The 141,251-nt window shown below is 40.2% G+C and overlaps 2 protein-coding genes across 4 annotated transcripts; both read left to right on the top strand.

Moving 5' to 3' along the window:
• The first annotated feature begins 3,134 nt into the window (after positions 1–3,134).
• On the top strand, positions 3,135–11,159 carry LOC127623563 (C-type mannose receptor 2-like). The gene is made up of 5 exons (XM_052097955.1): positions 3,135–3,234; positions 6,639–6,677; positions 6,767–7,147; positions 8,008–8,378; positions 10,935–11,159. The coding sequence occupies exons 1-5, from the start codon at positions 3,135–3,137 to the stop codon at positions 11,157–11,159; spliced, it is 1,116 nt and encodes a 371-aa protein (XP_051953915.1).
• A 29,958-nt stretch (positions 11,160–41,117) lies between these two features.
• Positions 41,118–102,473, top strand: LOC127624112 (TGF-beta-activated kinase 1 and MAP3K7-binding protein 2-like). 3 transcript variants are annotated; one of them, XM_052098780.1, is made up of 9 exons: positions 41,118–41,339; positions 72,391–72,548; positions 77,063–78,304; positions 79,160–79,493; positions 83,958–84,118; positions 84,791–84,884; positions 85,495–85,593; positions 85,859–85,972; positions 98,462–102,473. In XM_052098780.1, the coding sequence occupies exons 2-9, from the start codon at positions 72,447–72,449 to the stop codon at positions 98,596–98,598; spliced, it is 2,283 nt and encodes a 760-aa protein (XP_051954740.1). In that variant the 5' UTR covers positions 41,118–41,339; positions 72,391–72,446; the 3' UTR covers positions 98,599–102,473. The 3 variants fall into 3 exon arrangements, with proteins under 3 accessions (XP_051954740.1, XP_051954739.1, XP_051954741.1); XM_052098779.1 differs by having other exon boundaries at positions 72,388–72,548; XM_052098781.1 differs by lacking the exon at positions 85,859–85,972 and having other exon boundaries at positions 72,388–72,548.
• The last annotated feature ends 38,778 nt before the right edge of the window (positions 102,474–141,251 follow it).

Genomic DNA, 141,251 nt, shown 5'->3' with positions numbered 1-141,251 from the left:
GCCCACAGCTCTACAGATGTCTGCTAGAGGCGGCGCAGGAAAATGCCCAAGAAGCCGCAACACCCCTGGTAGAGTGGGCTCACAGGCCAGCAGGGAGCAGCACATACTGGGCATGGTATGCCATGGAGATGGCATCTATCACCCAGTGAGCGATCCTCTGCTTGGAGACAGTGGTTCCTTTCATCTGTCCACCGAAGCAGACAAAGAGCTGCTCAGAGCTTCTAAAGCTCTGCGTGCGATCCAAGTAGAGGTGAAGAGCATGCACCGGACACAGCAACACGAAGGCTGGGTCTGCCTCCTCCAGGGGCAGCACTTGCAGGTTCACCACCTGATCCCTGAAAGGGGTCATGGGAACCTTGGGCACATAGCCCGGTCGGGGTCTCAGGATAACGTGAGAGTAGTCCAGACTGAACTCTAGGCACGGTTCGCTGACAGAGAATGCCTGCAGGTACCCTACCCTCTTGATGGAGGTGAGCGCCATCAGGAGGGCAGATTTCAAAGAGAGTGCCTTTAGCTCTGCTGACCCAAGGGGCTCGAAGGGAGCTCCCCAAAGGACCACAGAGAGATCCCATGAGGGAATGAGGTGTGGACTGGGGGGGTTAACCTCCTCTCACCTCTAAGGAACCTGATGATCAAATTGTGCTTCCCCAAATACTTACCATCTACTGCGTTGTGATGCGCTGATACACTGTAGCAGCCACAGTCACCTTCAAGGTGGACGGGGACAGCCGTCCCTCCAACTTGACTTGCAGGAAGGAGAGCACTGATCCACTGCGCATCTCTGGGGGTCTTCTCCTCAGGAATTACACCACTTAGTGAACATACGCCACTTCAGGTCATAGAGACTCCTCGTCAAGGGGGCTCTGGCCTGAGTGATTGTGGAGATGGAGGGGGCACCATCTGGCACCCGTGGTCTGATCGCAGGTGCCAGATGGTGCCCCGTCCCTGAGAAAGAAGGTCCTTCCTCAGAGGAATTTGCCGGGGGGGGCTATGGCGAGGAGCATGAGGTCTGAAAACCAAGTCTGGGAGGGCCAGTAAGGGGCCACTAAGAGGATATGCTCCTCATCCTCCCTGACCTTGCACAATGTCTGTGCAAGTAGGCTCACTGAAGGGAACGCATATTTCCAACACATGTTTGACCTGGATCAATGGCAATAGCAACTCGAGGCAGTTGATGTTCCAAGACAGTCGTGGGCCAGTCCAATGGCCACCGACTGAGTGCCCTTTACACACGGCACCCCAGCCATAGTGGGAGGCATCTGTCGCAACCACGACATGCCTGGAGACCTCGCCTAGGGGTACACCTGCCCATAGGAACGCTAGGTCTGACCAGGGGTTGAATAGCCTGCGTGACGAGAATGCGGTATGTGCCGTGGCGTCATTCTCGTCTCGGGTCTGTAGCCAGTGCTGAAGTGGTCTCATATGCATCAACCCAAGCGGCGTGACCGGCATTGAGGATGCCATATACCCCAGGAGCCTCTGAAAGGATTTCAGTGGGACCAGTGTTTTCTGTCTGAATGCATGCAGACAGTGCAGCACCGGCTGTGTGCACTTGTTGGTGAGGCGTGCTGTCATCGAGACCGAGTCTAACCGAGAAAAGAGATGCTCTGAACCAGGGTGAGCTTGCTCTTTTCCCAGTTAACCCGAAGCCCCAAACGGCTGAGGGGCCTAAGCACCAGGGAGTCTGTGCAAGGCCCGGTTCAGAACTCGCAGGTCCAAGATTGGCTGCAACCTGTCGCCTTTTTTGGGTACAATGAAGTAGGGGCTGTAAAAGGGGCTATTGCATCCTTCCGTAGAAGGGTGGCGATCTCCGCACGCAAGGTAGCGGCACTCTTGGCTCTCACTGCAGTGAAGCAGATGCCGTTGAACCTGGGCGGGCACTTGGTGAATTGAATCGCATAGCAGAGTCGGACAGTCCTGATCAACAGGATACGACAGGTTGGTGAGTACGAGCTTAGCCCCAAACCTCCGTGCGAGAGGGACCAAAGGGACTACCGCGTCGGACGTACCAGTGGACGGGGCCTCGCGCTGGGGAAAAGCCTGAGGTGCTGAGTCTAGAGACATCAAAGTACTTACCTGGCTCCTTGTGACCGCTCCTAGAACAGCCTGGGATGAGGAGGAAGATCTTCGTCCTCAATTCCCGTGGAGACCATCACATCGGGGGTGGGTTTGTGCCACGGCTTGGCACATGGAAGCGGGGGTTAAAAAATCAAAGAGAGACGGTGGCCGGTGGTCATGATAACGACGGCCGGGGAGACCGGAAATAGAGCCCAGGGAATGAGGAAACTGCCCTTTTATGAAAATGTGGGTACTGCAGCCCGTCAAAACAAAAGACGAATGAAAATAAGGATTCTCCACCCGACCCTCCGGTGGGGGAAGGAGTGGTCTGCTTACCAGCTCCCGTAGTGCAGAGGGTGGGAGTCCAGCCGAGTCCTCAGTGTCAGACATGATGAGCCTGCTCTCCAATGCCGCGATCGATAACACATATTTGTCACAAGCCCCGAACGAGAAAGCGGGTCCGGCATAAGACGTACCAGCAACCTCGCTCCAGAGCTCAGTCAGATCATATGAGCGTGACGGGGAATGGGAGGTCCGAGGGAGAATACCTGGCAGAGAGGGTCCCATTGAAGTCCCTATGTCGCCCCCAGTGCTAACCGACCCCACTTCCTTCCTGTAGGAAGAAGGACAGAGTCGGGGAGCCGCTGGGGTGTCTAGCCCTCTTACGAAGGCGAGCCGTGACCGCAGCGTAGCCATGGTCATGTCCTCGCAAGGAGGGCATTAATTATCCACGAATGCTGACTCCGCGTGTGTAGCACCCAAGCATGTAAGGCAGCGATCGTGGCAATCAGAAGCAGAGAGAAATCGACCGCAACCAGGAATTACACATAAAGGAAAGGGCATCTTGAAAAAGATGCTTTCGTTTGTGCCACTCTTTTAGAGAAATATAAACTCTTTTATTGATATATATATATATATATATATATATATATATATATATATATATATATGAATATAAGGAAGGGCTCTGCTGCACTGCTGAAGCGCCCAGGGATGTTGCTCGACACAACCGTAGTGTGTGAGTGGGAGAACCACTGTACTGCGCCGTAGAACCAGCAGCTTTCGGCAGAGGAGAGATGAATGGAACGGCAGGAAGAATTCAGCTCAATGAATGTGTCTGCTCTGCTCAGAAGAAGAAATCTGAATGTGGTTTGCTGCGTCACTCCTTTTATACACGTATGTCCGGGGGAGTGGCATGCAAATCCCACACGCCAATTCCCACTGGCCTTTTCTCAAAAGATCAGAGATGTCTGGGCTCCCAAGGGTGACCCCTAGTGTGAACTCATCGACACAATGTTGAGTGAGTGACAGATAGGGAACCTGTAGCATTTACTGCATAAACATTTTCCCAGAATTCATAGGAAAATGCAATAACAGTAGTGTTACATCCCTATTGTTCTGTGTTCTCTTCTCTGTTTCCCTCTGTTTTTACACACATGATTAGGTTGCTGTTATTTGTTATCTGGGCTGCCAATCTTAATTACCCTGATGACATCATCTCCACTCTCCACCAATGGATGGCCCTTCCTTCCCTTTAAAAGCTGTTTGAATCCATGTGTTTGGAGCCTTTTTTCGTTTGATGACAGCTTTGCTTGTTAGCTTCTGATTTTGTGTATTGTCCCTGGTTCTCTGTGACCTTGTACATTCTTTTTGTATACTGACAAAGTCACTCGTTACCCATTCGTGGTTATGTGACTTTTCATCAGTATTATTTATATAACTCGCTGCTCATCAAACCAGAGTGGAAAAGTGGACAGGTAAGACGTCACGTGACATACATCTTGCACCACGTAGACTGTTATTTGTATTAGACACCTTAGGTTAGGAGTGAGTGCCAACCCCTGTACGTTTGTTGTTTTTTTTTTGAGAGCAGGCAGAATAGTTTAGACACTGGCGTTTCCAACGTCGAAGACCCGGTTTATTTTCTTGTGTTTTGTTGGAACTAAAAATTTTGTGAGTTTAGAGGGCTATAAAAATAAGTTAGAATTGTTTTGATTCTTTCTTTTCTTTGGCTCCATTCATGTCCTTTTTCCCTCTCGATTCATTATTAGTATGTTCTTTGCATAACATTTAAACACCCTATTCAGTTATCATTGACTTTTCGTTACGGTGATACAACTCAGAATAAATTACCTTTTTTATACCGTTTACTTGCCTGGTTGCTTTTTGTCATTTGCCAACCAAACATACACCTTAAATCCATTTACAATTAAAATGTTACCCCTAGGTGTCGTAACATTTACCATCTACCTTAAAAAACACAGTATCTTATTGTAGATATTACTGTAAAATTTACAAAAATTATTTAGCATGTTCCCACAATTCATAGCAAAATACAGTAGTCTATTGTAAAAAAAAATAAAAAATTACAGCAATTGTTTACGGTGTAGATATCAAACTTGACCAAAAAAACTAATTTGGTGAGCTATATTGTTATTCATTGTGGTTATTTTCCTAAGTCAACGTTAGCTATATAGCTAATATTCATAAGAAAATATTCAAGAAAATAACCACAATAAGTGTTCAATGTAAACAAAAGTTACAAAGCATAATTATGTATTCAGAATAAAGACTTTAAAGCCTGCAAAACATAAACTCAGCAAAGAAACGTCCCTTTTTCAGGACACTGTATTTTAAAGATAATTTTGTAAAAACCCAAATAACTTTACAGATCTTTATAGTAAAGTGTTTAAACAATGTTTTCCATGCTTGTTTAATGAACCATAAGCAATAAATGAACATGCACCTGTGGAACGGTCGTTAAGACACTAACAGCTTACAGTCGGTAGGCAATTAAGATCACAGTTATAAAAACGTAGGACATTAAAGCGACCTTTCTACTGACTGGTCCCTGCTCATCTGCGTGAACGTGCATTCAATGCAGAGATGCAAGACAAATGCATATAATTTCTAATGTCATCTCTAGTTCTTTATTGTGTGGTGGTTACTTGCTGAAACCACCTAAAAAAATGACCTTTGACCCAAAAGTAATATATATCTGATCCCACATTGTTGATGGTTTGTAACATGTTCATGATAAAAAAAAAAATAATAATTTCAGTGTCTGAACCTTAAAGGGTTAAATTAAATGAACAAATGTATTTTAGGAATTACAAAGCTTGTCTTACTGTATTCAAATTAATATTAATTGTGAGAACAAATGTAATTAAGGTTCATAATTTTGTTGCAGTTCTGTGGCCAGAAGTTCTTCATTTCTTTTTGCGTTGTTAATCTTTTGTTCTCTGTCAAAATAAATGTTTTAGTACAATCATTTTTAGTCAAGCTTTCACATACACAACTGTTTAAATTGCCTTTAAAATAGTGCTAGGCAAATGAGGACATAAATTAAGTTAATCTACTGCATTTAAAAGCAAAAATTACCAACTGGTTACAAACACCAACTATTGATCCACAACGTTGCCACAATGTTACAATGACATACTGACACTCTCACAGTGTTACACTGTGGTGACGAATTTAGGAATGTCACAACGTGACCATTTCCAAGACGGAAGTTTGTTCATCACATTACATTATAGTTAAGTCACAGTCACATAGTTTGGCTTGCTGGGTAGTCACCAAAAAGGTTTTTAAGTATTTATTGGAAGGCTAAATGCTAAACAAATACATGATGGAGGGGTTTGTTTCAGAATCAAAGCAAACAATTATGTTCAACTTTTATTTTAGCTTGGATTGAAAATAATGCAGAATCGTATAAATGCAGAATAATGCAATATCTTTACAAAAACACATGGGTATCCATTGTATACTTTGAGAAAATTCCTACTTAATTTTTCAAATATAAATGTCACATCATTCTTAGGGAATCACCTCAGTAGTTTGAAAAGTGCTGGTTCAAGATCCACTTTGTAACATTTTCTTGCTTATTTTTAGGTTTGCATATGAAATATTTCTTTACAAAAATACATGTGATCTGTTGTATGCATGTGAGGCCTAACTCACACAAACACAAATGCACTTTACATTTTCATGAAGACATAATTTTATACATTTGTTAAGTCATTTTCCCCATGAGGACTTTCCACACAAACTGTAGGTGATGTTGGAAAATTTTAGGAGGAAATGCACAAATCAGGGAGTTTTTATTATTATATCTTTGCTTGATCCCATGGTTACCTGATGAATATCTGTAGATGTTTTGAATTTTGTTGCCAGTAAATACGCAACACACACATTCACACTATTTATCTTTCATATTCAAATCAAGCAAAATTAGATTCAAACTTTAACATGATAAAACACACATGCACATGCCTACAGGTCATCATCAGAAGAAAGGGTAATTTGTTTAGAGAAGGAAGTACTCAGAGGAAGAAACACAATAAAGTCACACGCACACTTGATTGAAGAACAGATCCAGAATCTCAAGAAAGAGACACAACTAGAGTAAGAGAAACTCTCATGATCTTTACTAATGCACACCTGTTCTTTACTCGCACTACTTTATTCATGATTTTTTTATGATTATAGTATCATATGATTGTTAATGTGCTTCATATATCTTGAACAAATCCCTGAACTTTTTCATATCTGGAATGTTATCGTCTGTCTCTCCTCAGAAATGGAGCGATATACTTTTATCACTCTTTTTCTCTCAGGTGAGTGTGTCTGTCACTTTTCTTTCATATTGGAATCCGTATCATCCTGTGAATTGTGTGAGCTTGTCCTGATATTTTTCTCTTCTCAGCTGTTTTCAGTTTATCTGCATGTGTTCCATGGCAGTATCACTTTGTGAATCAGAATTTGAGCTGGACTGAATCTCAGAGATACTGCAGAGAGAATTACACAGATCTGGTCACCATCAACAACAAGAACGACATTGAAGAGCTGCTGAAGAGTGTGAATGATGATCAAGTTCAGTTTGTCTGGATCGGACTGCACAAGACAAACAATAAGACATTGAAGTGGTCTCTGGGTGACCCTGCATTCTACACAGGAAATGATTTACAGTATCGTAACTGGACAAAGGGACAACCAAATGATAATGAAGACTGTAGCAAAATGAATACTGGAGGATGGTTTGATTCTAATCACAGCACACAACACTTGCAGTTCATATGTTACAATGGTGAGTGCAGCATCTGCAGAGTGAATTATGTGCTGAACACAATCTGTTAATCTCTTAAAACAGTAAACATTGTTATCATTTAATGAGTGTAAATGTTGTTTTGATCAAACATACAGTAAGTGCTTTATTTGCTTTTAGTTCCCCGTCTGTCGCTCACTTCGACATTGTGCACAAATTTAAAGTTTAGAGATGCGTAAGGCTATCAAGGGAGACTCCTAGTGTTGCTTCTTTGACACATCGTCTTGTTCGACTTTTTGGAAAAGTGTTGTAGTGAGAAATACTACAATTAAAATTGTACTCTATTATTTAATTTGTCTATTAATCATTGTAAATCAAAAGTAGTGAGAGCTGTTTATTTTCTTAAAAAGACAGCAGTAAAGGATACATCCCTGTTCATCTGTCAATGATTTGGAGAGAAGCTCAGAGATTCTGTAGAGATCATCACACAGATCTGGTCAGTGTGAGGAACCAGACTGAGAATACATAGATTGAGAAGATCAGGAATGATACATTCGGTTCAAATGGAGGGACGTCTGCAGTCTGGATCGGTCTGTTCAGAGACTCATGGGAGTGGTCCGATCAGAATGAATCCTCATTCAGAAACTGGAGAACAAGTGTTCCTGATAATTCTGGGGGGAATGAAAACTGTACAGTGCTTTGGGTCAAGACAGAATACGGACGATGGGATGACTGGAACTGTGATGCAAAAACTCAGTTTGTTTGTCATGAAGGTTTGTAGATCCACTCGCATTCAGAGAATGAAATTAACTGCAATAGCTTTAAACACCTGCAAGTATAATATATTTTCATCATGGTTTTAAACCATCTCACCTCTAGATTGTGGTCTGTTTTGTGTTCAGATGAACTGGTTTTGATTAGATTGAATGTGAGTTGGAATGAAGCTTTGAGATACTGCAGAGAGAATCATGTGGATTTGGTGTCAGTTCACTCAGAGCAGATTCAGTGTCGGATTATGAATGTGGTTAAAGACGCCTTGACTGCAGCGGTGTGGATGGGTCTCCATCACTCCTGCACTCTGGGCCTGTGGTTCTGGGTGAATGGACAGATCTTGTGTTATCAGAACTGGGCTGCAGGTCACGGGACAGGACAGGAAGATTGCAGCGATGGAACGAGAGTTGGAGCAGTTCAGTCTGAAGGAGATCAGCAATGGATCAGCCTTCCTCAAACTCATAAACTCAACTTTATCTGCACCAACAGAGAGAGAGAGAGAGTGTGTGTGTGTGTGTGTGTGTGTGTGTGTGTGTGTGTGTGTGTGTGTGTGTGTGTGTGTGTGTGTGTGTGTGTGTGTGTGTGTGTGTGTGTGTGTGTGTGTGTGTGTGTGTGTGTGTGTGTGTGGTTTTTTTCTATATCTTAATGTTTCTTTACTTTTTTAAACCTGTTTTTTCTTTCTCTTTATGTTCTGAATGAAGACTGAATCATGGTCATCATCTCACTTGTCGTCTGTGGAGCCACAAAATTTCACCATGTTTTAGAACTTTTTCATGAAAATCTTTATGAAAAATTATTTTCACTTTATATTTTATTGTATGTATACTGTATGTATTGTAACATGTCAATAAGTGCTCACAATTGCTGAAAAGGCAATACTATTCACAACACCAAACAGCATTTTATAATGTGTGGGATCCCTCTGAAATAATGTAAATACAAAAGCTTTAACTTGTAAGCCATCAACATCAAATAGCTGTTACTAATGTAGTGGTGAAAGGGGCACTATAAACTCTATGGGAAATGGAGGTGCCCAATCCAACATAGCCTGACTACGCCACCCTGAATCCCTCTCAGGGAGAGTTAAGTTAAATTATAGACACAGATTCCTTGTGTACCTTATCAACAGAAGGAACAGAGACGTGTTTCTCAAATAACTAAATTCACAATTTATTAACAGGCATGATACAAAAAAATGACACACCCAATTATGGGCCTTAATTCTGCATCTGGGTATTCACACATGGAGAGGTAATCTTAAAATAGAGAAACCAACTACAAGAAACAAAAACAAACCCAAAGAAAACTAGCGGACACTCGAGGAGGACTGACCGGCCACTGGCGTGAGCCCACACTATTACCTGTGACATTCACCAGTACAGGTACCTAAAAAAAGAAAATACACACACCACCCTCACACACACACACACACACACACCCAAAAGAAACAATGTGCACCACACAGTGAACATGCAGCACCCTCGGAGAATATCCACCAAAAGAGACCACACCCGCGTTCCAACCAGCACCCCTCAGTGATCCGCTAAAACGATAAAAAAAACAATAAAACAAATTAGTTGGTTCTCAGAGCAAAAATGATGCTCAGAAAACTGACCATTATAGTTTAAACAGCCCCAATACGGACTAATAACAGCAGCAATACCCAGCCGTACTAGACGGGTCACAATATTAAATATAAAATTAATAAACCGACGTTAACTGGGAAAAACAAAAAAACAAAACAAAAAAAGAGAAGGGTTACATATCCCAAAAAGGAAAAAAACAAGGGGGAGGAAAGACAGCAGTGCCAAAGAAACTGGAAATCCTAATGAAAACAAAATAAACAAGTATTACATTAATAAATATAAAATCAAATAATCATCGACTACACAAATAAATATTGCCACTCCCCCAGCTAAATCACTCCAAAAACACATAAAACCCCTACCAATGCTCTAATGGGTTGAACAGCACCACTTTCAATGGTCACTAACATACATCCACCAGCCCCACGATCATCAGGGAGATCTAATCAGCCTAAAATAAATCCATAAACATGGTTAAGAACAAGTCACAACCTTCAAACGATGTAATTCATACTGACCTACCTCTCACTCAATATACAGCACCCATACACGAGCATAGGGGAAACAGCCTACAAACAAGGCAAACAAGAATCTCTTACCGGATGATACTAGGTGCACTTCACTTTATGGGCAACACATACAGAATGAGGGAAAGTAGCAACAATGATTACCTTCTTTGAAGTCTCGACCGGCGAACAAAGCCCGTAGCCCATGCAAACAACTGCTCTTCCGGTCTTATAAAGCAAACGGAAATCTAATCGCGTGCACAACTCCGCCCATGAAGAAACCCTCCGAAAGGAGCCATGCGCCTTTTACCTTGCTACAACCCACCCCCCACTCTGTATCGGCGCCCCAACGATAACAAGAAAGATCAAGGGACTATGGAAGTGAGATGAATAAAATACCATTAGGCATGTAGCGAACATCTAAATCCAGGGTCTAAAGATGGCCAGCATCATATTACTAGACCCAGGGACTGGAGAGACTGCAGCCCCATGTGCCCTAGTCCTTGTTCCCACTGGCAAATGGTAGACGTTAGAATGCTTTCCAGCTGTCTCCCGGACGCTCCGTCTAGGTTGGAACCCACTAGCACTAGGGGCCTCACAGACCTCCACCGAATCACTTCCCAGGTCCTCAACCATCTGCGGCTCTGTAGGAGGATTTAAAGAAAAGCTATCAGTGGTGCCCAACCTATTGGCCTCCGCTTGAGGAACGATCCACCACTCTCGCTCCGACTCTTCATCACTCATTAGAGGACTCGGTTCAACCAACGGGCCCTATGAGGCAGGGGGCAAATCTACCGGGGCAGATCGCAGATGACAGTAGTGCACATGTTTTACGGCACCAGGGCCATGAAGGGGTGCAATCGAATACACTGATCCATTATCCCTGGGAGCTTTAATCACTTTATAGATGGTAGCCCCCCAAACATCTCGAATTTTTGCTCTTCCACGAATGTTGTAATCTCGCAGGTAAACCAAATCCCCCTCTCTAAAACTTCCAAGAGTCACCTGTCGATCATGACGCTCTTTTTGGAGGAGTGCTGCAGCCTTCAGCCGTTCCTTGGCTGTATCGAATGCTACTTGCAGACGCTGCTGATGCTCCTGCACCCAATCATTTATCGACCCCACTGGTGTTTCCTTAACTCGACCAAGGAGAAAATCAACAGGAAAATGGGGCTCTTGGCCGAACATTAAAAAATGAGGATACTCACCCGTGGACTGATGAATAGTAGTGTTATATGAGAAAATAATCTGGGGTAGATAGAGAGGCCAATCACATTTCTGGTCTGGCTGGAGGGTTCGCAAAAGTCCATTCCCTTGCGGATGGTAAGGGGTAGTGTGGGTCTTCTGAACCCCATAAAGTTCACACAGCTGTCGGATCAAGGCACTTTCAAAATTCCGACCTTGGTCAGAGTGGATGCGGGCCGGCACACCAAACTTATAAAACCATTCACGAACTAGTATCCCGGCCACTGTATGGGCCCGTTGGTCTCAAGTAGAAACCGCCTGTGTAAACTTAGAAAAAACATCAGTCATAATCAAGACATGCTCCCTTCCATCCCTAGAACGATCAAGGAGTGTAAAGTCTATGGCCAAAATATGATTTGGTTTAGAAGCCAGAAGATGCCCCATTGGTGCATGGGCCGCTGACTGCATGGGTTTTGCCATTGTACATCGCTGGCAGCGATAGCACCACTGTCTTACATGTTCATACATCCCGGGCCAGTAGCACTTCTGTCGCACCAACTCGGTTGTCCTCTCAATACCCTGGTGCCCATGGCCCTGATGCAACTGCTGTAACACTTCCCTCAGAGCTTCGGGCAAAACTAACTGATATTGTTGTTCACCTCCATCAGACCGGAGAACTCTACGATATAGGAGCCCTTCCAAGTCAATCAAACAATCCCATTGTTGCAGCAATTCTTGCACAGGCTTGGGGAGCCCCCTCCATTCAAGTCTGTCAGGGACCCTCTTCCGATGCCAAAAGTGCAGAAATACGCCGATAACCGGATCTTGTTGTTGGAGAGTGGCCAGATGATCAGTAGAATTTGTCGGCAATACATAAATGGCCATTTGCATTACCTCCGTAGACCTTAAGTCAGAATGGACTTGCAAACTTTCTGGAAGGGGGGTCCCAAGGAGGAGGGATTGTAGCCTGGAACACTCATCAGCAGAATGCACCTGTATAGAGAGGGAGTCAGCATTAACATTTGTTCGGCCAGGCCGGTAACGGATAGTAAAATCAAAGGCAGCCAATTGAGCCACCCATCTCTGCTCCGTGGCCCCCAACTTAGCTGTATTCAAATAGCTGAGAGGGTTATTGTCAGTCCACACGACACACTTATGCCCCAACAGATATTCCCTGAACTTCTCAGTCATGGCCCATTTTAAGGCCAAGAACTCCAGCTTCATAGAACTATAGTTGGTCATATTTCGTTCGGAAGGAGAGAGAGCTCTACTAGCATAAGCAACAGGTCTTGTTCTTCCCCCTTGGTCTTGGGACAGTACAGCTCCGAGGCCCCTATGACTAGCATCGATCTCTAAAATAAAAGGCAGAGAGAAGTTGGTATATGCCAACACTGGTGCTGTAGTCAGGGAGGCTTTCAAGTGCACAAAACTTTCCTCACATTCTTCGGTCCATGCTGCTCCTATCAACGGTCCTTTCCCCTTCTTGTGTTTTCCACCAAGAGCGGCAACGAAGCGATGCAAGGGAGCAGACAATCTGGCGAACCCCTGAACAAAGTGACGATAATAGCTAGCAAACCCTAGGAAGGATCTCAACTCAGACACTGTGGCAGGATGGCCCCAAGTGGACACAGCAGCCACCTTCTCAGGATCTGTAGAAACACCATCTTCGGAGATGACATGACCGAGGTATTTTACTGCAGTCCGGAAGAAGCAGCACTTTTCCAGCTTTACTTTAAGCCCCTCCCTTTGTAAATACGACAACACCGATTCCAAACAGCCAAGGTGTTGATCTACAGTAGAGGAAAACACAATAACATCATCAAGATATAACAGTAAAGACTGGAAATGTTGTGCTCCAAAAAGATGTTCCATTAGCCTCTGAAATGTGCTCGGCGCATTACACAATCCAAACGGCATGCGATTAAATTCAAACAGGCCAAAGGGGGTGCAAAATGCAGTCTTACTCTTATCCTTTTCAGCCATTGGCACCTGATTATATCCACTTGCCAAATCCAGAGTAGAGAACCACTTGGCTCCAGACAAAGCATCTAAGGATTCTTCAATACGGGGTAAAGGAAAAGCATCCCGCCGAGTCTTGCTGTTCAACTGCCGGTAGTCTACACACATCCGTAGGCTACCATCTTTTTTCTTCACAAGAACTATGGGAGAGGCATAGGGAATGCAGCTCTCACGAATCACCCGAGCCTCTAAAAGTTGGTTAATATGGGCTTTAACAGAATCATAATCTGATGGAGGGATATGCCTGTATCTTTGTCGAATAGGCACATCATCGACTACAGGGATTTCATGAGCTATGAGATCAGTACACCCCAAATCTCCCTCGTGCGCCGAAAATACGGAAGAATATTTATACAGTAAATCCCTCACTTCGACAAGACCTGCAAATCTACAGCCTGAATAAACTCACACACTGGGTCAATTTGTCCTGCCTGGGAATTCACTGTAGCCACCCTCAAACCACATGGTGCTACAGGTATTTCTGAAATGCCTGAAGGTAGACTGACAATTTGTGCCAGGTGTAAAATACCTAATGAACATCTGGGTTGAAGCTTAGTGACAGATCTATTAACATTCACAATAGGAACGTAGGCAGTACCCCTAATAACCTTAACCACAGCTGGGTAAAGTAACACACCTGAAGGCAGGGGATTACATCCAATAGAGGGTTCAAACAAAGCTGTGTTGCATGAAGAAAATACCTGCTGAGCACAGGTAACTGCGATAAACTTCACTGACTTAGCTGGGATAGAAGCGCCACGTCTGCCCCTAGCTCTTGCCAAACATCCTGTACGCGCAACAGACTGAATTTGATGACACCACTGCAGGGCTTGCTGTAAGACATTAGGAGCTTGGGTAACTTTGGGGAAGATCAAAGAGATCAGAGCCATATTGACCAAACAACTCAGAATAACATTCTCTTATGATGTTCATACCCAAAACCCCAGGCACATTAATAGGCGAGGGAGTTTGGGGGCTCTGCACCACCAAAATCCCCCGCTTGGGAATAACCTTACCCAATACCTGAACACCAAGCTCTACATATCCAACGTAAGGGATGTCTAGGCCATTAGCAGCCTTCAGCTGTAACCATTGGCATGCATGTGGATTTTCCGCAAAGTTTTGAAAAAAAAAACATATCGTATATAGTAGAGACCATAGACCCAGTATTTAAAAGGCAATTTACCTGCACCCCTCCCATAGATACAGTGATCGATGGGCATACACCCACTAGGTGTGAGACGATTTCTTTACTTACAGGCCCTCGGACACTTGAGCCAGTAATATCCCCTCCTGCTCTGTGACTCTGCAAAACAGAAGGTGCTAGTTTCCCGTCGGCTGATTGGAAGGGGATAAGGTCCGTGGGGGACGAGGCTGATGACGGGGCTGGTGGTGCTGAACCTGAGAAATAACACGTTCATTATCACAGCTACTGGCATAATGGCCTGGTTGTTGGCATCGCCTACACACTACTGGGCCATCACGGGAAGAAGAGTTACGCCTAAAAGGCTGTTGAAAAGACAGAAAACGTTCAGAAAGTTCATTAAGCTGTCGCTGTTGTTTAACCATCATCTCTTTTAACTCCGCAATCTCGGTCATTTGAGGGGAAGAAAGCACTTGTGTATCAGGGACCCTAGAGGTCTGCAAAGCACAAATAGATGGCACTGAATAACTCCTAGTTCTATCAGTTACTGGCCTACCTTCCTGTTCCCAACGGATGGCTTCAGCTCTTACATCAAGCAAGGTGCAACCTGGTTTATCCCGAACCACCTGCTTTAAGGTCCTACGAAGATTGGGATCATTAACATGTTCAACAAATTGATCCCTAAGTAGAACAGCAGAATTGGGTAATCCATTGGGAGCACACTTAACCACCTGTTCCATTAAACTGAACAGGACATGTGAATATTCCTTAAGGGATTCCCCCTCTAACTGCTTCCTGCAAGGCAACATAAGATTAAGAACAACCATACAATTCTTGTAGAATGGACAAAATCTTTTCTGGATCTTCCCTTTCCCCTCTAGATCTATACCGTATCTCTTTCTTAGCTTCTCCCTCCAAGTGATCATAAATAAAATATGCTTGATCTACTGGGGCTAGATGCCTAGCCTGCATACTTGCACGTACCTCCTCAATCCACTCAACAACATCGATCTACAGGCTCCCACGAAATAATGGACATTTTCATTCTCTTGGCACATACAACATACGCTCAGGAACTGTGGGAGTAACAGGTCTATCAGATAAAACAGAATTAAACATAGAGGCCCCCACTGGAGGTACCACTGCCTCAGTCCGTTCCTGTATTAGTCTCTCATTGTCCGCCCTCAGTTGTATCACCATATCTCGCAATCCCTGTAATTCATCATCCATCTTGGTGGGTCTCTTTCCCAATGACCACTGGTGGAAGAATTAATGTGTATTGTCCAACGGGGCCCTGTCCAGGGACTAGCTGGCCAACTGCTGTCTTTCACTCCCCTACAGAAAAAAAAATCAACCAAAAACACACAAAAAAAATACCCTTCTACAAACCAAGAGAAAGACGTCTCTGTATCACACAAATCCTGCCGTCTACGCCAAATGTAGTGGTGGAAGGGGCACTATAAACTCTAGAGTTGGAGGTGCCCAGTCCAACATAGCCTGACTATGCCACCCTGAATCCCTCTCAGGGAGAGTTAAGTTAAATTATAGACACAGATTCCTTGTGTACCTTATCAACAGAAGGAACAGAGATGTGTTTCTCAAATAACTAAATTCACAATTTGTTAACAGGCATGATACAAAAAAATGACACACACAATTATGGGCCTTAATTCTGCATCTGGGTATTAACACATGGAGAGGTAATCTTAAAATATAGAAACCAACTACAAGAAACAAAAACAAACCCAAAGAAAACTAGCGGACACTCGAGGAGGACTGACCGGCCACTGGCGTGAGCCCACACTATTACCTGTGACATTCACCAGTACAGGTACCTAAAAAAAGAAAATACACACACCACCCTCACACACACACACACACACACACCCAAAAGAAACAATGTGCACCACACAGTGAACATGCAGCACCCTTGGAGAATATCCACCAAAAGAGACCACACCCACGTTCCAACCAGCACCCCTCAGTGATCCGCTAAAACGATAAAAAAAACAATAAAACAAATTAGTTGGTTCTCAGAGTAAAAATGATGCTCAGAAAACTGACCATTATAGTTTAAACGGCCTCAATGTGAACTAATAACAGCAGCAATACCCAGCTGTACTAGACGGGTCACAATATTAATTATAAAATTAATAAACTGACGTTAACCGGGAAAAACAAAAAAACAAAACAAAAAAAGAGAAGGGTTACATATCCCAAAAAGGAAAAAAACAAGGGGGAGGAAAGACAGCAGTGCCAAAGAAACTGGAAATCCTAAAGAAAACAAAATAAACAAGTATTACATTAATAAATTTAAAATCAAATAATCATCGACTACACAAATAAATATTGCCACTCCCCCAGCTAAATCACTCCAAAAACACATAAAACCCCTACCAATGCTCTAATGGGTTGAACAGCACCAATTTCAATGGTCACTAACATACATCCACCAGCCCCACGATCATCAGGGAGATCTAATCAGCCTAAAATAAATCCATAAACATGGTTAAGAACACGTCACAACCTTCAAACCAAGTAATTCACTTTGACCTACCTCTCACTCAATATACAGCGCCCATACACGAGCATAGGGGAAACAGCCTACAAACAAGGCAAACAAGAATCTCTTACCGGATGATACTAGGTGCACTTCACTTTATGGGCAACACATACAGAATGAGGGAAAGTAGCAACAACGATTACCTTCTTTGAAGTCTCGACCGGCGAACAAAGCCCGTAGCCCATGCAAACAACTGCTCTTCCGGTCTTATAAAGCAAACGGAAATCTAATCGCGTGCACAACTCCGCCCATGAAGAAATGCTCTTAAAGGGGCCATGCGCCTTTTACCTTGCTACACTAACATATGTAGAAAAGTCTGCAACTTTCCTTGAATAGTGGAATCTTTCCTTTCCATACTGAAGTGATTCCAATAGTATCTATTTGAAGCGCCTATGCCTTTTATGTCACATTGTGTCGAAGCTCCAGCATGGCGAAGTAGGCATTTATGACCTAGTAAAATTGTCTTTCAATTGTATACACGGTTTAAAATGAACAGTTAACAGTTGTTTTATTCAAACAAAAACCACCTGTAAATTAGTAGTAATAGTAATTACTTTTCCAACGTAATTTGGTAATTCTATTTCACCAAAGAAATTAATTTATACATTTTGCCTCGCTCTCAAGCTCCATTCCAGGCCCTGATCGGCAATTTTTGAACGCAGGACATTGGCCTTTAGACCGTCCCAAGCATCTTTCACATCTAAATAAAATAAGCACAAAGTGCAGGGATACAACATAAAAACCTGATACATTAGGGACTGCATTCTTTTATTTTATCCCCTTTTCTCCCAATTTGGAATGCCCAGTTCCCACTACTACTTAGTAGGTCCTCGTGGTGGCGTGATTACTCACCTCAATCCGGGTGGCGGAGGACAAGTCTCAGTTGCCTCTGCTTCTGAGACCATCGATCCGTGCATCTTATCAAGTGGCTTGTTGTGCATGACACCATGGAGACTCACTGCATGTGGAGACTCATACTACTCTCCACGATCCACACACAACTTACCACACACCCCGTTGAGAGCGAGAATCACTAATCACAACCACGAGGAGGTTACCCCATGTGACTCTACCCTCCCTAGTAACAGGGTACTGAGCATGCCCTGGATTCGAACTAGCGACTCCAGGGGTTGTAGTCAGCGTCAATACTCGCTAAGCTACCCAGGCCCCTAGGAACAGAATTCTTTATATTAAAAGATAAGTAAATATTTAGAAACATACATTTTTCAATATTTCCTGAGGCTGAAGCTGTGGCTGCAGCAGAGCCTGATGCTGGAGCTGCTGCTTGGCCTGTTGGTGGTGCTGTTAGTGGTGCTGGGGCTGTTGCTGGTGCTAGGACTGGTGGTGGTGCCGGAGCTGTTGCTGGGGCTAGGGCCTTTGGTGGTGCCTGGGCTGTTAGTTGTGCTGGGATTGCTGCTGTTGGTGGTGCTGGTGCTGCTAGTGGTGCTGAGGCTGTTGGTGGTGCCTGGGCTGTTAGTGGTGCTGTGGCTGGCACTGTTGGTGGTGCTGGTGATGTTAGTGATGCTGTGGTTTCTGCTGTTGGTGGTGCTGTCAGTGGTGTTGGGGGTAGGGCCTTTGGTGTTGCCTGGGCTGTTAGTCGTGCTTGGGTTGCTGCTGTTGGTGGTGCTGGTGCTGCTAGTGGTGCTGGGACTGTTGGTGGTGCTGTGGCTGCCGCTGTTGGTGGTGCCGGGGCTGGGGCTGTTGGTGCTAACAGGGCTGTTGGGGTAACTGTTAATTGTCCTTTTTAGGATTTAATTCTATGGGGTATTTCAGGCTGTTGCTCTTTGAAAATCTGAAGGTGATCAAAATTCACTTTAGGTATAAATTGCGTGTCAGACTGTAGGTTTGCGTTCTCCTTATCTATAGCAACTTTTGTAAAGGGACCAGTCCAGTTTCCCCTCTAGCTTCCCACCCTTTATTTGTTGGTTTCTAATATTTTTCCTGAGCACCTGGTCTCCTACATGAAAGCATGCTTGTTTCGCAGATTTGGGCATCTTGTATTTGCTTTGAGCCACAGTTAAATTTCACGCATAAGAGTGAAAATGGAGTCCTGCCTTTTCATGGCCTCCCACACCACCTCCTGGTCAAGAGCATTGAGATGCATTGAGGTATAAACAGAGATCGGATCCAGCTCCAAATGGGAGGGTCAGCTCCAAATGGATGGGACTTTAGCTCCAAGTTGGCTGTACAAACCTCCAGAGGACTTTGATTGGTTACTGTAGTGTCAAGTTAGATCCGCAGTGTTTTTTTTCCAGAGGCTATATGGCGGCTTGATGGAGTTAAACAGGTAAACGTGTTATACAGTTTTACAATTTGTGCTCTAAAAAGACAAGTTGTGAAAAAGTAGATATTCATAGCCAATGTTTTTAGTCTTAATTAGGTTATGTAGTTTAAAAATAAATTAATTTAGAAGGTTATAGTGTGATCTCAGCAGCACATACAAATTACAATCTGAAATGTATCTTACAAGATATTTTTTGCAAAATGTTTCTGTATTCAGTTTCTACAATCTCTCCAGGCTTTCCAGGTTATGGACACTGCAGACCATAAGCAGGTTATGTCTTGTGGCAATGTAATTTTCGCACATTTTAGGACTACACTTAATTTAAATGCAGGTCAATTTTCAAAAATTTTAGTACAAAACATCTAGGTTACGGATGTAACCTCCGTTCCCTGATGGAGGGAACAAGACATTATGTCGTAGAAGCGACACTAGGGGTCTCTCTTGAGTGCCGACTATGCCTCTGATCTATGAAAAAAGGCCAATGAGAAGTTGGCAGACAGTATTTGCATACCCCGCCCCCGGACATACGGGTATAAAGGCGAGGAAATACGTCGAGTTCATTCAGGATTTTTCTGAGGAGCCGGAAATGGTCCGGCCACTACAGTGGCTCGGCTCAGCTACGTGGCCGGGAGGACACAACGTGTCGTTCCCTCCAACAGGGAACGGAGGTTACATCCGTAACCTAGACGTTTCCCGTCTGTCGCTCTCACGATGTTGTGTCAGAGAAGCGACACTAGGGGTCCAATTTAAATCACGCCATGCGCTGAGCCATGTACGTGTTCTGCTGACACAGGAGCAGGCAGGTATTTTACATGCAAAGGCGACCAGCTGTGTCAGACTGCACGTACCCTTCCCCAATGCCCCATAAAAGTCGTCAGAATCCTTCTGGATACCCTAGATAGGGGAAGCCTGGCTGGGTCTCTTTTCTCTCTATGTTTCTCTGCATAGAGCAAGAAACGGCCGGGGCCCTTACATGCATCGAGGGAAGGGGGTCTTACCCAGTTTCCTATTCTTTCAGGGGGAAAAGACCCTGCAGAGACCACACCTGCCCGGCAGGGGAGGTAAGAGTGGTGAATACATCACATGGGTTTTTAGGCAACATGTAGAAAGTGGCACAGTGGTAGATCCAGCCTCAAGGAGTGGGGAGTTGCTACAAAACGGCGACCGGAGGGCAGCTGGGACTGCCTAAGGGAGACGTGGTCCACTTCTGTAAGGGGACTGTACCGCAGATAATACACACAGGGGGAGTCCACATAGGAGTCCTGCCCTGTGGAGCGCCTAAGTACAGGGTAGATTAAGTAGCCACAGTGGATTGGGTCGGCGAGTTCCTCCGCTGAACTGCTGACCCACAAGGGCTAGGGAGGAATCATCCAGGGATCCGAATATGCGGAATCTCCTGGGGCAGAAAGCGCACAGTTTTACCTCGGCTGAGGGAAAGGGCGCTAGGTGCAAGCAATCCACCTGGCCAGTACGTCAGCGTGTTACCGAGTTCTACTGGCTTGGACCTGAGAAAACACGGGATGATACTGACTCAACCCTGAGACTGTAAAATCTTGCAACGGTATTGGGTGTTGCCCAACCCGCTGCTCTATATATGTCTGCCAGGAAGTCTCCCTGGCCAGTGCCCAGAGGACACAACAGTCCTTGTTTAGTGTGCTCGGACCCACAAGGTTGGGGGGGTACGGCCTGGGTGTGATAGGCCAATGAAATGGCTTTCACTACCCAGTGGGAAAGCCTCTGTTTGGAGACACCGTTCCCTTTCTGCTGTCCACCAAAGCAGACAAAGAGCTGCTCAGAACATCTAAAGCATGCACGCAAAGCACGTAACGGACACAGCAACAAAGGGGCTGGGTCTGCCTCCTCCCGGGGCAGCGCTTGCAGGTTCACTACCTGGTCTCTGAAGGGCGTGGTAGGAACCTTGGGCACGTAGCTTGGTCGCGGTCTTAGGATCACATGCGTGTCTGCCGGACCGAACTCCAGGCAAGTGTCGCTAACAGAGAACGCTTGCAGGTCCCCAACCCTCTTGATGGAGGCGAGCACGATCAGCATAGCAGTCTTTAGAGAGAGGGCCCTGAGTCCAACTGATTCTAGCGGCTCGAAGGGGGGTCTCTGAAGGCCTGTAAGGACCACCAAGAGATCCCAGGAGGGAAACGGGCTTGGCTCGGAAGGATTTAACCTCCGGGCCCCTCTTAGGAACCTGATGATTAAGTCGTGCTTACCCAAAGACTTGCCGTCAACTGCGTCGTGGTGGGCCGCGATAGCAGCAACATACACCTTCAAGGTGGAAGGGGACAGCCTCCCCTCCAACCTCTCCTGCAGGAATAGGAGCACTGACCTAACTGTGCACCTCTGTGGGTCTTCAGCCCGGGAAGAACACCAATTTGTGAACAAGCGCCACTTCAGGGCATAAAGTTGCCTGGTAGAGGGGTCTCTGGCTTGGGTGATTGTGTCTATGATGGCAGGTGGTAGACCAACTAGATCTTCCGCATCCCATCCAGGGGCCAGACGTGGAGGTTCCAGAGGTCTGGGTACGGATGCCAGAGTGTGCCCTGTCCTTGAGAAAGAAGGTCTTCCTCAGGGGAATTTGCCAGGGAGGGGCTGTCGCGAGGAGTGAGAGGTCCAAGAACCAGGCCCGGGTGGGCCAGTAAGGAGCCACTAGGGTGACTTGTTCCTCGTCCTCCCTGACCTTGCACAGCATCTGTGCAAGAAGGCTCACTGGGGGAAATGCGTACTTGCGCAGCCCCGAGGGCAAGCTGTGTGCCAGCGCTTCTGCCCGAGGGGAGCCTCTGTTCGGGCATACCAGTCTACCTGGGCCTTGCTGAATTGTTCCCAAATCAGCTGGACCATCTGGGGGTGAAACCTCCACTCTCCACCAGGCCAGCATTGTCGAACTAATGGGAGAAACTTCCGCAGGGCAAGGAAAACAGTCAACAACTCTAGGCAATTGATGTGCCAGCGCAGCGGGGCCAGTGCTGAAGCGGTCTCATATGCAACAACCCCAGTGGCGTAACCGCCGCGGAGGATGCCATATGCCCCAGGAGCCTCTGGAAAAGTTTTAAAGGGACCGTTGTGCCTAGCCTGAAGGTGGCGAGGCAGTCCAGCACTGACTGCGCACGCTCGTTGGAGAGACGTGCTATCATTGATACTGAGTCTAACTCCATGCCGATAAAAGAGATACTCTGAACCGGGGTGAGTTTGCTCTTTATTCGGCTGACCTGAAGCCCCAAACGGATGAGGTGCCTGAGCACCTGGTCTCTGTGAGTGCATAGTAACTCTCGGGAGTGGGACAGTATGAGCCAGTCGTCGAGGTAATTGAGTATGCAGATGCCGGCTTCATCTGTGAGAGCTGCCTCTGCGACTTTCGTGAAGACGCGAGGGGACAGAGACATGCCGAAGGGGAGGACTTTGTACTGATACACCTGGCCGTCGAACGCAAACCGCAGGAAGGGTCAGTGTTGAGGCAGAATTGAGATGTGAACGGTCTACCGTTGTGAACCAATCTAGATGCCGGACACAAATTAGAATGTGTTATTGCGTGAGCATTTTGATCGGGAGTTTGTGCAAAGCCCAGTTGAAAACTCTCAAGTCCAAGATCGTCCGCCTTTCTTGGGTACGATGAAGTAAGGCTGTAGAAACCCTTCAGGCTTTATCGCATCTTTGAGTAAAAGAGTAGCGATTTCCACGCGCAGGGATTTGGCATGTTCGCCATGTACTGCGGAGAAGCGGACGCCCGTGAAAGGGGGCGGGGGCCTGGCAAAATCAATTGCGTAACCGAGTCGGATGGTCCGGACCAGCCAGCGTGACGGGTTGGGAAGTGAAAGCCACGCATCCAAGCTCCGTGCTAGGGGCACCAAGGGGAAAATTTTTTATGACGTACCCGGCAGGGCTTCGCAGTGTGGCGGAGCAGGTAGTACGGTGTCTGGAGGTGCATAGATTAAGTTTCCGGACCACAAGGGTCGCCAATGACCTTCGTGGCCCGAGGGGCGCAATCGGTCATTCAGCGGAGTTCCTGCAGCACATCAAGAACAGGACTACCCAAGTGCAAGTTTTGAAGTGCCTTGGCCTGGTGTTGGTTGCAGGAGGGGCCATGGCATGCAGGGCGGAAGCGTTCTGGGAACGCTCCACCGCGAGGGTAGTGAGAGCGGAGGAGCGAGGAAGCCGGCGGCTTACTCAACTTGTCTTGCACGTCCGGGAAGAAAGGAACCGGGGGGAGGGGGGTGCGGCTGTGAGCGGCACACATGACCGCGGAACCAATCAACCTGGGAAAGCATAGCGGATCTCTGTGCGTCAGGCTCAGACTGGGCAAGCAGACCCGAAGCTGGTGGCCCAGACGAGTCATCAGCATCAGACGCTGCGGCAATGTCGTCATCCAATTCCGGGAGCTCAAGGGACCAGCCGGCTGGCCGTGAAGCGGGCCACACTCATCCCGAGCTCGGACGGAAACAAGCAAGCGTGCCGGGGAGGCGGGTGGTTAGAGTGGAGCCCGTCATTATCCCCAAATCACCTACATCACCCGCGGCGCCTGCCTCAATCCTGTAGGAAGGAGGCGAGGTGCGGGGGGCGGCTGAAGTGGCTTTCTCTCATGACAAAAGAAAGCAGCGACCGCAATTTTGCCACAGTTATGTTCTCGCACTGAGAATATAGACCATTCATAAAACACTGCCTGCGTGTAATCGCAGCCCAGGTATGCAAGACAGCTTTCAACCGCATCCAGAAACTACACAGAGGTGGAAATACATCTTTAAAAAGAGGCGTCCTGAAAAGTACGTTCAACGCCAGCTGTGTATTTGCTCTTTTAGAGAAAATAACTCTTTTAACTGCGCTGTCGAAGCGCCCAGGGACAAACTGCACTGCCGCGCAGAGAAGGAGAAAGGCAGCGTCAGAGGAACAGGAAAGGGTGTGTAACATGCAGCTGACTGCATACACGACCATCGGCTCCAAAGAAAATTTCTGAATGAACTCGATGCTTTTATGCCCGTATGTCCGGGGGTGGTGTATGCAAATACTGCCTGCCTAATTCCCATTGGCCTTTTTTCATAGATCAGAAGCATATTCGGCGCTCAAGAGAGACCCCTAGTGTCGCTTCTCCGACACAATGTCGAGAGAGCGACAGACGGGGAACCATGGTAATTCCATGCCAGAGGTCTCTTTAACATTCAACTGTGTGCATGAAAACTTCTCACACTTCTCACACTGAACCTGCATGAGGGTGAAAGAGGGTGAAAATATGCTAGATTATTCATGAACATAATTAATAGCAGTCCTGACTTTGTGCAATTTGCCATTTCAGCATAATGCCAGTTGCAGTGTTGGCTCAATGTCATGTGTAAACAAAATTGTGATGTAACACATAGCCAATGGTAATTAATTACAAAGCATATATTTAACTTGTTTTGTTATACAATGTGTGATAGCATTTAAAAAGGATATTTCCCCCAAAACAGAAAATGTGCCATAATTTATTCACCTTATTATTGTAAAACTGAATTACTTTATTCCATGGAGCACAAAAAGGTGATTTTAGGCAGAAGGTTGACAGTCAGTGGTGACTGGGACTGTCATTCTGCTAAACAACTCCTATTGTTCCCATCAAGACAAACAATGCAGCCAGGGGATTACTTTTATTTACTTTTTATTTGTACTTTTTGGCACCCATTCATTTGCATTGTAAGGACCTACAGAGCTGAAATATTCTTCTAAAAATCTGTGATTATGTTCTGTAGAAGAGAGAAAGTAATACACATCTGGAATGATGTGAGTGTGAGTAAATAAGAGAATTTTCATTTTTGGGTGACCTATTAATTTAACTGTATTAAGTTAAAGTAATACAGTTAAAGGGAGGTCTCTCAAAGCAAGTAGAGCAGTAGTCTTCTTTTGATTCTAAAATGGACATGTTTATGCAATAATTAACACAATTGTTTAACTTATATTAACCTATTTTAAATGCCATGACATAAAAAATTTTTATTGAGTTTTTGCAATTAACCTGATGCAAGGAATATTTCCTCTGCCATCTTCCTTCTCTGTTCTTTGATATGCTCTTTAGATGGATTGATAATGAATGTACATGGAATTTCAGGAAACTGTTCCACAGTTTCTTTTGCCATCTTAGAAAAACATGAACAGTGTTTGTTATAGCAATACAGCTTATAAAAGAGACATATGGTTAATTAATATCAATTAGAAAACTTTATGTCTGTGAGATCAATGTATAAAGTGGCCCACTTTGTTGGATTTCATCACAGTTTTGAAAGCTTACTCTTTTAATTAAAAGGTTACCTGTAAGACAAACACCCCACACATCACTGCATCTTCTTGGACTGTGTACAAAATGTGACAAGGCTAAATCTTCCAGGACTACAGGTCTCTTAAAAATAACCACATTCTTGTCACTCGTGTCTTGTAGGAATTTCATGACATCTGTTTATTTTGGTCAAAGTCTGACTGAATTTTCTCCAACCCTGGCTCATTTCATATGGACAGCCACAATTTATGTATGTTCTGTACATACTGATATTAAAGTGTTATAATGTTATTAAACACCTAACATTTAAGACAATTCCTTCCGCCAAGACAGTCGCTCCATAGTAAAAATAAATATAAAATAAAGTCTCTGCAGTTAAAGATTGCAAAATGCTGCAAACGCTCGACTCAGGACCGTGGACAGCAACCGAGCACAATGATTTAGTCATTCATTGGTGGCGTTGCACCAGGTGCACCTTAATCCAGCCTTGGGGTGTCATTAGGTCAAAACCAAATTTGGTCCAGCCCGAATGTTTTTAATCAGAATTTAATGTGTTTAAGTGGAACGGGATTTAAAAGTATAGCGACCGGTGTCACAGAACGAGAATGGTCACTAAAATATTTATATTCTCAGGTAGGGCCTATATGCATAGATAAGAACATGAAGAAAAGTGATTGTTTCTTATATTAATAAGATCTAAAAAATCCATCTGGCCCAGGAGCTTTGTCTGTAGGCAAGGCCCTAATTACCTTGCCAAGCTCCTCCAAGTTTATCTCAGAATCAAGAGAATTCTTTTGCTCAGTCATCAGTTTAGGGATTTCTAATGGTTCCACAAAATGTATAATATCTTCATTAGTAGATGATGACGTGGAACTATAGAGATCAAGATAGAATTCTTTAAAAGCATTATTAATATCAATGACCGAGGTAAAATAATCCACCACCAGCAGATTTCACTGAGGGAATGGTAGAAAAAGGCTCTCTCTGCTTTATATATCTAGCAAAAAGCTTCCTTGCTTTGTCCCCTGATATATGACTGTCTTGCCTTGAATAATCAAAACTCCACTTTCCATGACAAAATAGTATTATATCTTTATTTCAATTGGGTCAATTCTCTGAGGCATCAGACGACATTCGGCACTTCAGCTCTGCCTCTGCCCTTTTAATATTCCCTTCCAACTCCACAAGTTCTCATGCTTTGGATTTTTTGATGAGTGAGGCATACTGTATGATCCAGCCCCTAAGAACCACCTTAAGTGCCTCCTAAGCCACACCCACAAAGGATACTGAAGACCAGTTGGTCTCCATATAAACATTTATTTCAGTCTTTAACATTTGTTGGAAACCAAGACTTTGCTAAAAGGATACATTAAAGCACCAACTATATGATTTATTTTTCTCTGTATGTGGCAACACCTCTAAACTCATCAGGGTGTGATCTGAAACAAAGATGTTTCCAATTGACCAATCCACAACAGATGAAATGAGGGACTTAGATATATAAAAAAATCTATTCTAGAATAAATCTTATGGACTTATCAAAAAAATGTTTAGTCCCTACAAAAAGTCTCCAAATATCTGTAAAGACCAAGATTTTTACACATCCTGTGTAGTGTCACTGTTGCTCTAAATCAACTTTTGCCCCTGGATTTCTGATAAAACATAATGACTCTTCCTAATTTATCTTTAATCTGAACGAGACATTTGAATTGTAGATGTTTACATATCAATGTAACGACTCCCCTGCTCTTATTTGAGCTAGCACTAAAGAAAGCATGTCCACCCCATATCTTTACAATTTTTTCAGCTTCCTGTGGGGAAAGATGCATTTCTTGAAGAAACACTTTATCAAATGTATTTCGTTTAAGAAAAGAAAAAACATTCCTTCTTTTTGTGGGGTGCCCCATTCACATTCCACGTGGGAGAGAGATAATCCACTCCTAATCACATTTGAAATTTGTACTTATTAGAAATAATAGATTATATGTCAAAAATAAAATGATATAGACCACATTCCAATATTAGTGCAACAGTCAAACCCCAAACTTTCCACAGAACCAAACAAACAGATAAAAGAAAAATGTGCACATTAACCCCGCACAAAACAGTGCAACAGGCGTCCATCCCTCTAAACTCAAACAGCCCATGTACGCCTACGAGAACCCCCATGACAACTTTGCTGTAGGTGTTTCTATACAAATTTTGTGAGACAGAATTAGATAACAGAAAATAATCTATAAAACAAACTGCAGCCCATAAGCAGAATAAACACAAATAATGTGTAGATTCATTCAGAAAACTGTCCTGAAGGTGTGTTCCTCCAAAAAACATGCTCCAGCCAATACATTTATTTATTTTATAAAATAAAATAAAACAAAAAGAAACAAAACAAGTGCCCCATTTCCACGGACGGACAAGTGAATATTCAGTGAGTCAAGCTCACTTGGTGGCAACATGAGAAACACACCATGACTTCCCCAGTCCTATGATTTCATGTAAATACTTTATAGCCATCCTAAGTATCTATTCTCAATTTGGTTGGGAACATCAGTGCAAAAGCGTCCTTCCGCTGATGTAAGAGTTTCTTGCATTCTGTTGATGCAAAAAGTTCTTGAAGGAGTGTTATTCCGCAAAACAAACTCCAGCTGGTAGACGGAACAAAAAAAAAAATAAAACAAAAAGAAACAAAAAGGCGCCCAGCTTCCTCAGACAGTCAATTGTACGTTCAACAAGTCAAGCTCATAGGGGCAACATGAGAAACACACTATGACTTCCTCAGTCCATTGATTATATGAAAGATATTACCTCCTGTGGGCATATAAATATTTTGCGGCCATACTTAGTATCTATTCTCAATTTGGCTGAAAACATCAGTACAAAAGTGATCCTATCTCAATGCAAGAGTTTCTTGAAGGAGTGTTACTACATAAAACAAACTCCAGTCGCTAGGTGGAACCAACACAAAAAGAAACAAAATGTCTCCCAGCCTACTCAGACAGTCGAGTGTATGCCCAGCGAGACGATCAACTCAGGGCCACATGAAAATCACCAAATGGCATACTCACCCCATTTACTTTATGAAGAACATCGCTTGCTGTGGACACGTAAATATTTTGTGGCCATCCTTAGTGTCTATTCTCAGGTTGGCTGAAAATATTAAATGCAAAAGCGATCTTCCGTCGTAGCAAAAATATCTTGCATTCCTTGAATCGATCATGTTTCTCTCTTGTCGAGTTCGCAAAGTCTGGGAACAAGAAAATGCTGTGGTTCATCCAAGATAGCATTCTTTACTCCTCATGTAACAGAAGATCTTTATCGGATGATCTCAGAAATTTGGCCAGAATTGATCGGGGCCTGTCTCCATCAGCGGACTGCTGAACAGGAACCCTGTGAGCTCGCTCGACTTTCCAGCATATGGCCTGCTATGTCGAGCAGACTCGGAAGGAGCCCATCCAGGAATTCCACCATATCCTGTCCATCCACTTCCTCCAGGAGCACCACGATATGGACGTTATTCCACAGGCTACGGTTTTCCATTTCCTCCAACTTCTCCCAGACACACTCCAAATCCCCTCTCTGTAATACCCTCTCTGATCACTCCAGATAATTGATAATTTTCTCGACATCCCAGACCACATCAATAAATTTTGCCTCCATTGCAGTGATTGTTTGATGTATCACAGCAAGATCCTCCAAGTCAGCAATGACCTTCATCAGCATTGTCGACATGTTCAACATCTCTCGCCGCATTTCCCGCACTTCCCTGACCAAATCGACTCCCTGGCTCGGAGCCTGTTGGGAGCATCTGCTTGAGCACGTAAGGGACTTTTAAGTACTCCAAAGCCTGAGGATTTTGAATTCCTTGACATATTATCCTCATAGAACAGTTATGTAACAGAGTGTATCGAATCTCACCGGTTTATGTCATAAAAGGTATTAAAACTAGCAAAGTGCGCAAAGCCATTCATAATGGTGTTTTATGATCAACAAATCATGGTGTGATCTTTCTGCTCCTCTGATCTGGAATTTCTCATGCTTCTGTGTCGACCATTCTGGCTACTGAGGGAGTGCTTACAGGCAGAAACTGAAACAGGAAGCACTCACCCTCAGAACAATCCAGTGCTGGTCAGACCAATCAGAATCTATGCTACAAGACTGTTTTGATCACGTGGACTGGGAGATGTTCCAGTCCACCTCTGATGACGACATCGAGGTTTACGCTGACAGCTTAACTTGTTTCATCAGGAAGTGCGTAGAGGGCGATGTTCCAAAACAATACAGATCTACCCCAACCAGAAACCATGGTTTAACGGCGACGTTCGAGCGGTGCTTATTGAGCGGACCTCCGCTTTTAAATCCGGGAAAGCGGAGGAGCATAAACAAGCCAGTTATGCCCTCTGTAACACTATCAGAGCAGCCAAACGCCAGTACAGGCACAAAATTGAAGGACAGTTCAACACCATCGACTCTAGAAGCATGTGACAGGGAATTAACATCATAACAGACTACAAAGGGAATAAAAACTCCGCCATGAACACCACTGCCTCTCACCCGGATGAGCTTAATACATTTTATGCTCATTTCGAGGAAAATAACACCGCCCTGGTGGAGAAATCACTCACGGCCAACGCTACAGAACAGTCTCTGTTGCGGTTGTAACCTGATCCTTCAGACGGGGGTCCAGACGGGCCGCGTCACCAGAGCGTGCGCCAACTGGCTGGTGGTTTTACGGACATTTTCAACCTGTCCCTCTCCCTGTCTGTAGACCCCACATGCTACAAAAGGTCCACCATTGTGCCTGTACAAAAGCAATCAAAAATCACTTGCTACAACCGCTCCACTGATGATGCCAATATCAAAATCCACAAAAGGAGGTAGATCATTTTCATATTTGGCTCCTAAACTATGGAATAGTCTCCCTAACACTGTTCGAGATGCAGACACACTCCCTCAGTTTAAGTCTAGATTAAAGACTCATCTATTTAGCCATCCCTCCAGGAAAGGTGCCGCTCTCCTCAATAGTAATTTGGCTCATAGTCTTAATAATGATAATATTTGACTAACTGGGGCCCAGGTCAGGAAGCAGACAAACTGGTTAATCTGAACATCTGCTAGCTGCCTTGAGACGTCACACAGGTCACATAAACTACAACACATAGAGACTGTATCACCTATATATCTCATAGAGACTGTGTCTGTTCCCCGAACTACCAAACACAATACCCTCACTAAATCATTTAGAAAAAATTTGATTTAGGTCAAACTTGAACAAAACAAACAAATGAAAAATACACATCATATACAAATAGGGCTACTAAACATTAGATCTCTTTCTACCAAAGCACTAATTGTTAATGAAATGATCTGCTCTGTTTGACTGAAACCTGGCTTAAACCGGATGAATATATAGTTTAAATGAAACTACTCCCCCAGTTTATTGTTATAAACATGAACCTCATCTGAAGGGTCAAGGAGGAGGTGCTGATACAATTTACAGTGAAGTTTTTGGTGTTACTCAGAGGACAGGTTATAAATATAAGTCTTTTGATCTAATAATGCTTAATGTGACACCGTCTGATATAAATAAAAAATCTCTGTCTTCTTTTGTCCTTGCTACAATGTATAGATCACCTGGGCCTTATTCTGATTTCCTTGGTGAATTTGCTAATTTTTTATCAGATCTTGTAGTTACTGTAGATAGAGCTTTAATTGTTGGTGAATTCAACATTCACATAGATAATGAAAATGATACAATGGGATTAGCATTTATTGATATTCTCAACTCACTTGGAGTCAGACAAAATGTAACAGGACCAACTCATCGCCAAAATCATACGCTAGATTTAATTCTTTCATATGGAGTTGATGTTGATAATATAGAAATTCTCCAGCAGAGCGATGACATCTCAGATCATTACCTTGTCTCTTGTATGCTGCAATCAACTAATGTTACTCAATTTACACCACGCTATTGTTCAGGTAGAACTATTCTTTCGACCACTAAAGATAGCTTCACTAATATTCTTCCAGATCTATCTCATACACTCAATAAACCCCAAAGCCCAGAAGAACTTGATGAAATAACAAAAAATATAAATGCAGTCTTCTCTAGCACCCTTGATGTTGTCGCCCCACTTCGATTAAAGAAAATTAAAGAAATAAGCCCTGCACCATGGTACAATGATCACACTCATGCTCTCAAGAGAGCAGCTCGGAAAATGGAGCGCATGTGGAAAAATACAAAATTAGAAGTATTTTGTGGTGCATGGAAGGATAGTGTCTGTAGGTACAGACAGGCACTAAATGCTGCCAGGTCAGCATATTTTAGCAAACTCATAGAAAATAACCACAACAATCCTAGATATTTATTCAGTACTGTGGCTAAATTGGTTAGGAATAAAGCCTCAACAGAACCAGATATTACGTCGCAGCACAAGAGTAATGACTTCATGAATTTCTTTACAGATACAATTTTAATAATCAGAAATAAAATTGGAATTATGCAATCATCTGTCATAGCACCTCAGAAAACAGTGTCTAATAATTTTCCTCATGTGCAACTTCAATCCTTCTCTGTCATAGGTCATGAAGAGCTAACAAAACTTATCGAAACATCATTTAACTCCTCGCTATGCTTAGGATATGTCCCAAGAATCTTTAAAATGGCAGTTATCAAATTGCTTATTAAGAAGCCACAACTTGATCCTGGAGAACTGGCTAATTATAGACCGATTTCAAATCTCCCATTTATGTAAAAAATACTAGAAAAGGTAGTATTCTCCCAAATATTTTCATTTCTACAGAGAAATAGTATATACGAATAATTTCAGTCAGGATTTAGGCCTCATCACAGAACAGAGACTAGACTTATTCAGAGTTACAAATTACTTGCTCTTATGAACTGATCGCGGCTGCATTTCTCTTCTAGTGCTTTTAGATCTTAGTGCTGCATTCGACACGATAGATCACGACATTCTCTTGAATAGGCTAGAGAATTATGTTGGCATTTGTGGAGTTGCATTAGCATGGTTTAGGTCATATTTAGCAGACCGCTACCACTTTGTCTATGTAAATGAGGAATTGTCAAACCAAACAAAAGTAAAATATGGAGTGCCACAGGGATCAGTTTTAGGGCCTCTGCTTATCTCCATGCATATGCTTCCCCTGGGAGATATTATCAGGAATCGTGGAATAAGTTTCCACTGCTATGCCGACGATACACAACTTCATATTTCTTCATGATGAGATTTCACAATTCTCAAAATTAGCAGAGTGTATCAATAATATAAACGATTGGATGGCCAGAAATTTCCTTCTACTCAATTCTGACAAAACAGAGGTACTAATTATTTGACCAAAAAAACTTTAAAAAGTAAGCCACTACAATATAATTTCACTCTCCATGGATGTACTGTTACACCATCTTCAACAGTGAAGAATTAGGCGTTATATTTGATACCAATCTGTCCTTTGAAAATCAAATTACCAATGTTTGTAGAACAGCATTCTTCCACCTAAGAAATATTGTTAAATTAAGGCACATGCTCTCAGTTGCTGATGCCAAAAAACGAATTCATGCGTTCATGACCTCAAGACTAGATTATTGTAATGCATTGCTGGGAGGATGTCCAGCAAGATCAATAAATAAACTTCAATTGGTTCAAAATGCAGCAGCCAGAGTGCTAACGAGAACCAAGAAATATGATCATATTAGCCCCATTTTATCATCGTTACATTGGCTACCTGTTAAATTCCGTATTAATTTTAAAATTCTGTTAACTACGTACAAAGCTTTGAATGGTCTAGCTCCACAGTACTTAAGTGACCTTCTACCACGTTATATTCCATCACGTTCATTACGATCGCAAAATTCTGGCCTTTTAATAGTTCCTAGAATATAAAAATCCACAAAAGGAGGTAGATCCTTTTCATATTTGGCTCCTAAACTATGGAAAAGTCTCCCTAACACTGTTCGAGATGCAGACACACTCCCTCAGTTTAAGTCTAGACTAAAGACTCATCTATTTAGCCAGGCATACACCTAATTTATCCTCCAACCCACAATTAGGCTGCTTTAGTTTGGTCTGCCGGAACCAGAAACCAGAAACACTGATCATATTATTGATCAATAATATTGCTTATATAATTTGTTTCCCTGTCTCAACCTCGGGACTCCTATCCTGAGGTCACTAGAACCGGCTGGATCCAGCACCCTTCCTGATTCGTGTTGGACTCCACTGCTACGTGTCACTGAATGATGATGACTAAATGCAGCCAGTGCCAGCCAAACATCACTTCAGTCTATTATGATGGACTTCAGAGGATGAACTGATGGCAACTCCAACCATAAGACATGGGATACTTCATATGCCATTGTCTGAACCTTGGATTTAGGATGGACCGCACTGAACCTCACCGAAATTACCGGCCAGGTTGAACTGCGTTTCACATCCCTGATCTCTGCCTGCATCACCTCGGTCTATTGATGGGCTTCAATCTTGAAATGGAATGCATAGACTAACAATTGTCAACAAAAGCCTTCATCAGCCAATTAACAAGGACAATTGCACCTATGTGAACTTCTGCAGTTAATCCAGGATGAACTTCAAAGATATTGGTCATTAATCTTACAGTTCAAACAAAATCAATGTTTAAACACCGACCCTTATCACTTACTTAGTATAATAACTAGAGATACACCGATTGCAATTTTCTTGGCTGATTCCGATTTCTGATTTTTTGCAAGTGTGACCAGCCGATACCGATTTTTTCCGATTCTGATTTTCTTTCTAAGAACTATTATTGACCGCATATACAAACAAAATCTACCTTTCTTCAATGCAACATTTTATTTTCATAATAAAATAAATGATTAAACATTACAATTTAAAGGATCTTCTCTCACTTAAACAACTCTCAAAATAAAGTTTTCTGTGACTGGAAAGAGTTGGAAATAACAATTAACTGCAAATGAGTTGTTTTATATAACAAATGTCATTTTCCACTATTTTTATAAATGGACCTTTTTCTCTTTATTACTTGTCTAACAAAACAATTCCAAAGATCTGAAAAACTGAAGTGTCCAATACGCTCAACTTACGTTAGATGTCCAAATATCAGTTGTAAAACTGAGCGCTGCTTCAGGAACGGCTTGCATACCTGCCAACACTCCCGTTTTTCCCGGGAGTCTCCCGTTTAGTTATTTCTCCCAAAAAAACTCCCGTAATTTGTATGGCCCAAACCACGTTATATGAATAATCACATCAATATATTATTCCAAGGTGTTCCAGTTGCCAGATCTTGAATGAAATGCATCCTACTCACACAATCGACACATCATACACATTACAAATAATTTATGACCTCAACCTGGCAACCTACAACCCAGTTGCGCTGTTGATATCTGCGCAGGCAGTAGACGCCGGATGTTAAATCAAGCATCACTGGTAGAGGGGAGGAGAAGACTCAGCTGGTGCTCCGAAGAAAAAAACTAAATATACATGTACATTTAACAACAGCTGGATGGAAGAACTGAATTTCATATCCCGAAGCCATATAGACAATGCACACGCCTTTTGCAATGTGTGTCACACTGATTTTAATATCGGACACGGTGGGAAAAATTAAGTTACTCAGCACATTAAATCACAACAGCACAATTTCTATTGTATTTAGCCTGCCTCTGCCATCCAGCACCCCACTTCCCCTCACCCAGATTTGTGTACCCAAATGTTGACAGATAACAGGCTGTGTGTGTTACATGACACGAGATTAAACAACTCGGGCAACGCGACGTCGGAAAGTACCTCCAACTCTGTATGGAGGAAATGTATCAGACTTCTGAACCCTCTGTTCTCAACTATGGAGAACAGCTGGTCATCCAGGACCATGAATTCCATAATTTTCCTCGTAATTGCTTTGGTCTTTTCGCTGCTCATTCCAAGGGATGATAGGAGAGGCTGCTGACTTGTGGCTGGCTCTAAGCTCTGGCTAGCTTTAGCCACTTTCGCTTTTTAGCTTGTTTTTTAAAATGGGCATTTTCAGCTGGGTGATGGTGTTTTAAATGTCTAATTAGGTTTGTTGTTCCGAAATTTATTGTGGTGGTTCCCCCACGGTTTACTTTGGCCTTACAATTATTACACATTTCAAACTTTATGTATTCTTCACTCACAGTGAAGATCTTCCACGCCAATGACATGTTTACGTGTGGCTGTGACGTTATTGCCTGCACCGCTGGCAACAAAACGGACCGGCTTGGAATCGGAAAGATGTGAGGCTGACCAGCCGGTCACCGGTCCGGCCGAGCATGCGGAAAATCGGCTAATTCCGGTCCCTGGCCGGTCGATCGGTGCATCTCTAATAATAATTTTAAACCATGACTTTAACTATACATAAGTAATATTTACATTATATTCATGATGTTAGTCAGAGGGGAACTGGCCACCACAGTAAGTCTGGTTTCTCCAAAGGTTATTTTTCTCCATTAATCAACATCTTATGGAGTTTTGTGTTCCTTGCCTCAGTCACTTTCAACTTGCTCACTGGAGTTATTGATACAATTATTATTTAATTACTTATTTTTAAACACGATTAACAATCGTATTTTATCTAATTACACAATGATGATTAATTGACTTTATAGACATTACAGTTTTATCGTCTGTTAATGCTGATCTTCTGTAAAGCTGCTTTGAAACAATGTGTGTTGTGAAAGGCGCTATACAAATAAAATTGACTTGACTTGGCTGCATCACTGCCTGGTATGGCAATAGCACCGCCCACAACTGGAAAGCCCTGCAAAGGGTGGTGCGAACTGCCAGACACATCATCGGAGGTGAGCTTCCCTCACTCCAGGATATATATAACAGGCGGTGTGTGAAAAAAAGCTCGGAGGATCATCAGAGACTCCAGCCACCCGAGTCATGGGCTGCTCTCACTGCTACCATCAGCCAGCCGACTAATGACAGCTTCTTCCCCCAAGCAGTCAGACTTTTGAACACTTGATCTCTCACGATCAATATATATTAGCACTGCACTTTATTAATCTATTATCTCACACTGGACTGTCAAATATATTATCCACAATACATCTACTGTATATATTTTTTTTAATATACTATTTATTTTTTATTGTATGTATATTGTGTGTATTGTTTACTGTACATTGTATATTATTATTGTGTTGTGTAAGTATGTGTACATTTGATATGTAAATTGTGTTGTGTAAATATGTTGTTTATTGTAATTGGTATATGTCTCGTCACTGTCATGACTGATATGTTGCTCGGAACTGCACACAAGACTTTCACCTACTGTTGCACTTGTGTACATGGTAGTGTGACAATAAAGTGATTTGATTTGATTGATTTGAATAAGGAACAATATTTGCCAAAATTGCTTGAAATATCTGCTATTGGTTACTTGTGATATTTCATATAAAAAAGCAAGTGTGCACAACTGCACATGATTTCTGGTAGTGTTTATGTGTGTGCATGTGTAAATGTGTGTATGAGGGGCAAGGAGTTAAGGGGGTAGCTCTGGAGACTCCAAGTCTAGGGCCCTGTGTAGACTTACTGATTAAAAACTGAGTGAAGGTGTCACATTTCACCTTTTCTCAACACTTCCCTGTCACACCCCATTTCCACTGCCAATCAACCTGAAGCTTTTGAATACATCATATTTTTCAAAATTACTTCAAGAGTCTACAGCATCTGCTACATTTGGTTGTTTGTTAAAGACATGTCCTTTTGAGAACGCATAGCAAAAACAAATTGCATCCTTTTCCTTCACACATTTATTGTCACTGTGTCAAGGAGGAGGGCGGGGCCAGGTCGTGACTATATGCCTGGCCCACACTTTGGCTAATCAGCCGAGGAGAGGGATAAATGCAGCGGAACGCAGCAGTTTGAGAGAGAGAGAGAGCCACATGCAGCTGCAATGTGTGTATTTGTGTTGTGTGTATTTTTGTTTCTTTAAATATTATTTTGATCATTCAACCCGCCTCCTCCTTTCCCATTTTAACCTTTTTACATTGGTGCCGAAACCCGGGAAGGAGGAGGGATGCATTGAGTCCCCACCACTGCCATCCACACAAAGGAGCAGCCGTGGCCATCCACCAGGGGACAGAGGAGTTACTGCCGACCGCCTGGACGCGGAGGAATGGCTGCCATCCATCAAGGGGAGAAGGGCTCGCTGCCAGCCACCTGGAGCGGTGGAGCTGCTGCCAGGGGCTGAGGAGTTCCCTACTGGCCGCCAAAACGCAGAGGGGCATTCCATCCACCAGGGGTCGGATGGCTCCGGTCTGCCCAGGGAGGGTGGAGGAGTGATCAAGGACCAGGCGACGGCGTGTCTGGGAAACCGGCGAGCAAGTTTTTTTCTCTCCTCTCTTTCTCACTGTCGCTCCACCTTGCCTTTTTTGATTTTGTTTATCCTTCCCTCCCCAGCCCTAGAAAGGTGGGGAAATTCCTTGGGAACCATGGCCTGAGGCAAAGGAGTGAGGAGAGGGATGAGGAAGAGGACGGGGCTAATCAGTCGAGGAGAGGGATAAATGCAGCGGAACACGGCAGTTCAAGAGAGTGAGAGAGAGAGAGAGAGAGAGAGAGCATGCAGCTGCCGTGTGTGTATTTGTGTTGTGTGTCTTTAATGTTTACTGTTTCATTAAATATTATTTTGACTGTTCAGCCGGTTCCCTCCTCCTCCTTTCCCATTTTAACCTTGTGCTGGGCAACAAACGTGTGTCATTTGTTAGAAAGTGAACTATTCAAAAGTATATTAAAGCACCATGAACTAAAATAAAACAAAAGAACAAGCTTGTAAGGTATGTATATTTATACATAATGTCGTATAAATGTAGATTACAATATATTTATATAATCTAAAGCTGTATACAAATATAAAGCTTATGTTTACGTTCTATAAAATAATATAATACCCAAGTATTAAATATAAAATTTGTTACACATTTATAGTTATGTTGTGCAAATATCTGGAAGCAGAAATGTTTTCTTTTAATAGTCTGCCATGATATGACATATTAGACATACACATTGAATATGTCATTCAAACATACTTGTTGACTCCAAAGAGCAATAAGGTTAATTTGGCTTTCACAAGGTTATATTTTAAAATGGACCAAAACAGAAAAATTTACATTGTGGTTAATTGTATCCATCATTAGTTGGTTTTGCATTATTTCTGCATTGCAGAGTACCTGTTATCACAGTCACTGAGCTTGCTCTCTCTCTTTGCCTGTTTTGACGCAACACAAAAGAGAGAAGCCATCGTGAACATGGATTAACTGCATGATGCTTATTTATCCAATCAAGGCTTGTCGTAGAACACATGTCCATCCGCAGCTTTAAGTGAGTAAAGAAATAAATCCAATAAAAACAGACGGTTGTGGCTCATTTCAGTGTAGGACAAAAAGGCAGCAAAAAAGCTTGGTGACAGAATCTAAGTCCAATGAAAACATTCATATCAGCTTGACATATTGTCCATTCCTCAGTGAAAGAAGAAGCTCATTGTTCACTTGATGAGAACACAAGAACTTGCCTCAGTGACAGAATGATTTTCTTCAAACAAAACTGTGTTTTTTCAGTCTTTGAAGCCATTAACTCAGCAAGTCAAGTCAAGTCAAGTGGTTTTTATTGACAGTTAGTACAGTACACAGCAAAACGAGACAACGTTCCTCCAGGACCATGGTGCTACATAAAAACAACAAAGGACCAACACAGGACCACATGAGACTACACAACGAAATAAAATACCTATATAAAATACCTATATATACCTATATAAAGTGCACGTGCAAACATGTGCAAAAAGTACGGGACAGTACAACAAATTTCTGACAATGAACAGGACAATAGACACAGTGCAGCGCCGACCAGTACACAGTAGTGCAAAAAGATGACAGGGAGCAGGGAGTCCCGCCAGTCAAGTGAATAAAGGGATAGTTCGCCCAAAAATGAAATCTCTCTCATCATTTCCTCACCCTTATGCCATCTCATATGTGTATGACTGTCTTCTGCAGAACACAAATAAAAGATTTTTAGAAGAATATCTGAGCTCTGTCAGGTCCTTATAATGCAAGTCACATTTAGGCAGCATAAAAGTAATCCACACAACTCCAGTCAATCGATGAATGTCTTCTGAAGCAAATTGATACGTTTGTGTAAAAAATAAATCGATAATTAAAACTTTATTATCTTTAAAAATTAGTGCCAGAATGGGTGCCAACATTTTCAGAACTTCAAAAATTTGGCACCCATTCATTTGCAATGTGTGGACCAAAAAAGCTGAGAACTTCTTCTAAAAATCGTAATTTCAGTTCAGCAGATGAAAGAAGTTCATACACATCTGAGATGGCATAAAGGGCAGACAACATGGCGCGTTCTAAAATTCGAAACAACTCTTTTCAATTAACTCTTTCCCCGCCAAACACGGAATTTTCCGGGTTTTATGAAAAAAAAACGCTTCCCCGCCAAACACGGAATTTTCCGGGTATCCGTGTTTTAGGTGGTATACGGTAAGGAAGACCCGCGCGCATGTTTTGAAAGAGTATGCAACTCTTTGATCAAAGAAACAGACTGCGATCGTCTCAAACGTGAAGAAGTGGAACACTATACTAATACTAAAGCACTTGTTTGATAAAAATGCCGAAATTTTTGTCCGAAATGTTGTTTTTGACAAAACCTACCTCTGTTCAAGTGGCAATAAAAAAAGAACAAATGAAGATAAAATAAAATCGTTTTTGCCTAAAAGCAGAGGCTCAGATCTTTATTTTGATATATAGCATCTTCATATATTCATGGAAGAAAATATTCTGCGGACCATTAAAGTTTAGCGAAAATCGTCAAAAACCCTGGCGGTGGCTGGCAACTTTTTTTAAAAACGCTGGCGGGGAAAGAGTTAAGGTATGCACACCGCTGCCACCACTCGGCATCTGTCGGCACCAACCAGATAAGACTTCGGAGGCTGCCCTAGTAGTGCAACTCGCATATTTTCCATTAATCTCAACCCAAATCATTATCAAAGGATATCGATTATCGCTTTCTTCATTATTAAGAAGGGAAAAACCTTGATAACTTTTGTGTATACTGTCCACGTGCCCTGTGTTTGATACCTGTCCCACGTCCCAGCCACGATGTGGTGCTTCTCGTCCAGTGTGAGACCGCCTTAAGGGTGAGTAAATGATGAGACAATTTTCATTTTTGGGTGAACTATTCCATTAAGTAACAACTTGAGTTTGGCCTAATTAATATTAATGAGCCATGACTTCTCTATGGCTGCATTCAAAAACGTCTGCAGCTGACTTGCTGAACTTCAGTTAGTGGCTTAACCGACAGCGTTTTTTGAATGAATGGAAACTGGTCTCAGAACAGTTTGAAAGGCACCTTATTTTCATCCTACCACAATATACAGCCTCCAGTGGAAGTATTTTCCTGGTTTCGGACGCAGCCCGTAGCTAGATTTCTGACTTCAGCAGTTCATAATGGAAAATCTCCCCAAGTCTCGCGATAGGTTTTCACTTGTACAGAAAATACCCCTCAAGTCTCGCGATAGGTGCTCAATCGTAAAGAAAATGCCCCTCAAGTATCGCGATAGGTACTCACTTGTATGGAAAATGCCCCTCAAGTCTCGCGATAGGTGCTCCCTTGTACGGAAAATGCTCCTCAACTCTCGCGATAGGTGCTCACTTGTACGGCCGCCATATTGTGTGACTCTATTTTGATTCTTATCTGCTGGAAGCGAGAAAGGAAGAGAGAAAAACGGGGGGAGCAGAGGGGGAAGAAGAAGAGCTGTCAAAAGAAATTCCCGAGTGCGTGAAACAGCGGTGGTGCGGTGTTCTCCGCTCATCGCGGTGTTGAACGGAGTTCGGCCTGGGTTCTGTCAGCGGCCCGGCCCAGTGCAGTCCGGCGGCGGCTGACACGGTGAGAGAAACGCTTCAAAGTATTTATGCAGTCGGGAGAGACACGAGTTGTCAAACGATCCCGTGTTTCCTCTTTTATGAAGTGTGCCGACGCTTTATTAGCCGAAGACGCGACGAGAAAATTTGATAAAGTTGCGAATGTTCTTCAGTCCGGTGCTGATTGAACTGCTTTCTCTGATCGGTCTTATTTACTAAACACTGTTTACTTTCAGTTTGTTTACGGTAAACATGTATTATGTTGTGAAGTCAATGAGCTATCTGTGGAGAAGTGTTAGTTAAAATAATGTCGGTCTGAAACGTGTTTTTAATGGTCGGTTTCTTGAATCTGTTGATCATTATTCATCGACTTTTAAACAGATAAACAGATGCTGGAGTCGGATCTTTATTAGGCAAATGATTCACAAGGTTATCAGGCCTGTCAATGGTAGATATTTTCAGGGTTTATCTTTACAAATATCTTGCTTTCAAACGTTTGTGATGCTGAGCACATCAGAAGAATGAAATACAACAGCAACGCAAAACAGTTGAAGACACTGACAAGTCCAAACAAATAAAAGAAATGTTGGGCCTGTAATAACACAAATTGCTTTACCGTACTGTACACCTTTTATATTGTGTTAATTCCTAAACCAGATGAGCCATAGTTGATTGCCTCTCTAAAGTACTGCTGAATCTAAATACTGGTTAATGTAATGAAAAATCTAGAGATTTTACTATATTAAAATTCAAAAGTATTTAATCAAACACACATGTCATCATCTCCCTATTTAAACTCCCCTGAATAAGCAAGTCACATTATTTATTTATTTAGAAATCATATCAGAAGTAAATAACATGTGCCGGGAGCATTGCACATACATCTCCATGGCTATGTATGGAATAGCATACTATTACTAGTTTTACTGTTTATATGATGCATTTTTTACATGGCATGAACATTTTCTGTATGCATGTACCCTAATAGTATTTTGTAATTTTTGACAATGTAAAGACCATTGTTTGAAACATTTATCTTTGCATACGGTATACTACTTTCTCAAAAGTGTAGGCGAAATATACACTGCACACCATGGAGTAAGAAATAGCAAAGTATTCCTGTCTTAACATAGCTCATTTTAAAGATGCATGAGCCTTATAAAAACTCAATGGAATTTGCCCAAAAGTGGTGAGAATGTTTCTTTGCAAAAGAAATGTGGATAAAGCCATTTAGAAAGGGGAAAACCTAAAAAAAAAAAAAAAAAAAAAACTTTTTGGGGCAAAATATTAGATAAGTGCCAAACGGTGTGCTACATCAAAATTTTGAGGTGGGCCTGATGTGGAATTTCAAACTGAATGAAAAGGGCAGTTTTCTATTGGTTTTATGTGGCCTCTTTATACAGAATTTATATACTACACAGAGCCACCATAAAGGAATATTACAGGTTCAATAGAAGTTAATCTCAATCAACAGCATTTATGATTTTATTACCACATACATTTATTTCCATTCGTCCCTCTTTTTCTTTAATAAAAGACACTTACAATGGAAGTCAATGGGGTCAGTCCATAAACGTTAAAATACTCACTATTTCAAAAGTATATACTCAATACATAAACAATATGTGTGTTAACATGATTTTACTGTGATAAAATCACTGTAATGCATTCAGGAAGAGCAAGGGGAGGTGTTTACCTGCAGAACAGTCAACATAACTTTAATGATGTAACTGAACTGAAAACAACACACAAAAAACTTAAACACACATGTGTCTTTCTCGAGCTGGCGCCTCTGGCTCGTCTTTATCCACATCCAAGCTGATTAGCCTGATTCAGGGCTGGGCATTTGTCCTCACAGAAAAAAAGATAGGAAAAAAGTAAGGCTTAATGTTAATTACACTTGGGTACATAAGTAACAAGGCAGGCTGCAATTCTGGTTTCAAATGTAAATGAATTCCGATCATTGAGCCCCACCTGCATTAATTAACAGTTCACACTTTGACTTTTTTTTACCCACTGTTCGTGCTCAAGTTCATTAGACACGTTACGAATGCCTCGAGTGGGAGCTTTCTATTTTCTCTCACAGGGGTGCAGCTTTTCTGTATCAGAGGCACTGAGGTTTTATTATACAAGCCTTATTTCTACATGTTTAATATATAAGCCTAATTTCTAATCTTCATTTGTTTTTATCAATCCATACACCAAGTAGATCTGAATGCATGCACCAGTGACAGTCAGCTTGTCCGAAGCACGTTCTCACTCCTGATTTAACCTGGGAAAATTGACTCTTCCCAGGTTAAATCAGCTAGCGTGTTTAGCAATTACCATGTTTAAATTAGCAGCAATTTTACTGAATGGCAAACCAACCAGGATTTATTTTTCAGCATTAATTTATCAGAATGAAGAAAGCTCGTCATTAACAATGAACTTAAACAAGGATCATTTGTATGATATGCCAGTAGAACTGAACCTTAAAAACACTTAGCAACTCATTCATGCAAGTTGAATAAAACGATGCAAAAATAAAAATTTCACAATGAACATTAGTCAGAAATGTGATTCATACACTAAAAGCAGTTACTGTAAAATTATTATTGTATCATTAATATTTTATACAGATATTATTTTTGTTCATATTCATTTTGACTAAATTGTAGCATTTGGTTGCATTGTAGTTTGTGTTCTAAGACCTGATTAACTTAATATATAATATCCATCCCTCTGTCACTTTAGGTGAGGAGGCTTTTCAAACAAACAGATGCATAAGTGAAATGTGATGATGGGTAGGCTATAGCACAGGGAGCAACAGTGTCACTAGGACATATGTTTTGAATGAAAGGAGCAAATGGTCACGTAATTTAGCGTGTGAGCATGACACCAGAACTGATGCGGAGCGTGAGAAGCGGAGTGCCCATCTGAGCATGCTTATGGCACAAGTATCCAGGACTGACTCGTCAAAATCTGCACAATGGACAGCACGTAATCAAATAGTGTTCAGCGAAAATCCAAATGAAGATTAGGTGCTCCGATACTGAAGCTTTTAGATGGATCGGGTATCGGTCTGACGAGCCCTATCCAAATTCGTTACTGTGTTAGTCATGTTCCTTTATGTCAAGCTCCAAAAATGACATAAAAGAACCATAAAAACACCATTAAATTAGTTCATATGACTCAAAACACAGACACATCTCTGCTTGGGAGTGGCAACAGGTGATCACTCACTCACTCACACACACAGAAACAAAGACACATAGACACGCACACACCCATCAATCCATCCTTGTTTATCCAATAACTTGTCAGAAACAGCACAAGCCGTGATGCTATTTCTGAAGTGAACGTTTTGAATTACTAATGAAGGCTTGAACTAATGAAGAAAGTAGTTCCAAGCACAAATGCGTTTTTATGACTGTAATCGTTTTTTCCTTATTTTTTTCAATTTACTTGTTCATTGAACTGTTGTAAATAAGCAATATCACACTCGCAATCATGCTATATGACCCTACATCAGCACTGCTGTAATTACCTATGGCACTTGTCCTGCGGCTGAATCACAGCAGTGCTGATAAAGGACCATATCACTCTTGCTTGCTTATTATTATTATTATTATTATTATTATTATTATTTGTTTACAAATGATAATAATATTTAAGTTGAATGGCTTCCAAAAAATAACTGTGTGAATTAAAAGTGAGCTGATATCTTACAACTAAATTGAAAAAAAAAAAAAAAAAGATCTGAATCATTTAAAGTCACTGACAGCTGCACGAGGGGGAGATGGACCGGATTTACTCGCGGTTTCTGGAATTACAGTTTGATACAAAAACAACTTTATTGATTTGATTTGTTCATCTGTATCTGTTGGTTGAATCATTCACCGCTGCACCGTAAAGTGAATACAAGTGTGCGGGAATGTCTGTTGCACTGTAAACGTGGAACTTGCGGGAATGACACTAATGTCTAGCGATGCTTCTGATCCTGAGTAAATAATAAGCAATTATGGAACTTTGTAATGTGAATTTATGTGTACTTGCATTAACTTTCCCTACAAACCCATATGGTGATCTGTAATAAAATAATGCTGGTGTTTAAACCTGAGATTCAGTTCTTTTTCATTATTGTCAACAATTGAGAGGATCATGTTGGGTGGATTTCAACAGTAATTACCAGTTTTTGTCTAAGAGGTTCTCCATAGCGAAATGTTTACAGGCGCTGGACTTTTAATTAATTCCATGTGTGGCTGCTCTGCCATGTAGGCCTAAAGCTACCATGCATATATACCTTAAAGGGGTAATTAATTAAATTCAATTGAAAATTGTAGGGCTTTCAATTTAACATGTTCATTTATGAAAAATGATGGATATGAGGAAAACTTTGCTATTTTATTCTTTGCTGCTTTGCTTCATTTCAAAATATTCTTGAATTGTTGTTGTGTGTTTCCTTAACTTTCTATTGTGACCTTGCAGCGAAATTGCACTGCAGTAGTGTAATTTTCTTCTTGCATAATGCATAATCTTGCATATACACAAATGTTAGGGACAGTCGCTATTTTACATTGATGTGTATAAATGGGTATAGCTTATAGGTGTATGTTATCTTCCCACTGTACTTCCAGAAATGTTGAATTCTTTCTGCTGTGTTGACATATTGGGCTTTAGGTGTGTTAAAGTGGTAAATGGTCTCCACATATATAGCGCCTTTATAACTTTAGTGGTTTTCAAAGCGCTTTATACTGCGTCTCATTCACCCATTCACACACCAATGATGGCAGAGCTGCCATGCAAGGCGCTAGCCTGCCACTGGGAGCAACTTGGTGTTCAGTGTTTTGCCCAAGGACACTTCAGCATGTGGAGTCATAGGGTCCAGGAATCAAACTGCCAACCCTGCGATTAGTGGACAGCCTGCTCTACCACCTGAGCCTCAGCAGCCCCACGATTTCACTTCATCTCTTAAATGGCGTAAAGGCAGGGGTGCCCAATACATCGATCGCGATCTACCAGTCGATCGCGATCTACCAGTCGATTGCGATCTACCAGTCGATCGCAAAGGCAATGCTTGTAGATCGCACAAAATTTAAATGTACTTTCGTTAAATTTTAATAAAAATAAATATAACGTCTTTCCTCCTTTTAGTTTCTGTCTCACTTGCACTTGATGATTAAATATTGACCAGGCGAGGTTTTGTTTATTCAGTTGCCATGACAACTAAGTTTGCGCATATGCGCCTTCCAAGGACTTCTGAGAACAGAGCGCGAAATTTGCGATGCTACTGCCCATATTAGGCAAAACTGTCTGATTCCATTCAGTGCAAGTCGTCAGAATAAGGTAAATGCCCTGGCTATTGTAATCTATTGTGCTGTAGGTGTTTTGGGTTTAGTTTTAAAACATTGAACATTATTATATATATTTTTTATTAATTACAAGATGAATCCCATGTAGGGATACATGCAGTAGTCCCAACAAGCATTTTCTTATTTTAAATGAAACTGTGTTTTTTTTAGTTGGTAGATCTTATTGAGTTGGTCATTTTAAAGTAGATCATCACACAAAAAAGTGTGGGCACCCCTGGCGTAAGGGAATCAGCATTCTTATTTACATGATGCTTCAGATCGCCACTTTCTGCTAAAACCATTTGGCATCTTTATAAGTGCATGTAAACGAGGTATTTTAATATCTTTTCTGTTTTTCACAGTCAGTTTTGATCAAAAATAAAAATTGTATTAGAATCTAACATAGCAAAGATGAGAGAAAACAGTTCGAGTCTCATTAACCTGTGCTCATTTACAGAAGCTCTTTACAGAAAGTACCGGTTATAGTCCGTGATCAACAAATCAATGTAGATACTTGTAAATAGTACATGCTATGCAATTAAACAATAAACGCGTAACAAAAATAATATATGGAATTGTAATTTGTTAATTTTAAAAAGCCAAAATGTGACCAAAATGATGAAAAAGTAATCAAATATAATTGGTAAAATTAAAATGTTTGTAATATACATAGTTTGAAGGTCAGCTTTATAATTAACAGCATTAGCTGGAAAATAATTTTCATATGTAAGTAAAAGGGACATTATAAATTAAATATACCCATTTGAATTGATATCGAAATGAATCGAATAGAGAGCTTGTGAATTGAATTGAATTGGGTAATCTGCAACATTACCCAGCCTTGATAAGGAATGTTCCTACCATCTGAGCAATTCAAGCTTGAAGTACCATCTTCATGTTTTTGTGAATCCCAGACAGCAGAGGACAGTAAGCGCAACTCCAGCTGTACAGCAACTAACCACACTTACTGAAATCATGCAGATGTGTTTATATAATGTCTAACATCTTTTGGGGTCCACAAAATACAGAAAATCACACGGGTTTGGAACAACACGATGGCGGGGAAATGATGATAGAATATGAATTTATATTTGAACTATCACTTTAAGGACGCTTGTCAGATTTGGAAGAATCTGTCAATTAGAAGAGAAGTTCGGAAACCAGTTACTAGTAATTATTACGGTGAAAAATGTGAAAAACAATATTCCACAGACCCAATTATATATAATGTTGAATAAAAAGAAGCTAGATCATGCTTTATTTATGGCTACCATCACTATTTCACAGCATTTTAAAGTCTTGCATGGATTCTTAGTTAAGTGTAATTACAGTATTTTCAGTTTAGAAAGAATTTGGATCGTTAGTTCTGTACAGTAAATGTAAATTGCACCTTATCTCTGCATTTGGAAGCATGTTAAAGCCTTATTTATTTTGTTCTCTGTTGTCCATGAGAAAAATGTGCCATGTCTGTCAAAGGCAAAGTTGCTGTGCTGTGTGCAGAGATGTGCTCTTATAAACACTCACGCATGCGATAGGCAGAGCAAAAGGCATTTACACAATTACACAACATGAACATTTACAAGGATTTATACAGCAGGCACTGATATATTTCAGCACATGTATACTTAGAAACTGATAACCCATAAGAGCCCATAAATAATCACCCTGAAAATGACCATCACCACAACACAGACAAGCTCATGTTATCACAATCACCAAAACTCACCGCAACTAGTTTTAAGTGGGAGCTGCAAGTGTAATCTTGAAATATCAATTTGTCTTGGTGTAAAATGAAGGCATTGCATGACAATAGAAAGTGTTTCTTGAGTGCTTACTGCTGCTGCAGTCATGAACTCAACTTGAGTGACAGAGCAAATTTTTCATTAGAAATTTACTTGATTAAAAGTACCCATTATTAACCCTACTCTTAAAACTAAATTTTCTCCAACAATTTACTCAAGTAAATTTAGCACAATATTACTCACCTCTGTCTATCTGATTTGCCTCAGTAACTGTCCATAAGGTCAGCGATGGGGGAAAAAGAGGAAACTGAGACAACCCATTTCTCTCTTTCTCCATTCACCTCTCATTTTTGACTCGTGAGTGCTCTAGGAATGCTTTGGAAGTTAATTCTTTCAAAATCAGCTTTTGGTATGCTTTATAAAGACTGTCTGGTCTTATGTCTCAATTTCTCTTTATTCTAGTTAATTTTCTCACAAAACGAGAGCTTCATTATCATTTTATTTCATGTCATGTTTATTTTCTTGTTCTGTGTCCACAGACTGAAGTTGGGTCATTTGAGAGACTAATTTTCTTACTGTGACTCCATGTGAAAGTTATTGAGGAAAGTCTGCTGTCTCCAGCAGAAGATTGTCTCTTTTATGCATTCATGGTTAATGGATATCCAGATTCTGATCAGATTTTATTTCCATAGATCAGTGTTTCTGTTTCTGGAATACCCCCAGCACTGCACATTTTGGATGTCTCCCTAATTTGATACACCCAGTGCAGGTCATAAGGCTTCAGAGAGCTTCTACCAACGAGCTAATGAGATAAATCGGGTGTGTTCGCTTTTAGAGACATGCAAAATGTGTAGTGTTGGGGGCACTCCTAGACCATGAGTGACACTGCCATAGATGCACTAATGCATTACCATGTAACAAACAAATGTATGATGATAATGGTGTTTGGCAGCCTGGTGTTTCCACTCCACTATAACTCCTGCAGGTCTCTCATAACTTTGAAGTCTTTACCGCTCCAATCAATTCTCTCATCCAAAAGCTACTAAATGATCACAGATGTCTTGTAACATTGCACATTTTGTAAGGAAGTAGTCATTTAGCAATACTTTTTGCCAAAGTAACACTCATTACATCATATTACATGGCCGTTAAATTTACGTGAAAACAGAACGCTCACATTGCGTTCACTATCAAAATCCTTCGGTGTACTTTCATGGCAGTTTGGCGCCAACCATCTACAGATGGCTCACTTACACCAGAGCGAGCATTTAATCTTCAGGTGCTCTTCTTGGAGAGACCACTCTGTGTTTTGTGCAGGTCCATGAGATGGTTAATTTTAAGTATATACTGCATATAGTATAGGCATTATAGCACAGGAAAATGAGACCTGAAATGTGATGTTCATGGCATTTCTATATTCACATAAAGTTCCCTTATTTGGATAGTAAAATTTGATTGGAAATGAAAGTACACCATAATTATGTAATAATCGCTACAGGCCTAATGTCAGCGTACTAAAAACCCTCTCCAAAATGATGCATCTGTCCTTTAATTGATTTTGTTGATGAACGACTAGTCAAACATGCACAGAACCAGATCCGTCTCATTACCATCCTTGATCTTTAACCACTACTCAAAACACCCATGTTGTAATGCCGATAAGAGCAGCATATATCTTTTTCTGTCTGTTGTGTTGTGCGTTCATTGTTTGGGTGTGGAATGGTGTGTAGCGATCCAGGTGTGTTGTGAAGCAGCAGTTTTTTGCTTTTAGTTGTGACTTTGCTGAGGGCCTTGAATGGATGGTTTACCTGTATCTCAAACAAATGAGCAGTTAGAGCACTGTTATAAAATGATATTGCTTGTGTTTTGCAACTCTTGTCTTAAATGGCCTCTTTAGCCTGGGGGGGTGGGGGTGCAGCACATTTCCCATTGAGCAAACGGTAAACTGACTACATTTAATGTGTCATTTTCTCCTCCCTCTTTTTCCAAAACAGATTGCACAATAGTGTCACACATATAGTCTCTATGCTAGCAGAAATCAGTTCAGTCCTTTTAACAGTGCAGGAGATTGTTTTCTGCTTTCTTTTAACTGCAAGGGATGTTCGGGTTGTGCACGAATGGCCTTATCAACTAATCTATCAACTAATAAATTCAATACTCTAATATCACAAATGGATTTTCCTTTGTGCATTAGCTTATTGCATTATGTGGGTGCATTCAAAAGCTGAAAAATATGACTTTCAGAGGCTTTATATGGAGTTAGATGAAAATAAGATGCATAAATGCATAGAACTGTTCTGAGAACAGTGCAGACAGACAGCACACTGCAGGTTAAGTCATGCACTAAATAGGGAGCAAGGGAGCATCCTATAGCTCTCTATGCAGTTAAGTGCGTTCACTCCTAAAATCTGATCAAAAGTTCAGTTTCAGGCTGCAGATGATGTTTCGATCATGGGACAATGATCATCAGTACATAGATTCACTGTTTATAGATCATTTTATTTGAACATGGTTGACAGTGATCGGATGATGCTGGATGTTACTTTAAATCAGAATTAATTATACTTATTTCTGATTGGTAAAATGCTTCTGCACTGATTTGAACAACAAATCACTTGTTTGTTCAAAGGTGTTTTCACACTTGGTCTATTTTAGAGGTCTGAGCACGGTTCACAGGATTTTTGGCCTATATGTGAAAAATCCAAATGATCTCATACCCTTGTAAAGTGAACTGAACCGAGACCATCTCGGAAGGTGTTCGGAGTACGGTTTGTTTGCAGCCTGCGGTTTGGTTTGCTAATAACGTGCATTGTGAACACAAAGCGCTCCGGGCTCACATAATTTTCTCTTTCTTGCAATGCCAAGCATGTTTGACCCTGAGAGGTAACCCTACACCAGTAATGATGATGCGCAGAGACGAGACGTGACAAGTCACTTTTTCTGTTTCTATGGAGATGACTCTATGTAAGCTGCTGATGAGACTGTTTAACTGGACCGCATTAGAATGGTGTGTGACAGTGAGAGATTCCGACACAAATATATTATTACTATTGTTTTCAATTAATGGATGTTGCCTGATGCTGTCAGTTGATAAAACCATAATTGATTGTATTTTTATGTTGGTAATGCGACTAATCTACCATAATCCATGATTTAATTTCTTGAATTTTGTCTCTAAATACAATATTATTATTATACAATTACAATTCATTCAGTTTAATGCATTGCTTTTCCCTCTTAATGTATAAAAACAAGATGTTATATATTTACACTATGTAATAGTTATTTTTTGATGCAAAAGTTCAATCTCATAAATTAATATGTAGAGCTAATTGTACTCTTAATATTTAATATAGCCATAATAGTAATAATTATCATAAATGTTGCCAAAAATTGGTGTGAACTTAGTCTTACTGTCCACATAATAGGATATCAGTTTAAAGGAAAACTATTTGCTCTGAAAAGTTTTTTGCAGGTTTATTAGGGGCTACTAGTTAGAAATCAAAAAAGGAAATGGAAAATGCACAAAGCAGTCACGCTCAGGTCTCATGAGGTTAATAAAAACATCTATTGTTAGTTATGCTTACAAAAGGCAAATATAACGTGTCACTGTATTAGCTGTTAGTGTTGTCAAAAATACCAGTACCCCGGTACCAAGTCGGTACTCAAACAAAAAATTATTTACGATACCAGAATTTCTGAAGGTACCGAGTACCGGGTCTACCCTGTACCCATGCAGAGGCGGGAACCTTCGAACGCTCACAACAAGCAAAAGATTGCGGCAAGCTGCTGCTGCCGCCAGTCTCAACTGAATCATGCCAGGTTTGGAAATTATTTGCATTTGAGGCTGATGAAAAGGGAAACATCATAGATCAGCAAAAACCTATTTGTAAACGCTGCTTTCACAATTTTCTGACGATGGGAGGAAACACTTCAAACTTAATAAAGACACACACCCGGATTTATTCAAGCAAATAAAGCAGGTGAGTTTAAAAGCATATTATCATTTACATTAGGGCTGAAACGTTTAGTCGACATTATCGACATCGTCGAAAATACAAAATTGATGAGAAAAATGTTCGTTGTCTAATAGTCGTTTGATCTCATTTAACATAACATGAAATCAGATTAAACTGTAACGATATCGCATGAGAGCAGCAGTTCACGCCTGATGGAGGAAGAATTACACAGATCAGTCCAGATGCACTCGAAACTTTCAACCTTTAATTTATGTAGATCCCAAAGTATTAGGGAATGATTAAAAAAAAATAAAAAAATCAGAAGCATGTACCGTTGTGTAATAAGCGGAGGCAGAGCTCTTTAAAGGAAACATCCCGGCGTAACATCTTAAATGCAGTAAAATTGCTTTATTAAAGTTCAAATAATACAGAAGCAGGTCATGTTAATAACTATAAACTCAGAAACTGGCATTTCTCTGTGTGGTCGGTGCCTCTTCTATGAGTTGCGCGAATGTCTCGATCTCAGGGGGAGAGATTGAAACTTCACCCGGCTGAGTATGGCAAGTTTGAACTTTTATTCATTTCCAGGATATGAATTCTTGATATCAACGATTCAGTTTTCACTAGTTAAAATGCTCATTCTAGATATCAAGAATTGTGTTTGAACTAGTAAAAACTATAATTCTTGATATCTGTAATTGTGTTTTCACTAGTGAAATGTCACCATAGGCTGCCATTCAAAATCAATTGTTGATATCAAGAATTGATTTCTTGTTGAAATTCCAATTTCACATATCAGAAATACAATTCGTACTAGTAAAAACCTTTTTATATCAAGATTTCAATTGTCACTAGTTGAAATGTCTATTCTTGATATCAACAATTGAATTGCTACTAGTGACAATGTTCATTTCTGATCATGAATGTGATTGTTACTAGTAAGAAAGCCATTTTAGATATCTGAAATTATGTTGATATCATAAATACATTTTCAGATATCAAAAATTAACATTTTTACTAGTAGCAATTCAATTGTTGATATCTAGAATATAGATTTTTACTAGTAACCACGTTATTCTTGATATCAAGAATCCGCATTTTTACTAGTAACAATGTAATTATTGATATCAAAAACGATATTTCTACTAGTAAGAAATACAAAGCTGATATGTGTATTTGGAATTATAACTAGTAAGAAATAAATTATTGATATCAACAATTTTGAATGGCAGCGTATGGTGACATTACACCAGGGGCGAAAATTTCATCAAAATGTTGGTGGGGACAATAAACACAACAATTCTCAAGAGCAATTTTTTAAGGGAACACCAAGGGGTTTTTTGTTGTTGCCCCGTTTGCATTTGTATTATTTTATTTCTTAAACAATAATTTTAAGAATATATAATTATATTATTTACAATACACATATTTTAGGGAGGGACAACCCTCAGATGGGGGGGTCCTGACCCCCCACCCCCACAATTTCTGCATATGCATTTCACTAGTGAAAATACAATTACAGATATCAAGAATTATAGTTTTTACTAGTTGAAATACATTTCTTGATATCTAGAATGAGCATTTTAACTAGTAAAAATGTAATTGTTGATATCAAGGATTAGCATTGTTACTAGTGGAAATGTAATTTCTGATATCAAAAATTGCCATTGTTACTAGTAGATATCGAATTCCTGATATCAATAACTATAATTTTAACTAGTGAAAATTGAATTGTTGATATCAAGGATTCATATCCTGGAAATGAATAAAAGTTCAAACGGCTTGCCATAGCTGAGAGAGATTCTGCCTCTGGGACATCATCCCTCAAGCGTGCATGCTAAATGCAGCTAAATTAAAACGCGATTGCTCGCAACTTATTTAATCATAATATATGTCACTGTGCATTTCTTATCATGAAGAAAATTGGCAATATGCAGCTTTATTAATATGAGAGCACTTTGCACATTTGGAAGTAGTTTTTTATTAATTCTATTGTATGCTTGTTTATTTAGCCTTTTTTTTAGTACTTGGTAAAAACTTAAATTAAAAGTTGAAGCAAATCTTATATAAGTGTTCAAAAATACTTAAAGCATACATTGTTCAGTTTTGTTACAATTAAAAATTAATATATTTAAATGAAAGTGTTGCTCAATGGCATATTTCTGTTCTTAGTTCTGCTGCTAATGTTTTGTAGACTTTGTTAATAAAAGAGTGTTGTTTAGTAACCTGTTTTTGCTTTGGTACCGAAAATGGTATCGAGTACCGTGAAATTTCACTGGTATTGGTACCGACTACTGAAATTTTGGTACTGTGACATCACTATTAGCTGTCATGTAAATTGAGACCTGTCATTCACTTTGCATGCACACACTGCTTATGAATTAATTGCAGTTTTGTTTTCAATACTTTTTGTATCCTCTGAAATGGTGTACAATATCTTTCCAATGATCAAAATTTTAGTTCACTTAATGGTCTTAAGAGCATTTCAGAGCTCTTGTTAATTTATGAGCGTTTTTACATGCTACTTAGATAATGTGCTTTGTGAAACCCCCATCTCTCCATTAGCACTATTCAGGTCCGCACACGTGTTTGGTTAGCTGTGTGAACACAGAAAACCACATGTCGATGTGTGTCCACTGGCATAGAGAGAGTGGAGAGCGGCAGGTCCAAACAGGAGAGAAAAAAAACACACTGCCAATCACTGTGAAATCTACTGATAGTGCTGGAGTTTCTGCCTGATTCGGTGCTTGCATCACATTGTTATCTATAACTGTATTTCAAATTTCAAATGCAGTTTGCTCATTTTCATTATAGCTAGTCTGTGGCTGGGTTAACAGTAAATTGCCTTCAATCAGACAATTGACCAAATCTTAAACTAATTGAAAAACACTTAAAGGAGTGCAGGGAACATTAGAAGGACATAAGAAAATCCAACAGTGGATGGAGCAACAATGTTTTGGACCCAGACAACACCAGACTGCTAACAAACCAGGCATTGAATCATAATAAACATTGAAACACCTGTATCCTCTGCAGCTAATCCCAATAAGTTGTTATATTTGCCAACTTTGTTAGCTTTTCTTACACTGTTGTCATCTTATTTTGTGCAATGTTTTGTTCTGCAAGGGGACTTTTTTTACCAGCTACACTAAGTTTGGCAGATCGTGGCTATTTGATAAGTAAAATGGTGGGATTCTCAATCAGTTATATTATATGCTATGGCAAAAATCCAGATACAACCATCTGCTCGATGTTAATAATGATCTGTAACAGTTAACAGAATTTAGCAAGTTAAGACATATTTCATACAATATAAGGTAATTACTTTATCTGTCATCTTTAGCATAGATGTCATCTCTGACAATCTTGTTGAGTAATGTACGTAATACCTATGGATTGCATTGATCCGTATGTTTAAATATGCCCTCAAAAACAAGAGTAAAAGCTGAATACAAACTAGGGCTGGGACGATTCATCGACGTTATCGATTACAGAAATACGTCAATTTGCATAACATGTTTCGGTGCGTCGCAATGCAATAATTTAAATGGCAGTGCCCGGTTTAAGCATGGATTCCCCGAAGAACAAACTGCAGCTAAAGAAAACTTGCCCATGGTGATCTAAAGCATGGGAGTATTTTAGCCGGAGACCCAACGATGTGGTGCTGTGTAAGATATGCAAATTGGAAATGGCTCATCACAGCCGTACAACCGCCATGAATGAACACTTGAAGCGAAAGCATCCCGGAGCGCTTGTCAAGACGGCAGCACCGTAAGTCCGGTTTACTTTTTGTCCCCACCCAAACATGATATAGTATTACAACACATGTTTCTGTTAGTAGTAGTCACTTAAAATATATTTTTTAAATGTTTCCACATCGCCCCCATGTTAAAAGTCATTTCTGCACCACTGCTAATGTAACTTTACACCATGTGTCATCTAATTTTGTTATTTGGACCTTTTATATGTTCTCTTTACTTCAACGGCCATGCAGCCCTCTACATTGCAAGTATATTTCGCACTATGCAACCAAAAACGTCTGTTAGCCCCTGGCAAGTACATTTTAACATTTCACTCGTCAGTGAGCAGGGAGGAAAAAGTACTTGTATCTCATTCACTTGAACTCCAAACATCTCAGGGAACCACACCACGGACGTCACAAGAGCAGCTCTCTTTAGAGTGTGTGAAGATGAACCACTTCTCAAGCGCTCTGATGAGCACACCATCTACTGAGACTTGTGCCAAACTCCCGCCAAAATATAAAAAGGTATAAACGGATTTGTTTTGTGAACGCAAAGCGCTCCATTTTCACTTTACGGCCATGTAATGTCAGATATCCGTGGTCATTGTGGGTTTATTCACGCAGTGTTACAGTGCAGCAGTGAGACCGAGGAGATGTCCTGCACTATTTCTGTGGAGATGATCAAATGCAAGAAACAGAATCTCAAAGTCTTCCTTCATGAGAAATAAGGGCTTGTGAGTTAATCAGAGAGCATTAAAATAATGGGTGAAAGTGAAGAATTTAATAATTGCATAATATAATATATAATATAATAGCTATACAGGTTGGCTGGGTTACAAAAGAAACAAAACATTGAAAGTCCAATGGATCAAAAGTAAATCGGACAAATAAAGAGAGAGATATTTTAGTTATTTTATAATTTTATTTGACTGTCATTTCATACGTTTTTGAAGCCTGAAAAGGAAATCATATACCCATTTTTTATTATATGACCCAAGCTAAATTTGTATAAATGACTTTGTTCACACATAGTGAGTTTGTATGGTAATGAATCATCATATTCGTGAAACACCTAAAACACACATTTAATCATAGTCCTAAAACAGTAATCATAGTCATAATCACAAGTAATTGTCAGCCAAATTTCACAATCGTGACCCCCATAATTAGAGGTCGACCGATTAATCGGCCGATTTTATTTATTTATTTTTTTTTTGTGCCTTTTTTAACATAATCGGCATCGGCCAAAATCCAAATATATCAAGCCGATTATTAGGCAGGCGCATCTGTGGGCAGCCTAGTGTTGTTGTGGAACACGTGTTCTACGCAAGCTGCCCCTAGAGTAATATTCCAGCAGAGTGAGGTACCCTCATCCAGTGCCTAAGGAAGGAGCTAAGTTCCTTGGAGAAAACGGTAAGGATTAAATTTGTATAACGTCTTTATATTTAATTAAAAACGTTTGATATGTTACTTCCAACTTCAAGAAAAAACGGGACAAACGCGTTAGGCAACATGACGTTCGGCTACTTTGGATATTGATAGCGTAGTTGAAGTTGCATTATCACAGCAGAAGGGTTGCTATCATGTCACAATAAGTAAGCAAGAATTTTGTAATTACAGACAGTGAATCTGAGACTTTTATTTGTTCTGTTTGTGTGTCTTATATTTGAGAGGGTTGTCACTCAATGCAGAGAAATAAGTAATAAAAAGATACCAGCGCACTATAGGCCGTTGAAGGACTGGCTTTGGTAAGCTCGGACATTATCGGTTCTGCTGTCGGTACTGGAGAAATTAAGAAAATACATTTATTATTGCTATAAAGAGAAAGTTATTTTATCTCGCCAGCCATTTCTATGTATAATAAATGAAACCATTTGTCTGTGATGCAATTTAGCTATTCGCAGTCAGAGAGAGAGAGAGAGAGAGAGAGAGAGAGAGAACACAGCGAGCACAACACGAGCCCTGCTAAATGAGTGAAAGAACTAAACATTCAAACGTAGCCTGGTTTAGATCTGTGATATTAGTCTGATTTTAGTTTAGATTTCGCCTTCCAAAGATTATAAAAAGAATATTTATACATAAGCCGCATTCTGTCTAGCACAACTTCCTTCCCTTCACAGCGGTGCACTGACATTTCTCCCTAAAACTCAAACTTAACATCAGAATCAGCACGATCGGTGATTGCTGTAAAATGCAGTCTAGCAACTGTTGCTAAATTGCGGGACGCGTTTAATAATAAAAAGAGCGCAAGAGATACCGTTCCCAAGGCGGCGCGCGCTCCGATACAGACCACAACGAGACAAGCAAACGATAGGCTACTTTGGGTTTCATGTGCGCGTCTAAACGATCAACTATACACAAAAATATGTCAAAACGACCGGCTTGGAGATTCACTTAAACACGGTTTATGTCTTAAATGGATGTAGTTATGGAAATAGTTGGGAGAAAATATGGTGCATCAGGAGTCTATTAGACTCGGTCTTAAAGGGGAAGCATCCTAATAAACATGCTGACGATTGAGCCATTACTGCGAATCAAACAACAAAAGGCAAAGAGAAAATCACTTACAGCTCTTGAATGAATAACTTCTGCATTAATAAGCATTAATCTATCTATGATAAACTATGCAGTGTTATTTTACAATTGATTACTTCATTAGATTTCTTTTTAGACCACACCTGAGCAGTAATGTTAGTAGACCTTCCTGAAATTAAATCACTGTGCCTATATAACGTTTATCTTTGTTTAATATATATATATAACAAAAAGAACTGTTAAAAATACCGTTAAAGTACCGGATCGATAAGCAGTATCGGTAAGAGTAGTAATACCATTAAAACTTAACGATACCCATCCTAGTTATGCCTGTGCTTCTCTTGGATGCTCTGAATATTGGATAACGTGTCTGGATTGCCCCTTAATTAAAGCTGCATTTGGATCTCAATCTACGTGTCTCGGAGCAGTTCGTAAAACCTGCTTTGTTTATTTAATATATTTGTTATACATTATTTATACAATATGTTTTTACATTATACATTTTTAATTTAAGTCTACAAGTGTAGATTGGTCAAGTGTTCAATAAATGTATTTGTTGAGAAATTGTCTATCTTAAGTAATTATTTGTGTTACATTTTATTTTTCAAATAAAAGGTTCAAATAAGAGGTTAAAAACAAGCACATATCGGCCAAAATAAATCGGCAGCATTAATCGGCCATCGGCCGACCCGGATTTCAAAAGATCGGCCTGAAAAAACAATATCGGTCGACCTCTACCCGTAATTTTCATTATTGGGTTCCTACCTAGTGAATTGTTTTGTTACAAATGTTCTTTTACTGAGAGTTGTTTAAGAATGCACATGTTTTAGTTATTCCTGTTAGAAAAACATTTAAGTGTTACTCAAATTGCACTAATTTTACTGGAAAATAATTTTATGTTGGACTGCTAAACTCGAGGTTGCACAATGTTTTGATATTCCTCCTGAAAGTGACTTGAATTTTACATTTTGTTTAATTTATTTTGTTGTTGGATTGCTAAATGTAGATTGCACTTTTTTTTTCAGTTTTACTCAAATTGAACAAGTTCTTATTTAAATTCGCTCCATAATAAAATTAAAGTAATCTACATTTAGCAATCCAACAACAAAATAAATTAAACAAAATGTAAAATTCAAGTCACTTTCAGGAGGAATAATTAATCAAGATATAATAATAAAAAATCTTTAGAAAAATCAGCAAATTAGTCATTAGATTAATCGACAAAATTATAATCGTTAGATTAATCGATAAAAAATATTCGATAGGTGCAGCCCTAATACAAACACACTGTGATGTGGCTTGTTTGTTTATGTTTGAGGTAGTCACGTGAATCTACCACGTAGACAGTAACCCTTTATGCCACCATTCGGCACTCTGGTCAGTGGAAAAGCATGGCCAGTTTACGATAGGCTCCAGATTGCCCTGGCCGTGAACCAGCAGAGCACAGTTGATGGTTTGATGGTCGTTTGAATGTGAGTGATTGCGGTGCTTTATAAGAGTTGCTGTAAATATCACCAAGCTCAAGAGAAATTAAATAAATCATCCTCTAAACAACTCCAATATCTCTGACATGTACAGCCCTTCACACCAGCGTTTCCTACAGAATTCTATTTTTGATGTTTTTAATGTAAACTAAAAATCATCATATATAATATCTATATACACGTATATCATGTATAAAAGCACCACATAACTGTATATTAAACATTAAAAGGGTCATGGCATCTGTTTTTCATAATTTGCCCGGAGGTCCACTTACAATTAGTAAAGTTTTTTGCATCAACTTTAATCTTCAGCGTAAATGCCCACTGTTACGAGTGGCTACCATTTTTGCATACAAACACGCATCTTTTCCCCCACAATTACAGTAACAACAAAGTCAGTAACCACATTACATCTAAAAGTGTCACATAGAAGCCCAGCTGCTCCATAACCCATAAATATCAAACAGTCGTCAATATATGAAATGTTCATAAATGTAACTGGTTACTTACTGTTTTGCTATCAGTTTGAATAGTGTTGAAAGCTGCCTGATGGCTTTAAATAATAGGGGGTATTTACACTTTGTCACTTCATGCGGTTTTACTGATCAGATTGCCATCCGATTGAATTTAATCATTTACACTTTGCCACATCAACGTGTCTCTTTAAATCCTGCACTGTAAGCTAATAAAACAGAAAACACTTATGTGAATATACCAATGCCGGGCAGCAAATTTAAAAGATGTGATTTTATTATTTGATTCCAAGTGACTGTCCAGTGCACGTGTGTGTCTGTGTGTACTGTGTATTTTTCCCCTCTGGGCTTGTTGTAGTCAAGATATGTCCATTCACATCAGCTGTGCTCATTGTCAGCGTTTAATTTTAGTTTTGTCACCGATCTGCATCAAATAAATAATAATAAAAAAAAAAGTTATATCTATTCTACAGCTTTCATCCATTTCTAAATATGGTATTATTTCATGTATGAAGTGAGACCTAAATACTCTGTAGCAGCGGTTATGGTTCTCTTTTCCATCTATGCTGACGTAGCACTGTTTGGGTGGAGTGAAGTTTACATATGTGGCTTGAACAGCCAGAAGCATTTACAATTGACTGAGCTTCAACTGGAAGTGGTCTCAAACCACATTTTTGAGTGATTGGATTTATATTCATTTCAAATCTATGTTGGAGGGATGGCCATCCAATTATTTAAAACACATGAAGCTCGACATTAAGCATTGTGATGTGCTTCTCCTCTGGAAAAGTAAATTGGTCATTCACTTGTCCAAATAAAAAAAAGTTACTTGTCCGTAGAGAAAAAAGGACATTTATGTTACATGCTCAAGTAACATGCCAAAATGTTATAGTTTCCTAAAACTATGACCGATGCCCAACCTACATGAAAAAGTGTATTTACGGTAAGATGTCACTTCCTGTTGCTGCTAGTTTTTTTAGCATTGCTTATCTATCCGTTTTCAGCGTTTATCATTTTAATATCTGTCATTTTTCAGCATGCGTTAGGTTTTCCCCCTCTTTATTTTCTCATCGCGATACAACTGCGTGCATTTTTCAGCATGCATCCGCTTTCTGTTTTTATCGTGATTAACCTGCGTGCATTTTACAGCATGCACCCGTTTTCTCCTCTGTGTTACACGGATTATTGCAGCGATCTCAAGGCACCGCTTATCAAGAACATCCATAACAACAAACAATTGTGTGAGGGATTCACATTGATCTCAAACCCTCGGCACTAAGGAGCAACCAGCAACAACAAACAATTGCGGTAAGTCATGACATCCGCTCATATTATTGCTTCCTGTATTACATGCCACATGTTTACCATAGCTTCTTTAGTCAGCAGTGAGGGATTAACATGTGATAAATGTAAGGATTTAGTCAGGCTGACAGAGAAGGTTAATGAGTTAGAGAACAGCAAGCAAAACACAGTTTGGTTACGGCTCTAGAGACCCTGCAGCAGGGCGTTCAGCAAAGCGACACCACTCTCGCATTCCTGTTAGGATTTACAATCGATTCTCCTCACTGAGTGATGCACCACTGAGAATCATGTTGAAAGAGCCTTGGTCATAGGTGATTCTTTTGTAAGGAACGTGGAAGTAAAGACTTCAGCCACTATTGTAAAAGGCATTTTGTGTGCTAGAGCATCTGACATCAGATCAGATTTACAAGTGCTGGCTAATGCTAAATGTACATTTCCTAAAATAGTTATTCATGTCGGCACTAACGATGTCCGGCTTTGCCAGTCGGAGATCACTAGAGTTAATATTAAAGAGGTGTATGAATTTGCAAAAACTATGTCAGACACTGTAATATGCTCTAAGGTTTACTGTAGATTAGTGTCACTGAATGGCTGGATGAGTGGTGTTTGGAGAATAGCATAGGATTTATAGACAATTGGAAGAGGTTTTGAGGTATACCTGACCTGCTAAAGAGAGACTGACTTCATCCCTCTTGGGAAGGTGCCGCTCTCCTCTTTAGTAGTTTAGTTCATAGTTTTAGTAGTGATAATATTTGACTAACTGGGGCCCAGGTCAGGAAGCAGACAAACTGGTTAATCTGAACATCTGCTAGCTGCCTGGAGACATCACACAGGCCCATAAACTACAATACATAAAGACATAAAAACTACAAGACATAACCTAGATATCATATAGACTGTGTCTGCTCCACAAACTAAAAGACAAATACAAACTGAGCACTTATTGTAAATTAAATTATTACAGATCAAAGTTTGGATGTGCTCTGTTTGACTGAAAACGGCCTTGAACTGAATGAATATATTAGTTTAAATGAATCTACTCCCCCAGGTTATTGTTATAAAAATGAGCCTCGTCTGAAGGGTCGAGGAGGAGATGTTGCTACAATTTACAGTGGCGTTTTTGGTTTTACTCAGAGGATGAGATATGTAAATGTAAACGTTCTGCACTTATATAGCGCCTTTTTAAGCCTTAACGGTATTCAAAGCGCTTTACACTGCGTCTCATTCACCCATACACACACACACATTTGTACACCAATGGCAGCAGAGCTGCTATGTAAGGTAATGTAAGCTAGCCTGCCATTGGGAGCAACTTGGGGTTCAGTGTCTTGGCCAAGGACACTTCGGCATGTTGAGTCGTGTGGGCCGGGATTCGAACCACCAACCTGCTATTAGTGGCCGACCCGCTCTACCAACTGAGCCACAGCCACCCCCTTAGATATAAATCTAAGTTTTGAACTAATAATGCTTAATGTGGCACATTCAGATATAAATAAAAAAAATAATAATAATATTTTGCCCTTGCTACAGTATATAGATCATCCGGGCTTTATTCAGATTTCCTTGGTAAATTTGTAAATGTTATATCACATCTTGTAGTTACTGTAGAAAGGGCTGACTTCAACATTCACATAAATAATAAAAATTACATGTTGGGATTAGCTTTTATCGATATTCTCAACTCACTTGGAGTCAGACAAAATGTGACAGGACCAATTCATCGCTATAATCATATGCTAGTTTTAATTCTGTCATATGGATTTGATGTTGATAAAATAGAAATTCTCCAGCAGAGCGATGACATCTCCGATCATTACCTCATCTCTTGTATGCTGCGATCAGCTAATGTTACTCAATTTACACCATGCTATCATTCAGGTAGAACTATTCTTTTGACCACTAAAGATAGCTTCACTCAGTAAACCCCAAAGCCTAGAAGTACTTGATGAATTAACAGAACATATAAATACAGTCATATCTAGCACTCTTGATGGTGTTAGCCCCCATCGATGAAAGAAAACTAAAGCAAAAAGCCTGCACCATGGTACAATGATCACACTCATGCTCTCAAGAGAGCAACTCGGAAAATGGAGCGCAAGTGAAAAAATACAAATTATAGTTATTTTGCGGTGCATGGAAATATAGTGTCACTAAAAGCTGCCAGATCAGCATATTTTAGTAAACTCATAGAAAATAATCACAACAATCCTAGGTGTTTATTCAGTACTGTGGCTAAATTGGTTAGGATTAAAGCCTCGACTGAACCAGATATTCTGTTGCAGCACAAAAGTAATGATTTCATTCATTTCTTTATTTCAATTTTATTAGTAATCAGAAATAAAATTGGAAATATGCAGTCATCTCTCATAGTACCTCAGGAAAACAGTGTCCCATAATTTCTGTATATGGTTTGTGAAGAGCTAACAAAACATATCAAAACTTCTAAAGCCTCAACATATCTGTTAGATCCAATACCAACCAAGCTCTTAAAAGAGGTATCTCCTGTAATCGCAGAACCTCTTCTTAATATTATTAACTCTTAGCTATCCTTAGGACATGTCCCAAGAATCTTTAAAATGGCAGTTATCAAACCGCTTATTAAGAAGCCACAGCTTGATCCTGGATAGCTGGCTAATTATAGACCGATTTCAAATCTCCCATTTATGTCAAAAATACTAGAAAAGGTTGTATCTTTCTAAATATGTTAATTTCTACAGAGAAATAGTATATATGAAAAATTTCAGTCAGGATTTAGGCCTCATCACAGTACAGAGACTGCACTTATCAGAGTTACTAATGGCTTGCTCTTATTATCTGATCACGGCTGCATTTCACTTCTAGTGCTTTTAGATCTTAATGTTGATTTGGTGCTTAGTGCTGCTTTAGTTATGTCTGCGGAACCTGAAACAGTGAACATGATCTATAACTCTGCTATAAATTGAATGGTATCTACGCTAATTGTATTCTATTTGTTTCCATGTCTCAACCCCGGGACTCCTGTCCTGAGGTCACCAGAACCGGCTGGATCCAGCTCTGTTCCTGCTTGGTATCGGACTCCACTGCTACGTGTCTCTGAATGATGACAACTAAATGCAGCCGGTGCCAAACATCACTTCAGTCTATTATGATGGACTTCAGAGGGTGAACTGATGTCAACTCCAACCATAAGACGTGGGATACTTCAAATGCCATTGCCTGGACCTTGGATTTAGGATATACCTCACCAAAATTACCGGCCGGTTGAACTGCGATGCTCCTTATTGATCTCTTTCTGCATCACCTTGGTCTATTGATGGACTACACTCTTTAAATGGAATACATAGACTATCCATTAATTGCCAACAAAAGCCTTCATCAGCCAATTAACAAGGACAATTGCTTCTATGTGAACTTCTGCAGTTAATCCAGGATGGACTTCAAAGACATTGGTCATTAATCTTACAGTTCAAACACAATCGATGTTTAAACACTGACCCTTAACACTTACTTAGTTTAATAATTTTAAACCATGACTTTAACTATACATAAGAAATATTTATATTATATTTATGATGTTAGCCAGAGGGGAACTGGCCCCCACAGTGAGTCTGGTTTCTCCCAAGGTTATTGAGTTTTGTGTTTCTTGCCACAGTTGCTTTCAGCTTGCTCACTGGGGTTATAAATATAACTATTATTTAATTACTTATTTTTAAACACAATTCACGACTGTATTTTATCAAACTACACAATGATGACTCATAGACATTATAGAGATTACAGTTTTATCTTCTGTTAATGCCTTATCTTCTGTAAAGCTGCTTTGAAATAATGTGTGTTGTGGAAGGCGCTATAGAAATAAAAACGACTTGACTTATTATAATTATATTTTTCTGTGACAGAACTGTAAACTGCACTGGGTAGGAGAGGAGGCTATTGTCAAATGATAATTATTTATGTCACATTGGGGCGGCTGTGGCTCAGGTGGTAGAGCGGGTCGGCTGCCAATCGCAGGGTTGGCGGTTCGAATCCCGGCCCACACGACTCCACATGCCGAAGTGTCCTTGGGCAAGACACTGAACCCCAAGTTGCTCCCAATGGTAGGCTAGCGCCTTGCATGGCAGCTCTGCCGCCATTGGTGAATGAATGTGTGTGTGTGAATGGGTGATTGGGACACAGTGTAAAGCGCTTTGGTAACCTCTGAGGTTAGAAAAAAGCGCTATATAAGTGCAGACCATTTACCATTTAGTAAACTAAAGAAAAGCCTCCATCGCATTCATCGTTCTGTTTCTGAAGAACTCACTGCACCGCACCCAACAACAGCGTGAGAGAGTCGCGAACATATGACTCATTTGAACCGGATCTTCATGAATCTCCTTAAAAGAACTGAGGGTTTGAACTCAGGAGCTCATGTTAGCAGTTTGAATCAGAGTTACTTTCTCAGCGAATCAGCCGTCAGTGTGTTCACAACTGGGAGCGCAGACATTTCAAAATAAAGAGTCCTGTGTGTGTGTATATACACTCACCTAAAGGATTATTAGGAACACCTGTTCAATTTCTCATTAATGCAATTATCTAATCTAGGGATGTCCCGATACCACTTTTTCCACTTCCGATCCGATTCCGATAACGGAAATCTCAGTATTGGCCGATACCGATCCCGATCCGATACCAGTGTTGTTATTGCATAATCAGTTTATAATATCTTTACATTATTGTGTGGAAATAATTGGGTGTACTCTTTAATATGTAAAGAAACACAAACCTTTAACTACACATTATTTCAATATAAATGTATAGCTTATTAACTCTTTCCCCGCCAAACACGGAATTTTCCGTGTTTTATGAAAAAACGCTTCCCCGCCAAACACAGAATTTTCCGTGTTTGGCGGGGGTTTTAGGTGTTATACGGTGAGGAAGACCCTTGCGCATGTTTTGAAAGAGTACGCAACTCTTTGATCAAAGAAACAGACTGCGATCGTCTCAAACATGAAGAAGTGGAGTATGAGAAGCTCAAAATATCAGACATAAACATGCCTTTTTCTCAGCTTTTTGTCTGAAATGTTGTTTTTTGACAAAACCTACCTCTGTTCAAGTCGCAATAAAAAAAGAACAAATGAAGATAAAATAAAATCGTTTTTTTTTTTGCCTAAAAGCAGAGGCTCAGATCTTTATTGTGATATATAGCATCTTCATATATTCATGGAAGAAAATATTCTGCGGGCCATTAAATTTTAGGGAAAATCGTCAAAAACCCTGGCGGTGGCTGGCAACTTTTTTTTAAAAACGCTGGTGGGGAAAGAGTTAAGAAACACTTTATTATTAACTAGCATACTGGATACTGGCACTCCCTGAGTTCTGATTACACGCACCTGCATATCATTAGTGGCTAATCAATGACTGCATAAATACCCTGCTTTCTCACCCGCGCGCGCGCGCACTCTCTCTCTCTCTCTCTCTCACTTTCACACTCTGTGCCTGTTCTCATCAATAGTAGAAAGTTCTGGAGTCTCAGAAATACTATGTCAAACATGTGTCTTCATTATTGCCTGCAAGTATCATAAAATTGTTGTAAGTTATCTCTTTCATCGTGTCTATACACTGTGGATATTACTTACCTGCTGTTTGCCACTCTGCTTAACTGGATTTACTCACAATGTTTACATCACTGTTTCAATCCTCTGCTCAATAAACCCTGCAGAGTTCATATCTCTGCTGTGAGTCTCTCCATGACAGCTTTAACTTTTAAACCCTAACTCTTTTTATTCACAGTTTAATTCACTTCTTATTTATATTCTGGTTAAATGCACCTCCAGTGCCGTTCTAAGTCCATATTATAAGTGAACCGAACTGCTGAGCATCTACATCTGAGATGTTCGTTTGTAGCGCTCAAATATTGTGCACGTGTGAAGGCTATAAATAGCTGTGTGTGTGTGTGTGTGTGTGTGTGTGTATATAAATCGAAGCACCATTCACTAACGGGCTGAAGCTGCGCGTGCATTTATATGTTTACTTATTAAACACAGCCTATTGCAATTCACAGAGCTATCGCGTGTCTTCAAGTGGCTTTGAATAAAATGCACGAGTCATATGAACCGCTTTAATGGTGTTTTAACAGTTCTTTTATGTCATTTTTTAAGCTTGACAGTAACGAACATGACTAACACAGAGTGTCGGGCGGCTCGTCAGACCGATACCCGATCCGTCTAAAAACGTCAATATCGAAGCCGATACCGATCTAGGTATCGGATCGGGACATCCCTAATCTAATTAACCAATCACATGGCAGTTGCTTCAATGCATTTAGGGGTGTGGTCCTGGTCAAGACAATCTCCTGAACTCCAAACTGAATGTCAGAATGGGAAAGAAAGGTGATTTAAGCAATTTTGAGCGTGGCATGGTTGTTGGTGCCAGACGGGCCGGTCTGAGTATTTCACAATCTGCTCAGTTACTGGGATTTTCACGCACAACCATTTGTAGGGTTTACAAAGAATGGTGTGAAAAGGGAAAAACATCCAGTATGCGGCAGTCCTGTGGGCGAAAATGCCTTGTTGATGCTAGAGGTCAGAGGAGAATGGGCCGACTGATTCAAGCTGATAGAAGAGCAACTTTGCCTGAAATAACCACTCGTTACAACCGAGGTATGCAGCAAAGCACACACGTGTCCTGAGTTGCACTTTAATAACTGTCACTTTATAACTGTCTGCTACCTCAATAACTGCTATGTGCATAGAACACTATCTCATAGTATGTTATGTTTACATCTTTAGAAACTGTCATCTTTTTGCACTACTGAGTACTGGTCGGCGCTGCACTGTCTATTGTCCTGTTCATTGTCAGTAATTTGTTGTACTGTCCTGTACTTTTTGCACATGTTTGCACGTGCACTTTTATATAGATATATATAGGTTTTTTTTTTTTTTTATATAGGTATTTTATTTCGTTGTGTAGTCTCATGTGGTCCTATGTTGGTCCTTTGTTGTTTTTATGTAGCACCACGGTCCTGGAGGAACGTTGTCTCGTTTTGCTGTGTACTGTACTAACTGTATATGGTTGAAACGACAATAAAAACCACTTGACTTGACTTGACAAAGCATTTGTGAAGCCACAACACGCACAACCTTGAGGCGGATGGGCTACAACAGCAGAAGACCCCACCGGGTACCACTCATCTCCACTACAAATAGGAAAAAGAGGCTACAATTTGCAAGAGCTCACCAAAATTGGACAGTTGAAGACTGGATAAATGTTGCCTGGTCTGAGTCTCGATTTCTGTTGAGACATTCAGATGGTAGAGTCAGAATTTGGCGTAAACAGAATGAGAACATGGATCCATCATGCCTTGTTACCACTGTGCAGGCTGGTGGTGGTGGTGTAATGGTGTGGGGGATGTTTTCTTGGCACACTTTAGGCCCCTTAGTGCCAATTGGGCATCGTTTAAATGCCACGGCCTACCTGAGCATTGTTTCTGACCATGTCCATCCCTTTATGGCCACCATGTACCCATCCTCTGATGGCTACTTCCAGCAGGATAATGCACCATGTCACAAAGCTCGAATCATTTCAAATTGGTTTCTTGAACATGACAATGAGTTCACTGTACTAAAATGGCCCCCACAGTCACCAGATCTCAACCCAATAGAGCATCTTTGGGATGTGGTGGAACGGAGCTTCGTGCCCTGGATGTGCATCCCACAAATCTCCATCAACTGCAAGATGCTATCCTATCAATATGGGCCAACATTTCTAAAGAATGCTTTCAGCACCTTGTTGAATCAATGCCACGTAGAATTAAGGCAGTTCTGAAGGCAAAAGGGGGTCAAACACAGTATTAGTATGATGTTCCTAATAATCCTTTAGGTGAGTGTATATATGTATATGTGTGTGAGATCAAGCTTTTGACACTTAGGACACTTGAGGGACACATACACAACTATTACACAAGGTGCAAACATTTATTGATGCTCAAGAAGACAACACACTACTATATGCATACTATATGTAAATATCTGCTTATGTAGATTATGAAGGGCAGTACTAAATAAAATTAATGTTTATTTGTATAAATTATGAAAGTGGTGTTAGACTAAAGGAAATGCAAACGTATCTTCTCAACTATATATAGTGTTTATTAAACCTCCAATGAATGGATTATGGATTATCTGACTTTTCATGGGCTTTCTATCTTGTTTCTGAACCGCAATCTAAATCGGGAAAATCTGTGATTTCGCAACTAGAAACAGCCATTTGGCTCCTTAATGTTTCAGTTTAGGATCCAGTGGCTCCCAAGTCATTTTTTTTTAGTCTGGTGAGTGTTTTCTTGTTATGGTTGTTCGATTATTATAATGACACAGACAGCAGCAGGTCTATTAACTATTATTCTTACAAGTCCAAAATGTTAATATAAATCTGCTTTTCTGTCTGCTGTTTAAGTTCACTTTAGACATCACTCCGTGTTTACATGAATACCTTACCAAGATGGGCATTTTGGCGGAATTTTGAAATGTATTTGACTATTCAGGTACACATTAGCGTGAGCATTTTCACACACATGCACCGCCTGACAATCAAACAGGGCGCAGCTTAGCAATCGATAAAAAAAATATTTACAAAAACAAACTCAGTTTGCCAACCTTTGAGCAATAAAATGCATACACAAAAACAGGGCGCAGCTGTTTCTAGGTTGCTAGCGAATTATAAAATTGCATGCTCTTGATTCCTATCACAAATATAGCAGGTTATTTTTTTTATTTATTGAGGTTTTAATCAATCTGCTTGTCCAGTTGGACAAGTAAAATTCTCTTTAACTTGCCCCTTCAAAAATCCACTCTTCCCAGACAAGCGCTAATGTCAAGCCCTTCATGAAGTGACAAAGTGTAATACCCCCATAGTTCCTTTTCGGAACTTGGCACATCAGTGTTTAGAACAAATACCTATTATTGATTGTTAGTAAGACAACCATCATGTTATTCAACTGTGGTCAGATTTCCTTTTTAACACCACAGTTCCTCCTCTCAGTTCAGGCACATGTTTGTGTTGCTGCAAGTGTTGAATTTATGTGGTTAAAAGTAACACAAATGGCAGGGCCTTAGTTGCACTGCAGGATTATGGGTATTGCTTTTTTACATCTGATTCCTTGCATTCATAATGCTGCAAATTCTTGTTCATGTGCTTTAGCTGGCCGTGAGTGGTAGTTTCATGTTTGAAATAGTTGATTTATTGCAGTTTCACTTTCTTTTCTTCTTTCTGACTTTATTAATAGATCTACAGTAGTTTTACTCAATTTTAAAGCCTGACATCCACAGAGTCCCACACATCTCAGGCCCGTTGCATGTTTGTTTAGTAAAGTATAATAGTTAGGGATGCACTGATATGGAATTTCTGGGCCAATACGATAATTCACAGCTCATTGTGGCCAATACAGAAAACCAATATTTAAAAAACTAAATTGTTTTCATTTTTTGTTCTTTAACCTGGAACCTCTTGCTGATTAATTAAAAGCTTCTTATTTTAACATAGGTGTCATTTAAAAGCTTGGAATTTGGACTGCTGTTTAAGGTTTAGTGGATGTAACATGAACCATTAATGTGCCTATTTTACAGATGTATGCTGATTTGAATGAGAAATGAACGACTTTACACTTGATCTCTGTATACGGTATAATATTGATACTAGAAGTCAGACTGCAAGTGCAGCGGGGGTTTGTGTTTGTTATGTATGTGCGTGCATTGTGCTCACGCACGTCTAATTTACAGACGCTTGTACACTGTTTAACTAATTAAATGTGAACACAACAATCATAATGGGAATAGGTAATATCATACAGATCGAGTAGTCATGAGTCATAACATTTACCGTCAAATACAACAAGCACATTCAGTTTACTCACATTTTTTTTTTTTTTTTAGCCATCTCGAGTCACTCTGAGAATTATTTCAATATCCATGCATTTGAGCTTGTTTTAATCACAATGCTGTGCTGTAAGTAACGTTGTGCTATTTCCCACATTGTTCATGAAGCAATAAGCGAAAATTTGCGCTCAAGTAACATGTTTTTGTCACATTTCAGCCGCCCCAAAACAGCGTAACAAGGTGCAGAGCTTGTCTTTCACTCACACAGAGACGTTGTCACTTGACTACCCGAGTCCCTGTCTGAAGGAGAGAAGCCACAGGCAGTCATTATCAGCAAAAATATCTGCAGTATTTCTCTTATCGGCATGATAATACTATTTCGATTTTCCTGGGTATCGGCCAATAATATAAATTGTGTCATCATTTACACATCATGTTGTTCCAAATCAATATGACAGTCTTTCCTTTATGGAACACAAAGGAGCTGAAAACGGCCACAGAAAACTGTGCAGATTACATATTGGTTTCTGTTTTAAACATTTTAAAAAATGTTTTCAAGGTGTTCCATTCTACTTCATCAGACTACATCTGCTCCACATGTTTTTATCTCATGCGTTTCCTGTATTTGAATTATTTGTTCTTACAAATGCATTTTCTTGTCTTTCTCTTTTCAAATCAGAAGATGCTGAGATAGTGTGTGCGCTGTGGTTGAGTCTGTTCTGTTGTGGCAATAGACGAATGGCACAGGGAAACCAGCAAATTAACAACCAGGTTCTGAACCACCTGCGGCAGAAGTTTCCAGAAGTTCCAGATGACGTGGTTTCTCAGTGCGTCCTAGAGGTGAGTTGGAAATACTCTACCCACATGTCTAGAAAGGGTGGGTCCTGTGTGTGAATTGTGCTATGACTTTAAGGGGGTTAGGTTTTCTTTGTTTTAAGCTGAAGTGTGTTATTGTTTCGAGGTAAAATGCTTTCTCCTTTCCAAGTTTCAAACAGAGACAACTATAAGTAAGCAATTTGTATGTTTTTCATCAGAAGCTTTTGCTCTGCCATTCACCCAGGATCATTCGTCACTGCCTCAAGCCAGGGACCCTTGCTCTCCCCGGCTTCGATCCCTGTCAGTGAAGTCTGGAGCACACCTGCTCCCTATGCAATCTGAATGAAAAGTCAGTCAAGTCAATGCATTGGGAGCACGTGTGCTCCGGGGGTATAACTCGCGGTGAGCGAAGCCGGGGAGGGTGGCTCATCTCGGCTTGAATGACACGTCCGAGCCCCCTGGGTGTGCAGTTGTACAGGAGGTTTGATGAAAAAATGCAGTTGGTAGCGTGTGTTCTCCAAACTCTCAGTGATGGTGACTGAAGCCGATGATGGTGGATCAGATCGTTTGTCCAAAAGCCAAGTTCTTTGTCGACAGTACGGCATTAACACGCTATAACTGCATGAAAGCGCAAACGCAGTCCACGGTTTTCCACTCGAAACGTTGCGAATCAGCATCAGGGATATATACAACCCTCATATCATTGTTTTCATCTGTTCATTAACCACTTGACCCATCAGTCAAAAATGATCTAGTTTTCACTGGCCGGCTTCATCCAGACAAACATGGACGAAGCAAATCTTTACATCACTTGTCTCGACTGTCCTGTTTGGCTGTTTTGAGTGACTACTCAATCACATCTGCACAGAACATTTTGAGGGAGGGCTCATTTTGTTCGTAAAACCCTCCCAAATATCATGTTTGGATGTTTTGCTACTGACACGCTACACAGAGTGCAAGATTTCACAGAGAATGAACATGAATGATAACTTGTGTTGAATATGTCAAATCTGAACACAGACAGATTGATCAATATTTCCTCATATTTGTAAATTTTTTGACTCAAATCTCTAATGGATTTTATTTATTGGACTCTTGCAATAAAAAGCATACCAAAATTTGGAGGATTGTGCTCATCTGTGTTTGGCTGGAAGAACTTCCAGTTTCATTATCCGTGTTTTGATTTTCACTCTTGACACGTTTAATAAAATCAGATTGTTGTATTTTTGCGATCGTCAAAATCTCTTAAAAATATAAAATCTTGAGACCCAGATCTTTCAAATGATATATATGATGTCAATATTAGTTTACAATTTCAGTTTAAACATAAATAAATGAAATAAATTAAATGTAAATACATTTTTTCCCCACTCATCTTTAAGAGGTTAAAAGCAAAGTTTATTTTTGCAATTCCGTTTGGTGATGCTTGTGGTGCAGAAATTACACACTTTCGCTTTAAGGGTGTTTTTATAGGTGCAAGTAATTTTCGAGCAACAGTCTGTTGATGTCAAATCTCACGTGACCATATTTGTCTTTGGGCACCCCATCAAATTTTAAACGTCAGCTATGAAATCAAAACGGATCTTATTCATTGTAATAAATGTTCCTGGTCTTATTGTGCTTATTGTGATTTATCAGTGCTCGTTATTCCAAAGAAAAAAATCTTTCATGAAAATATAATTGCTACAGGGTTCATATGGTCATGGAAATCTTGGAAAAGTCATGGAATTTAGAAGTTTTCCAGGCCTGGAAATGTCAACACTGAATGTTTTGGAAAATTCATGGAATTTTCTAACAAATATTTTCAGCAGTTCAAGTGTACTAATAATTCTGCAGGTTTGGCGTGATTGGGGAGCAATGAGCCCGTGCGGAGAAGCAGTATGCAAAATGCATTGCTGTGTAAACTGAGTAGTTTGTGAATAGCCGTAGCGCCATGTGGTGTCGCATTTGTCACCTCATTAACACTTGAAGAGTTTGCTCACGATTGCTCGAGTTCATATGGATAGTGTTCAAGGAATTATTCAATTTCATATTTACATTTATTGTTTGAATATATTAAGGCTTTAATGTTAATTAAGCTTATGGGGATGTTTGCAGTGTTATTATTTTCTTCTTGATGAACAATCATTAAAAGTCTCAGTATCACATATATTCTCCTGTTTTTAATGGAAAACATGAGAGAAGACCTGTGCTGGTTGTCACTGATGTCCATTGATCTTTCTGTCAAGAGTCGCATCAGTGTACAGAAGCAAAAGCAGGGGGCTTTCATGCTGGCAGTTTAGTCCTAAAACAGAGCAAGGTTTGCATGGAAATGTGGTCATGTGAAAACTGTTTTGCAAATCGCAATACAGAACACGAGAGGAGGTGGTCTGAGTTCGGTTGCACTTGAACTGGGGCGCGCTTTGCGCTTCTTCAGGAAGTAAAATGACTTAAATGACTTTAAGCATGATGAGATCATCAGTTGTACAAAAACAAACACACGCGTGCATCATGAGGGGCAGGGAAATGTTGCGGGACTCAGAAAAGTGTATGGGATGAAATTAGACTCAACATGATTAATAAATGCATGCCTACTTATCCATCAATTGATAAATGTTGCAAATGTATCTTACAATCCACAGATAAATGCCTTTCATGTGCATGTGAAATTCAAAATTAAATGAATGTGCTGGGATTTGTACAAATAGAGACATTTGTGAGCACAGATGTTCCCTTTTGTATAAATGTATTACAATTTGTGTACATGCAACCAAAGGAAGATGTTCCAAATCTTGTGAAGTATTGAATGTGCATTTGTGGATCAAGTGACAATCGTGCATTCACTGATGTCTATTTGTGTTCATTCTGTTTGATTCATTAGAATTTTGAGACTTTTGTTTTGCTGTTGTTACCATGGCCGACTGACAATCTACCAATGGATAAGTCCTAAATGTATTCATAAATGTGTGCATATCTACGTACATCTCATTTGAAAGAAACTTAACAATGTGTATTTTAACCATCAAAAAAATTCATTTAAACTTGCATCTGTGAAATTAATCATTAAACAAATGTTTTGGAATTTGTACAAATAGAGACAGATTTGTGAATACAAGTGTTACATCACAATTTGTGCGTGCAACCAAAGGGAGATCTTCCAAATCAAACACACATTGTACTTGTGTAGCATTGAATGTGCATCTGTGGAACAAGACATGCACATTCAATCTATTTGTCAATTCAATCTATTTGTGTCAATTTCCTTTGATTAATTTGAATTTTGAGACTTCCTTTGTGCTGATTTTGCCTTGTATGATCCACACTTACTGTTATGTGAGCAAAGCAGCTACCACTAGATGGTGATCTCATTTTACAGAAATACCATCAGACGGGGTGTGGTTTATTCACAAGGTCAATGAGCAAGCGCTCCACACTTTAAGAAAACAGAGGCTGACATCAGCAGAAAGGATAAAATGTTTGTCTCAATTTCTCTCATATATAACCAAGGAGAATGTCATATTTTAAGCTAAAAAGCCCATTTTAGAGTGCAAGTCCTGGTGACAATGTGTTTGTGTTACATGTCAGTAGCTTCTAGTTAACAGGATTCCAACACCTGACTGACTGTGTCTTTGTATCTGGCACCAGTCAACGTTAAAGTCTGCTGTTTTAATCATAACAAATGAGCAAGTATATAGACCAGACCTGGGCAACTTACGGCCCGCAGACCGGATCCGGCCCTCCACATGGTTTAATGTGGCTCATTTATTTAATTGGAAATAAAAGCATTTTTTTCATTGGAGTTATATTGCATTGGGACCTAACGCACCTCCACAGCGTTAAAGTCTGCTGTTTTAATCTTAAGTTTTTTCTTCTTTATTTTTTCAAATATTCTTGTCCCTCGGAGTCATTTATGTTTATGAAGGCTACACAATGGGGTTCTCAGGGTTTGACACGTTATATTATTTAACAGTAATACTGGTGTGTCAGTGAGCGTTATTTAAGTAAATGTTTTTTTTTCTAGTAAACCACATAGCTTGTCAGTTGTCATTCATTTTTAAAAATTTTGACATGGATTTTTCTTTTTTGACATATGATAGACATTTTAGGAAATGTATGGTCATGAAAATTCACCGGAAAAGTAAACGAAACTTATTGGTAAAAATGTGTATGAACCCTGTTGCTTGCTCTCCTTGTGAAATAACTTTACAGCTGATGTCACCAAGTCTCACATAGCCATACCATTGACTTCTGCAAAAGATCTGGGCTCTATGGCTGCTTAAACTGGCTTGGACAGGAATAGCTGTCTGACATGTAAATTGACCAATCACAATTGATTTTGTCAATGTGTGCCATTTAGGAACAAGGTTATTTAAGACCAAAATATATAAGGTTATATACCAAAAGACCTGTTTGTGGGGGGATAATTAATATAATTGTATGACAATTTCTGCATTTGAATGCACAGGATATTTACTGAAAAGTAGCTGGAAATGTGCACAGTGTTTTTTCTTATATTTGATGCTGACAGATTTGTTTCTTGCTTTCTTTTCCTTTCTCAGAATAAGAACAATTTGGCTGCATGTTGCGAGTACCTGGCCAAGGTGAGTCCTGGTTTCTTGTGTAGTGAAGGCAGACAAAGTTTAACGGACCTTCGCAATCACATGACCCAGCTCAACCTCGGCGTCTCTCAAAATGCCCATGGTGCTATACAGCGAGATGTAGTAAGGATGAATGGCAGCAGGACTGTCACCCCCAGTGTGAGCGATGGGCCTTTAAACGCCCCTTCTGAGTTCTATCAGTCTGAACCGCAATCAGTGCCGACACACCTACCCACAAGCCTCAACACGTTCGGTGCCATGGAGTCTGCTCGCAAGCCGCAGCCTCCTCAGCACCTCGGCCTATACCAGGTTGGGGGCAAAGGTCACGGACCGTCCCCGACCCCACGCTTCAACCCTATTACAGTGACACTTGCACCCAACACTGGTCGGAATACACCTACCTCCCTCCACATTCATGGAGGGCCTCAATCAGGTCTGAACAGTCCAAACTCTATCTACATTCGCCCGTATGTGACCCAGCCGGGCTCTACGCGACAGGTACAAGGCCGAGCACAGTACAGTCCCACCTCACAGCCTGCTCAGCAGATCTATCAGATCACTCATCCTGCAGGTTCCCAGAGTTCTTGGAGTGGGACCCAACATCAAACTTCACATGTGTACATGCCAATCAGTTCACCCACCAACACCCAGGCCCCCACCATACCATCGGCGGTGGCGTCACAGGCCTCCTCTTCATCAACATTGCCCTCTTCATCTTCCTCATCTACTGCTGGCCCAGTCTCATCCTCCTTTAGCCAGTATAACATCCAGAACATCTCAACAGGGCCACGGAAGAATCAGATTGAGATAAAGTTGGAGTCCCCACAGAGAGGGGCTGGAGGTTCGGGCACGGCCTCCACTACGCTCCTGCGCTCTGGCTCAACCCCGCGACCTGCCTCCACATCTTCATCCTGTCCATCTTCGTCTTCGCTGGCTACCAACACCGGTTCCTCAACCCCGATCTCAATTGGAGGTGCGGGACTCAGCCGCAGCCAGCCCACGGTGTATATCTCTGCATCCCCACCCTCTGCTGCTACTACTCCATCAGATGAATGTGCCATCATCCCTAACACGCCTCGTTCACAGCCTAAGTTCTATATTTCTGCCAACACGTCATCCGATGACGGAGGGGGTCGAAACCCTCCTACTGTGTACATATCAGCCAATCAGGGTTCTGCTGGTCTGCGAGGTTTGGGAAGCCAGGTGAGTAGGGTTGTCAAAGTACTTTGGTACAAAGTTGAACACCAATTTTCATCCTAAAATTAAAAAGATGTAACGATGGGGGGCCTGGGTAGGTCAGCGAGAATTGATGCTGACTACCACCCCGGAGTCGTGAATCCAGGGCATGCTGAATGACTCCAGTCAGGTCTCCTAAGCAACCAAATTGACCCGGTTGCTAGGTAGGGTATAGTCACATGGGGTAACTATAATGTGGTTCGCTCTCGGTGGGGTGCATGGTGAGTTGTGCATGGATGCCGCGGAGAATAGCGTGAAGCCTCCACATGCGCTAGGATGGCGCGGTAATGCGCTCAGTAAGCTACGTGATAAGATGCATGGATTGACGGTCTCGGACGTGGAGGCAACTGAGATTCGTCCTCCGCCACCCGGATTGAGGCGAGTTAATACACCACCACGAGGACCTAGAGTGCATTGGGAATTCAAAATTGGGGAGATCAATTTGTTACATGCCCACCGTCTGACAAGCGGTTGTTTTTGAACATACATATTCATGTGTGTACTGTGTGAACAGTTTACACAGTTTGCACCTCACAGTAAATGTGTTAATGTGGCTGCAAGTGAGAACAGACAAATGTGCTTCATTTTCAAAACTTGAAGCAGTGTTACTTGAGAAACACAGAGGAAACATGCTATCGTTTTTTTTTTTATTTTATTATTTGTTCATTTTTACATTCATATTTAACTTTAAAAATAAAGGAGTGTGTTCAATAACATACTGGCTACTTTTGCTGTGGTATTGATATACATTTTGGGAATTCAAGAGATTTCACTGGTATTGGTAAAGACTACTGAGATTTTGTTATTGTAACAACCCTACAGGTGAGCATGGGCCCCGCCTACATCCACCACCACCCGCCCAAATCTCGCCCCTCTGTGAGTGCTGGAGGAACAGCTTCACCTCGTGTGGTGGTTACACAGCCCAACACCAAATACACATTTAAAATCACTGTCTCCCCAAATAAACCCCCGGCTGTGTCTCCTGGTGTGATATCGCCAACGTTTGAGCCCACTAACCTGCTCAGTCTACCTGCCGATCACCACTACACAGAGCCAGAGCCCCTGTACCAGTCTGACCCAGTTTCACCTCATGTGGACAAAAGCTCAGAACCTCGCAGACTCAGCATGGGTGCTGACGACGCTGCTTACACACAAGGTATGTGAATCAGTAGGAGGGCTGGAGTAAAGATGAGTGAATGAGTATGTCTGCAGGTGTTGCAAGTTTTAAATCAGAATTTTCTTATTTAATTTCTTATTTTGCATGTTATTAAAGAAGAAAAGAGGAAAAAGTATTTTTGTAATCTTTCTAGACAATGCAGTAACATTTCTGCTGACTAAACACGGGCTGCATGGGCGAGGAAAATAATATAATTCAATAATTGTGCAGCCTACTTCTCATAATTCAATGATTAAACGTTTATCCTTATAGACTTTCAGAGTTAGACTTCCATTTTTTGTAGAGATGCACCGATCGACCAGCCAGGGACCGGAATTAGCCGATTTTCCGGATCGGTGACCGGCCGGTCAGCCCCATGTCTTTCCGATTCCAAGCCGGTCCGTTTTGTTGCCAGCGGCGCAGGCAATAACGTCACAGCCACACATAAACATGTCATTGGCGTGGAAGATCTTCACTGTGAGTGAAGAATACATAAAGTTTGAAATGTGTAATAATTGTAAGGCCAAAGTAAACCGTGGGGGAACCACCACAATAACTTTCGGAACAACAAACCTAATTAGACATTTAAAACACCATCACCCAGCTGAAATTGCCCATTTTAAAAAAAGTGAAAGCGGCTAAATCTAGCCAGAGCTCAGAGCCCAGAGCCAGCCACAAGTCAGCAGCCTCTCCTATCATCCCTTGGAATGAGCAGCGAAAAGACCAAAGCAATTACGAGGAAAATTATGGAATTCATGGTCCTGGATGACCAGCTGTTCTCCATAGTTGAGGACAGAGGGTTCAGAAATCTGATACATTTCCTCGATACAGAGTAGGTGGTTATTTTCTGACGTCACGTTGCCCGAGTTGTTTAATCTCGTGTCATGTCACACACGCAGCCTGTTATCTGTCAACATTTGGGAACACAAATCTGGGTGAGGGGAAGTGGGGTGCTGGATGGCAGAGGCAGGCTAAATACAATAGAAATTGTGCTGTTGTGATTTAATGTGCTGAGTAACTTAATTTTTCCCACCGTGTCCGATATTAAAATCAGTGTGACACACATTGCAAAAGGCGTGTGCATTGTCTATATGGCTTCGGGATATGAAATTCAGTTCTTCCATCCAGCTGTTGTTAAATGTACATGTATATTTAGTTTTTTTTCACCGGAGCACCAGCTGAGTCTTCTCCTCCCCTCTACAAGTGATGCTTGATTTAACATCCAGTGTCTACTGCCTGCGCAGATATCAACAGCGCAACTGGGTTGTAGGTTGCCAGGTTGAGGTCATAAACATAAGTAATTATTTTGTTAGACGAGTAATAAAGAGAAAAAGGTCCATTTATAAAAATAGTGGAAAATGACATCTGTTATATAAAGCAACTCATTTGCAGTTAATTGTTATTTCTACCTCTTTCCAGTCACAGAAAACTTTATTTTGAGAGTTGTTTAAGTGAGAGAAGATCCTTTAAATTGTAATGTTTAATCATTTATTTTATTATGAAAATAAAATTTAGCATTGAAGAAAGGTAGATTTTGTTTGTATATGCGGTCAATAATAGTTCTTAGAAAGAAAATCGGAAAAAATCGGTATCGGCAGGTCACACTTGCAAAAAATCAGAATAAGAAAATTGCAATCGGTGCATCTCTAGTTTTTTGCTTGTGGGAAGAGTCACGTTTCTGTTAATCATTAGCATTTCACAGACCAAAACTTCAATTGAACCCAAAACAGGAAAAGGATTTTTGATTTGTTAATTTTGGAATATTGTACAATACTGTACCAGTATGGGCTGTTCTCACTCAGTTCGCTTGTGCCCTATATGAGAAACAGCCTGCCTAACTGTAAGGCATATTATATGTTTGTTGTAAAACATTTTTCCACATGGTGCTGCCAAGAAAATTTGATTTGATACTGATGTGTGCCTGATTTAGGATCTGTATTTGTATCACGTTGATACCAGAAGATTTTATCCGAACTGTGAGCACAGATATGCTCATGAATTTTTATCTTAAATGGACTACTCTGATGTTAACTTCTGACTGGTGTGTTTTAAGAATGGGAATGAAAGTTGAGCTTTGTGTGAGAGATGAAATGAGCAGTTGCAGTGCTGTGTTTGCCTTATATGGATTTTTGCCCTGATGAAACAAAACTTAAAAACTCATCAAAAAAACTTGCACAGCATTTCTATTTCAATTATCACTACATTTAATCCAATTTGTAACTTTTTACGGTCTTAAAGCTGCATTATGTAACTTTGTTCTCTTGCGACATATGTGGTTGAAATGTAAAATTGCATTCAATTTGCGTAAGAACACTTTATGTCAGTCGTGTTTCAGAACTGCTCTTCTGGTGGATACATCTCCTGATTTGAGCTTACCTGGACATCACCTGTGTGTTTATGACTGGAAATATTCATAACTTGCTATTTTCATGTTGATATAATGTTATACGATTAAACATTTAAAACTGAAGTATTACTTGCTTTGATGAAGATCAACAACACTCATATTCACATATTTTGAATAAATGATTTTTTTCTGACACTACACTCAAAGCGCTGTTACATAGAGAACAGAGGAAACTCCTGAATCACCACCAGTTACCAGCACATTTTAATATGATTATTCAAGTGTTTTATTTACTTCAATGTTTGTATTTTAGCCTACTAAACTTGTCAATTTGTTCACACTTGTAAAATGGCTGTTACGAATTCAATGTAAGACTTTATTATTTTTACATTATTTACAGCCAATTGTTAATCTCGTCAACTAAATAACTGACGAAATTTTCGTTGATGAAGGGTTTTTGATTTTGTCAACAATTACGAAGATGACATGAAAAAGGCGGATTGTGGCGATAATTAAATGATTTTTTTGAAACCATTCTGTTGATGAAAATATGATGATAAAAATTATACAGCAAGATATTTACAGTGCAAGATATAAAAAGAAGAAATATCTTGAGAATCTGTATATAGAAGATATTAGTTTAATTAATCCATTAATCCAGTGTGTTGGGCATTTCTCCACCTGAGCTACGTGAATTTAATTTGCTAACACCAGCCAAATTAACCGCTTTAAAATGGGGTAAATACCTCATTCAAACGAATTGAGATTCACAACATTTATGGAACAATTTACATCTGCACAGTGAAGCCAATGAACAGAATATGCGTAATTTTGTGTTTATGAATACATTGTTTCTGTAAGAAACACGCTGCATGCAATGTAATATCCTTTCACCGAAAATAATAAGTCTCTAAAGCGTGAAGCATTCAGAATATAGTAGGCTTACTTCTAAAAAGTAGCTTCAGTCTATTCATTATTATTTCAGGAGATCAGGTTTTTCATATTTTCTCAAAATAGAAAATGTTTATTCATTGTTTTATAAATGTTTGAATATTTGATTAAAGTTTGGTCTGTTACAGTTTGACACACTTTTTGTCCATTTTGCACATCATCATCAACTAAAAATATGATTTTCGCTAACTAAAGTTAACCATTGTTTTCAGTAAAACTGAATAAAATGAATGAAGATGATATGACAAAGTATTGACTATATTAAAATACATTTTTGTCAAAAGACAAACTATGACTAAAATGAAAAACTGTGAAGAAAGGAACACTGGTACAGCCTCAGTTGATAATGCAAGTGAAACTAAACTAAAAACATATTACTGATTACTTAATTAACATCTGACGTACTGAATCACAAAGTACTTTCATTTATGTCCCGCCCTATATGAACCAATATTATTAGCCTGTAAAGTGTGCTTAACTATAGATCACTTTATGAAATGTGCTTTATGAGCCTTAAAGCAGAATAATTGCATTTTGGTTAATAAAACAATTGTGGGCCTAGGTATAACTTTGTGTTAGAAATATCATTTAACTAAAAAAAAAAAACGAAACAATTAAACACATTACAAAGTTCTGTAGGAAACACTGATACAGTATTTAACCAACTAAGTGTTGTGTTGATTATTAATGTATTCAGGGAAGTTCTAATTAATGTTCCTGCAAACCCATCTTTAAAACAACCCTCAATGCTGGTATATGCTCTGGCATCCCTACGTCATTTACTGTTAATGATCTGTATGAGTGTGTGTTGTTTTATGGGTATGGGTACATCTATTTGTGAATATGCGTGTATGCTCGTACAAGACTTAAGACATTCTGAAGTTTTTGGCTCTTTTGACTTTCTCAATACACGATTCTTAGATGCGTGTTGTTCTAAAGAATTACAAATGTTTTTGTAATCTTTCATCAAAATATATTTGCTTGCTCGGCCTCTAAAACAACTTTCCTTTTCGTCTGACATCATGTCAGCTAGTTATTTAGCCATTGTTTAGGCCACTGTTGTAAGAAATGCAGCACTTTTGATGTAGCGCAGCATCAGATAATCAAAGTATGCAAGAATCTGCTGGATCTGGATGCATCTAATAACGGTCTACTTGTATTCACAGCTCTGTTAGTCCATCAGCGGGCACGTATGGAGCGGTTGTGGCATGAATTAGAGCTTAAGAAGAGAAAACTAGAAAAGCTGAAAGAGGAAGTCAACGAGATGGAGAATGACCTCACGAGGAGACGACTACAGCGCTCCAACTCTGTCAGTCAGATACCATCTGTAAGTGCATGTATTTTTCGCTATGAGGGGTGTGAAAATTGATTTTGTTGTTCTCACATTTAGGGGAAAGTGGGGAAGTTCACGTGGGATAATTCTTTACATGTACAGTCTCAAGAATTACAGTATATTTGGGAAATGAATGTACATTGTGTGGAGCAGATAGAACTTAGGAAGTCTTATAGGAAGGAGGTATAAGTGCTCACCAATTGTGTTCGTCAGAACAGTCAAGACTCAGAGAAAAGAGTTAAACTTTTCTTAAAAACATACATGCAACAGACCTTTATAGTCTTGAGCACACTCGGGTCACTCGGATGCATTTAAGGAGTACAAGTGATACTGCTAATGTCTCGGTGTCAAATACCAAAGGACACCTTCAGAGGTCTGTGCTGTTTTGGTGGCACGCAGAGGTCTAACAGTATATTAGGCAGGTCTTTCTAATGTTTTGGCTCATCAGTGTAGTTTATTAGGTTGAAGGTCCGAGGCTTTGAGATGCTTGAGCTTAAGGAATGAATATTAATAACTACATGTTATTATACAAATCTAAAAATGGGACACAGTATTCCAGAAATGGAGATGCTTGTGTATCTTTAGATTTTAATGAGGAACATTATAAACTGTCAATTGCACACAGCACTTTCAGATTTCTGCCAAAATAAATGCTCTGTTTTTCAGATTGAAGAGATGCAGCAGTTGAGATGTAAGAATAGGTTACTGCAGATTGATATCGATTGTTTAACCAAAGAGATCGACCTCCTTCAAACACGAGGTGAGCCATTTTTCCCATTCCTCTCTGTCCTCACTCAAAAAAAGTCAATTCTGCACTCCCTTTTTTTGTCATTTCATTTCTCAAAGGTCAGGGGACAGACAGACATTTCGACCTCCCTCAGTGTGTCACTGTCACTACTTCACTACTCCTCACTGTTATTCAAAGCAATACTTTTTTGTCCTTTCTGCACCCAAATATGCTTTGCAGCAGCTTTTTTAGGAAATTTGCTGTGAACATTTGCAACGTTTTAAGAAATTGATATAACTCCATATAAAATGTATGTGTTCAGATCTGTTATGCTGGAATGCTATATAGTACATTATTCAGTCTGTTTTTAAAGAAACAACTTAATACCCTAACTTTATAAGATATTATATCAACACCAGAGTATGTGGATTGGAGCAACAATATTTGTGTGGACTGGCTCCATCACAGTGTGAATCAAAAGAACCCACAAATCACAAATGAAGCAGACCAAAAGTTCACCCTGAACTTTTTCTTCACCCGTTTTGCTGCCATTTTTAATGTGCTGTATGATAATTTTACTTAATTGAAGGACAAGTACTTGGAAAAACGTAATGTCTTGACTCTTTGTTCTTCTGTCCCTTAGGACCAGACTTTAATCCCATTGCAATTCACAATTTTTATGACAACCTTGGATTCAAGGGTCCTGTACCTCCTAAACCTCCCAAAGGTCCTACAAAAGCAGGTTGGTCTCAGAGAAACCCTCTGTCCTCGTCTCTTTACACTTCCAATACAATCTCCTCTTAGTTTTTTATTTATCTGCATACTTTGCAACTTTCATACTTTGTGAAGTCCTTTGCAGTAATTGTCTCCATTTCTCTATTTTACCTTTTTATTTAGTTTTTGTTTCATGAAACATCTGCAGCTTTATTTCTCCACCTCTACATTTCATTCTCATCCTCGGTTTCTTTTTTTATTCAATCTGTCCATCGTGTTGTATGGTCGTCAAGGTGCGGATCACACAGGCTCTCTTGACAGGAGGGGACGCAAAATAAATGTCAGCTCCAAGTTAAAGCGAGACCCCTCTCTACCTCCTGTACCACCTCCTGTGGCTGTACCCATGGGTGGGTCTCTCTCTCTTTCCATTTTTTTCCTGCTACTGTTTCCCTCTCCTTTCTAACTCTTTTCCGCTCAGGCCTTTCCCCAGTTTAAATGTGGGATTAAAGAGAGAGAGTTAACTCAAAATGAAAATTCTGTCATCATTTATTCACCCTTATGTTGTTCCAAACCTGTATGACTTTCTTTCGTGGAACACAAAAGGAGACACTTGGCTGAATGACAGCCTCATTCACCATTAGGGCTGTCAACGAGGCTAGGAAACTAGATTACATTTTTTCACTGAAATACTCCAAAATTTGAATTATATTTGAATTTAAAGACATTAATTCAGTAAGGATGGCAAAAAAGCTACAAGACATCAGTGATAATACATCAGAAAGACGTTTTTTTATCAATCAGTCTCTTAACCCTCTGGGGGCGCCGGCACGTCCTGCTGGATATTTTCGTCATTACAGCGGAAACAACATAAAATTCTCAGTCATTTTGGGGCATACAGATAAGTGTAAGACATCATTAGAGACTATAAAGGGTCTTCTTTTATTTGTGTACACTCACAATAACAACAAAACCTTGTGCTTTTGTAAAATAAAGAAAATAAAAAGTGTGAGCTTTCAGCAGTCTCTGTGTTCACGAGCATATTTCAGAAACACGTCACAAAAATGAACTGAAACTCTGTGAATACTTATCACACAAACATGAAACATATGTCTAAAGAAAGCTTAAACTGTCTACTTTTAAATAAAACAATTCAAATTTAAAACAAATATTCTCCTGCAATGTAATCTGTTTGAAACAAAGCGATTTTAACAATTTTTACAGGTCTATCTAATTATCTCTAATGTGATCCCACCCACCAGCGGAGTGCGCCATTCATACGCTAATGTGCTTAGACAATCAATGCAAATCTACACGCCCCCGACTGTGAGGTTTGATGTAAACATAATTCATTCACTTTTCTGTGCTTTTGAAACGATACACAGGCAAGGAAATTCCTGGATAGTAAGGAAGAGTTAACATTTTCCTCAGAAGAAGAGCGGGACTCCGATGAAAGTTTGTGACTTGATCCAGTCGAGGATAACAATTCAGACGTGTTAGTCATTGAGTTTTCATTAGCTGACATGCTATTTTATATAAACATGTCCATATTTTACTAGTGGAACTGTTTCCAGATTTGACAACCAGGATTCAGAGTATTGACATTTGAAATATTTCCTAATAAGCAAGTTTTAGTTACATTTAAAAGCTGTTTTTTGGCTAAAGCAGGTATTTAAAGTGTATGCTGTATGATATAAATATGATATAAAAATAATATGAATGTTTAGATTATATTTTAACTAGTGTTTATGCTGCCTCATTATCATCAACAAAGCTTGTGCTTGCAAATATGTGTTCAGGTTAAATGAGTGAAATGCACTTTAAATATGTCCATATTAGAAAATCAGCATATTATAATGATTTCTGAAGGATCATTTGACACTGAAGACTACAGTAATGATGCTGAAATTTCAGCTTTGATCACAAATTGCATTTTACAATATATTCAAATAGAAAACTGTTCTTTTAAATTGTAAAAAAATTTCAAAATATCACTGTTTTTACTGTATTTTGGATCAAATAAATGCAGTCTTGGTGAACAGAAGAGACTTCTTTTAAACAGTAGTGTAGGTCTAAAATTAAGTAAAGTCTTTATGTAATGAAAATGTATAGTCAGAATACTTCTTTTAACTTAACTTGATTTTGATCGTTGTCTCCTCGCATTCATTCTCTTTCTGTCACATTCCTCATTGATAGGCCCATGGGAGGGTTCTTTTGTCTCCTCAGGTGTGAATTACCTCAATATTCATTTAGTCCCCAATGCCAAAAAAGTTGGGACAGTATGGAAAATGCTAATAAAAACAAACATTATTTATTTGTCAAATCTATTTACTTTAGATTAGGGCTGCACGATTTGGGGAAAATTTCATATTTTGATTATTGAGTTTAATATTGTGATATGCGATTTGTGAAATAATAAACAAATGGTATCATGAGTCAACTTGCTTGGTTATCAAGGAAAATCAAGAGAGACGAGCGTCTCTGTGTTTGAGTGCGCATCACCCGGCGGAACTTTAAATCTCTCCCGTTCTCGACGCCTGCTCAGATTGGGTCTTTTCCGCGACTGGTTGAAGCAGCTCTGACAGCACCGGAAACTCACATGACCACACGTGCCACTCCCTAAACTGAGACTGACTGGTCATCTTTTTATTTAGCGGTGTACAAAATGTGCAAACAGCTCTCAGAGAGAATGGGCTGTCACGTCCACACATGCACTTATTTATTTTATATAATCGCAGCATTTGCCATCATAGAATCGCACAGGCTGACATTGCGATATGATTAATCATGCAGCATTACAACAAAACTTTATTTGATGTTTTACATAGTGAGTGTAATTGTTTTTTGACAAATTTACACTCATTTCAAATCAGATGATTGCAACATGCTCCAAAAAAGTTGAGATGGTAAAATTGGGACTAATAACATTCTGATGACTTGAAATAACAAGGTGATGTGAAACAGGAGATGTTAAACAGGGATATGATTAACTCTTTCCCCGCCAAACACGGAATTTTCCGTGTTTTATGAAAAAACGCTTCCCCGCGGAATTTTCCGGGTTTCCGTGTTTTAGGTGTTATACGGTAAGGAAGACCCTTGCGCATGTTTTGAAAGAGTACGCAACTCTTTGATCAAAGAAACAGACTGCGATCGTCTCAAACATGAAGAAGTGGAGTATGAGAAGCTCAAAATATCAGACATAAACATGCCTTTTTCTCAGCTTTTTGTCTGAAATGTTGTTTTTGACAAAACCTACCTCTGTTCAAGTCGCAATAAAAAAGAACAAATGAAGATAAAATAAAATTGTTTTTTTTGCCCTAAAAGCAGAGGCCCAGATCTTTATTTTGATATATAGCATCTTCATATATTCATGGAAGAAAATATTCTGCGGGCCATTAAAATTTAGCGAAAATCGTCAAAAACCCTGGCGGTGGCTGGCAACTTTTTTTAAAAAATGCTTTTTAATCTAAAGATTCCAGTTAATCTGGAATTCATTTTTTTTCTGACCTAAAAATGTGACCCATGTAAATAGTGTAATTCTGTTTGTAAGGGGGTCCACCTACTGGCCCAAGGTCGGAATCCAATATTGTGGCTGAAGGCCTCCTGCGTGTTCTGTCTTACCCTGCGCATTAAATAATACTTTGATTATTTGATTTGAGTTCCATGTTTTATTAATCTTATCATATATTGTTTTCTTTATTTCATCTGACTCCATTTATGAAAAAATCTCATTGACGTATTTATGCTATGAATTTAAGTTTTGTATCTTATTATTTTTAGTAATTTGCTCTTCTAGGCTGTATATTTGTTATTTCAATGTTATTTGGGTCCTGTGCCGGCCGGACGCAGGTCCTTTAAGTACAAACTCATCAGTTTCAGATATTAGTAAGTTTTAGACTAAGTCCCTATAGGTTCTCTGTTTTACCCGTTTAAGTCAAGTCAATTTTATTTGTATAGCGCCTTTCACAACACACATCATTTGAAAGCAGCTTTACAGAAGATCAGCATTAACAGACGATAAAACTGTAATGTCTATAATGTCGATGAATCATCATTGTGTAATTAGATAAAATACTATTGTTTATCGTGTTTAAAAATAAGTAATTAAATAATAATTGTATTAATAACCCCAGTGAGCAAGCTGAAGGCGACTGTGGCAAGGAACACAAAACTCCATAAGATGTGGATTAATGGAGAAAAATAACCTTGAGAGAAACCAGACTCACTGTAGGGGCCAGTTCCCCTCGGGCTAACATCATGAATATAATGTAAATATTACTTATGTATAGTTAAAGTCATGGTTTAAAATTATTAAACTAAGTAAGGGTTAAGGGTCAGTGTTTAAACATCGATTGTGTTTGAACTGTAAGATTAATGACCAATGTCTTTGAAGTCCATCCTGGATTAACTGCAGAAGTTCACATAGGTGCAATTGTCCTTGTTAATTGGCTGATGAAGGCTTTTGTTGGCAATAGTTAGTCTATGCATTACATTTCAAGATCATAGTCCATCAATAGACCGAGGTGATGCAGGCAGAGATCAGGGATGTGAAATGTTGTTCAACCTGGCCGGTTATTTCGGTGAGGTTCAATGTGGTCCATCCTAAATCCAAGGTTCAGACAATGGCGTATGAAGTATCCCATGTCTTATGGTTGGAGTTGTCATCAGTTCATCCTCTGAAGTCCATCATAATAGACTGAAGTGATGTTTAGTCTTATTTGGCCAAGTTCTATTATTGATTCTCGACTCATCGTTTAGCCCCAGTCAGTTAAGTTCTGTTTTGCAGATTCTCGGTCCTACTCTTAGTATTCCCATTTAATTCTACTTGGCTAAGTCCTGTTATAGGTTCTCGGTTTGCCGTTTAGCCTTTTACTTAACTAATGGGGTTCTACTGAAGTAGATTAGTTAAGAAATATACTAAAAACAGTCCTTCAGGATGAATTAAAAAGTAACAATTTATTTTACCAGGTAATATAAATACATTCAAACAATCCAATTAAAATAATAAATCAAACTCAAAATCATCAATTAATAATATAATTAAACTTGCGTTCCATTCAAACATTTACCAAACATAAGAAATTCAAATTGCAATTACCTGGTAAAGAAAAGCTACATGCTTTTGTCTGTCTGGGTCAGTCTGGTTGCAGAGAGACCTTTCAGTTCAAATTGCAATTACCATTACCTGATAGAAAACAACAAGATGAGTTAGTTTTAGAAGAATAGTTGTCCCAGAACTAAGGTGGGACAAGATGAGTTCGTTTTAGAAGAATAGGCCTAAATTGGCCTGAGGTGAGATAAGAGGTCAGATGTGAGATTTGTGTTTGATGGTCCTTGCTCAGTAGGATTCTCATCTGTGTAAGAGTTTTATGACATCTTGATTTCAGCCTTACATGTTTAAAAAGATACATGTAATCCACAGATTCAAATTAAGATTTTCTATGCAAAGCAGAAGCCCTACATCAACACTGTTCAGATGCGCCACCGACCTCTCTGGGCTCAGTCTCATCTTTGATGGAAAGCAGAACAATGGAATCATGTTTTGTGGGCTGATGAGTCCACATTTCAAATATATTTTGGAAAAAACGGCTTTCATGTTCTCCGCGCCAAAGAGGAAAAGGACAATCAAAGCTGATATTAGTGTTAGGTCCAAAAGACAGTGTCATGGTGTGTTTGAGTGCCCATGGCATGGGTAACTTTCACTTCAGTGAGGACACCATTAATGCAGAAAGATATGTAAATATTTTGGAGTAACATACACTGATCAGCCACAACATTAAAACCACCTGCCTAATATTGTGTAGGTCCCCCTTGTGCCACCAAAACAGCGCCAACCCGCATCTCAGAATAGCATTCAGAGATGATTTTCTTCTTATCACAATTGTACAGTGTGGTTATCGTAGACTTTTTCAGTTCAAACCAGTCTGGCACCAACAATCATCTGTGTTATCATCTAATCGGCCAATCGTGTGGCAGAAGTGCAGTCCATGCCGATACGGGTCAGGAGCTTCAGTTAATGAGATCATCAACCATCAGAATGGGGAAAAAATGTGATCGCAGTGATTTGGACAGTGGCATGATTGTTGGAGTCAGATGGGCTGGTTTGAGCATTTCTGGGATTTTCACACACAACAGTCTCTAGAATTTACTCCGAATGGTGCCAAAAACTAAAATCATCCAGTGAGCGGCAGTTCTGTGGATGGAGATTTCTTGTTGATGAGAGAGGTCAACAGAGAATGGCCAGACTGTTTCAAACTTACAAAGTCTACAGTAACTCAGATAACCACACTGTACAATTGTGCTGCGAAGAATATCATCTCTGAATACTATTCTGAGATGCGGGTTGGTGCTGTTTTGGTGGCACAAGGGGGACCTACACAATATTAGGCAGGTGGTTTTAATGTTGTGGCTGATCGGTGTTTCCAGCACAGTCTTTTCCTGGGATGTCCTTGCATTTTTTAGCAGGACAACCACATACTGCCTGCCAGACTGGCCTCTAGACTGTCCTGCCTGCAGTCTTGACCTGTTTCCAGTTGAGAATATGTGGCACATCATGAAGCGCACAACTGGCAATGAAGACCCGTACAATTGTGCAGCTGAAGACCTACATAATGGATGAATGGGGGAAAATTCTGCTTACTAAACTTAAACTTGTGTCATCAGTGCCCAAATGCCTAAGTGATATTAGAAGAAATGATGTAGCACAGTGGTAAACACTCGATTTTCCCAACTTTTGGTGCCAATTGCAATCATGTGATTTGTAATGAGTGTATATTTAAAGATAAATAAATAAATAAATGCACAAGGTAAAAAAATCTAATAATGTGTTGTAATAGTGCTTTCAAAATAGCGCAGGGTGAATAGAATGTTCAAATCACTCCTTTTGGTTTTTATTAGCATTTTACAAACCATCTCAACTTTTTGGGGATTTGGGGCTGTTACAACATGGCTGTTAACAAAAACTGGATTCCATTTTAAACTTAAGTGCATCAAATAATTAAATCTAAAGATTTAGCCAATTCAAATTCTCAAATCTGCAGAAATAAACAAAAACAATTAAACAGACGTCCGCGCCAAACAGTGAAAACATATTATATCCACGTTACTTGTTCCAAAAAACAAATGCAATGAAGTTAAAAGCTTTTATAGAACATCCATAGAAAAAACCTTAAAGATTATTAATTCAGAGGCCAGAAAGTGCCAAAGTGGTCGTTGCAAAAAAAAGACAACATTTTTAATTCACATTGTCATCAGTGAGTCTTACGTGGAATCAGGTTCGCTGCTTTGACAAGTAAAACAAGTAAATTGTTTCCTGTAAATCTTGTAGTTGACGCTTTCACAGTTTCACAAATATAAATAAATGTCATATTTTTCTATGGACATTAAAGTAAAAAAATAAAACAAGAAAAGAAACATTTTAAGAGACAGTTCTATGTTAACTTTGTGTTGCACTGTACTCGACATGCTGGCGGTACTGCAGTGTTTTTCTTCATTGCAGATGTGCAGTCGTAACATTCCTAAATGCGATGGCCAAAGACCTCTACTTAAATCATCATGCTGTGCCACACATCTAAAATTTGAATGCAGTCTTAACCCTCTGGGGTCTGAGGGTGTTTTGGGCCCTGGAGAAGTTTTGACATGCCTTGACATTTGTGCTTTTTTCAGTTGTTTAAAAACATATTAATGGCTTAAGTCTGATAACACTGTATACAGCACAAACTGGGGTACAATAATATGTGAGCAACATGCATGTACAGGTTTGTATTTTTGAGAAAATAACGTTTATGCGTGGTTTTTGAAAAAACTAAAATTGTAAGTCATTGAAATAAGGCCATATAACACATACTAAACATTTGTCCTCAAGACTTTTGAGAACCGGATCTTGTAGTCTAGAGTTTTTGCTACAAAATGATGTGAAAACCATCCATGATCAACTCATTCATACAAAACAATATAGTCATGTAACTTTTGTAAGACAATTTTAGTGTTGAAAGGTCATATGCGAGGAGGCGTGAACTAACATGAATATTGAGGTAATTCACACCTGAGGAGACAAAAGACCCCTCCATGGGCCTATCAATGAGGAATGTGACAGAAAGAGAATGAATGTGAGGAAGTAAAAAGTAGTAGAAGTTAAAAGTAGTATTCTGACTATACATTTTCATTACATAAAGACTTTAATTAAAAACTTTAGACCTACACTACCGTTTAAAAGTTTTAGATTGGTAAGATTTTGTAATGTTTAAAAAAAAGTCCCTTCTGCTCAGCAAGACTGCATTTATTTGAAACGTTTATTAATATTATCATCAATGTTGAAAACAGTGTACATTTTTCTTCAGGATTCTTTGATGAACGGATTTACACACCAAACAACACATAGAGCAGTGGTACAAAAGACATTCAGGGCAAACGTGCAAACAAGATGAAAGAAAAATAATGAAAGTATCCAGTGCACATAGGGAGAGACAAGAGTATTACCAAAGGTGGATGTTTGTATGAGCCCACTCATCCACATATGCGTAGCCTGCTTGCTCACACAGTATTGCACATAAGCATTGTCAACTTTGAAGTGAACAGTTCACAGCACACAGATGAGAATACAGCTTCATGCTATTTTTGAAAACCGTTCCTGTTCAACTGAAGACACAAGTGAATATCACATGCCTGGCATTTCTAAGTTATGACCTGCCTTTTACCATGCTGTACTTTGCAAGCATGTACTTCCGGCGACCAACGGTGGCAATATCCTTTGCATCTGATGTCTGCTCAGCTCCTGGAACCGGTACATGGTCACTACTGGTCTGTTTTGGTGCTACTTTCTGTGACACACCACAGAGCTCTGTAATAAGCTGTTCCTTGAACTCTTTGTGGGTCGTATTACCACCTAGCTCTTTGTGCATAATGTAAGCGTTTGTGGAAGCAATGTCCAATAAGTGTAGAAAGATCTTTCTGGACCACTTCATTGTTTTGTGTTGTGCAGTGTAGTACTGTAACAGCTGATCAGACAGGTCAACACCTCCCATTTGTTTGTTGTAGGCTGTCACCGGTGCAGGACATGGAAATGTCTTTGTACTCCATATATCTTGTGATTTCACCCTTTGCACAGTCTTACCTGGATAAGCAGAATGGATGGTACAACAGACAGATACCTCTCGTATGTCCATCCACTTAACAAATACAAGAGGTCCATCCTGTATCCATCCTCTTTGCAACAGGTGTCTGATCCACATTCCTAAAAGAATAAATAAAGTTTGAACTAGTGTTGTGTCGGTACCAATACCAGTGAAATTTTACGGTACTCGATACCATTTTCGGTACCAAAGCAAAACAAAAAACAGGATACTAAACAACACTCTTTTATTAACAAAGTCTACAAAACATTAGCAGCAGAACTAAGAACAGAAATATGCCATTGAGCAACACTTTCATTTAAATATATTAATTTTTAATTGTAACAAAACTGAACAATGTATGCTTTAAGTATTTTTGAACACTTATATAAGATTTGCTTCAACTTTTAATTTAAGTTTTTACCAAGTACTAAAAAAAGGCTAAATAAACAAGCATACAATAGAATTAATAAAAACTACTTCCAAATGTGCAAAGTGCTCTCATATTAATAAAGCTGCATATTGCCAATTTTCTTCATGATAAGAAATGCACAGTGACATATATTATGATTAAATAAGTTGCGAGCAATCACGTTTTAATTTAGCTGCATTTAGCATGCACGCTTGAGGGATGATGTCCCAGAGGCAGAATCTCTCTCAGCTATGGCAAGCCGTTTGAACTTTTATTCATTTCCAGGATATGAATTCCTGATATCAACAATTCAATTTTCACTAGTTAAAATGCTCATTCTAGATATCAAGAATTGTATTTCAACTAGTAAAAACTATAATTCTTGATATTTGTAATTGTATTTTCACTAGTGAAATGTCACCATGGGCTGCCATTCAAAATCAATTGTTGATATCAAGAATTGATTTCTTGTTGAAATTCCAATTTCACATATCAGAAATACAATTCGTACTAGTAAAAACCTTTTTATATCAAGATTTCAATTGTCACTAGTTGAAATGTCTATTCTTGATATCAACAATTGAATTGCTACTAGTGACAATGTTCATTTCTGATCATGAATGTGATTGTTACTAGTAAGAAAGCCATTTTAGATATCTGAAATTATGTTGATATCATAAATACATTTTCAGATATCAAAAATTTAAATTTTTACTAGTAGCAATTCAATTGTTGATATCTAGAATATACATTTTTACTAGTAACCACGCAATTCTTGATTTCAAGAATAGAAATTTGAACTAGTGAATATTGAATTGTTGATATCAAGAATTCATATCCTGGAAATTAATAAAAGTTAAAACGGCTTGCCATAGAGTCTCTCTCTCAGCCGGTGAAGTTTCAATCTCTCCCCCTGAGATCGAGACATTCGCGCAACTCATAGAAGAGGCACCGACCACACAGAGAAATGCCAGTTTCTGAGTTTATAGTTATTAACATGACCTGCTTCTGTATTATTTGAACTTTAATAAAGCAATTTTACTGCATTTAAGATGTTACGCCGGGATGTTTCCTTTAAAGAGCTCCGGCTCTGCTTATTACACAACGGTACATGCAGTTCTGAATGTACTTTTTTTTAATCATTCACTAATACTTTGGGATCTACATAAAATAAACTGTGAAAGTTTCGAGTGCATCTGTGATCTGTGTAATTCTGAACTGCTGCTCTCACGCGATATCGTTACAGTTTAATCTGATTTCATGTTATGTTAAATGAGATCAAACGACTATTAGACAACGAACATTTTTCTCATCAATTTTGTATTTTCGACGATGTCGATAATGTCGACTAAACGTTTCAGCCCTAATGTAAATGATAATATGCTTTTAAACTCACCTGCTTTATTTGCTTGAATAAATCCGGGTGTCTGTCTTTATTAAGTTTGATGTGTTTCCTCCTATCGTCAGAAAATTGGGAAAGCAGCGTTTACAAATAGGCTTTTGCTGATCTGTGATGTTTCCCTTTTCATCAGCCTCAAATGACCTGGCTTTTTCCACTTTTCATTTCGACATGATTCAGTTGAGACTCCGCAGCTACTTTGCTTGTCGTCATCTTTTGCTTGTTGTGAGCGTTCGAAAGTTACCGACTCTGCATGGGTACCGGGTAGACCCAGTACTCGGTACCCCGGTACCTTCAGAAATTCTGGTATTGTAAATAATTTTTTGTTTGAGTACCGACTTGGTACCTAGTACTTCTTGGTACTTCTAATATTGTGCATGCATAACAACAAAACAATTTTTGTAATGCCACAGGCACACATACATATTGTATTATCACTAATTATATAAACAAAATGACAGAAACATCTGTAAAATAGTGGGTAAATGTGTCTTTCTGATGTTCGATTGGGGTGCTGCGTGACCTCCTTGTGCGGGTTGCAGGTGAAGGCGAGAGTGATGCAGCCACATTCCTATAATAAAAGTTGAAAACTATTATTACATATATATTCCAAAGTATAATACCAGTAGCCTATATGCATAACTGAAAGGAAATTAATGGGTATTGACGCGTGCTGTATATGTCTGTCAAAGGGCCATTACTGGAGATAGCACACCGCAAACATTTACACATTCGCGCACTTCACCGACCGGGCATATTTGTAGCACATTTGACACATTTACACCCAAACAGATATTTTGCAAGCTTCGTTGATGATGATGAGGCAGCATCAACACTAGTTAAAATATAATCATATTAAATATCATTCAGCATACACTTTAAATACCTGCTTTAGCCAAAACAGCATTTAAATGTAACTAAAACTTGCTTATTAGGAAATATTTCAAATGTCAATACTCTGAATCCTGTCTGGCAAGTCTGGAAACAGTCCCACTAGTAAAATATGTACATGTTTATATAAAATAGCATGTCAACTAATGAAGACGAAATGACTTACTCGTCAGAAATTGAATCCTCAGCTGGATCAAGTCTCTCTTCAAAATACAAATGTTCATCGGAGTCCTGCTCTTCTTCTGAGGAAAATGTGAACTCTTCATCACTATCCAAGACCATCTGTAGAACTTCCTTGCCTGTGTAGCCTGACATCATCTTAACGTGCAGGAAAGTGAATGAATCTGATGATAAACTTGTCGGGGGCGTGTAGATTTGCATTGATCGTCTAAGCACATTAGCGTATGAATGGTGCACTCTGCTGGTGGGTGGGATCACATTAGAGATAATTAGCCTAGTAAAAACTGTACATCGCTTTGTTTCAAACATATTGCATTATTTGTTTTAAATTTGAATTGTTTTATTTAAAAGTAGACAGTTTAAGCTTTCTTTAGACATATGTTTCATGTTTGTGTGATAAGTATTCGCAGAGTTTCAGTTCATTTTTGTGACGTGTTTCTGAAATATGCTTGTGAACACAGAGACTGCTGAAAGCTCACACTTTTTATTTTCTTTATTTTACAAAAGCACAAGATTTTGTTGTTATTGTGAGTGTACACAAATAAAAGAAGACCCTTTATAGTCTCTAATGATGTCTTACACTTATCTGTATGCCCCAAAATGAGTATTTTATGTTGTTTCGCTGTAATGACGGAAAAATCCAGCAGGACGTGTCGGCGCATCCGCCGACCCCAATCGTGTAAAAAACACAATTTTACTTTTCTTTTTATTCGTCTAATATTTACATTTCTATTTTTAATGTAACTGAGACTAACAGACTATATAACCTCTTTCTCTTTCATGGAAGAAAGTAAGTCATACGGGTTTTTAACTACATGAAGTTGAGTAATTGATGACAGAACTAAAATTTTGGGTTGAACTAACCCTTTTATACTTTTTGTAAATGGCCTTTGTGTCTTTGTTTCAGAGAGCAGTACAAATGTGAGGGTGATATCAGAGCCTGAGGAAGATGAGGGCGTTCCATGGAGCTGTACTGCCTGTACCTTCCTCAACCACCCTGCCCTTATCCGCTGTGAAGAGTGTGAATTTCCACGGCATTTCTGAGCCATACACAAAATGCATGTCACGTACACAATGACGCATAGACAGCCACCGTTTTGCCTCCATCTGGAATCTCTTGGACATGTCTGTTGGGGCTCTTTTGTTTCCTCTTTGTCGCGCAGTGTCTGTGTTTGTGTTGTGCTTTTCACTGAAGAGTGGATGATGTTTACAGCTCGTCTCTGTACAGAATGTGTGTGTTTTTGTGTGTTGAGAGTGAGTTTTGTGTGTCTTATGGGAGATTTTACCCACTCGGTTCATGAAGAGGTTCAATACTTCCAGTGATATCATTAACATGTTTATAATATACAAACACACAAACACTTCATACGTGTGTGTATGGATTCCATCGTGCCTTTCTTCAGGGGAACTGTTCATGCAAGCCACCGGAAGGGAAAAATAAAAGGATAAACTCACATTTCTTTTGTTTGGTAAACAAACAGAAAAAAAATTAAATGCATGCTTTAGATGTACAGTTTACAGAGGAGTGTCTCCACCACACAGATTTTACTGTACATAGTTTTAGAATAAGCTTTTCAATGCCTTTTTTTCTTGCTTTTTCACAAGTATTTCCTGTAACAGTAGCTTTATAGACTTATTTCTACGTATTGCTATTTTGTTGTTGTTGTTCTTTCAGAAAAGTATTGTTTTCCACCATGAACTTTAAGGTGTTTTGGGAGAACTTAAAGGGATGCTCTAACGTGCTTCAGCAAATGAAATCAAAAGATGCTCATTGTCAAGCACTCTGTCTGGCGTACGGCTGCAGATGCAGCAAAATCATGAATCCGAATCTGATGATGACTTTATTAAGGTACATGACCTAAGAGTGGTCAAAAGACTTCACAAGAAATCCAGTAAAGCCTGAGACAACCAATTCTTTCCTATATGAAAACTGGAATGTTGGTTTACTATTAGGAGAATATATACCTTTGTGCCAAGCGGAATCATTCTTTGAGAAATCTTTCTGAATGCATAGCAGAGGATTTCCAGTAATGTGGATTGAGAGAAAGACTTGTAATATTTTTGTCTTATGTCTGTGTGCCAACCTGAAAGTGACAAGGATTCACTAGGGCTTTAAAAACATGGACTATCACCGCCAGCCTTTATAGATTCTGAAATTTGACAAAGTATAGGAAGTGCAGATCGTTGTGTTCCTAAGTGTAGCGAAATATTTCACAATGTGCCTTCAGTCTTGCAGAGGTTCTCTGTTGTGGATCATGGTATGACCATACGCACAATGCCTCCTCTGCAGATGTGACAGAATATAAACAGGTCCTTTCAAATGTTTTCTTACTTTATTAATTGACCTTTTATTTCAGAGGGATGCTTTGTTACCTGTCCTCAGAAGACTGCTAATACACTAATTGTGCATTGCAAAGTTAAATGAGGTCATTATTTATAAAACAAATGAATCCATTTCATTCCCAAAATGTGGATTTCTGGTATCCAGGCTAAAAATTACTTTGAGAATGCTGAGAACATTATTCTATGTGCTCTTTATTTCCAAGACATGACTATTTTTGGTTTCAAGAAACTGGCACAGAGTCATGTTTCATGAACTTTTGAAAAGCCCAAATAAATAATCACATTCATCAGTCTACTTGTCCGTCAAATGCGTGTATGGATTTTTAAAGAAATGTGTAAGAAAATCAATTGGATATCTAATGTTGTTTTTGATTTTAGCTGGGAAAACTGTCTTTGTAATAGATAAGTTATTTGTAAAAATAATAATAAAATATTAATATCATTTGCATTGATATATTCTGATTGGCTGAAACATTTGGTCTTTGATAAAATGTAAAGTTTTTGCTGCTCCGGTTAGAAAAACATTTTTTGGAACAAGTAAACCATATTGTGTAGACAAGACATTCTTTCAAAATATATTCACCTTTTATAATGTACAGTGTTACAGTACATTAGAATTACAGTGCCTTTGGGTTCCAGTCCAAGAAAAGACCAAGACCAGAAGAGTCTGAGATAGGACATTAAACTTATATCACTGATTCTTGAGATAAGGGACAAAGCAGGTTATAAATCGTAGTTTTTATTTTTTTATACTAAATTAATTTGAAATGGTTCGTTAGCTGACACATTTGTTAACAAAGATATCCATGTAAGGGAACAGGTTTCAAAAAACGTTGTTTTTTTTTCCATGCGCTTATTAACTTCATAACTTACATCTTACTGTAATTAGTGTCTACTCTGTCAGACACAGTAAAAGCATGCTATTTTAATTTGGTCCATCCAACAAGAGTGCAGAGCCTTTAATTATCTAATAATACTGTTCAGTAAAGGAGTTAAGTGATAAAATACATTCTATACATTTTTCTTTCTGTTTTCACACTATTCTGAAATTTCAGACAAATGTTTACTAAATTTAAGTTTTTTCAGTCTTCACCATGTGTTGTTTTTACCTCAGTTGGAGGTGCCTCTATAACCTCTGTAATGGCACAATTGATTGAATATTGCTTCCTGTATACGCATTAAGTGAACCTAAATGTTTACTTTGAATTTGAGTTTCCTCAGTGCATGAATTTATTCCATTCATTGTCATCCAAGTAAATTCTAATATACAGTTTTACTGTACTATAACCTCAGCAGGTCTTGACAGTTCACATACACCAGGCTCCACCTCACGTCTTGTGCCAAAGAAAATCATCAATCATTGGAGAATATTTGATGTCAATCAGTTTGTCAATTTAGTGGAAGAAATAATAGATACAAATGAACATAATAAACAGGCTTTTTTCTTTCTCCTCTTTTTTTCTTTTGAAGGAACTCGGCTGATCTCAGGAACTTCACACTTGTTCAAGTCCGTGACAAGACCAAAAATATGGTCTTGAGTACTACAATACAATGTGCTTGCTTGCCCACTGCTCTGGCCGACCACTTCCTTAGAAAGTTCTCAATTATAATTTAACCATTTCTGAATGCATTTCTGAATGCATTTATAAATACATAGCGAGGCATGGACCTCCAAATGAAAGACTAAGATAAAAAAAAAAAAAAAAATTCATTGTTCATTTAATATAAACGCTACGCTAGGGAGAAACTTAGAAGCTTGCACTGACTTTGTGTTAAAGGGACAGTTCACCCAAAAATGAAAATTCATCATTTCCTCCCCCTCATGCCATCCCAGATGTGTGTGACTTTCTTTCTTCTGCTGAACAGAAATTAAGATTTTTAGAGGAATATCTCTGTTCTGTAGGTCCATACAGTGCAAGTGAATGCAGACCTGTATCTCCTTACTTCTCATTGTAGAGAACTAGTAGAGTCTTTGATCATCAACACAATGAAGACAGTTGTAATAAAATGAATGACATTTATTAACAATAGATATGCAAGAGTAAATACCACAACGATTAATCATGCTAATAATAAATATGCACTGCTAAAGGATAATAAACTAATGACCAAAATGGAAAGTACTGAATTAAACAATAAAACAAATAAATGATTTGAACACAGAGTGGATAAATGCAATGCTGTTGAACTGAATGTAGCAATGGCAGAGAATTGTATGGGAATGCACCTTATGCGAAACCACCCATGGCTCTGGAAAAATGGTGATAAATAATGCTTATTAATCATTAAGCAAATAATATACCTATTATTTGTAACAAGCTGACCCCAGGTAACTGTTATCAAAGCAAATTAGAAAAACATTTGCTGCAGTTATAAAATTATATCAATGAGTGAACTTTTAAATCTGTAAAATTGACACTTTAAATTAGCCTGTAATTTGTTGCTATACATCCATTTGTGAATGCAACAGTGTGAAGGCATTTTTCTATAATTGACTTAAGTATTACGATTAATATACTGTCGAAAAAGTTGAAAGAATTATGTATTTGTAAATGTATATTTTGTATAAATAAAACAATGAGTATCTGAATGTGTGGTGTGTTTAATAAAGAGTACATATATACGTAGGCTGATTTATTAAGTATTGTAAAATCAAAGTAGAAAATATGTTGATTGTATAACGTTGTTTCACTCAATTGAAATCAACATTGTTTCAACATCAGATAAACAAACCAATTAGATCGATTTTATGCTTGCTTTCAGTGGTATGACGTAGATTCAACGTGACTTAGATGAGCAAAAATATGCTGAATCAACATCAGAGATCAATCTGCGTAACTATCAGTCAAGAATAAAGACTAGAAACAACACATGACATCAAGATCAAATGAAGATTCATGTTACTGACATGACATCATATTGGATTTCAACACTATTTTTTTTAGGGCCCAAGCACAAAGTGCGTAGGACCCTATTGTTTTCGTTAGGATTATTATTATTATTATTATTATTATTATTATTATTATTATTTTTTTTTTTTACGACTTACGGGGCACTTTTTGGGCTCTTAACATGCTCAAAAACTCTTGAAACTTTGCACACGGGTCAGAACCTGCGGTCATTAGGGCCGGCCTGAAGCTGGTACCCGGGCGTGGCAGGGGCTCGACAGCGCCCCTGGAACAGGGGCCGAAAACTTGGTCTATAACTCAAACACGCTTGCATGTAATAATATGAAACTCGGTACACATATAGATCTCATCATTTCATATATCCTTCATACTTTCACTTTTTACCCCAGACCAACAGGAAACCGTCTATTTAGGGTTGTTTGAAAACGCACGCAATGGAATTTGGAATACTCCTCCCAGAGAACTCCACCAATCGCCACCAAACTCGGTCAGCATGATGTCAAGACATTGACCATGAAAAATTGCCGGCAGATTATTGATCTCTCCAACGGTTTGGCCGTGGCAAGGAAACGAAATGATGGCGAGAACGAGAAACAGTCAGAGTGTTATAACTTCTACATACATTAATTGATCTCGATGAAACTTCAGCGGTGTGTTCGCTGTAAGAGGCCGATCGCATGGATGTGACTATTGTGAGTCAAAGTTATAGCGCCACCAACTGGCAGAAGGAAGTGTGTCACTTTCAAAATGCTTTAAAATCACCCACTTATTGTTACACGATTTACTTCAAACTTTAGGTGTATAATGTAAACACACGGCAGATGTAGACGTGTGAAAGAATTATTGATATCTTAAATACTGCTGTCGCGGCAGCTCTTCAAACTTGAATTTTCTTTTTGATGCCTGGTGCAGGGGCTCAGTAGCGCCACCTTCAGACAAAAGTGGGGTATTGGTTTCATACTTTGACCTACAGTCAGATATTTTGGTTGGAATGTGGAACACATTGCACAAGAACTTTGAAGCTCAAAAAGCACATAAATGAAGCTTAAACAGCAAGGAAGTGTGTTATAACTTCTGCATACATTACTTGATCTCGATGAAACTTAAGCAGTTTCTTCACTTGAAGAGGCCGGTTGCGTGGATGTGACTATTGTGAGTCAAAGTTATAGCGCCACCAACTGGCAGAAGGAAGTGTGTCACTTTCAAAATGCTTTGAATTCACCCCTTATGTCTCAATTGTACAAACAGTTGATAAAGAAATCGGTATCAATATATTGAATTATGAATTATTTCACTGATCAACTGTGATGTCCGGTTAAGATGAAAATAAACTATTACTCTGTCTAAGCGATTATCTTTCTGAAACACGTCACAAAAACTTACAGAAACGGATAACACAAACATGACGTTGGAAATATACACTTATCAGTATAGTTATATTAAACTTGTCTATTTCAGTTATAAAGCTGTCTCATATGTAATTTCTCCTTTAATTCTATAATATAACCACTAGATGGAGGTCTAAGCACATTTTCTGTATTCTCGTTGTTTTAACGTAAGAAGAACACTTGTACGTGTTGACTGTTGAGAACGGTGTTTGGAGATTTTAAAAGACGCGGACCAGACGGAAAAACAAGACATACTGCATCATTGCGTTCAATATTTTAACGAGGGCCACTCGTACGCTGTACACGGTGTAAGCATCAGCTTGAGGACTCTTCAAAATGTATATAGGTCTCAGTTCTGGATGGAGTTATTTGCAGACCTTAGAGATGCTGGATACTTCAACGGGAGTCGTGAGCGTCATTGCTTTGGTGATACAATAAAAAATACTCTACAAAAAAAAAAAAAAAAAAAAAAAAAACAGGGTTTCCACGGGGTCTTAAAAAGTCTTAAAAAGTCTAAAATTTCAAAATCACAATTTAAGGCCTTAAAAAGTCTTAAATTTGCTGAAGTATTGTGTTCTAGGTCTTAAATAATTTTTAACAGGTCTTAATTTTCCTACGTCCATGTAAATCTCATTTAAATGCTCCCTAGCGCTTTGGAATGTTTCTTTTTTTACTTCAGTGCTGTTGTAGTTTCTTATTTCGCTAGTCCAAATATAATTCGCTGTATTATGACTACAAAATAGACCAACATGCAACAGCCAGCTTTGAGCTTTCGTGTTATTGGCGCGAGTCTCTCGGATACAAAAGACGTTAAACGGATTTTATTCAGCTATGAGGAAGTGCAAGTTTAGCGATACTTGGCTTGAAAAATCTGAATTTCGTGCTTGGTTAAACCCAGTTGCAAATAACGCATTTGAAGCCTACTGCTTATGCAAGAAAGCTATTAAATTGGGAATGTTGGGTGTACGGGCGCTGGAGTCTCATTCAAAAAGTGAAAAATATCTTAACTGCTGTCAAGGGTCTCCAGCAAACTACAGCCATCAGCCATTACGCGCTTTGGAATAGCGGATGATGACTAATTTCCAAAATCACGGGACCGTTCGTGCTGATGTTCGACGAAAGTCTTCATCGCACCACCAAAACGAAACAGCTGGACCTGCACGTACGTTTTTCGTCTGCTGCGAATGGGTCGAGACTGCAATAAATAAAAATAAAAAGGAATAGGCTACAATGAATGATCTATGGCAGGGCTAGTATAATGGTGGCCCCCAGATCATCTTTATCTGACCCTCCAACAGTTTTTTTATTTTTAAAAACCCTCACAATCTGATATCAAAGTGCCCTCTCAGCAAAGGTTTAGCGCGTTCATAGGCAACCGCATTCATCGGTGAGTTTAACAACGCTCATTGTGGCGTACAACACCATTCATCGGTGAGTTTAACAACGCTCAACTGCAGGTAAAGCAGCACTCAGAGGTGAGTTCAACCAAAACAACGCTAAACTGCATGTGGCTAATGTTTACACTCAGGGTACATTACGGCATGTTTTCCATAACGTTACGACGTTCTCAATATAATTCATAATCACACGTTTATAATGAACAACGCGTTATGGTTATTGTGTTATTAAAAACTGTGTACGCAGGTGTTACAGTTAACATGGTAACACTAAGTTACACCTGGTTTACTTGTATGTTACTTATTAAGAAGTAATGTAAAAAAAACAGTTATAACTGCATGAAGATGAATGGTAACACAATACTGGCAAAATACTGTTTACATCTTGCAAATGCATATGATTCAAGACTACAATTCCCCAGAACGGAGGGAGGGGCGGGGTGACCAAACCTCATTATCATTTAAAGTCATATGCACTGAAACGGCGTGCTGAAAACGGAGCTGTTTTTGAGCAGTTAAAATTTGTGTTTTCTTAAAACACTAATGAGAATTTTTAATAAAAGTATATTACAAAGTTTTCATTTAGACCCTAAAGATTCATATTAACTTGTACAAAAATGGCATTATATGACCCCTTTAAGGTTACAAATACACACACACACACACTCCATCATTGCAATCTTGACATTGCAGCCTGTTCATTATAGCCGCAATAAAATATAATAATAAAATATTAAACCTACCATATAAAAATTACTCTGTTTAAATAGTCAGTAGTACAATTCAGTATCATTCACAGTAAGCACCACTCCACTGTGATGTTTCCAAGCATATTTTTACGCATGTAAAGAGGATGATTTTCTACGTCGGTATTGGAGCGTGAGTAAAGTACAAAGCCTATAATAACTGGCAGAAGGCAGTAAGAGAAACAGGAAGTCTGTTATAACTTCTGCATACATTAATTGATCTCGACGAAACTTCAGCAGTGTGTTCGCTGTAAGAGGCCGATCGCATGGATGTTGCTATTGTGAGTCAGTTATATCGCCACCAACTGGCAGAAGGAAGTGTGTCACTTTCAAAATGCTTTTAAATCACCCCCTTATGTCTCAAGTGAACAAACAGACCAACAGAAAGTCAGATATTTTGGTTTGAATGTGGATTTCTTGGAATTTGCACACATCTTCTCGACGGTCGAAGCGAGCTTACGTTATTGCCCGTCGTGCGCGGCGACCCTAAAGGCCCAGGGGTGGCGGTGCCACCGGCTTGGGCCCGTCATCGCTGCTCGCAGCTTTAATTATTATTGAATTTGATTGTAAATAACAACTTAAATCTTAAATTAGAGTGAGTCACCATGTCCTGTCATTGTATTGAATTCAGTGAATTGAATTGATGAAATTATTTCTAGAAAGAGTTTGGAGTTGTGTTGATGCTATGTTTCACGTGTCACCTTCCTGTTCCCCTCAGACAGAATGAGTTCAGTGTGTGTGTGTGTGTGTGTGTGTGTGTGTGTGTGTGTGTGTGTGTGTGTGTGTGTTTGAATCCAGTGTGAGATCACAGACATCTGAACACAAGAAGAGAAAAAACACTAATAACACAACAGTCACTAAACCAGTGTGTGTGTATTAGTGTGAGTGTGTGTGTGTATGGAATATTTTTTTTTAAACATTCATTATATCCATTTTTGATAATTGAGTTAATATGTATGCAATATGCAATAACCTAAAGATGGCAATGTGTAATCAATGTGCTATGAAAAACTGCATTATGAATGTTATTAAATATGTTAGATATTGAATCATTCATTTGTTGATTTAATTATCATTTACTCAGTTTAATATTCAAAGTGCAAATCAATGGAAAAATGCATCTTGGCTTCTCTAGGGAGAATTACAGCCTCTCCCTGTTAAAATCTGTTTGACTCTTTAAATGACCTTGAAGGATGTGTGTGTGGATACTAAATTGATGATTTAATAAGAGCAGTGCTGGTGTCCAAAATAGGCAGATGAAATACGTGTAATTATTAGTGCTAGAAATTAGATGAAACGTGTAAGTGGGTGGACATACAACTCTCCATTTTAAGGAATGTAACCAATGACTGTAATAAGAAAAATAACTGTATATACTAATCAAATTAAAGCAGAAAGTAATGATAGTAAGTCAATATAAAATACATACCATATGAAGTGATTACAGTGTGTTTTAGTCAAGTCAATTTTATTTCTATAGCGCCTTTCACAACATCGTTTCAAAGCAGCTTTACAGAAGATCAGCATTAACAGACGATAAAACTGTAATAATGTCTTAGAGTCATCATTGTGTAGTTTGATAAAATACAGTTGTGAATTGTGTTTCAAAATAAGTAGTTAAATAATAATTGTATTAATAACCCCAGTGAGCAAGCTGAAGGCGACTGTGGCAAGGAACACAAAACTCCATAAGATGTAGGTTAATGGAGAAAAATATCCTTGGGAGAAACCAGACTTACTGTGGGGGCCAGTTCCCCTCTGACTAACCCCACCCTAACCCTAAACCAGACTCACTGTGGGGGCCAGTTCTCCTCTGACTAACCCCACCCTAACCCTAAACCAGACTCACTGTGGGGGCCAGTTCTCCTCTGACTAACCCCACCCTAACCCTAAACCAGACTCACTGTGGGGGCCAGTTCCCATCTGACTAACCCCACCCTAACCCTAAACCAGACTCACTGTGGGGGCCAGTTCCCCTCTGACTAACCCCACCCTAACCCTAAACCAGACTCACTGTGGGGGCCAGTTCCCCTCTGACTAACCCCACCCTAACCCTAAACCAGACTCACTGTGGGGGCCAGTTCCCCTCTGACTAACCCCATCCTAACCCTAAACCAGACTCACTGTGGGGGCTAGTTCCCCTCTGACTAACATCATGAATATAATGTAAATATTACTTATGTATAGTTAAAGTCATGGTTTAAAATTATTAAACTAAGTAAGTGTTAAGGGTCAGTGACTAAACATCGATTGTGTTTGAACTGTAAGATAAATGACCAATGTCTTTGAAGTTCATCCTGGATTAACTGCAGAAGTTCACATAGATGCAATTGTCCTTTTTTTAAATGACGTGTTTGTTTTATTTTAATGTATTATAGATTCATCTGTACAGCACTTCGGTCAGCTTTGCTGTGTTTGAGTGTGCTTTAGAAATACATTTTACTTACTTTACTAGTTGGCTGATGAAGGGTTTTGTTGGCAATGAATTTATAGTCTATGTATTCAGTTTCAAGAGTGTAGTCCATCATTAGACCGAGGTGATGCAGGCAGAGATCATTAAGGAGCATCACAGTTCAACCGGCCAGTAATTTCGGTGAGGTCCATCCTAAATCCAAGGTTCAGGCAATGGCATATGAAGTGGAGTTGGCATCAGTTCATCCTCTGAAGTCCATCATAATAGACTGAAGTGATGTTTGGCTGGCACCGGCTGCATTTAGTCATCATCATTCAGCGACACGTAGCAGTGGAGTCCAACACGAAGTAGGAATGGAGCTGGATCCAGCCGGTTCTGGTGACCTCAGGATAGGAGTCCCGAGGTTGAAACAGGGAAACAAATAGAATAATATTAGCATAGATGCCATTCAATTTATTGCAGAGTTATATACATCATGATCAATGTTTCTGGTGTCTGGTTCCGGCAGACCCAACTAAAGCAGCCTAATTGTGGGTTGGAGGATAAATTAGGTGTACGCCTGGCTAAATAGATGAGTCTTTAGTTTAGACTTAAACTGAGAGAGTGTGTCTGCATCTCGAACAGTGTTTGGGAGACAATTCCATAGTTTAGGAGCCAAATATGAAAAGGATCTACCTCCTTTTGTGGATTTTGATATTCTAGGAACTATTAACAGGCCAGAATTTTGCGATCTTAATAAACGCGATGGAATATAGCGTGGTAGAAGATCACTTAAGTACTGCGGAGCTAGACCATTCAAAGCTTTTTACGTAGTTAACAGAATTTTAAAATTAATAGGTAATTTAACAGGTAGCCAATGTAACGATGATAAAATGGGGCTAATATGATCATATTTCTTAGTTCTTGTTAGCACTCTAGCTGCTGTATTTTGAACCAATTGAAGTTTATTTATTGATCTTGCTGGACATCCTCCCAGTAATGCATTACAATAATCTAGTCTTGAGGTCATGAACGCATGAATTAGTTTTTCGGCATCAGCAACAGAGAGCATGTGCCTTAATTTAACAATATTTCTTAGGTGGAAGAATGCTGTTCTACAAACATTAGTAATTTGATTTTCAAAGGACAGATTGGTATCAAAAAAGTTCTTCGCTGTTGAAGATGATGTAACAATACATTCAGTATATTGTCAACCTCATTGTTTTTAGAGGTTTTTGGGCCAATAATTAGCACCTCTGTTTTTTCGGAATTGAGTAGAAGGACATTTCTGGCCATCCAAGCTTTTTTTTTCATTGATAGACTTGGAGAATTGTGAAATTATATCAAGTTTTGAAGAAATATAAAGTTGGGTATCGTCAGCATAATAGGCCCTAATACTGATTGCTGTGGCCCTCCATACTTTGTTAGGTTTGACAATTTCTCATTTACATAATAAATGCAAAATAGTAGCGGTCTGCTAAATAGGACCTAAACCATTCTAATGCAACTCCGCTAATGCCAACATAATTCTCCAGCCTATTCAAGAGAATGTCATGATCTATCATGTTGAATGCAGCACTAAGATCTAAAAGCACTAGAAGAGAAATGCAGCCGCGATCAGATGATAAGAGCAAGTCATTTGTAACTCTGATAAGTGCAGTCTCTGTACTGTGATGGGTCCTAAATCCTAACTTAAATTGTTCATATATACTATTTCTCTGTAGAAATGAACATATTTGGGAGGATGCTACCTTTTCTAGTATTTTTGACATAAATGGGAGATTTGAAATCGGTCTTTAATCAGCCAGTTCTCCAGGATCAAGTTGTGGCTTCTTAATAAGTGGTTTGAAAACTGCCATTTAAAGTTTCATGTCCAAAGGATAGCGAGGAGTTAATAATATTAAGAAGAGGTTCTGAGATTACAGGAAATAACTCTTTTAAGAGCTTGGTTGGTATTGGATCTAACATACTATGTGGCATATGTGGCTTTTGATGTTTCGCTAAGTTTTGTTAGCTCTTCATGACCTATGAGAGCGCAGGATTAAAGTTGCATGTGAGGAAAATTATGAGACACTGTTTTCTGAGGTACTGTGACAGACGATTGCATAATTCCAATTTTATTTCTGATTATATCAATTTTAATCAGTAAAGAAATTAATGAAGTAATTACTCTTGTGCTGCAACATAATATCCGGTTCTGCTGAGGCTTTATTCCTAACCAGTTTAACCACAGTACTGAATAAACATCTAGGATTGTTGTGGTTATTTTCTATGAGTTTACTAAAATATGCTGACCTGGCAGCTTTTAGTACCTGTCTGTAGCTACAGACACTATCCTTCCATACATCACAAAATACCTCTCATTTTGTTTTCTTTCACTTGTGCTCCATTTTCCAAGCTGCACTCTTTAGAGCATGAGTGTGGTCATTGTAACAACAACAACAATTTACATAACGCTTTTCTAGGCACTCAAAGCGCTTTACATAGTATAGGGGGAATCTCCTCAACCACCACCAGTGTGCAGCATCCACCTGGATGATGCAACGGCAGCCATAGTGCGCCAGAACGCCCACCACACACACCACACACACCACACATTGGTGGAGATGAGATGGTAGAGTGATGTAGCCAATTCAGGGATGGAGATTATTAGGAGGGCCATGATAGATAGGGCCCAATGGGGGGAATCTGGCTAGGACACCAGGCTACCTTTAGTGGTCAACATCAACTCCATATGACAGAATTAAATCTAGCGTATGATTTTGGTGATGAGTTGGTCCTGTCACATTTTGTCTGACTCCAAGAGAGTTGAGAATATCGATAAATGCTAATCCCAATGTGTCATTTTCATTATCTATGTGAATGTTGATGTCACCAAAAAGTAAAGCTCTATCTACAGTAACTACAAGATCTGATAAAAAATTTGCAAATTCACCAAGGAAATCAGAATAAGGCCTGGGTGATCTATATACTGTAGCAAGAGTAAAAGAAGACACAGAGTGTTTTTATTTATATCTGACAGTTTCACTGTAAATTGTAGCAACACCTCCTCGACCCCTTCAGACGAGGCTCATGTTTATAACAATAACCTAGGGGAGTAGATTCATTTACCCTACTAACCTAGGGGAGTAGATCCAATATGGCGGCGCGGTAGCACGCAGCGGCCACTCCGGATCCACAATGGTGCTATTTTTGTTAAAAAAGCCCGACTTTTGCAACACAAGGACATCGGAGCAACCGGTGTTCGTGTCTACCATCGCCAGACACTACTGAAATATAAGACTCATGCAAAAACCAAGCTGCATGATGACCTGCAGGAGGCGCTACTCGTACTCGGCTTGCTGCGGAGACCAGGCCTCCAGCCCTCGGCGTCGCCTGATGCCGGTGGCCGGGGAGAGGACGTCGTAGCGGTGTCGCGAAAGCGGAAGTCGCGGAAAGAGGGCGGGGGTCCATGCTAGGCTAAAACAAACCCTAGCCGGCCGGCTCTCCCGTCTATCCTGCTCTCAAATGTTTGCTCCCTGGACAATAAACTGGACTATATCCGACTCCAGCAGGCTACGTGGCGTGAGTTTAAAGACTGCTGCGTCTTTGTTTTCACGGAGACGTGGCTCAGCGACAGAGTTCGGATGCCGCCATTCAGCTAGACGGGCTTGCCTCGTTTCGTGCCGACAGAAATACAGCTCTCTGCGGTAAGACTCGCGGTGGTGGCTTGTGTGTTTACATCAACACAGAATGGTGCAAGAACTCTATGCTAGTCTCTAGTTACTGTTCATCGCTGTTGGAGCTTGTGACTGTTAGATGCAGACCTTTTTATCTACCACGGGAATTCACCACTGCTTGCATAACCGAGTTTACATTCCCCCAGCCTAACGCTAAGGAAGCGCTCTGTGAACTGTATGGGGCTATGAGCTGAACTGCAGAACGCTCACCCCGACAGACTGTTTATTGTCGCCGGAGATTTCAACCATGCAAATCTCAAGACAGTGCTCCCTAAATTCCATCAGTATGTGGACTTTGCAACGAGAGGGCTGAACAGCTTGATCTTGTTTACACAAACATCCCAGGCGCTGCCGGGCAGAGCCCCGCCCCACCTCGGCTACTCAGACCACATCTCTGTTATGTTAATTCCAGCATACAGACCACTCGTCAGACGCACAAAACCGCTTCAGAAGCAGGTGAAAACCTGGCCAGCAGGAGCCATCTCTGCTCTTCAGGACTGTTTTGAGTGTACTGACTGGCACATGTTCAGGGAGGCTGCAACATATGGCGATTCTACCAACTTGGAGGAATACACAGCATCAGTGACCAGCTACATCAGCAAGTGCATTGATGATGTCACTTTCTCCAAGACCATCACCACACGCTCCAACCAGAAGCCGTGGATGACTGCGGAGGTGCGCTCGCTGCTGAGGTCCCAAGACTCCGCCTTCAGAGCAGGCGATAAGGCAGCCCTAAGAACAGCTAGGGCCAAAGTGTCACGGGCAATCAGAGAGGCAAACGCGCACACGCCCAGAGAATCCACAGTCACTTCCAGGACAGCGGTGACACGCGGCGCATGTGGCAGGGCATCCAGGCCATCACCAACTACAGGACAACATCAGTTGCCTGTGACAAAGATGCCTCCCTTCCAGATGCGCTGAACGACTTCTACGCTCGGTTTGAAGTGCAGAACAACGTGATGGCGTGGAAGTCCACCCCTCCTCCCAACGACCAGGTGCTCTGTCTTACCACGGCAGATGTGAGGAAAACTCTACGTAGAGTCAACCCACAGAAGGCTGCTGGACCAGACAACATTCCTGGCAGAGTGCTCAGAGGATGTGCAGACCAGCTAGCAGATGTTCTTACTGACATCTTCAACATCTCTCTGAGCAGCGCCGTTGTTCCAACGTGCTTCAAGGCCACCACCATCATCCCCATGCCAAAGAAGTCTTCAGTGTCCTGCCTCAATGACTACCGTCCCGTCGCACTTACACCCATCATCATGAAGTGCTTCGAGAGGCTCGTCATGAGGCAGATTAAGACCCAGCTGCCCCCCTCACTAGACCCACTGCAGTTTGCGTATCGTTCTGGCCCTCACCCACCTAGACAATAAGGACTCATACATTCGAATGCTGTTCATAGATTTCAGCTCAGCATTCAACACAATCATTCCCCAGCACCTGATTGGAAAGCTGAACCTGCTGGGCCTGGACACCTCCCTCTGCAACTGGATCCTGGACTTCCTGACTGGGAGACCTCAGTCAGTCCGGATCGGGAACAGCATCTCCACCACCACCACACTGAGCACTGGGGCCCCCCAGGGCTGTGTGCTCAGTCCACTGCTGTTCACTCTGCTGACTCAAGACTGTGCAGCAATGCACAGCTCGAATCACATCATCAAGTTCGCCGATGACACGACCGTGGTGGGTCTCATCAGCAAGAACAACGAGTCAGCATACAGAGAGGAGGTGCAGCGGCTGACGAACTGGTGTAGAGCCAACAACCTGTCCCTGAATGTCGACAAAACAAAAGAGATGGTTGTTGACTTTAGGAGAGCACAAGGTGAACACACTCTGCTGAACATCGACGGCTCCTCTGTGGAGATCGTCAAAAGCACCAAATTCCTTGGTGTTCACTTGGCGGAGAACCTCACCTGGTCCCTCAACACCAGCTCTATCACCAAGAAAGCCCAGCAGCGTCTCTACTTTCTTCGAAGGCTGAGGAAAGCACATCTCCCAACCCCCATCCTCACTACATTCTATAGAGGGACTATTGAGAGCATCCTGAGCAGCTGCATCACTGCCTGGTTTGGGACTTGCACCGTTTCGGACTGCAAAGCCCTGCAGAGGATAGTGAGGACAGCTGAGACAATCATCGGGGTCTCTCTTCCCTCCATTAAAAGACATTTACACAAAACGCTGCATCCGCAAAGCAACCAGCATTGTGTATGACCGCACAAACTCTTCACCCTCCAGGCGGTCGGTTAGGAGCCCCTTCTTCCCTCACGGTTGGCGGCCATCGTCCTCTTCCAGACGGCCGGGCTCCTCGTCCCCTGTTAGATGGCCGCGGCTGCTCTGTTGGGGTGGACGGTAGTGGCGAGAACTCTACTACGGCGTATCCCTCCTCCTTCTCGGGTATCGGCACCAGTGTAAAGAAGTTAATGGAAAGGAGGAGGCGAGAACTGGCTTTTCAATATAAATAATGGTTTAATATAAAACTTAAACAGAAAACAAACAAACACACACATGACGGACATGTCCGTTAACGATCTCTCTCTCCCACACCACTGTCTGTCATCGGCCTTTATCCCTCTCGGAGCACCCTGCCACAGTAATCTTTGACACAATGTTCTCTAAACATTCTCTAAAGTCTTCATTTCAACAGAAGTGGAAGTGACTCTGTATTCACCGTTGTCAGGAGTTATGACAGGGATTGTGCTTGAACTACTTTACATTTATCTTATATTATTGACATATTGTATACACTTGAGAAACACATATTAGTGTATAATTTAATATGAACAAAGATTCATAATTGCTATAAAGAAGTCTTCTTCATTGCTAGTTCATGTTAACTAAGTAATGTTAGCTTGCATACCCTTTTAATGTTAAGAAACATATTAGTCTAAACATAAATTAACTAGGGCTGTCAATGTAACATTAATTCAGTGTGATTAATTACAGAAAGAAATAAGGCGTTAAAATTTTTTACTAAATGAATCATGTCCCCGGACCTAAATAGGGAATATTCCTACCATTGGAGCATTTCAAGCATGAAGTACCACATGATTCCAGCAGGTAAGCCAAACTCTAGCTGTAAATGCAACATGCAGCTGTGCAAGAGAACAAACCACTGCTTGCTGACACTTGTTGACTGACAGCAGAAGATGAGAAGCGTTCAACGTTCACAGCTGGATGGAGCGCAGCTCCAAATGCAGGGTTCCCGAGATGTGTATTTCAAGTTTAAAACTAAATTTAACTTGACACAGCGGCTGTTGTGGAGCGTGGAAAAGGTTAGAGTTTACCAACAAACCCAAGATGTCAGCTGAGATCTGACTCCTTCTGTCAAAACCCTCATTTTTTATACAGTTTGTTATCTAGCATTACCTCATGTCTATGCCCTCTTAATTTTTTTGTAGTGAATGGATTCTGTCTGCCACCATTATTTCACAGAGCTTCTGACTTATTTTTAATGGTGGAAACCTGGCTTTTAGTCAAAATTTACCTTTTAAATCATTTTATTTTGAAAGTGTACTTTTTGAGTAAATAAAATATCGCAATCTGAACATAATACAGTTATTTTGATTATTGGTTGCGTTAATTTTTAACTTTCCTGTGCTACCCAGTGTTCTCATATGATAGCACCATTGTGCTACAGCAGAGTGCACAGAGTGTGTCTTGCAACATCAACACTTTCAGTTACCTTATATGCCCTATCCAGTGTCACATAAAGTCCAGGCTATTCTTTGTTAGTTCTATGTTTTGATATATAAAAATCTACTATATATTCCCACCTTTGAGTCTAATAAAAACTCTCACCTTCTATTGCCGTTTCCCAGAGAGCAACCTCAAAAGCCATCCTCCTTCATTTCTTTCATTTCTAATAACACATGCCTTCAAGCACATCCCTGTTATCTGTTGTAGACGTTCACAAGATACAGATGCAAGACAAAATGCAACCCACACAACCTACGGCCGTTTTGCACTTCAAAACCTGCTCCACTCTCGTTCTCAGTGGGACTCTGGAACTGCCAGTCTGCTGTGAACAAAGCTGCCTTCATTCCAGCTTTCGCCACACAGTCCACCCTCAGCATCCTGGCACTGACAGAGACATGGATATGTTCTGAGGATACAGCAACACCTGATGGACTCTCCAACAACTTCTCCTTCTCCCACACCCCTCGACATACGGGTAGGGGTGGGGGAACAGGTTTGCTCATTCATAATAACTGGACTTTTTCGCCACAAGCTTTTTTCACTATGTAACAATACATCTTTTGAATTCCATGCCATTACTACAATGCAACCCACAAAATTACATGTTGTTGTCATCTATCGCCCTCCAGGTCAGCTGACAAGCTTTCTTGAGGAGTTGGATGTCCTGCTGTCCTCCTTGCCAGAGGATGGCAGGCCACTTGTGGTACTTGATGATTTCAACATACACCAAGACAAGCCCTAGGCCATTGAAATGAATACTCTTCTGGCCTCATTTGACTTGGAAAGACTACACACCACAGCAACTCACAGATCGGACAACCAGCTGGACCTAATTTTTACACGTAGCTGTACCACTTGAAATATTCGTGTTACACCTTTACATGTCTCTGATCACTACTTTGTTCAATTCAACATGATTCTCCCATCCATTGTAAAACCGACTCCACCTTTGGTTTCCTTTCGCCGTAACCTCCGTTCCCTCTCGCCTTTCCACTGATGTCTCTGCCTCTCTTCCCACAATAAATGTATTTTCCATGCTTGATATAAACACTGCCACAGACACACTTAGCTCTACTTTAACAACCTGTCTAGACAACATCTGTCCTCTCTCCTCTAGACCAGCATGTACTATACCACCCAGCCCCTGGCTGTCTGACGTCCTGCGTGAACATTGGAGTGATCTCAGGGCAGCTGAGAGGAGATGGCGGAAATCTAAAGATCCAGCCGATCTAGGTAAATATCAGCTTCTGCTTGCAACTTTTTCAGATAACGTTAAAGCTGCAAAAACTTCATATTACCAGACCAAGATCAACAGCACCACAGACACTCATAGCTTGTTTAGAACATTCAACACACTTCCCCTCCACCACCTGACACATCACTGACAGCAGATATCTTTGCCACATTTTTTACTAATAAGGTTACAGCCATCAGCAATACATTCACTGCACCACACCCTGTCAAATACCCACCTCCTGTATACAACTCTTCTTTCTCTATGTTCTCTCCTTTAACTGACACTGAGGTCTCTAAACTCCTCCTCTCCAACCACCCCACAACCTGTCCCCTTGAGTCCATTCCATCACACCTTCTCCAGGCCATCTCTCCGTCCATCCTACCTGCACTTACACACATAATTAACACATCTCTTCTTGAAGGCACTTTTACCACTACATTTAAGCAGGCTCGAGTAACCCTACTGCTAAAAAAACCTGCACATAACCCCACACAGATAGAACACTACAGACCAGAATCTCTCATCCCATTCATGGCAAAAACACTTGAAAGGGCAGTTTTCAATCAGATCTCTGCCTATCTCTCACAGAACAAGCTACTGGATGAAAATCAGTCAGGCTTCAAAAGTGGACACTCCACTGAGACTGCCCTGCTGTCTGTCACGGATTCGCTGAGACAGGCGAAAGCTGAATCCAGATCATCCGTTCTGATTCTGCTGGACCTTTCTGCTGCCTTTGACACAGTCAACCATCAGATCCTACTCTCCACCCTCTCTAAACTGGGCATCACTGGAACTGTGCTTGGCTGGTTCAACTCCTATCTCTCAGAAAGGTCCTTTGAGGTAGCCTGGAGAGGGGAGGTATCCAAGCCACATCAGTTACTTTGTGGGGTACCTCAGGGATCAGTGCTTGGGCCACTTCTCTTCTCCATATACACAACATCACTGGGACCCATCATCCAGTCACATGGTTTCTCTTACCACTGCTATGCTTATGACATGCAACTCTACTTGTCTTTCCAGCCCAACGACACCACAGTGACCGCTCGACTCGCTGCCTGTCTGGCAGATATCTCATCCTGGATGAAGGAACACCACTTGCAACTCAACCCAGCAAAGACCGAACTCCTTGCCTTTCCAGCCAACCCTGCTGTTGAACACAACATCACCGTGCAGCTGGGTCCAACTACAGTTTCACCTTCCAAAACGGTCAGAAATCTAGGGGTGACCATTGATGATGAGCTGAATTTCACAGACCACATCTCAAAGACTGCAAGATCATGTAGGTTTACACTCTACAATATCAGGAAGATACGACCCTTCCTCTCTGTACATGCCACACAACTGCTCGTTCAGTCACTTGTCATAACTAGACTGGACTACTGTAACGCTCTCATTGCAGGCCTTCCTGCATGTGCTATTAGACCTCTCCAAATGATCCAGAATGCAGCAGCACGTCTGGTCTTTAATGAACCTAAGAGAGCACATGTTACACCACTCTTTGTCTCTCTCCACTGGCTGCCAGTTAATTTGATTTGATTTGATTTATTTTGGATTTGACAGACAACATAATCCAAAGGATAACATGTTAAAGTGTAAACACTTATTTCCAACATGGTCCTTGGTGTTAGAACATTTAACACAAAACGAATACCTATTGCAAGACAAAGACAAAAACATTTAGCACAAAATCATCCAAAGTTCAAAAACATTCTAAAATCATAAATCACATAAAATAATCAGTGTACTCTAATTAAAAAGATTGGCTACTCTATTCCATAAAAAAGCCTTAACCTGATGTCTAAAAGCCCCTCTAGTATTTACATTTTTGAGGGAAAGCGGTAAATTATTCCACAATATTATACCTGTATAAAAAAAAGAACTTCTGGCTGTATTATTAACTCTGGGCACTTTACAAGAACGGACACTGGCCCTAGTATTATGATTGTGCTGTGAATTAACCATTTTTATCTGGGAGTATAAATATTTGGGATCAGAGCCATTAATGACATTATACATATGATTCAACTTTAACTGCTCCACTCTAACATGTACTGGCAGCAGTCCTACACTTTTAAAAGCATCTCTACCAATATGGGTCCGGGGGGGGGGTGCATTTAACAGGTAGCGGATAACATTATTTTGCATCACTTGCAGTCTGTTTTTAAGTTTAACTGATAATCCACAGTACCAAGCAGAACATGCATAATCGAAATGACATTGAATCAATGATACAACCAGTAATTTCTTGAAAGAAAAATCTAAATGCCTTGATCTGCGATACAAGAATTTCAATTTACCTGCACACTTGGATAGTATTTTGTCAGCAATGGATTTACAAGTTAATGACTGCTCTAATGTTAACCCCAAGTATGTAACACTTTTCTGAGACAGTATTTCAGTGCCATTGCATGTGACCTTAAGTACATTTGTTTTAGACAACTTCCTTTTTGTTCCAAATAAAATTGACTCAGTTTTTCCCAGATGTATTAAAAGCCTGTTGTCAATAAGCCACTTGCTAACACTATTTAATTCATTACCGAGAGTCTACTCAATCTCGCTAATATCATCCCCAGAGACCAACAATGCAGAGTCATCAGCATATAAAAGCAACTTACATTTCACTGCAGCTGGCATATCATTGATATAAACTAAAAATAGAATGGGGCCAAGGATTGAACCTTGAGGCACCCCACAAGTAATATCCTGAGGATCTGATATCGTCCCCTCAACATCACAAACTTGAGTTCTTCCAGTGAGGTAAGAGGTGAACCATTTCACAGCAGTATTTCTGAAGCCTATACTTTGTAGCTTTGATAGTAATATTGCATGGTTTACAGTATCAAAGGATTTTTGCAAATCAAGAAGTATCATGCCCACATACTTTCCTTCATCAAAGTTTTGTCGACTATAATCACATAAATGAATAAGGTTTCAGTAGAGTATGCACTAAATCCCGACTGAAGTTCATACAGTAGATTTTGTTTGACAAGATACTCTTCCACCTGCTCATACACTTGACTAAAAGACACCTTGACTTAAAGACAAATTTATTATATGGGTGAGTACCCTAGAAATTACATTGGCACTATCGCTCAAAAATCTGGACGGAATAAGGTCCTGTCCAGTAGCTTTGTTAGTTGACAATGTGGATAGACACAATCTCACCCTCTCCTCTGAGACAGGGCCAATCTCAAAAGCATCAGGAGTAACATGTTTGTTTTTAAAAAAGGAATTTTCAAACGATGGGCCATATCTATCTGACACACTAGGCAACTTATCAACCAGACTGGCAGCAACTGTTGTAAAAAAGGTATGGGTAAAACACAAGCAACAGCTGTTTGTCAGAAATCATTTTATCCTCAATAACTAAACTAATATTACCAGACTTAGATTTAGAATTTTCTTTAACGCCCATATCACTAAGAACTTTCCATAGCTTTTTAGGCTGATGTGAGTTTGCCGTAATAGCATCGGCATAAAATTCAGACTTTGTTTTCTGTACCTTATAACTAGTCTGATTGCGAAAATATATATATTTATCGTAATCACAAGACAAAGTTGACCTCTTAAACTTTCTGAACCATTTATCACGTTGTCTAATGAGATCCAGAATGTCAGAAGTCATCCAAATTGCACTTCTCTGTTTAATTCTGGTCTCCTTCATTGGTGCAACATTATCAAGAGCAGCTAAAAAGTGCTGTTTAAACAAAGACCAAGCCCCATCAACATCATTGCTTCCTAAAACATCTGACCAATCCCTCCTGGAAAGCCTTTCTTTAAAATCCTCAGTTGTATAATGTTTTGTGCATCTGTACCTAATTGAACTATGGTTACCAGTCTTCAATTGTGATTTAGATATTTTGCGAGTGCAAAAAATGACGTTATGATCACTCAAAGCAATATCAAGGATGCCTGATTGAGAAATATTTTCACGTTCTGAAACTAATATTAAGTCCAATAGGGTTTGACTGTTGACAGACACTCTAGTCGGTTCAGTGATTAACTGTTGTAGGCCAGACACCTTACAAAAAGTTGAAAGAGATTCTTTCAAACTACTAGTACGAGGCTGTAGTACATTTGTGTTAAAATCACCCATAATGATACATTCATTATCCATACATACATTACTCCTACAAAAAACCATTTCAAAGAGCTCATAAAAATCTGTTTGCTTGGGAGGTCTATAACAAACGCAAATAATAATGAGCTTAGTTTTAGGAAGCAACAGTTCAATCCATGCAGACTCCAAACCCTCCACATGGAGATCAGTCCGCGGGTTATATGTCAAATCATTCCTTATAAATAGGCACACTCCTCCTCCGTTTCTGCTCCGATCGTGCCTGTAGATGGAGTAACCCGTAAGCTCAACTTCAACATCCTGTATTGATCCATCAAGCCAGGTTTCCGACACGGCAATCACTGCAGCCTTAGAGGTACTTGCAAGTTGACTGACCTCCTCAAGTTTAGGCAGCAAGCTCCTTGCATTAATATGAATAAAATGAAGCCTTTTCCGACTAAAAACAGTCTCACAGTCATTACTTGCATCAACCAAACTGTCCTCAGAACAATGCATTGTCTCCTCCTGACAATCAGTGACGTTCGCGTGACACATTTCATTCATACAACACCTGTTGCATGCTAACGGAATGTCAGAATTACTCTTTACGGCCAGTTCATAGATTTTAGATGCAATATTTCCACATTTTATGTGAACAAAAGCATCATGTACTAAATTCAAGGCCCTGATGCTGGCATACAAAACAGTCACTGGGTCTGCTCCAGCATACCTAAAAACATTTATGCAGAGCTACATTCCCAAAATTAATGAAATTTATTAACAATAGATATGCAAGAGTAAATACCACAACGATTAATCATGCTAATAATAAATATGCACTGCTAAAGGATAATAAACTAATAACCAAAATGGAAAGTACTGAATTAAACAATAAAACAAATAAATGATTTGAACACATAGTGGATAAATGCAATACGGTTGAACTGAATGTAACAATGGGAGAGAATTGTATGGGAATGCTCCTTATGGGAAACCACCTAAAGGCTCTGGCAAAATGGTGATAAATAATGCTTATTTATCAATAAACAAATAATATATATATTTATTGTAACAAGCTGACCCCAAGTTAGAAAAGCATATGCTGCAGTTATAAAATAATGCCAAGGTCTCAAGAAAGATGTTTGGTATGTTCCACACAGTCGGGTGATCAGTCCGGAAGTAGAGACGTCTTCCAGTGGCGATGCGGGTAGAGTGCAGTGGGAAGGGCGTAGAGTTGCAATCCAGTAGTCGATGCCACCCTGGGCTGGAAGATGCTGAACTTGCCAAGTTTGTGCCAAGAGGGTCCTTGAAGAGTGGACCGGGCAGCTGAGTCAGTTGAATCTTCACAGGGTCCTTTGCAGGCTAGCTGCATCAATGAAGAGCTGTGTGGGACAGGCAATGTCTGCCGATGCAGAGGTCCTTTGTGGACTGGGCTGTGCTGCTGGAGGGGCTGTGAGGGATTATTTTTGTAAGGCACTGGGAAAATTAGAAAAGGCTGTAACAGATTGTTTTCTAAGGAGAGATGCAAAGTGGGAAAATCAAATGAGGCTCACTAGTACTCCCACACTCACCAGATTACAGGCCTACTCACCTGATGCCTCCCAATTTTCCACTGTCCGTCAACCACTGACCCCAGCTCTAGTATCTAGAGAGAAAATTCCCACTCAGAAATCTCTCGATGATACTTATGTTGTTCAACATCAGGTGCTTGCTCACCATCCTAATGTGCATACCTCCTCTGTAGTGTCAGGTGCATCCTCATTCTGTGCCCGTCCGCCTATCCGCATCAAGTTCCCTTCTTTCGGAGGCTCCTGTGAGACGGCGGAGGTGCTCAACTTCATCGAGCAATGTGAGAACTTCCTGGAGATCCGGCCCCTTCCCTGTGCTGAACTACTAGGAACCTTGAGTACGGTGCTGAAGGGACCCGCTCTGAGCTGGTGAAAGGCAGAGAAGGTCAAGGTAACGGATTGGAGATCCTTCAAAAGGGCATTCATGGCTGCTTTTCTTTCAGATGATTACCTCTCAGAAGTGGAGGAAAAGCTGAGGACGATGTTCAGCAGCCACGACAACGCCTCAGGGACTTTGCTTATGACTACCGGGCCTTATGTCTGAAATGGAAGCCAGAGATCTCTGAGGAGGAGCTAGTAAATCGTATACTTAACAACATCAACTCCAGAGTCGCCGGGTGTATGAGGGGAACAGTCAACTCGTTTGAACAGCTGATGAAAATCGGATCCATGGTGGAAAAGGACTACATGGGAGCTAAAGACTACTGGCAGAAAGTGGGTACTCAGAGCAGCCAAGAAAAGACCAACAAAACATCTGCTGAATGTACCTTCCGCAAAAACCTGGCTGGAGTAACACTAGCTCAACCCCATCCACTGTCGTCTCTTCTTGTGGTGCCTGTAAGGGTGAAGGGCAAGGAGGTGATGGCAGTAGTAGACACAGGTAGCACTTACACCTTGATGCAAGAAAACCTGTGGAAACAGTTGAGAGGGGAGATTCCATCAGTGGTTACCTCCAGACCACAGAGGTTCATGATGGCAGACAACCTGTCTGGTCAAGTTCTTGCTCATATGGCTGCGCTGCTGAATTTATACTATGCTTTAACCTCCACTGGTAGACTTCCTGAACTCATGTCCATTTCCTCAGAGATCCCTGAGTGGGACACTGACAATCAGGGGGAGTTAATGAAGTTAATCTCCGCCTGGCCACGCACCACTTCAAACACCCTAGGTAAGACCTCTATTGTACAACACAAAATTACATTATCAGATGACATTCCTCTCAAGTCCCGAGCATACAGAGTGCCTCCTCTTAAGAAGCAGATCATTGAGGAGCAAGTAGATCAGATGCTGCGAGATGATATCATTGAACCATCCTTCTCGCCTTGGTCTTCACCTGTGGTCCTGGTCCCCAAACCTGATGGCTCTTATAGGTTCTGCGTGGATTATAGGAAGCTGAACAGCAAGACAGTACCAGACGCTTACCCAATGCCGTTCATGACATCCTTGAATCCCTGGAAGGAGCTTCCTGGTTTAGTTCCTTGGATCTGCAGTCTGGGTACTGGCAGGTGGAGATGGACGAACAGAGTAAAGAGAAGACTGCTTTTATCTCCACCAAGGGGCTATTTCAATTCAAGTCGATGCCGTATGGGCTCAGAAATGCTGCTGCTACCTTCCAACAGTTGATGGAGAGAGTACTGTCTGATCTGAGGGGGAAAATTTGTTTTGTGTATATTGACAACATAATAATCTATTCCAAGTCACTAGAACAACATATTCAACATTTAGATATGGTTCTGCATAGACTGACCCAAGCCAACCTGACACTGAGTATGAAGAAATGCCACTTCTTCAAACGACAGCTCAACTTCCCTGGCCATATAATCTCTGAGAGGGGAGTGGAGGTGGACCGAGAGAAGACCAGGGTCGTTACAGAGTTCCCCCCACCGCAAGATCTCAAAGCCTTGCAACAATTTCTGGGACTGGCAGGGTGGTACCATAAGTTTATTTCCCACTTTGCTGACATTGCTGCCCCATTGAACCTCCTCAAAAAGAAAGGAGTTAAGTGGGAATGGACTCCAGAGTGTCAAGCTAGCATGGAAGAACTTAAACAAGCCTTACAAAACTCACCGGTCTTAATACAACCAGATGTTAACCAACCCTTCCAGGTTTATACGGACGCAAGTGAGGTAGGACTGGGGGCCAACCTCACTCAACATTCTGAGGAGGGATAAAAGGTGGTGGCGTATGCATCACGGACCTTAACTGGAGCAGAATAAAATTACAGCACTTCAGAAAAGGAATGTCTAGCAGCGGTTTGGGCTGTAGAAAAGTGGAGACATTACCTGGAGGGAAGACCCTTCGACGTCTTCACGGATCATGCGGCACTTGCCTGGGCATTCAACTGCCCTAAAACATCCTCACGCCTTACCCGCTGGACACTCCGCCTGCAACAGTTCAGTTTTCAAGTTCATCACAGGAAAGGTTGCCTCAACCAGGGACCTGACGCTTTGTCCCGGGTCCTGGAGAAACCTGTTGCTGATGATGCTCCTTGCCTGATCATGTCTTCACACAATGCATCTACATTACCTCACTCTCTGCAAGAAATAACAAAAGCTCAAAGTTTGGACAATACCATCTCTCACCTGCAGTCTAACATGAACCCTCGAGCAGTCAAAGACCAACCCATCACGTTTGAAGACCTCCAAGTGGTGGTACCGCAAAGTTCCCATGAAAAACCAAGGAGTGAAGTATCAACTGGTAGTACCACAATCCTTAACATCTGATTTCATGCATTACTATCATGATAATCCACTTGGAGGCCATCTCGGACAGTTGAAAACTCTGCTGAAGATCCTAGATGTGGCATGGTGGCCGTCCGTCCAGGAGGATGTCTGCCAATACATTAAAACCTGTGAGATATGCCAGAAATACAAGCCCAGCAATACCAAACCATCGGGATTGATGCAGAGTACACAGATCACAGAACCTGGACACACGTTAGGGGTGGACCTAATGGGACCTTTCCCCAACAGCAAGAGGCAGAATACTTACCTCCTAGTCATTGTGGATTATTTCACTAAGTGGGTGGAAATGTTCCCACTCAGAGACAGTAAGACACAGAAAATAGCGAAGATACTACGGGAGGAGATATTCACACGTTGGGGGGTACCCAAATACCTGGTGTCCGATAGGGGCCCCCAATTTACTTCCAGCGTCCTGGGTGATCTGTGCAAAACCTGGGGATGTGTCCAGAAACTCACCACGAGTTATCACCCACAGTCAAACCTAACAGAGAGGATCAACCGAACCATAAAAACCATGATTGCTGCCTATGTGGGTCAACAACATCAGACCTGGGACCAGTGGCTACCTGAATTCCGCTATGCCATTAACACCGCCCAGCAAGAAACCACAGAGAAGACCCCTACTGAACTCATGCTGGGTAGGCAAATTCTAGGACCACTATAACGTTTTATCCACCGACCACCTTCACCTGATCAATCTGCATATTCCCTGGTGGAACGACAAGTCAGTATGATGGCAGAAGTGAGAAACAGAATGAGGATGTGCCAGGCCAAACAAGCTAGGTATTACAATAACCGTAGGAAAGATGCACACTTTGAAACGGGTGACCTGGTGTGGATTAAAACACATCCTCTCTCTAGTTCCTCCAACAAGTTCTCTGCCAAACTAGCGCCCAAGTGGGAGGGTCCAGCGGAAATAAAAGGTTGCTGGGGCAACCCTCCAGGAACCGATATATTAAATGTGGTTAACCTGAAGCGCTATTATGGACGCTCTCCTCCTATGCCGCTGGCTGGGGGGGGGTTATGTAGCGCAGCCACATAAGGGTTGAATATGTATATTGCTGTAAAGTATCTAAATTGTTCTAATAAGACAGCTATGATTAATATATGTATTTTTCCTGTGTTTATTGCCTAGCAAAGTGTATTAGTTCTAGTTTTACTCAAGCGAGAGTTTGTCGCGCCATTCTAATCAACAACATGACTTTACTTCCATATATTAGGAACTGGACAATGCCGTACCGGGCGACACGTTGCTCTCTGATGAACCACGATCGATCGTCTAAGGAAACTAACCAAGCCTGCTGTTCCAGTCTGTGATTGCATATTCCACTGTGGATTAATTGTTGTTTTTGTTTTTTTTGGGACTCATCACAGAACAGTGCTGCTTCACGTCGTGCTCCCGGACTTAACATATCCACCGGTGAGGCCAATTCAATACACACACACACAAAAAGGACATTGCACGGGACTCCAACAGTCAATTCATCCGCTTTTCATACACATTTAGTATTTATCTTATTTCTTTCTTTCTTGTTTGTCTTTTGAACATTTGTATATATATATTTCTGGATTCACTTTGATGTTTTTTTCTAGATGTAAATACACTTGGGGTTTAAATATATTTGTTGTCTTCCTAGCCTTCTTCTTTTTGATAAACTTCCCATCACCATTCAAACATAGGGTCAAGACTGTAATATTTTTGTGTAGCATCATCTTTCAGTTAGGCTGAGCGTTACACACATATTTAGGTACAGCATTAAAGCTAAATCTTTTAAAAACAGGTATGAGATTATTTGAAATTATCTTTGAAAACAGACAAACTATTGCTATTCTAACTAAAACTAATCTAACACATGCAAAATGAAACAGGTACCAACAGTGAGTAAAGTGACAGAATGTGAAATAAATTATCAATACAGAGAAAATTTACTTCATGGAGTCTGTAGACAAGGCCTTAACCATCTGGGGTCTGAGGGTGTTTTGGGCCCTGGAGAAGTTTTGACGTTTGTGCATTTTTCAGTTGCTTAAAACATATTAATAGCTAAATTTTAAAGTCTGATAACACTGTATTCAGCACAGACTGGGCTACAATAATATGTGAGCAACATGTATATACAGGTTTGTATTTTTGAGAAAATAACGTTTATGCATGGTTTTTGAAAAAACAAAAATTTTAAGTCATTGAAATAAGGTCATATAACACATACTTAACATTTGTCCACAAGCCTTTTGAGAACTGGATCTTTTGTGATCGAGTTTTTGTTACAAAATGATGTGAAAACCATCCTGATCACTCATTCATACAAAACGATATACTAATTTAACTTTTGTAGGACAATTTTAGTGTTGAAAGGTCATATGTGAGGAGGCGTGAACTATCATGAATATTGATGTGATTGACACCTGAGGAGACTAAAGACCCCTCCCCTGGGCCTATCAACGAGGAATGTGTCAGAAAGAGAATGAATGTGAGGAGACTTAATGATCAAAATCAAGGTAAAAGAAGTAATCTGACTGTACATTTTCTTTAAATAAAGACTTTACTTAATTTTAGACCTACTCTACTGTTTAAAAGAAGTCTCTTCTGTTCACCAAGACTGCATTTATTTGATCCAAAATACAGTAAAAACAGTGATATTTTGAAATTTTTTTACAATTTAAAAGAACAGTTTTCTATTTGAATATATTGTAAAATGCAATTTGTGATCAAAGCTGAAATTTCAGCATCATTACTGTAGTCTTCAGTGTCAAATGATCCTTCAGAAATCATAATAATATGCTGATTTTCTAATATGGGCATATTTAAAGTGCATTTTACTCATTCAACCTGAACACATATTTGCAAGAACAAGCTTTGTTGATGATAATGAGGCAGCATAAACTCTAGTTAAAATATAATCGAAACATTAATATTATTTTTATATCATATTTATATCATACAGCATACAATTTAAATACCTGCTTTAGGCGAAACAACATTTAAATGTAACTAAAACTTGCTTATTAGGACATATTTCAAATGTCAATACTCTGAATCCGGGCTGGCAAGTCTGGAAACAGTCCCACTAGTAAAATATGTACATGTTTATATAAAATAGCATGTCAACTAAAGAAAACTAAATGACTTACTCGTCCAAAATTGTATCCTCAGCTGGATCAAGTCTCTCTTCAATATACAAACATTCATTGGAGTCCTGCTCTTCCTTTCTATCCAGTAGTTTCCTCGCCTGTGTATCGTTACAAATGCGCAGTTAAGTGAATGAATTGTTTACATCAAACCTCTGTCGGGGGCGATTACCATTTGCATTGATCATCTCAGCACATTAGCGTATCAATGGCGCACTCTGCTGGTGGTTGTGATCACATTATCTATAATTAGATGAACCGGTAAAAACTGTACATCGCTTTGTTTCATACAGATTACATTGCAGGAGAATATTTGTTTTAAATTTGAATTGTTTTATTTAAAAGTAGAAATCGTAAGCTTTCTTTAGACATATGTTTCATGTTTGTGTGATAAGTATTCGCAGAGTTTCAGTTTATTTTTGTGACGTATTTCAGAAATATGCTCATGAACACAGAGACTGCTGAAAGCTCACCCTTTTTATTTTCTTTATTTTACAAAAGCACAAGGTTTTGTTGTTATTGTGAGTGTACACAAATAAAAGTAGACCCTTTATAGACTCTAATGATGTCTTACACTTATCTGTATGCCCCAAAATGATGGAGTATTTTAAATCGTTTCCGCTGTAATTACTAAAATATCCAGCAGGATGTGCCGGCGCCCGTCGACCCCAGAGGGTTAAGAACAAATTTTCCTTCTTTGAGTCTAAATTAATTTGCAATCAGATTACACAAAGTATTTAACTAACACACCAGCACTTTGATCTGGAGATGTACTTGTGTGTCATTGCATTTCCTTGCGTGGTGTTCTTTGTGTTGCATGGTTGCATGGTTCTTTGGCGCTTTGTCGATAGTTCGTTCTGTCTATGTTTTGGACCTCTTTTAGATCATTGATAGTTGTTGTCACGATGGATAATTAGCTTCCTTCCACAAGGAAGACTCGTGACTCCCGTTGGGTGTGTGAACCGTAGAGCAGAGAGTGAGAGGCTTCCTCTGGACTTTGTCCTGAGTTTTCCTTGGACTCTACATGGAACAGGGTATCTGGAAGAAGCAAACGATGGTTCCGAATAGAGAGGGATCAATAGGAAAGGGAGAGAGCATGTTCTTCCTTGTGTAGGAACATTTTTAATTGAAATTGGCCACACCCCAAAGGTGTCCTGAGCCAATAGGAAGTGACTTTCAAGAGTCACATGGTCAACTGGGCTGTCCTTTTCAAAAGTTGATTTATGGTCCTTTGTGGAGGATTCTTACAAACTCCCGCTCAAAATAGTTTAATGTTTAATCATGAACTTTTATATCTTGAAAACAGTACAAGACACATGACATTCATTGTCATCAACATTCTCTACATAAACAAGCAAGCATTTACATACTAAATATGACATTCTTTCATGAATATTATATGTTATACGTAACAAAACATGAAAATCCCTGGTTAAAAAATCATACTGGTTAATTAATTGGCTTTACAACATGAATAAAACATTACATGTTATGAGAAACCTGATTGTTGTGGTATATTATCAAGTTAAGCCTTAAAGTTACCATACAAAATTAAAGATTATAATCATTGATTTGTTAGTTAGCAGTGATTACAAATCACTACACATATTTTAAAAGGTACATTGGCTATAATCATTACTTTGTCAGTTATAAAAGTGATCACAGGTCATAAGAGTCATTTTCAGAATTATCTAGCAAGGCTAGATATGGTGTACATTCTGTGGGTCCATATGGTCTCTGCTGAGCTAAGAGAGAATGTCCTTGGAATGTACAGAGGGGGAGAAACAGATGTCCCTGTTTTAGGTCCATGTTTTGGGCCTTGGGACTGTCTTCACAAGTCTTTCTTCCCTGATATGGCCATGGATTTCTGCATTCAAGGTCACATGGTCTTACTTGGCCGTTTGGTCTTACCTAGGGTTTAAGTTTGTGGAACAAAGAAGAATCTTCTTTATTGGTCAGCGCTGTCATTAAAAACCCTAATTTGAGATTAAACAAGCATGGGAGAGATGGATCCAAAGATTTGTTTTTACGACTCTCTAATGGCTCGGTGGGGGATCTCTGATCTGTGGAATGTGATTCTGTGTTCATTTGATGGCTTTCCTCATGGATAATCTTATATGGGGCATAGCCAGTGAATATCTTAGGTGTTAGGTGTCAGATACATGTTAGCATTTTCATCTTGATAAGCTATGAGTGAGGGTGTCTCAATTTTTATGTGTATAGCTTGAGATCAAACCCCTACATTTAACACTGATTTCAACCTGTACAGGTTTTCAGTGTCAATTATCAGGGACATGGATTGGTATAGCTCTTCCCAGGCTGTAAACTATTTGTACCTGCAGTGTTTGCATGGTTCCCTGCAATACCAGACTCAAGATATTCTTTACTAGCTCCACCGGTACTAAGTATGATGATCCTATTCTATGCCAAACTGTCAACAGCAGAGCTGACTTCTCTCAGTAAGTCTTGCATTAGTATTGGAACCTTTGTACATGGGCATAGTTTTCTTGTATGACATCCACTATCCTGCCTATATTGCAGATTATATAATTTAAAAGGGCTGTATGTGTAGTATATTTTTTATCAAGTTAAGTATACATTAATCAGGTGTAATCAATGTAAACATTGTTGATTTGTACCACAGTTATGTCTGACGGACAAACATGCAGTTTACTGTGTGTGTGTAAAGGCCTGTGACGTGATGGAATGTGTGCTCAACATATGTGTGACTATTTGAAGGTGTGTGCAGAAACAGGAATAGCTTTACATGTGTGCTCTCATGACTGCTGAGAAAATATATTGTGAGGCTTTTTACTTCTCAGAATAAGCTGACCAGGACTAAAGCACAGGAATAGCCCCACCTTGTTAGAGGACTGTATATAATGAACCAAACCCAGAGATGCGTGAGTTGTTGTTGTGGTTGTACTGCAGGCAACTCGGCTTTATGGTATGATAATAAAGTCTATTCTTCTGGAATCAAAATCTCAAAGATGTTGAGTGATTTTTCACAAAATTGGCAGAAACTACTACATATGTTGATTTACGGTGAGGATTGTACCCTCCAATGTTCTGTCTAACTGCTGCAGCTGCTTCTGCTGAACATGCATTTCTCTTGTATCTCAGGCATTTCTCTTTTCAACCATTCCACATGTTTTTTCAATTTGGATATGCTAATGCTGTTAACTGAAGTACCAACTGAGAAGAGTGAGCCTAGGGCTGATGCTGTGGTCAACAGTATACCAAGGAAACTCTTTGGGGGTCTAACTCCCCTTAATTCTTCCTGTGTTATGGTGAGTTTTTGTAGCTGTTTAAGCATGTGGTTTGTATCTAACTGAGCTATGTATTATAATGTGTCCTATGACGTCCTCGCTCCATTGGAAGACATGCCAGGGGACCATCCTCCCTGAGGTCATATGATTTTTGTACACGTCCTGATTCCACTATTTCCATGGGCTGGACTGCATTGAGTATGCAGATCACTATGATTAGACTCAGCAGATTCATTCTGAAATTGCACATATTCAGAGTCACTTCACTACTTTGTAAGCAGAGAACAACTAACAAATACGACTATGACTAGCCACAACAACTAGTCACAGATGCACTGGCAACAGTGCCTGACACAGTATAGACTTCTCTATACTGCCGGAGACCTTACACCTTAACAGAAGTTACTTTGGAGCGGTGTCCACTCCTTGTATTCCCATCTAGGATTTGTAAAGCTTCATATGGTTAAATTGGACCCACTCGTTTCACTGACATCTTCAGGTTGGTAGAGGAGATGCAGAGGGAGTGTCATCTGCCACCCTGTCATCATTTAAAAACGTGTGACACCCGTAGAGTTATGGAGTGTAGATCTAATGGCCATGAAGATCAGGGGAAGTTTTACATCCCAGTCTTTTCCATTAGCTGAAATGTGCTTCCTCAACATCCCTACAATAGTGCAGTTTGCCCTCTCCACCTGTCCTGATGATTACGAAATGTGAAGTTTTTGCCTGTACCCCCAACATTTTCCATAGTTCAGTCATTACAGTGGGTGCAAAATGAATACCTTGATCTGAATCTACAGAGAGGTGTAGCCCCCACCGGCTAAACACATGATTAATCAGGGAGATAGCGTGGTCTCTGCTGTGTCATTTCAAGCTGGGAGACATTCCACCAACTTGGTGAATGCGCATGTCACATTAAGAAGGCATTTGGTACCTCTGGTGGCCTTAACAACCAGACCAATCCAAACTATCTGAATGTTAGATAAGGGAAATGTTATTGCTGCCTTCTGAAGGGGGGCTATGTGAGGGGGGTTAGATGGTTGAAACTGACAACAAACCAGGCAACCCTGGATATAGGCTGTAATGTCCTGTTTCATCTGAGCCAGTAGCCTAACTGACGAAGGGTCTCATGCTACCAAATACTTCTCTAAATTTAAATGGTGTCTGATAAGGTGCAGAGTTTTCATGTCACTTGACTCTGCCAGATTCTGCTCAGTTATCATATGCTCTACTGGGTTAGAAATGAATAGGCAAACAGCGCTGATCACAGGGTCTTGTTTTTGCATGGCAATAAGGTCAGTATCTGCTAGCTGTCTGCCTATCATTACAGCTTGAGGAGTGTCATCAAGGCTTGTCCCTGCTTCCTTTGCTTGCCTACTTGTGACATCATTAACACTTACAAGAATAGGCTCTGATGCTGCCAGGGGATGCCTGCTATGGTGCCTGCTTTGGCTAGCCTGTCAGCTTCATCATTACCTGTTTTGTCTGGACCAGGGGGTTTTTGAATGCCCTTTTACCTTCTTCCAGTAAACATTCATGCCATTCTGACTGACAAGTTTGTCACAAGCCAGAAACAATTCCTTATGCTTAACTTCCTTTCCTTTGGCATTTCTGTTTCCAATGAGGGAGGTGAGAGACAAAACTGTGTCTGGCATAGTTTGAATCAGAACAGATTACCAAGTCTCTGGTACTATACTGTGCTGCTTGTTGCAAAGTTATGTGTGCTGCAGCAATTGCTGCATACTGACTAGGCTTGGAGCCTAAACAGAACTGCTGTGCACCACAGGGGGCATCAGCCTCCCAGACAAATCCTACTCCTGCTTGTATTTGTTGTTCATGGTGATAAGAACACCCATCAATGTAGGCCTTAGGAAGACATGCACAGATGTTTTCATCATAGTAAAAATGGCTTGATGTCAGTGATGGTGTGGTGATTACTGTGCTAGCTTCTTGTGCATATCCTCCATCAATGCTGGTCTACCTTCATTGTCCAAATACCATTTGCCACATCAACTGTGAATAAATATTTAGCTGTAGTAACCTTTACTAGCTCATGGTCAAGATGTATCATAAGCCAACATGATAGGGTAACCTGTTTGTTGAGCTGCCGGTAATCTACAGTTAAATGTCAATTTCCGCTTGGCTTTAAGACTGGAGAATTGTATGTGGAATTGCACTCATGTATGATTGTTTTCTCTAACAGGGAATCTATAATTTCCTGAATGGAGTCAAAAGTAGTGAGTGGAATTCTGTATTGCCGCACAAAGGTAGGCGGGCATTTGGATCTGTTGGAATACGGACTGTATGGACGTCTTTGACTCCACAATCATAGGAATCCTTAGAAAAGATTTCCTTGTGCTCATAAAACACCTGCGTTAATTCTTGATACTGAACCTCTGTGTCCAGAGCGTCTGCTTGGTCTAGCTATTGTTGAACTACTGACTCGAAGCCAGGGTATGGTTCAGCGCACTTTTATGCATCTTTCTCAATGTTCACTGGTGCATGCCACTCTTGGGCCATCATAGTATGTACCACTATCTCACCGTCAATTTCAAACTCTACACATAGCTCCATCAAAACATTAGGCAAGGCAAGGCAAGTTTATTCATATACACATTTCATACACAATGGTAATTCAAAGTGCTTTACATAGAAGAGATTCAAATAAGAATAAAAAATAAGAATAATTGAAACAGTTTAGAATATAAAATAAAATAAAATAAAATACAGTACAAAGATTCGGACACACAGTGGCACAGTGCTCATTCAGTAAATGCACAGCTAAACAGATGTGTTTTGAGTCTGGATTTGAATGTGACTACTGTAGGAGCACATCTGATCTCTTCTGGAAGCTGGTTCCAGCTGCGGCTGGCATAATAGCTAAAAGCAGACTCTCCTTGCTTAGAGTGAACCCTTGGTATTTCTAGCTGATGTGATCCTAATGATCTGAGTGATCTGTTGGGTTTATATTCAGTGAGCATATCTGTAATATATTGAGGTCCTAGCCCATTGAGTGATTTATATACCAGTAATAATACTTTAAAATCAATCCTAAATGTAACTGGGAGCCAGTGTAAAGACCTGAGGACTGGTGTGATATGTTCATGTTTTCTGGTTCTGCTCAGAATCCTGGCAGCAGAGTTCTGTATGAGCTGCAACTGTCTTATGGTCTTTTTTGGGAAGGCCAGTGAGGAGTCCATTACAATAATCCACCCTGCTGGTGATGAAAGCATGCACAAGTTTCTCTAGGTCTTGACTGAAAACAAAGCATCTGATTCTTGCAATATTTTTCAGATGATAGTATGCTGATTTAGTTATTGCTTTGACATGACTACTGAAACTAAGGTCTGACTCTAGAGACACACCAAGATTCCTGACTTGACTTTTAGTTGTCTGTCCCCTAGCGTCAATGTATGCATTCACCTTGAGAACTTCATCTTTGTTTCCAAACACAATGACTTCAGTTTTGTCTTTGTTTAACTGAAGAAAGTTTTGGCACATCCAACTGTTAACTCTTTCCCCGCCAGCGTTTTTAAAAACAAGTTGCCAGCCACCGCCAGGGTTTTGGACGATTTTCGCTAAAATTTAATGGCCCACAGAATATTTTCTTCCATGAATATATGAAGATGCTATATATCAAAATAAAGATCTGGGCCTCTGCTTTTAGGCAAAAACGATTTAATTTTATCTTCATTTGTTCTTTTTTTATTGCGACTTGAACAGAGGTAGGTTTTGTCAAAAAACAACATTTCAGACAAAAAGCTGAGAAAAAGGCATGTTTATGTCTGATATTTTGAGCTTCTCATACTCCACTTCTTCATGTTTGAGACGATCGCAGTCTGTTTATTTGATCAAAGAGTTGCGTACTCTTTCAAAACATGCGCAGGGGTCTTCCTTACCGTATAACACCTAAAACACGGAAACCCGGAAAATTCCGTGTTTGGCGGGGAAGCGTTTTTTCATAAAACACGGAAAATTCTGTGTTTGGCGGGGAAAGGGTTAACTTCATCAATGCATTGGCACAGGGAGTCAATGGGGCTGTAATCGATAGGTGATAGGGCTAAGTAGATCTGTGTGTCGTCTGCATAGCTGTGGTAAGCAATTTGGTTCTTTCTCATTATTTGGCTCATTGGGAGCATATACAGGTTGAAAAGCAGTGGCGCAAGAATTGAGCCTTGAGGGACTCTGCATGTCATGGACGTCCACTCAGACTTATGGTCTCCTATACTCACATAATAACCTCTCCCTTCTAAGTAAGACCTGAACCATTTTAGGACCATCCCAGAAAGCCCCACCCAGTTTTCCAGCCTGTCAAGAAGTATGTTGTGATCGACAGTGTCAAATGCAGCACTGAGGTTGAGTAGTACCAGTATTGATAATTTGCCTGTATCAGTATTTAAGCGAATATCGTTTATTATCTTTATGAGCGCTGTGTCTGTGCTGTGATGTGATCGGAAACCAGATTGAAAATTGTCAAAGTATCCATTTGAGTTCAAGAATTTGTTCAGCTGATTGAAGACAACTTTTTCAATGATCTTGCCTATGAAAGGAAGATTTGAGTTCGGTCTATAGTTGCTTAATATGGTCTTATCCAGATTGCTCTTTTTCAAGAGGGGCTTGACAACTGCAGTTTTCAGGGAGTTTGGAAAACTCCCAGAGAGAAGTGAGGAGTTTATCACTTCTAGGAGATCTGCTTCTAAACAGTTGAACACACTTTTGAAAAAAGATGTGGGAAGTGCATCAAGGGCGCAGGCTGATGTTTTAAGGTGCTGTACGATCTCTTCCCAAATTTGCCATCAATTTCTTTGAAATCAGATATAGTAACTACTTTCTCAGGTTGTGGTTTGATTTGTCTGACCCCAGCACAACTCAAGGATGTGCTGATCACCTTTCTGTTATTATTGATTTTTTTAGAGAAGAAAGAAGCAAACTCACTGCACATGCTGTCTGAGAGCATTTCACTGGGAATCTGGCTTGGGGGGTTTGTCAGTCTCTCTACAGTCGCAAAAAGAGTGCGTGTGTTGTTTAAGTTGCTGTTTATAATATTTGAGAAGAAAGTCTGTGTAGCTTTGCCTAGTTCCATATTAAAAGCATGGATGCTGTCTTTGTAGATGTTATAATGGACTACAAGTTTTGTCTTCCGCCACATGCGCTCTGCTTTTCTGCATTGTCTTTTCATATTTTGCACTGCTGTTGAGTTTCTCCAAGGTGCTTTTTGTCTGCCACTCTTCTTCCTGACTATCACAAGAGCAATATCATAAATTACACTTTTAACTTTTGAGTTAAAAGAATCAAGGAGAAAATCAACAGAGTCAGCAGATATACTTGGTGTTAAAGATATAGCCTTCATAAATAGTACAGTAGTGTTCTCATTTAAGCATCTCTTCTTGACAGACACAGATCTAGCTTCAATGGCAGGAGAGATCAATGTATCAAAGAAAATACAGAAATTATCAGACAGTGCTACATCCTTAATAACAATCGATGAAATGTTTAGACCCTTACTGATAAGTAAATCTAGAGTGTGTCCATGATTGTGTGTGGGTCCATGTACATGCTGAGTCAGATCAAAAGTTTTTAAAACAGTTATGATTTCTTTTGTCATATTGGTTTCTGCATTATCTATGTGAATGTTAAAGTCTCCAGCAATGGCAAAACAGTCAAACTCTGAGGTAATTGTTGATAACAGTTCTGTAAAGTCCTCAGCAAAGGCTGGAGAGTATTTTGGAGGCCTGTAAATAATGATAAGTAAAATGCGTGGAGCACCTTTTAACACACTACCCAGATATTCGAAAGACGGGTAATTCCAAAATGATATTTGCTTACATTGATAGACATCTTTAAAGAGAGCAGCTAAACCTCCACCTCGCCTACCTTCTCTGCAGACACTCAAATAAGTAAAGTTAGGAGGGGATGTTTCATTAAGGACTGTTGCACTACAGCTGTCTTCTAGCCAAGTTTCATTTAGAAACATAAAATCCAGATTGTATGTGCTTATTAAGTCGTTGACTAGAAGTGATTTATTTTTAATTGAGCGGATGTTTAAAAGTGCTAACTTAACAGTTTTTGTCCCCACAGCAATCTTAGTTTGGCGTGTAATAGGCACCAGATTAGATGGGTTTGCTGTACGGCTTTTGAAGGCCTTAGACTTTCTATGATGTAATCAAACAGCAACAGAGAAAGATACAGGCACACTGGGTTCCCGCTTGTTTCGTAAACATTTGAGAAAGTTACTGTTATCATAGCGGGGACCCAACACATATCACTGAGAGCTGGTATCAGTTGTTTTTGGTTCATCTTGAGCAGATGGAGGAGGGTGTGAGACCTGGCGTTGTGGCAGAGGTCGAAGAGCTCTCACGGGAGGAGGGGGAGGGGAGCTGGGCCCGCAGGTGCTTGAGGGGCCTGACATTTTGCTTGATATCAGGGGGCTTGCAGCAGAGAGTGGGATAGTTTGGTTCCAGCATACACCAGTTCTTCCATTTTCTCTGAGAAGCACAGATGTGGAGATGCTGGAGAGAGGGATAACGTGTCTGGTGAGAGGGGCTGTTGCTCTGGTGTTATTGGAGGCTGTAATATGCTGTCCTGGTTTCCCTGGTTGTTTTCCAGAAAGTCGTCCTTGGGTGCTGAATCTTGGAGCAGTTCTAATATGTCACAGTCTGTCTGTGGTGAACTTTGTGGGCAGGGCTCAGATGAGATTGTGTCCATGAGCAGGAATTGTTGTGGATGAGTGGTGTTATCATTGTCCTTGTGTGATTTGTCAACTGCTGGTGCTGAAGTGAAGTCCTGTGGTCATTCATACTGTGTCCAGGTGTGTGTGTGCCATTCAGATTGAGTGGATTGGCACACACTGCAGAAGGATGATTGAGGGAGAAGTAGATATTGTCCTTTAGCACTCTTGAACCAAGTTTGTTTGGGTGGTGGCCATCCTGTTGAAACAGTTGCCTCTGACTCCAGAAAAGATTGACGTTGTCAATGAAGTTCACTCCTTTTATATTGCAGGTTTTTTGCAGCCATGTATTAAGCCCAAGCAACCGTGAAAACATGTTTGTTCCTCTTGCTGGAAGTGGTCCACTGATGAATGTTTGAACTTTCAGTCTTTTAAGTGTTTCAAAAAGTTCATTGAAATCCTTCTTAAGGAGTTCTGACTGCTCTTTATGAATATCATTCTTCCCCACATGAATGATGAGTCGATTTGCAGTCTTATGTTTCATCAGAATGTTCTGAAGTTCCCTGTTTACATCTGAAGTTGTTGCTTGTGGAAGGCAGCATGTTTGTTGTATCCCTGCTGCTAATGTTTCTGATTATGGAGTCACCCACTATCAGAGTCCTGGGCCCGGCTGCGCTCTGAGCTGAATGCCGCTGTCTGCTCGACCTTGAGCGCCTGTTGACATCAGTGTTAGCTACTGGCTGATTCAGTCTGTGTTCGATCACATTCATCACATTTGGGGATTCCTCATTCATTAAAACTTCAAATCTGTTCTCAAGATGTATAGGCCGGTGGTAGGAAACCAGTGTTTGCAATCCTTGTCAGAGCCGTATCTGGGGTAGGGGATGCTACTGCGGCAATATGAGATGCTCGTGACAATCTGATGTCTCGAGTGCCTTTTGGTCTCGCTCCCTGTTTTTGCCATCGATTTGTAAGTCGATCGGCTTGTTTTCTACACTCAGTATGGCCTGTCGAGGAGCACTAGATTCATGGGACTCACCAGCTGTATGCTGAGGGCATCCAAGACGAAGCTCTGTTGTGTGTTCCGTCTGGTTTGGTGGTCCTGTAAATAACTTTGTTTCAAGAACTGCAATCCTTTGTAAAAGTCTGTGGCAGTTAGTGCAGCAAGTAGATTCCAGAAGAGGCATTTTCTCTTATCCTTTTGAATGTAGGCAGTTGTGTTTTTCCTTCCCTGGAATGAAAACTTTCGGTGGGAGGCTGGTCGGATAAAATAATTCTGCTTTTTTTTTTGTAGTAGTAGTCCAAGCTTTTGAGCACTGTGCTGATTTGTTTAAGTTAAAATTAGTTGATAAAAGGAGATAAAATATGAAAATATAAAAGCGATAGAGCAAAGCGCGGAGCAGTAAGCAAGAGCGTCCGAACAGAAGCTGAGCAGGAAGTAACTGGAAATGATCTTGGTACGGTAGGTGAGATACACTTGCTCACAGTTGTCTCTCTCTATAGGCAAGTCAGGATGCTCTCCTATGACAGGAATAGTTCATTCAAAATCATGAAAGTAGTTATCAATCAGGTATCCTAGAGGAGTGTGTGGAGAAATGCAAATATTTCCTCTGGTGAGATTTTGTACAAGTAGGTAAGTTGAGCAGTTGTACAATTCAAGCTGTGGGATACCACAAATTGTGAGTCCCAAACTGCAAAACTGAGCAGAGGGCTGGAAGAAGGCTAGTACTGTCTGGTTCATTTCTTGGCCCTTTTTTATGACTAGTCTCATCAGGACCTCTGCAGTTTGGGCAGGGACCACGGTGTTAAACTCATTCATAACCGGACATGCTTGGGGAAATTTCTGACCAGAATGCATGTTGTTAGGATCACATGATAGTATATTAGGGCTAGTATCTGCTCTGGACCACAACACATTGTTGACTGTGTCTAACTGCACCCCTAGTCTCACTAACGCATCAGAACCAAAGTATACTGAGTGTGTCAGGTCAGGCACCACAAGCATGTATTGCTTGAACTGTTTATGGCCGAGCTTAAGGGAGACATAGCAAACTCCAACACTCTTAACTGTTGTTTGGGGGCAACTAGCAAGCCAAAATGTCTATTTCTTTTCTACCATGGAAATTATGCAAGGTTTCTCTTTTAACAGTTGATACAGATCCTGACTTATTGCTGACTTCTCTGACCAGAGTGCAACCACAGCAAAATCGACCAGTATTAACATGTATGCACCCCACCTCCTGCAGATTATATACCTGGCTGTTCCGAAGTTCCACGACACACAAAAATTATTTTTTTTCTCTAACAGCTCTAGGGGAATCTTGTTCTCATGAGCTGTGTTTGCTGACTGGGGGCTGATGATTTGCATTTCCCTCACAGCGGGTGCCTCTTCATTAAGGTGGGAATCCTTCATTGTCAGCTAGACTAGATTCAGATGTC

This window comes from Xyrauchen texanus, chromosome 30 (assembly GCF_025860055.1).
Source record: "Xyrauchen texanus isolate HMW12.3.18 chromosome 30, RBS_HiC_50CHRs, whole genome shotgun sequence".
NCBI lineage: Eukaryota > Metazoa > Chordata > Actinopteri > Cypriniformes > Catostomidae > Xyrauchen > Xyrauchen texanus.
The sequence above is the reverse complement of the archived record's forward strand: the minus strand, read 5'-3'. Positions and strand labels throughout refer to the sequence as shown.

What these genes read in the sequence shown, in the direction of transcription:
- LOC127623563 (XM_052097955.1), top strand. Translation starts at nt 3,135, where the DNA reads ATGAATGGAACGGCAGGAAGAATTCAGCTCAATGAATGTGTCTGCTCT. An exon ending in GCGTCACTCCTTTTATACAC is followed by an intron (nt 3,235 to 6,638) that starts GTATGTCCGGGG and finishes GTCTCTCCTCAG; the next exon opens with AAATGGAGCGATATACTTTT. An exon ending in GCAGTTCATATGTTACAATG is followed by an intron (nt 7,148 to 8,007) that starts GTGAGTGCAGCA and finishes TTTTGTGTTCAG; the next exon opens with ATGAACTGGTTTTGATTAGA.
- LOC127624112 (XM_052098780.1), top strand. Translation starts at nt 72,447, where the DNA reads ATGGCACAGGGAAACCAGCAAATTAACAACCAGGTTCTGAACCACCTG. An exon ending in CTGTCAGTCAGATACCATCT is followed by an intron (nt 84,119 to 84,790) that starts GTAAGTGCATGT and finishes TCTGTTTTTCAG; the next exon opens with ATTGAAGAGATGCAGCAGTT. An exon ending in TCCTGTGGCTGTACCCATGG is followed by an intron (nt 85,973 to 98,461) that starts GTGGGTCTCTCT and finishes TCTTTGTTTCAG; the next exon opens with AGAGCAGTACAAATGTGAGG.